Below are 109,730 nucleotides of genomic sequence, written 5' to 3'. Positions count from 1 at the left end.
ATTTTAAGATGACAGGATTAGTCAGAAGGATCTCAAGAAGGAGAAACATGTCCTCAAGCCAGATCCATTGTTATATTGACTAAGACAAAGCAATGTAGAAAAAAAAAATTGTCCTTTTTTCCTCCTTGAGAGGCCCAGACCCCTATCTCCTCCTCAGGGACCCCGGACTTCTTATCAACCTACTGTCAACTGAGAAAAGATGTGCAACTTGAGAGTTGTGAGTTAAGTTTTGTTTGGGGCAAAATGAGGACTGCAGCCCGAGAGGCAGCATCTCAGATAGCTCTGAGAGACTGCTCCAAAGCAGCAGTGGGGGAAAAGTCAATATATAAGGTTTTGGTGAAGGGGGAGTTCAATACCATGAAGCACTCATTTGACAAAAGGACTTTTGTTAGTCATGAGGATCTGATGTCACCAGAAAGGGATTTAGTGCTTCTCTAGATATGAGGAGTTGCAAGGCGAGTGTATGCTCCTTGGTTTTTGTCTCAACAATGATTAAAGCCTTCAGCGGTCACAGCCCTCGGGTCTCGGACAAACCGTGTCATAGCTCTTAGACAAATCAGTGTTACAGCTCTATTTTATTTAGAAGATAGCAAGAGAATCCATCCTTGAAGAAGAGAAGAGAGTGGAGGAGCATGGCAGCTCGGGGGCGGGGGGTGGAGGGGGTGGGGCGAGAGAGAGAGAGAGAGAGAGAGAGAGAAGCGCTTGGCTCCTCCTTTTATACGTTTTCTTCTCCCTGGGCCTGCCCTATGCAAATTGGGCTCAGCCAGGAGTGCTGTTCTACCTGAAGTCCTCACTCCGGTCCTCTGTTTTATTTTCTAGGGCTTTCCCCTTCCTTATCTTTTAGCCACCGCCATTTTGGACTCCTTTTCCCTATTCTACCTAACAAGATCATAAAATCTGTTCCTAAAAACATCCAACTATCTAAAAGACCTTTTCCTGTCCCACCAGATTCCCTGGAGCACAGAGTGCCTCACTCCACCCTGAACTCCCTCAGGGGTTGTTGAAGGTCAATAGCTATAGCAGCATGGGGTTCAATCTCCCCGTGGCAGATGGCAAATGCTCTTGGTAAGTGCCAATTTGTAGTTGACACTACCTAGGAATTGACTCTCTCAGGACCAGAAGGAGAGGCATGGGCAGTAGCAGGAGTCAGAGCCATGTACATACAGAGGCTTCAAGCCTCCATCATGCTCCATTGTGCCATCAGATTTCACTTGTAAGACAAATTCAAAGATAAAATTACTGAAAATTTTAAGACGGTGACTGCAGAACAATGTAATTCTGTGTGCTGGGCCCTGTTTGGTGTTCTGGCTGCAAGGCCATGAAGTCAACCCTGATGATCACTACTTTTATGTTCAAATTGTTCTAATTTGGTCAGTTGGAGTCCTTTCAAGCTGGCCTTGGTGTTTTTTTTTTTTTTTTTATTTCCAATATGAAGTTATTTTTGAGCATTTTCTGAAAATAATTTATAGTTCAACAAGTTTACAACTAGATACAAAATACTTAAGAATATACTTAGACATTCACAGTGGACATATTTGAAAGGTAAGTTTTGTTAATGTAGCTTATAAACAAAAATATTTTGACAGTCCCAGTTAAAACAAGCAAGCTCTTAACTGAGGTTTAATATACTTGGTTTCTGTAATAACGTTCTCTTGTTTTCCTCTGGATACACTTTCCTCAAATTCCTTTTTGAATTTCCTTTGCCCATGCCTTAAATACTGACCAATCCTCTGGATTCTGCACCAAGTCCCCCTTTTACCCTTTCAGCACATTTTCTAGACGAACTCATTGCCTCTCACATCTGAGTGGTAACAGCTCCAGTTCATGTCTTCTGTGCTTTAGACCAGCTTTTTCAACTGCATACTAAAGAGTTTCACTTGGATGTTCTGCTGGTGCTGGCATGTCAGAGTTGCAATGTCCTGGACTTGTTGATTATGGTCTATTTCACTCTCCCTTCCTGTTGCTTTTGTCAGGTGAGTGTATGCTCCTTGGTTTTTGTGTCATCACAACAAAGATTTGGAGTGACGGACATTAAAACCCCCTCCGCGTGTCACAGCTCTCGGGTCTTGGACAGACCGTGTTATAGCTCTCAGGTCTTGAACAGACCATGTTATAGCTCTTAGACAAATCAGTGTTACAGCTCTATTTTATTTAGAAGATAGCAGGAAAATCCATCTTTGAGGCATGAGGGCACGTCGATCCAAAGAGGCGAAGAGAAGAGCACCCCAGTGCGTTGTGGAGGCGGCGGGGGGGGGGGGGGGGGGGTTGGAGAGAAAGAGCGCATACACACGTGGGAGAGAAAGAGAGAGAACCCTTTGGCTTCTCTTTTTATATGTTTTTTTCTTCCCCCTGGGCCTGCCCTATGCAAATTGGGCTTAGTCAGGAGTGCTGTTCTACTTGAAGTCCTCACTCCAGTCCTCGGACCTTCCTTTGACCTTTTGTCCTATTTTCGAGGGCTTTTCCCTTCCTTGGCTTTTAGCCACTGCCATTTTGGACTCCTGTTTTCTATTCTAACTACCTAACACTTTCTTTTGCTTAGGGGTTCCTAGTTGCCCAAACCAGAAACTTGAGCATTTCCATGAATTTCTCCTTCTCCCTCCCCACCTACAACCAAGTCTTCTTGATTCCCTCTCCTAAGTATCTCAAATCTGTCTATTCATCCTCATCCTCAAGGCCACCCTCTTAAACCAGATCACTGTTATTCCTCACTTGGATTTCAGCATGCTCATTGGCCTTCCCAGCCAATTCTTAGCTTCACAGCCATTAAGAAGATGCATTGTGAATTTTGGTCCTGGCTTTGCCACTTATTAGCTGTGTGAGGTTGCTCAATCTCTTTAATGTGCTTTTTCCTCATCTGTAATATGGAGATAAGAATAGTGCTTATTTCATAGGGCAATTGTGAGAAGTAAATGAGGTGATATATGTAAAGTTCTTAGCATATTGGCTGATTCAGAATAAATGGTCAATAAATGTTAGCCTTTATTACAAGCATTCCAGGGTCCTTCATTACCCAACTTCTGCTTATTTCTCCAGTTTCTTTGCTCTTTCCACTCATTTTTTCAGCTTTTCTAAGCTTTCAGTTGCTCCAGTATCTCATTCTCTCTTTTTTTGCCTCCAGGCCATTCTTCTGATCTTTTTCATAGAATTCTCTTCTCTCACCTTCCCCAGGGCTTCCCTTGTAGTTGAGCTGCTGAAGAATCAGCCTGCAATGCAGGAGACCCTGGTTCGATTCCTGGGTCGGGAAGATCTGCTGGAGAAGGAAATGGCAACCAGTATTCTTGCCTGGAGAATCCCATGGACAGAGGAGCCTGGCTGGCTAAACCCCATGGCATTGAAAGAGTGGGACACGACTTAGCAACTAAACCACCCCACCTTCCCCACTTATTCATCCTTCTTAATCTATACATCACTTGTCTCTGGGATGTGTTGATCTGGTATCACTTAACTTGTGTTCCAATTAGTCAGACTTAGCCACTGAACAACAACTTCCCTTATTAAGGATCTTATCTCACTGTACAGAAGTTAACTTGATCTCTTTGAGGACAGGATCACTAAGGGCAAGGACCAGTTTGCCTTGTTCACTATTGCATGTCTAGTATCTAACTAGACTTGCTGGATGAAATGACAGAATGGGTGATGTATGAGCCACAGCATCGCTGTTTTCTGACCTGCCTGGTGAACTCCTGCTGACAGCCCTGCCTGGCTGTAGGAGTGGGGAGGGCTGAGCACTCCTTGAATCATGTGAACCATTAGCGGTTGCTGCATTGTTGATGCCCTCCCCTCCCCCCCAACAGATCTTCGCTGATCAGTGACTCCCAGGACTTCCTCTACACATGAACATGGGGCTACTTTCCCTGTTTTAACCTCCACTGATAACAGTTTGATGGCTTTTCTCTAAGGAATATCCCTTGAAACCATCACCCTGTAGTGAATCTGTTATCCCTAACTCTGCGGTTACTGCATTATATTTGCCTGGAACTATTAAAATGAATATGTATTCAATATTTAGCAATCTCATATGGTTCATCCTATATGTGATTTTTTTAAAGTAATCTGAGAAGCTCATTGTATTGTAATGCAAACTGAGTAGTTATAGACTGAAAGGATAATGGGATTGGGCAGGTGGCCTTGAGACAGCTGGAATTTGTGATGCAAGAAGAATCCGTGAGATAGAACGGATAGGAGGAGCCGGTGGACTAGGACTTCCAAACATTTGCTTTGCTTAGAAGTAGAATCATTTGGCTGAGGAGTGCTTTGCTGGGGACTCCCCTGGCAGTCCAATGGTTAAGACTGATCTTCCAATGCAGGGTCTCTGATCAGGAACTAAGATCCCAGATGCCTCCTGATGTGGTCAAAAATTTTAAAAAGAAAGAAAGAAAGAAAGAAGGAAATGCTTCGCCTGAATGAGCCCAAAAGTGAATTTGGCGCCTCCAGGGAGAACCTGCGGGCCTGAAGCTTCCCACCTCTGCCTCGCAGCCACAGGTCCAAGTGGCCCCCAGACAGCCGTCGGCACTGAGAGAGGGAAGCCGCTAGGGGGCAGCAGAGGCTCGCAGATGTCTCGCTACAGGGGCTAGTCTTTCAGGTTTTTTTTTTTTTTAATTTTTTTTTATTTTAACGAATTGCTCTAATACTTGGAAATTTAAATAAGAGAGATTTTGTAATCTGAACTCTACTGTTCAAGAGCAGAGACCCTGTTTACTACCCCACTTACTACCCTTTCTGACCGCCCCCACTCCCACCCCGCCCCAGTCATCCAGTCATTCTCCAGTATCCCAGAGCTTTCCCTCAGGCCAGCAACACCAACGCCAGGCTACCCGAGTGAGGAGCTGGCCGGGCCGGACGCACAGCGGCAGAGCCGGGACGCCCAGCGCGGATCCGGCCCCCGAGGAAGCCAGACCAAGCGGGCAGTCACTGTAAGCTGGGAGCCCGCCCCTCGGACCCCCGCTTAGGGCCGACTTCGCAACCGCTCAGCACCTGTGGCGACCAGAGACAGACACTGAGGCGACGCCCCGAAGATCACCTGTATAAAATGGCTTTGGGGGAGGAGATTTGGCAGAGGCACCAAACTACACCTTGCAGTGCCCCGATCCCACAGCAGTTTTTAAATGTCGTCCCTGTGTCTCAAAACGAAGACAACCCCCTAAGGTTTGGCACCTTCCAGGAAAGGACAGTGGAGACCGGTTTTGGGCTAAAAGAGGCGAGGGGAACTTTGCGTCGGCCCCCTGGGCGGGAACGGCGGGGCTGGGGCCGGCGCGCTCGCCCCGTCGGGCGGGGGTGCTCCCCGAAGTGACGGGAGGAAGCGGGAGGTGGAGGGCGGGGAGGAGGTCCCGCCCTCACCTCGCGCTCCTTTACGGGAAGTGATGTGGGGGCAGACGGAAAATACCCGCCAAGGACCCAAAAAGGCCGGCAGCGGGTGGACGCGGCGCGCGCACTGACAGAGCGGCGTGGGGACCGCGGGCGGAGCAGGTGAGGCGGCGGCGCGGGCTGGGAGGCGCGCTGGGGCTCGGGGCGCCGGTCACCCCGCGGGGCAGCGCGACGGAGCGGGCGAGCCGAGGGTCTGGCCCTGGGGCCGGGTGTTGGGTTGCAGCTCCTCTCCGCTCTCTGGGAGGCAGAGCCCACCGGAGAAGCTTCGTGGCTTCTCCCAGGCCCTCAGCGCAAAGCCTACGGTGACAGCCGCGGGGGTAGGGGTCGGCTTGGGCGAGGTGCCGATTAGGTGGAGTCCCCGGTTGGGATGGGGCCGAGGCCACCTCCCGGCGGCATCCCTGTGCTAGGGGCCGCACGGAGGCGGCGGGCCAGGAGGAAGGAAACTTCTCCCGCAGCAGAGGAGGCTCCTGCACGGCCTCTCTCGTTCTTTCCTCCCTCCGGTTTTGTCAGCTGAATGATTTAAAGTCTTGACACCTTTGTTGGGTGGGGTCTGGACGGCAAACTGTCTGGGTGGGAGAGGGGGTCCCCCCACCCCTTTCCCTGCCAGTCAGACAGAAAACCCTACGCGGCAGTCAGGCCCTTCTGTCTTGACTGGCGGTAGAGCTGATGTGATGACAGGTTTCGGTAACTCTTGCCAAAGCTTTTGTCTCTGTCCCAATAGATCACGAATTAAGCAAAGTCAGGCCTGAAGTGAAGGAAATCTTGTGAACCCTTGACTTTGCCTTCCCATCATTTTGGCTCCCGCGGGCCACCTGCACGGCCTCAGCATCATCTGTTACATCCTCTGTCTCAGGGGTCTTCTGTGGGCTAACAGCTATTTTCCTCTACTGGATGGCTTCTTAACCTTGGAATTGGCTCATCAGTCAGAGGTTGGGGGTATCCTCTTATGCTGTATAAAGTTTGTATAATTATCGGTGATTTAGTTTGTTGGTGCTCCCGTGTTCCTGTTTTATTGATTTATTTATGCCTTCTTAGAAACTTGTTTTAGGGGGAAAACAGTCTGGAAGACAGAATTTTTGCAGATGGTTACAAGTAAAGAAAGGTGAATGTAGTGCTGAAAAAAACTTGACTGAGCATCTGTATTTTATGTTAGTTTTCATTCCTACTTTCTTTCCTTTATTCTTTCTTCCTTTCTCCCTCCCTTCCTTAATTTCCATGACCTGCCTTGGTTTTCCTAGTTTTGATGAAGTATAACTAATGTTTTCTTTTCTTGCTGCGCTTTTGGTGTCAAATCTAAGAAAGCATTGCTCAATCCAAAGTTCTGAGGATTTATGCCTATGATTTCTTCTAAGAGTTGTTAGTTTTAGCTCTTACATTTCCATCTTTGGCTTGCTTTAAGTTAATTTTGTACATGGTGTGAGGTAGGAGTCTTAATTTTTTGCATGTGGACATCAGGTTCTCCCAGCAGCATTTGTTGAAAAGATTATTTTCCCCCCTTTTGAATACCATTGGTGCCTGTGTGGAGAATAAATTGACAGTAAATGTGAGGGTTTATTTCTAGACTCTCAGCTCTATTCCATTGAGCTGCATGTCTATCCTTATGCTAGTATCACACTCTCCTCTTTATTAACTATGTACGTGATAAGTTTTAAGATGGGGAAGTGTGAGTCCTCCCACTTTGTTCTTCTTTTTTGAGACTACTCTGGCTATTCTGGGTCCCTTGAATTTCCATATGTAATTCAGGATCAGCGTCTCGATTGCTGTTGCCTGATTTTACAACAGATGTAAGGGTGTTGAAGTGGGCCACAGTCTCTAGGAGCCAGACTCTTGATTTTCCTCTTCCAAACCTGCTTTCCCTCAGTCTCCCCTGTCTCAGTTAATGACAACTTCATTATTACAGGTGCTCAGACTCAACAGCCGGGGGTCACCCCTGATTCTTTTCTTTGTCTCATATGCCACATCTAGTCTCTCAGCAGAGTTCATTAGTTCTGCTTTGAAACTGTATCTAGGATAGGAACCATTTTGTAACATTTTCACTGCACCCACCAAGTTCCTTTCATTTGTCAACCTGGATTACTCAAAAGCCTCCTGCAGGGCCAGCCTGCTTCCACCTTCACCACTCTATGGTGTGTTCTTAACAAAGTTGCCGAAGCCATTTCTGTCACTCAGCCCTGTGCTCAGAACTCACCAGTGGCTTGTTATACCAGAGGGAAACCTCTGTCGCTGGCAATCCCTTACGTGGTGTGTGGCTTCATCTTCCATCACTCCCTTCTTTTCTCACTCACCTTCAGCCGCACTTCAGGACCTTTGCTGTTTCCTCTGTCTGGAATGTTCTTGCTTCAAAAGTCTGCACTGCTTACTCACTCATTTCATTCAAATCATTTCTTTAGAGATGCTTTCTTGTCCCATCCCATCTAAATTAGCGTCCCCCACCCCCCACCCCAACATTTTCTTCCTCTTTAACCTTATTTTTCTTTAGAGTATCTGTAGCACTCTTCGTCATTGCACACACACATCTGTCTCCCACTGGTAGAGTACAAGCTCCATGAAGGTCAGGGATTTGTCTTATTTGCTCTGGTGGAGGTAGCACCTGGAATGGTTTCTGGCACATATTAAACCCTGAAAAAAAACATGTTGAGTGAATGAAAAGGGAATGAGAACCTGAGAAATGGGGATCACTCTGCTATTTCTTTCTCACTCTTCCTTCCCATTTGCAGTGTCCATAGCTACACCAGTAACTCCTCCTTCTCTCCTTTTCTATCCACTTTTTTCCCTGGAGAGAATGGTCTTACTCTTCTTGGAAAGGGAAAGGTCAAACAAAGGTCAAACAAAGGAAGGGAAAGGTCAAACAAAGCAGAAAGGTGAGGACTTTGGGTCCTTCCTGAGGGCAGGACCTGGGCAGAATGGGAGGAGGCCTTCAGCACCTGTCTCTAGTGATTTGGTTTCTTGTGCTGATCTAGGGAGAGTGAAATTCCTTGAAATTGGAGAAAATGGAGTTTCATTTCCTGATGAATATTTTGCAGTGCAGTGAATTTACTCTTTCTCTGGCTTGTAACTGAAATTTCCAATTATGAGACTCATTTTGACTTTTAATTGCATAATGACTTCAGACTGTCAACTGATTATGCATATGTGGCCTTATTTCCGTGATGAGATTGTAATATCCTGGAGGCAGAGCATGGCTTCGTCTCCTTTGTGATTCCTGTACTGCAAGCTATCATAGACAGAAGAAGTGTTCAATACACTCTTGCTGAGTGTGCTCATAAGTTAATGAATAAACTTGGATTTGTTTTCACCATTAGAAACCTCTAGTCCATATATTTAATTTTTCTCAGCCTGTAGATGTTAAGTATCTTGTTTTACTCCACCTCATCCTGCTGTTGCTGATAAAGCAGTATTGGCTAGAGTTGAGAGAGGTTTCCTGCCGACCTTTCTCACTGAGAATTGAATTAACTGGCCTGGAGAGTATAGTAATCGCTGTGGCATTTTAAAAATTGAACTCGCTTTCCATTGTTAAACTTATCTTGGAATATGCCATATCTATAAATTCTCCAGACAAGAATACTGGGAGTGGGTTGCCATTTCCTTCTCCAGGGGATCTTCCCGACCCAGGGATCGAACCTGGGTCTCCTGCATTGTAGGCAGACGCTTTACCATCTGAGCTACCAGGGAAGCCCATATATTCACTACAAACTATGAAAAAGGATTATTTTTACACTCATGGCATGTATATGTGTGTGGGTGTAAATAATGCGAGCCCTAGTTAACTTGATGGGTGGGGGAAGATGGGTGGGGGAATCCCTTTCAAAATGTGTACATATGTCAAATCACATATGTCAAATTTAAAGTGATGTACACTTTAAATATCTTACAATGTTATATCTCAATTATATCTCACTAAAGCTGGCTAACGGGCTTCCTTGATGGCTCAGCAGTAAAGAATCTGCCTGCCAGTGCAGGAGATGCGGGTTTGATCCCTGGTCCAGGACGATCCCACATGCTGCCAAGCAACTAAGCCCGTGTGACATAATTATTGAGCCTGTGCTTTGGAGCCAAAAATAAATAAGAAAATAAAATTATATATTTAAAAAAGCGGCCCACAATTTAAAAAACAAATGAATTGTGAGCCTCTATGCAGCAAGATTGCCTAGTTATTGTTAGAACAAGGTTGCCTGCTGAAGAGAGGAGTTTTTCCCTTTCACGGCCTTCGCTTTATATGCTGTGTGCAGGTTTCCCTTGATCATATTTATTCCTCTGCCTCATAGTCAGGAAGTTCCAGTTTATGGTCTGGTTTCCTTTAAGCTGATTATCTGGGGAGCAGACATGAGCTCTGAGTTGGAGGAAGAGATGAAAGGTTTGCAAATGACTGTGTGTCCAAAAGGTGAGAGGTGTGGAGCTCTGAGCACCCACCTTGTTTTGGCCTCCTGACTGATCAGGCAGTGCACCACATTCTTTTCCCTGTATGATTGAGGTCTACTCACATTGATATTCTACTCACTGTTTAATAAAATCTGATGCCTCACCTACTCAGAGCAAATGTTGCAAGTCATTCTTCCTTGCCTGCTTTTGTTTTGTTTTACTTTTTGCCTCTGTGTATGTCACCCATGAGAAGGCCTCACATTTAGTGCTTCAGCCACACTTGGAACCACCCACCTGTATGAAATCAGACTTTTGAGAGCTGAGATTACACTTTGAATGTGGGGTCAGAGGTAGTGTGCCAGATTTTAAAAAAATTTGGATGAACAACAAATAATATTTTACTATAAGTATGTCCCATGCAATATTTGGGACACATTTATACTAAAAAAATTAGTTGTTTTTTTTTCCTATGAGTGGCAGATTTAATGTGGTGTCTTGGATTTAATGTGGTAACTCTGGTCTGGTAAGTTTATGTTTTTGGGCAGTAAATGCATCGATTATGATAATGTCCACAGAATAACTGAGCTATGGCTCATTTTGATAATAGCACATGTGTCCGTCTTAGGAAGGAGAGGGCATGTAAACTCAAGGATTATCAGAATTAGAAGAGAGTGGGCCAAGATTCCATTTTCCTCTAGTGTTTTGTGGTAAAAGAAATTTTTCTCCAGAGATGTTGTCGTTTTCTAAGATCACACAGTTAGTAGTAGAGCCAGAACTGGAGCTCTGGGTCCACTGGTCTGCTGCACAAAATCTTCCCTTAAGAGATCATGTGTAAGTTGCTTATGTTTTCATGCTAATCTTTAATCACTTCTGTTGCCACCCTTCCGTGATTGCTCACTGTCCTGTTGTCCTGATCCTTAGATCTGCTATGTGGCAGGCAAAGCCACCCTCAAGGACATGCTTGACTTTTCTCTGAGAACCGCAGGGCCTTTGAAAGCCACCGTTGGTTATATTCCTGTGGTGATGCCAGAAATCCCATCTTTCCATGTGTTTTTTTTTTTTTTTTTTTTTAATTTTTTTTTATTTTTAAAATTTCTACTTTTTTTTTGTTTTTAGTTATTGAGTCTTATGAGTTGTTTGTATATTAAACTCTTGTTGGCCACATCATTTGCAAATATTTTCTCCCAATAGGTAGATGGTCTTTTCGTTTTGTTCATGGTTTCCTTTGCTGTGCAAAAGCATATAAGTTAGATTAGGTCCCATTTGTTTGCTTTTGCTTTTATCTCTATTACCTTGGGAGACTGATCTAGGAAAATATTTGTTTTGTTGTTGTTCAGTCACTAAGCTATGTCTGACTCTTTGTGATCCCATGGACTGCAGCATGCCAGCCTTCCCTATCCTTCACTATCTCCTGGAGTTTGCTCAAATTCATGTTCATTGAGTTGGTGATGCTCTCTATCTTACCCTCTGCCACCCCGCTCCTTTTGCTTTCAGTCTTTCCTAGCATCAGGATCTTTTCCAGTGAGTTGGCTCTTTGTATCAGGTGACCAAAGTATTGGAGCCTCAGCCTCAGTCCTTCCAGTGAATATTCAGGGTTGATTTCCTTTAGGATTGACTGGTTTGATCTCTTTGCAGTCCAAGGGACTCTCAAGAGTCTTCTCCAACACTGCAATTCGAAGGCATCAATTCTTTAGTGCTCAGCCTTTATGGTCTAGCTCTAACATCCATACATGACCACTGGAAAAACGATACTTTGACTAGGTGAACCTTTGTCAGCAAAGTGATGTATTTGCTTTTTAATATGCTGTCTAGGTTTTGTTACTGAATTACAAGTCCATGTGCCTGACACACAGTGAGGCCCATTGATATGTCGACTAAATAAGATGAATAACTTGAGAGATGCAAGTTAAGTTTTATCTGGGGCAAAATGAGGGCTGCTGCCTGGGAGGCAGCATCTCAGATATGTCTGAGAGACTGCTCCCTTTCCATGTGTTTTTATTCCTTCTAAGGTCTGGTTATTATTCTCATCCCCTTTGAGTGTTTGCTGTAAGATGCTTTGATTCAGGAGGACTTGCTGAGAATAATTCCACAACCACCAAGTATTGTCTCACTGAAGGGCGCCTGCTTTGAGTGGCCTCCTTTGACACTCCATATCTTCTTGTAATTTGGTAGAATAGATATGGAAGATACATGGTAAGGATTGATGCAGTAGATAGGTGTATGTGACTTCCTCTTTAGAGATGTGTTCTTTTAAAACACAGTTTGCTTACTGTTTTAAAGTTATCTGTACTTATTTAAGAAAGTGGCCTTAGAAAAAAGCATCCTTTCTCTGACTGCTGCGAGAATACCATATTTCAGAGCCACTAATCCTGTTTTTTCATAGCCTGTTGATTAATTCATACAAAGCCTTACCAGCTGCCAGGTCAAAGCATAATAATAAAATTGGTTGCCAAGAGACTGAAAAATCTGTTCATTCTTATTAACTGCTGCTCATCTATCTTGCTCTGATCCCACCACGTGGGCAGCTGGTCGAGTCTTATCTGTATGTGGCTGGTTACTTACCGCCTGTGTATTTGTATCATTTGACACAAAAACAGGGCCTCAATCAGCTAACGGAAGCTTATGGTAAGGTTTTTTCATTCTTATTATTCTTGCTGTATTAGTTCTAATATGGGGAGGAATGAGACATACAGAAATAGGTCTTGACTTAAATGTCTGCTTGAGATAGCTGAGAATTTTAAAATATAATCCAAGGGTAAGGGTGCGGTCAGAATTTGTTTCCTGCAATGTGATTCATTTTCATAATGTATCTCACCATTGCAAGGGAGCAACCCCAGGGATGAGTAAAGAGGTCTAGCAGCCCTTGAAAAGATAAAGTGTTGTTCTTCCAATCAGATGCTAGAGACCAAACATGGCCAGACCAGCTGCTGGCCATTCCAGGCTGGACTTCCTTCGTCAGGGGCAAGGTCAGCTCTTCATCGCCCCGCTCCGCTGAGGCACAGAGGGCCGCAGAGCGGGTTGTGGTGTTTCCTTGTGGGGTGACTCAGCCCTGTGTTCCAGAATTCCTGCTTCAGTGTGGAGGAACCAACTCCGCCAGGAACTAGTGGATCAGTTTTTAGTTTCTAACTTTGCCAATAATTAACTAAGTGGTATTACACTGGTGGTTCTTAATTAGGCTGTTTTCAGCTCCTTCTTCCTCGAGGGGGCATTGAGCAACATCTGGAGATGTGGCTGGTTGCCATAGCTGGGCAGTTGCTGGTATTTAGTGGGCAGAGACCTGGGATGCCTCTAAACACCCCAAAGTGCACAGAACAGCCCCTCAATACAGAGAATCATCCTGCCCACCATGTCAGTGGGTCAAGGCAGAGAAACCCTGCGTTAGACACGTTGTGGAACCTCTCTGGCCTGCAGTTTCCTAAAGTCCACATTCTCTCCATCATGTACAGTGAACTAAGCCTAACTCCACTTCTGTGGTCTTTCTAACCTCTCCCTTACCCCCAGTTCTGAGTGAGTCATCAGGTATGAGGTAGGGCCCAGGCATCTCTGTTTGTATGTATTTTATATCTATGTGTATATATTTTACATACATCTATGTATATGTATTTTACATCCCCACTGGGGATTCTGACGGGCAGTTAGGACTGAGGTCCCTGCCCTTAGGGATCCCAGGGTGAGGTCCTCGCCAAGGTGCCCGGTGGGCCATGTGAGGGGAGTGGACAGTGTGGGAACAGTCTGCCAGTAGGAAGCAAGAGCCAGGCGGCAGGGCCTGGCTGCCTTGTGATTGAGTGCAGGTGGAAGGCTGCCAGCAATCCTCAGGGAGGACTGAGGACTTGGCCCCTGAATTCCTCAGAGACGGGGCCCCCAGCCCCTCAGCACAGCAGGCTCTCAGATGCCCGGGAGTGTCTACTCCGCAGAGTCCCAGCTGGTCACTATACCCTTGTACTAGAGGTGCCCCAGATCCCAGAGTTTCCCAAGGAAATAGCAAGACTGGACAGTTTCTTCATGGAAACCCCATTTCCTGCTTAGCTAGAGCCTTTCTGGGAGATTAAAAGTCAATGGCAGAAACCCCAACCCTGAGTCAGCAGCCCCTCTTGCCACCCAGATAAGGAAACCTCACTTCTTACACTTATAGAAATATGTAACTTAAGGGCTGGTGGGCATCTTAGAAACCAGGGAGCCCAGCCTCTCCATCTGACAGGTTCAGAAATGTGCCCACGGTCACATGACAACCTGATGGCAGAGAGGGTTCCAGAAGACAAGTCTGCTGGTTCTTTCTATGTCCCTGTGCTAGCCTTTCTTAATTGTAACCAGCAGTGTCTCTCCCTTGGACTCCTGTGAAATATCACAGGAAGTGAAACAAATATATTAATGATTTTCACCTGTATTAGAGCGGTCCAGAATGTCTGAGCATCTGCTATGGCTATGTACGAGCTGCCAGCTAAAGGCCACCGTTGCCTCCTGCCTGTACTGCTGTTTTTCTGGTCTCATTCTAGCTACCCCCACCTCCCTGTGACCCATTCCTCATGCAAAGCCAGTGATATTTTTAAAAATGTAAATCAGATCATATCCTTCTTCTGTTTGAAATTCCTCAGTCACTTACCACTGTGGTTGGTATAAGATCCAAATGTTCTAACCATGATCTAAGTGTCTCCACGATCTGAGCCCTGTTGGCCTCCTTGTCCTCAGCTCAGCCCTGTGCCTCCTCCCTTTCTGTTCCTTAGAAACGCCAACCTCTTGCCTTCCTCAGAGCATCTGCACTTGCCCACAATTCTTTTCTCTAGATTCTCACCTGGGTGGTCCCTTGGCAGCAGAGTAATCCCTGATCACTCTGTTGGAAGTAGTCTTTAGTCAGCCTCTATCCTATTATACTTTATGGTCCTCACAGGACTTCTTACTGTTTGAAAATCTCTATGTTAACATTATCTATCTCTTTTTGCTAATTGTTCTCTCTGTGACAGCAGGGACTTTGTTTTGTAAAATTCTGGATACTTGTCACCTAAAATAATGCCTGGCACATGGGAGATGCTCAGGTGATAGTGAATGAGTGATAGAGCAGGTAACCAGGAAGTTGGTGTGAGAGAAGATTGCTTGGTCTGTGTTAATTCCTATTTTTTCCTACATTGGACTTTATGTTTTATTGTTGTTGTTTTTATGCTTTTTACTTATTTATTTTCTAATGGAGGATGATTACTTTACAGTATAGTGATGGTTTCTGCCATACATCAACATGAATCAGCCACAGGCATACACATGTCCCCTCCCTCTTAAACCTCCCTCCTCCCTCCCTCCCCATCCCACTCCTCTAGGTTGCCACGGAGCGCCGGCTTTGGGTTCCCTGCATCATACAGCAAATTCCCACTGGCTATCTATTTTACGTATGGTAATATATATGTTTCAGTACTACTCTCTCAAGTCTTCCTACCTTCTCCCTCCCCTGCTGTGACCAAATTGTTTTCAAACTTTTTATTTTGTATTGGGGTATAGCTGATTAACAATGTTGTGATAGTTTTAGGTGAACATAGAAGGGAGTATGTATCCATTCTCCCCCAAACCTCCCTCCCATCCAGGCTGCCACATAACACTGAGCAGAGTTCCATGAGCTGTACAGTAAGTCCTTGCTGATTATTCATTTTAAATACAGCAATGTGTACATGTCCGTCCCAAACTCGCCATCTAACTCTTCTCCCCATCCTTCCCCTGGCAACCATAAGTTCATTCTCGAAGTCTGGGAGTCTCTTTCTGTTTTGTAAGTTTGTTTGTGTCATTTCTTTTTAGATTCCACGTATAAGGGATGTCACAGATTTTCCTTCTCTGTCTGACTTCACTGAGTATGACACTCTCTAGGTCCATCCATGTTGCTGCAAGTGGCATTATTTCATTCTTTTTAATTCCGTTGTATACATGTACCACATCATCTTTATACATTCCTCTGTCGATGGATGTTTAAACTGCTTCCACATCTTGCCTGTTGTAAACAGTGCTGCAGTGAACATTGGGGTGCATGTAACCTTTTGAGTCATGTTTATCTCCGGATATATGCTCAGGAGTGGATGCTCTATTTTTTAATGAACCTCAAAACTGTCTGCATACTTGCTGTACCAGCTTACATTCCCACCAACAATATATAGGAGGATTCCCTTCTCTCCATACCTTCTCCAGTATTTATTGCTTGTGAATTTTTGATAACAGTCATTCTAGTGGTGTGTGGTAATACCTCATTGTAGTTTTGATTTGTGTTTCTCTAATAATTAGCGATGGTGAACATCTTTTCATGTGCCTCGTGGCCATTTGTATGTCTTCTTTGGAAGAATGTCCACTTAGGACTTCTGCCGAGTTTTTGATTGGGTTGCTTGTTTTGTGCTGTTAAGCACTGGACTTTATTTTTTAAAATTAAAACCTCAGTGTCAGTTTGATACATGAGAAAAATGGAAGTGTTAAGCAGACTAGTTTCTTTTCTTTGAAGACGAATGTATTCAGATCCTCTAGTAGGAACTCTGTGGGAAACAAATAAAATGGGACAAAGCTACTTGGTAAGCACTGACTCTGGCATAGGGGCCTAGAAATCAGAAGATCCAGGCTTTAGTGCTGGAAGGGGCCTGAAAGATCACCTTGGGGATAGTTGCTCAGAACTGGCTGCCTGTGAACATCACATGTGCTGTGCTGCGCTTAGCTGCTCAGCTGGGTCCAGCTCTTTTCGACCCCATGGACTGCAGCCCGCCAGGCTCCTCTATCCATGGGGATTCTCTAGGCAAGAATACTGGAGTGGGTTGCTATGCCCGCCTCCAGGGGATCTTCCCAATCCATGGATTGGACCCAGGTCTCCTGGATTGCAGGCAGATTCTTTACCATCTGAGCCACCAGGGAAGCCCGAGAATACTGGAGTGGGTAGCTTATTCCTTCTCCAGGGGATCTTTCCCACCCAGGAATCAAACTGGGGTCTCCTGCATTGCAGGTGGATTCTTTACCAGCTGAGATACCAGGGAAACCCAAAAATCACATAGGGAACTTTTATTTAAAACATGCAAAACCACATTTTTTCAGCCTCTTCTTACTGCTGCTACTGCTGCTAAGTCGCTTCAGTCGTGTCCGACTCTGTGCAACCCCGTAAACAGCAGCCCACCAGGTTCCCCCGTCCCTGGGATTCTCCAGGCAAGAACACTGGAGTGGGTTGCCATTTCCTTCTCCAATGCATGAAAGTGAAAAATAAAAGTGAAGTCGCTCAGTTGTGTCCGACTCTTAGCGACCCCATGGACTGCAGCCAACCAGGCTCCTCCATCCATGGGATTTTCCAGGCAAGAGTCCTGGAGTGGGGTGCCATTGCCTTCTCCTTCAGTCTCTTCTTAGGAGATTCTGATTTGTGAGGCTTGTCCTTAGGGCTAGGGAATTCATGTTTTATCTAAAATGTTGCTGTAGCGATGGATGGGGCACCGCCAGGTTTGGGAATCAGTGACCGAGCCCACCTCTGTCCCCAGGCGAGTACACTGAGGCTCAAAGAGATCAGGTGTCTCACTCAGGGGTACCCACCTGAGCGGCTGGGAGATGGCACTCAAGTCTCCCAGGCTTCTTTCTGCACCATTCAAAAATGTAGTGAGAAAGATTCTCAGGGGCAGAGGTGGGGCTGCCTCGGAAATTGTGGGTTTATTACTTTTTTCTTTATTGACATGCAACTAACCAGTCTGGTGTCAAACAGGAAATGCATCTAGCTTTGCTGTCCTTTTTTGTTACAAGGTGTCAGATCAGTTTGAGTTTAATAGAGTGATGACCAAAGTGTGGTTCCAAGACCAACACCACCACCACCACCCAAGAACTTGTTAGAAATACAGATTCTCAGTTCAGCCCAGAACTGCTGATTCTGTACTCCAAAGATGTTTTGGAGTTCTGTACTCCAGTAGGCTGTTTTCAAGCCATCCAGGAGATTCTCATGCCTATTGAAGCTTGTACTTTTTACAACCCAACCAGTGGTTAAAGCTGCTGGCCTCGGCCTTTTAGTTGGTGACTTATTAACATGGAGGCCTTGACTTAAGATAGCCATCTGCTTTCCTTGGTAACAGTTGCTCAAAATAGGGACTTTTGTTATAAATCTTCATTAGTCTGCTACACAAGGTGGGGTGGATTAATACTTGTTGAACACCTGTTTCATGTGAAGCTGTGTGTTGGAAGCTATTGCTTGTCTCATTTAATTCTCATATCATTCTCAACCATCCTGCTGTGTAGGTATTATTATCCCTATTTTACAGATTTGGAATCTGAGGCTGGTGGAGGTTAAATGAGAGTTATTTGCCCAGCTCTGGTTGTGCATTTTGCTCTCTATTGTCTCCCTAGAGCAATTGCTCTCCAGCCTTTTTATGCACAGTTGGGAGTCTTTTGGAGAATCTTGTTATTAATGCAGATTCCCTCGCTGCCTTCCCAGAGGGCCTCATTCAGGGGCCTGATGGAACCCAGGACTTTGGATTTTCATCAGGTACTCTAGATGATTCTGCTGCCAGTGGGCTTCAGACCATACTTGGAGAAAGTTCTCTCCTGGATCCATTCACTCTTGCTTCAGTAGCTGGACCAGATGTCTCTCAAGGCTCCTCAGAGTTTCTGTGGTTCACCAGTGTTTTGTGCTCACAGACCTCGGGCACTGGATGGGGAAGAAATATGAGCATGGAGGAAGGATCTTGGGAACTTGTACAGAGAAAGATCTTCTTTTTTTTTTTTGACATGTACACACTGCTTTATTTATTTTTGGCTACACTGAGTCTTCGTTGCTGCACGTGGGCTTTCTCTAGTTGTAGAGCGCGGGGACCACTATCTAGGTGCAGTGCATGGGCTTTCATTGTAGTGGCTTCTCGTTGCAGAGCACAGGCTCTAGGAGCACAGGCTTCAGTGGCTGAAGCACTCGAGCTCAGTAGTTGCAAACTTGCTGGCTCGTGGGCACTTGGACTCAGTAGTTGTAGCTCCAGGCCTCTAGAGCACGGGCTCAGTAGTTGTGGTTAGTTAATGCTCCAGGGCATGTGGAATGTTCCCGAGCCAGTGTCCCCTGCATTGGCATGTGGATTCTTATTCACCCCAGGGAAGCCCCCAGAGAAGGTTCTTATATGCCTGGCTGTTCGTGCTCTCTCTGCTGCCTCGATGTTTGCAGGCCATGTCTGGCTTTGAGTAACTTGTGATCCTTTCAGTTATCTGCCCCCAAATTGTGCAGCTCTCCATGTAACAGCTTCACCCGTGTGTTGGTGAACTGCCCCAAAGTGAGCCATTTCCTCCAGGCTGAAATGAGTATCTGTTGAGTACTGAGTTGCTTCAGCTTTTGAGGCAAGAAATGGCATTTCATCTGTTTGATGATATGATCCCTTATTTTTCAGGCATAGAATGGACATATTTAGTGAATGAACTGTCAGTCCATCAGGAGACAATGACTTGGTGCCATTATGAAGGGAAAAAGTGAGATGCAAATTTTAAAATAATTTCAGGTATGATGCCTGATGTCCTCTTTTTTTTTTTTTTTTTTGGTGAGTTGGAATGGTGATTTCTCCTCCAGAAGTTTACCTAAGTACCCTAGGATCCCTGTAGTGAAAATAATGCATATATCCAAAGCTGGTGGAAACCTCTTAGTCCTTTGCCCAGTGGATAAATCAGTACTGGTGAAATATTACATTTCTTTAACAAGGCCTAGTCCCTGAAACAAATTATTAGGAAAAGTTTGGAAGGGAATTTGGGAAAGCAAACATTTCAGCTTCCTGGAATCCCCTGTGTATAAGGTAAATTATTTTTCTGGTAAGAAAATAGTCAAGGTACAGGTTAAGTTTCTAAAGATAATTTATTTTGCTGCTGATGTCAGAGTTGGTAATACCAAGAGGTAACTGAGTACAGTAGCTAGAGCTACCGTTTACTGCAAGCTTCCTGTGTGTCGGGAACCATGTGAACATTCTCTCATTTACTCTTCAACAGACTTTCAAAGTAAATATTATCCTTCATTTTACAGCTGATGAAACAGGCTCAAGGGATTGAGTGTTTTGACCAGTGTTGGAACTGGGGTTGCCAGGTATGCAGGGCTTTGCTAAAATGCAGGCCCGGGTTAACTAGGATAGTTATTACCCTGAGTGTCCCCCAGCTCACTGACCTACAGTTGATGGCTAGGAAGTAAGCCCGAAGGATTCTGAATTGTCTGATAGATGGTACATATGTGGAAGTGTGCCGATTTGCCTCACAGAGAGACCTTCAGAACACTTTGTGGTATGTATTTTTCTCCACTGCATGCATAATTCTGATCTTGGCTATTTGGATTCCAGGTGCCTTGTCAGTTAGAAGCTGCACATTGGTCGGGGGGGGAGTGACCCTGGAAAGGCACTCTGATTACTGTGGTGAGGGACAGCTGGCTGACTGACAGAGAAGGTGAAGGCAGGGAGAATGAAATACAACCTAATAAAAGACAAGATCAATAGTGTCAGGAGGCCTTAATATAGTGGCAAACATACCTTAAAAGAGAGCAGCTATTACTGTACTAGGTGCCAAATACTGTTTTAAGCACTTTGTAGTATAACATGACTCATTTTTACAAAATAATCCTATTGTTCCACCAATGAGGAAACTGAGGCACAGAGAGGTTAGGTAACTTGGTGAAGGTCACACAGCCAGTGAGTAGTAAAGCTGGGATTCAGATCCAGGCAGCCTGAGTCCAGGGCCCAGATCCTCAGCATCCTGTTTCCATGTAGGCCTTAGATCCCTAAAAGTGTAGCGCATATTAGTGGTGTTTATTGTGATGGCCTGAATCATCTAAAGGGGGGGTGGTAGAATAAAACTTTAAGGTTGGGCATTACATGTCTCCTTGTATTAATTAATTTTAAAAATTTTATCAGGGCATAGTTCTGCAAGGACTGTTAGTAGAAGTCATCAGAATCTCCGCCCGCGGCTCATTTCCTGCTCTCCTGAGTCAGCTGCTTTCAGTTCTTGCAATGAGTTGACACTTGCTGGTTGTTGTATCCTAATGACGTACTTGTACTTCTGTATGATTGATTTTCAGTTTTAGGCATCTTCTATTGATGCGTTACTATGGAAAAAGAAAATTTTAGTTTGCTTTTCCACCCACCCCGACCACACATGCATAAGATTTCCATCTCCTCCTTCTCCCAACAGTTACATTATAGTTGTAGCTAGCTCAGTATGTCACGGACTTCTATTTATGTTTAGGCTTCCCTCCTGGGTTGGGCAGTCTCCTGAGAAGACAACTTGAAGCACTTGCCTGTGGAGTATGCCTGCCTTTTGGAAGTCCAGCGTGTAGGTGTATGGTGGAGGTGTCTTCATATTTATTAATACTATGCAACTTTGCAGCGCCTCCCCTGCCTCCACTAAAGTTGGTATGACTCAGAGACCCCCTGCGAGTTTGATTCTTGGAGTTTTACTCTCTCTGGAGAATAGACGTTCCACTTCTTCTGGAGCTAGAGGAGTCACAAGGCTGGCAAGGCTGGGGTTTGGGGTGTAAACAGACTTCCATTATTTTAGCCTCACTTTATGCTCTCCCCTCCCCCAGAGGTATTGGGGCTCTGACTGCCTAAGCCCTTTCTGGAGATTCTGTGATGAGTTGCTCCTCGTGTTTCTCTACTGGCAGATAAGGAGTCTGGTTTCCTGAGTCTACTAATCAATTACCTCTTGTTCATCTACTTTTGTTTTTTTCTTATTTTCCCAGCACATCACTGCATATATATTTAAACCAATCCATTTTTCAGGAAACAGAAATGCCACACAGTGTGCAGTTAGCAAAGATAACTTCTATAAGTCAATATAAAGTGTTACAGTTTAAAGCTCTTATATTTATTTTTAAAATTTTTATTGGAGTGTAGTTGCTTTATAAGGTTTTAGTTTGAGAGGTCATAGAACTAAATGTGTTTAGTGTGCTATCTTTATCCTGAAGCCTGAAAGACCCTGGAGAAAGCTTTCAATGCAAAGGGGTCATAAAAAGGCAGTGTTGCTCTAAGGGGAAGACTGATACAGTCCTATGAAAAAGGCGGTTGTCGAAGTTTTGCTTGCTACTCATAGTGTAGTTCTAGGACTAGGAACATCATTGTTACCTGGGTATCACTTGAGTGCTGTTTAGAAATGCAGAAATCCTGGGCTCTACCTGGGCCTGTTGAATCAGAATTAGCATTTTAACAAAAAATCCCTGGGACACTCCTAGGGATTGAAGATTGAGAAGTGCTAATATCAAACTTTCCTCCCCTTCTACTGTAATTTAGAATAAGCTAACTGTAATGAATTTTTATGTGGGATTTAAACATTTTGGTACTTTCCCTTACTAAATTATTCTCCAAATTCTAGAGCAGTGGTCCCCAACCTTTTTGACATTAGGTACTGGTTTGGTGGAAGACTCTTCTTCCATGGAATGGGGCGGGGGAGGGAAATGGTTTCAGGATGATTCAAGCACATTACATTTATTGTGCACTTTATTTCTAATCTAATGCTGTTGCTGATCTGACAGGAGGTATCGGTCTGTGGCCCAGAGGTTTTCTTCTACCAGATGATGTCAGACTGGTTATGTTCAGGCTTTTTCAGTTGCTCACAGTTCTGGAGGTTTGTGATAGGTTTTAAAGATTGCGTCAGTGGAGTCTTTAGTCACACTTGGAGTGGTCAAATGAGAGGGTGGCTACCCCGTGAGGTGAACGATACGTCATTCGTTTTTATGCCCAACATCTATCCCAGTGACAGGCCTGTGTTTAACTAGAGGCTTGTGGAATGAGTGAGTCGGATAAGACACAGTTCCTGTCTTCGAGGTACTCACCAACCAGCAAAGAATCAACTGGATATACAGGGTTGACCTGCCCTAGGAAAGAGGCAGCACAGAGAAGGGGCATCCGAGGCAGCATTACTGGCAGAGGGAACCAAAGGGCTAAGTCTCTTAGTGAACAGAGCCTGTGGGTTTAGAGCAGGTGCACTCAGGTGAGTATATCAAAATCACCTGGCGGGCTTGTTAAACTATAGACTTCTGCCCTCATCCTTAGAACCTCTGACTCTGTAGGCTTGGGGCGGGCCCATGAATGTGCGTTTCTAACAGCTTCCCACATGATGCTGATGACACTGCTTTCCCATTTTTAAAATCACTGGTTTTAGAGAATTCCAACTAGTTATGGTGGCTGGAGTCAGGAGGCTGAGAACAGTAGATGACAGGGAAGGCAGAGGCCTAGGGAGTGGGGATGTTACTGCGAAGATTGTGGGGAGCCCCTGACTAGTTTTACTGAGGAGAGTGTTGGACACCCACTTACCTTGTTGAAAGATCACTTTGGGTGCAGTGGGGAGGATGGGTCAGTGGAGAGGCCAGGTTGGGGGCCAGAAAATCAATGTGTGGTTGACTGTAGCCATCCAGATGAGAAGTGATAAACACATGGAATAAAGACTAGAGGAGGAAAGATCCCAGTGGTCAGTGGAAGTGGGAGGGAAGGGAGGGAGGAGTCATTGAAGGCCATCAGATGTCTGGCTGGCTGTGCGTTGGGATTGTTACTCAAGACACAGGAGAAGTGGGTGTGAATCAGGGTCTACAGAGAAGAGCTCAGGAGGTAAGTGGAAGGCCAGACATGTTGAATTTAAGATGCCAGCAAGGTACCTGGGTGGACTGCCAGGCAGAGAGTTTTCCTTATGGGTCTGGAGGCCAGAGCGAGATGTGTGGGAAGTCCCTTCACTTCTTCAACTTACACTGATCTCCTGTGGTGTTTGCTTGAATCAGGCCTTGTAAATACAAGAAAGCAATATTAATAAAATATTGCTAATTATAAATAAAGAAGCAATATTAATATAAGGGTTTCCCCAGTGGCTCAGCGGTTTAAAAAAAAAAAAAAATCTGCCTGCAATGCAGGAGACGTGGCAGGAGCCAGGGGTTCAATCCCTGGGTTGGAAAGATACCCCCTGGAGGAGGAAGTGGATACCCACTCCAGTATCCTTGCCTCGAAAATCTCATGGACAGAGGAGCCTGGTGGGCTACAGTCATGGGGTCTCAAAGAGTTGGACGTGACTGAGCAAATAAACACATACATGCAATATTAATATAACCCTTACGGACCTTTAGAACGCAATACTTTTAAATATGTTTTATCAAGAAAACAAATATTCTACTTGTTTGGTTGAGGGGAAAAGAAAAAGTTGAAGTGTAAGTCTTCTAACACTGGAAGAGGTTAATGCAGCTGCCTTCTGTCTGAGAGACCAGGAGATTGGATTTTAGTAAAAGCTTGAAAGGGGCAAAATCACTTGACTGGTTTGTGGGCCATATGACAAACAGCTGAGACTAATTAGCTGGATTGTGGGTTTTTCCAGAGATGACTGATTTTGAAAGTTGATGAAGCGAACTGCTTTTCAAAAGACTCTTTTGAAAAACTTTTATAAGTAGACTGTTCTGATTTTAACCTTTCTCTTTGTAATAGACAAAAGTATCTTTTTAGAAGAGGACATGTGATTACAAGTTGCCTAATTGTTGAAGTGTTGGAAACTCCAGTCTCTAAAGTTTTGGGGAAATCAACCAGGATTTATACTTTGTCAAGGTATGGTTATGCTTTTTTTTTGGTGGTGGTGGGGAGGCAGAGGCTTCGAGTGCTGAGGTGCCAGTTTTCAGGTATTTAAAATAGTGCAATTTAACGTAAAATACCACTGCATACATTAATTTTTTTAAAACAAAGGCTTCAAGATGTCTGCTAAACTTCTTATGTTTAGTTTGAACAGTGCATTTTCAGCTACCAGAGAGTGGGCATGAATACTGACTGCATTCTTCCTTTCTTTTCTGAACTTTAACAAAGTAACAGAGGCTTGGATTCTCAGGTAAGATGTTGACTAAGAGAGCTGATTACGGAATTGAACAGCTCTAAGAGTCTTGCTCATCTTCTGAGCATTTTATCCATAAAAATTCAATTGGGATTTTGTCTTTAATACTGTTAATAGCTCTGTGCTATGTATGCTAAGTTACTTCAGTCGTGTCTGACTCTTTGTGACCCTATGGATCGTAGCCCACCAGGCTCCTCTGTCCATGGGATTCTCCAGGCAAGAACACTGGAGTGGGTTGTCATTTCCTTCCCCAGGGGATCTTCCCGACCCAGGGATCGAACCTGCACCTCCTGAGTTGGCAGGCAGGTTCTTTACCACTAGTGCCACCTGGGAAGCCCTAATAGCTTCCCAGCTAATAGTTCTAGTGGAGGATTATGTAAGTATGTATTTTAGTGTACGGTGTGTTTCTTCTGTCACTTAAATTTGTCTTCTAATTATTAATTTTGTGATGTTTGGAAACAGTATTGTAATTATGTAAGGAAAGGTCCATCTATTTTATTATTATTATTATTTTAAAGATTCATCTGTTTTAGAGATGCTTAGTGATAGCATGCAGGAATGAAAAATCTGGGCAGTGAATATGATGGGATGTTTTATCAAACAATTCTCTCCACTTTTACAAGTATTAGTTTGCTGGGGCTGCCGTAACAAAGTATCACAGTCTGTGTAGGTTAAATAATAGAAATTTCTTGCCTTGGTCCTGGCAGCTAAAAGTCTGAGAATCAAGTTGTTGGGGCTGTGAAGGAAGGATATGGTCCAGGCTGCTCTCCTTGCCTGTGGACTGCTGTCTCTTCCCTCTGTCTCCTCTTGTCACCTTTCCTTTCTGAGTGTCTGTGTTCAGAAATCTTCATAAGGACACTGGTTGTATTGGATTAGGGCCTACCCTAGTGACCTCTTTTTCATTTGATAAGCTTTCTAAGGACCTTATTTTCAAGTCAAGTCACATTCTGAAGTCCTGTGAGTTAGGACTTCAACGTATGAATTTTGGGGGAACACAATTCAACTCATAACAGATAAATTTGAAAAATTTCATTATATTGCAATTTAGTTGCCTCCAAGTCATGCAGTAAATATTTGTTTACTAGCCAAGTGCCTAGACCATGTTTGGTGTTGAGTATGTGAGGATAAATAAGACTTGATCTCTGTCCACTGACATTGGTTTAATCATATGTGTGGATATAGCTTCATGAGTGTGTTCATTTATCTCTTTCATTGAGTTTTGGCCACTTTCAGAGTTGGGTGTCCCCGAAGACACGATCAGTGTCTTGACACATGGGCACCTGGAAGGGCTCTGTTGCTCCTGAAAGCCCTCAAGATAAACGAGAGTAGAAGACCCTTAACATTCATCTGGTCTGACCTCCTCATTTCACAGATGAAGAAACTGGGGCTTCAAAGTGCGAAAGTCATTTGTCTGATTAGTGCCAGAGCCGCAGCAGCTTCTACTCCAGTACATCATTTTGTTCTCTTGGTCCCAAGTTCATGCCATCACCTAGGAGTGAACCCAAAGTCTCTTTAGAAATCAGATGAGAAAGAGCCTTGATCAAAAGCTGACAGTCTCTGTTGAGATTCTTGGATTTTTAAGTACCAAAAAAAAAAAAAAAGACTGAGAGGATTTCATCCACAGAGTGTCGAGTTTGTACTTAATACATCCCGAAGGAGGTTGCTCCCACCTTGGTTAGTCTCTCTGTCTCTTACCACGTTCTCTTTATTCTTTTCAGACACACTGTTCAGTGACCCAGCAGCCATTAGGATACAAACAACATTTTTTCTCCTTTCTTGCTGCTGCTGCCGCCCACAAGACAGGAACTGCGGCAGAAAGAGAGCGCTGATGAAACATTGCCGGCCGGCAGGGTGCCACCATGGCAACCTGGACCTGCCCGTGTCTGGCAGGGCTGGGAGCCCAGGGCCGCCTCCGCTGCTGTTTCAGCATCTGCCCTGTCCAGTCTCAAAACCTGAGCGCTCACAGAGGACATGCCCCACACTTCGCTCTATTCCTCTTTTCTCTGTTGCTGCTATTCCCTTCTTCCTCCCTCTGCACTTGGTTGATTTCTAGTTTGAGCCAGGGCGCACCACAAGTGATAGCTGCTGGAACAGGACCATTAAAAACAAAAGCTGATTTCTGCAGAAGCCATCCTTGTTTAGGGCTGTCCTTGCAAGAGGGCACCTTCCTGCTTTTTTTGGCTTTCCCGTTGTTGCTGGCATGGCTGGGGCCCTGCCCCCTTGACAGAGCAGAGGCCGGGTTTGGTGGGGGTTGGAGGGTAGGGAGGTGGTTATGAGAGGCTGCCTGGGAGGAGAGCTGGCCTTGCTGCTGTTTTTCTGAAGGCAGGAGCTGCTTTGCTCAAACATAGATGCAAATTGCCCAAGAGCTGAAAGCAGTCGATTTTTTTTTCTTTTTTTGCCTATCTGTTTTCTTGCTTTTGCCCGTTTCATTTTCTATTAGACTTCTCCTCTCCCTGATGGAACCTGTAAGGGGATCCTTTAGCTCCAAGTGCTGGATTTATCACACTGTAAATGTTAAGTGGATCTTCTGTTTTCACAAGAAGGAGGAAGTCCAGACAGCTTTAAGCTCATACCACTCTGTGGTGGTGACTGATGCAGGCTGTGGACTGTTGTTTGAAAATTCTTTCTAGTGTCCTTGGATCTCTCTTGCTGAGCCTTACATTTTGGCTCTCTTCCTTCTAAAAGGCCTTCTCTCTCGCATGGCCTCAGGAAATCAACTTTGTTGATGACTCTAAAATCCATCTTGTTAACCCTTATTTTTCTTCCGAGCCCTAATATTCTGTTTTCCAAATGCCAATTAAACACATTTCCCTGGATATCCCTGTGACATGAGGGACATATAATTGGTCATATTCCACACAGGATTACATAGTACTTGAGAGTGTGTCTGGGTTTAAAGCTTGGCTTTGCCTTTATTGACTGTGTGACCTTGGAGAACTTACTTAAGCTTTCTCTGTGTCAGTTTTCTTATCTGTAAATTAGAGCGTTCATAGGGTTGTTGTGAGGCTCTAGTGAGTTAATATATTAAAGGGTTTAGAAAAGTACTCAGTAAGTGTTTGTTATCATCATCTCAAACCAGCTTTTCCTCTCTTGCTTGTGTGTGGGTGCTCAATTGTGTCTGACTCCCTGTGACGTCATGGACTGTAGCCCACCAGACTTCTCTGTCCATGGGATTTTCCAGGCAAGATTACCGGAGTGGGTTGCCATTTCTTCTGCCAGGGGATCTTCCCAACCCAGGGATCAAACCTGCATCTCCTGCATTGCCAGGTGATTCTTTACCACTAAGTCACCTGGGAAGCCCTTTCCTCTCTTAATGGTAGTGTCTTCCATTCAGTTAATAAACTGAAAGTTTTGATTATCTTTAACTCCTGTACCAGTCAGTTAAGGAGCTATACTGATTTTCTACATCCTAAATCTATCTTGAATTAATCCCTTCTTCTGCATCCCACTGTCACCAACACAAGTCACTCACCATCTCTCATCATAGCTTCCTGGTCCTCTGTGTATCCTCTGAAAGATCACTTTCAGGCACAGACCTCATGTTCCTCTCCTTCATAAGAGCCTGCAGTGAGTTTCCATTGCCCAGAGGATAACACACAGAGTTTCTAGTGTCATACAAGAGTCCTTTCAGGCCCAGGTCCCAAACCCTCTCCCATCTTTTCAGCCTGTCTGGACACCTCCTCTCCCATCCTGGTACAGTCCAGTAATGGCATGCATTTGCTGAGGTTCCCTAAATGCATGATAATCTTTCCCTCTTAGACCTGTGCAAATATAGATGCCCTTCCCTGACTGCCCCCCTCCCAGTCTGTTACCTGTTCCCTTTTCATGGCTCCAAGCCTTGTCTGTTTTGTACTTCAGATGTCAGACAGCCCTTACCTAATTCCATCAAAACTCAGTTACACCTTTCATATTGGCATCGATAATATTTTTGTTGGTGATTTCTGTTCTCTTTAAAGGATAAGGCTTATTTGACCTGTGAGGTAAAGCTCTTTACCACATCATCTGTGAACTGTGTAATTTTGTTTTCAGGTGTCACTTATCCCTCTGTGTGCTGATGTAAGTCCGTGGCTGGGGTACCCCTCTGTGGGGTGACTTGGTGGGCTCCCCCACTTCCCTGGCCCTCTCTGCCCCAGGTCTCCCAGCTGCCCAGTTCTGTGTGCATATTTCTGTGACAGTTCTTGTTCCACTGCATCTTCATTGTTCATGTTCATGTACAGCACTTCTGTTAGACTGTTGCTTTTCTGGAGCCTCGTTCTAGGTGCTTAGCATAGTGACACGTGCAGGGTCTGTTCTCAGTGCTCACTTGGTACATGCATGATGTTGAACTGATGTGCTCATCAGCTACCACCTGAATTTCCATCATTCATCCTAGCTTCTCTCTCCTCACTGTCTTTGGGCTTTGCTGGTATATCTTTAGATCGTTGGTGTAGGACAGTCTACTTGTCAGATTTCGTTTAAAATTATTAACAACTTTTGGATTGACGTTTGTATATCATTTTGCATTTAGTTTCAGTTATATTTAAGAATATTGGGTTTATGTATATATCTTGGCAAGTACCTCTCTGTCTGTCACAGCCCATTCCCCTTGTCATCCTGTGCTTTATAATGTTTGCAATTTTGCGTTGGTCTCTTGAGCCAGGTTTTTCCTCTAAAGCCTCTAAAAAGTGCTGTTAAAAAAATTAGATTCCTGGGACTTCCCTGGTGGCCCAGTGGTTAAGACTCTGTGCTCCCAATGCAGGGGGCATGGGTTCCCTCATTATTCAGGAAACTAAGATCGCACAAGCTATGTGGCACGGCCAAAAAATAAATATATACATTTCCATCTAGTTTAGTTTTATATAGTTCTGAAAAGTGTTTAAAAACTAAAAGTGAGTAAGTCTTTATAGAACTCACAGAATGAAGATAGGCTGTTTTCTTTTCAAATTTTTAAAATGGTGTTTTAAAACGTAACTGCTGGCAATGGCCCTGTAGCTCTTTGGAGTCAGGTGTAAACTACAATTCTGTATATTCTTGTGATTTTTAATTTACTTTTCTTAGGACAAAGGACTTGAAGTTTATTTGAGAGCTGCTTGTTGATTTCTATTTCTTTTAATTGCCCTTTTTCATTTCTAGATCATGCCTTATCTAGCAATATTGGTAAAATAGCTGTATTTTATAGAGTTAAATACAGACTTTAGTATAATTGTATAGACCAATTGAAAAAAAAACTTGGCAAAGTTTTTTCAAAAATGCATCATAAATAATTAGCCAGAGTATAGAAATGTAGCTTCAGCTTCTTTAATTTTAAAATGAAGACATCACTTTTTAAAAAGTGGTAAGATCACGTTGAAAATGTTATTGGATTATAGTTGATTTACAATTTTGTGTTAGTTTCAGATGTATAGCAAAATGATTCAGTTATACATATATCCCTCTTTTTCAGATTCTTTTCTCACATCGATTATCACAAAATATTGAGTAGAGTGCTATACAGTAGGTCCTTGTTGGTTTTCTTTCTTTCATATATAGTAGTATGTGTTTGTTAATCTCAAGTTCCTGATTTATCCTCCCTCCCCCATCTTTCCCTTTTGGTCACCATGTTTGTTTTCGGTATCTGTAAGTCTGTTTCTGTTTTGTACATAAGTTGATTTTTATCATTTTTAAAAATTAGATTCCACATATGAGTGATATCATGTATTTGTCTTTCTCTGTTTGACTTACTCCACTTAGTATGATAATCTCTAGGTCCATCCATGTTTCTACAAATGGCATTATTTTGTTCTTTCTTAATGGCTGAGTAATACTCTGTTGTATGTATGTTCCACATCTTTACTCATTCCTCTGGCAGTGGACATTTAGGTTGCTTCCATTTCCTGGCTACTGTAAATAGAGCTGCACTGAATACAGGGATGCATTTATCTTTTCGAATTTTAATTTCTCTCCAGATAGATGCCCAGGAGTGGGATTGTTGGGTCATGTGGTAGTTCTATTTTTAGTTTTTAAGGAACTTCCATTCGGTTCTACATAGTAGCTGTACCAATTTACATTTCCACCAACAGTGTAGCAGGGTTCCTTTTTGTCCACACTCTCTCCAGCATTTATTGTTTGTAGATTTTTTTTTGATGATGACCATTCTGACTGGTGTGAGATGATAACTCACCGTAGTTTTGATTTGTATTTCTCTGATAATTAGTGATGTTGAGCATCTTTTTATGTGCTTTTTGGCCATATGTATGAAGGTCAGGTGGAGAAGGAAATGGCAACCCACTCCAGTATTCTTGCCTAGAAACTCCCGTGGACAGAGGAGCCTGGTGGGCTGCTGTCCATGGGGTCGCAGAGAGTCAGACACGACTGAAGTGCCTTAGCATGCATGCATGTATTGGAGAAGGAAATGGCAACCCACTCCAGTATTCTTGCCTGGAGAATCCCAGGGACAGAGGAGCCTGGTGGGCTGCTGTGTGTGGGGTCGCACAGAGTCGGACACGACTGAAGCCACTTAGCAGCAGCAGCAGCATGAAGGTCAGGGGCTTCATTGGTGGCTTAGTGGTAAAAAATCTGCCTGCAATGTAGGAAATGCAGGAACCATGGGTTCGATCCCTGGATTGGGAAGATCCCCTTGTGAAGGAAATGGGAACCTCTCCAGTATTCTTGCCTGGAAAATCCCATGGACAGAGGAGCCTGGCAGGCTACAGTCTATGGGGTCACAAAGAGTTGGATACAACTGAGCGACTAAACCACCACATGATCACAGTTTTTGACTAGCAGAGGGAGATGACAGATTGGGTGGGGTCTAGTGCATACCAAGAGAGGTATGATAAGGCAAGAAAGATGAGGAGCCTGTTTCATATTCACTGTCACAGTCATTTCTCCAAGGATCTGGGGAGTGCGTTGACTTTCTTTTTTTTTAAGCTATAACCTTTTGGTGAGTCACACAGTTGTGTGTGGGGGAGGCAATGAGGTGAGACGAGGGGAGAATATGGATGAGGGTCTTTGGATCTTTTAGCTTTTCTATTCTCTCCTGTTCTACACTGTAGAGTGCTTGCCTCCCAGGGAATCCCAGCTTTAATGTACTGTTTAGGACTGCAGATTACTTCGAGAACTTATCCATTTCCAGTACACCAGGTTTGTACACCAAAACTTTTGTATGCTTTCTCTCAGAACTCACCTCCCCCGTATCTAGATTAGGTGTTAATCTCATGTGCTCCTTTTATTATGCTGGGCATAGGTACTAACCATGCTTGGAGTCTTGCTTCAGTGGTCAGCATTGTCCGTTAGATGGTAAATTTGGTGGGGGGACTCAGATGCTGTATCTGTCTTATTTGCATTTCTATCACCTTGCACAGTGATGGGTGTGGGCACTCAACTGTTAAATGAATGAACAAAACAAACATGTGATCACCTCTTACTAAGACAGAAGCTGTCCAGTCTTTTGTAGACATATAACTTCCCTTTGATGCAGCATTCCACAAACTAGATTTGTTCCTCCTGCTTTAAACAAAAGGGAATAGCTACCTTTTCCCCCTCTGTCTTCAGACTGTACAAATTAGATGATCATCATGGCTGGTCTGGTTTAGGTTTGGAAGGGTTTTGAGGCTTGGACTGGCTCCTTTGGCTGATAGTGCTGAATTACAAAATATATATAAGCTTCACTTTTTATCTCTCTTAAGATGCTTACCATTTTTTAAATGCGTTACCCTCAATGCTTAGTGTTATTATAGGGTATGCTTGAACCCCAGTACTTAAAAGTCCAACATAGTAATGAAAAGAAAATTCAAAACCTAGCTAATGATATTCTGATGTTACTCTAGGTAATACAAGACTATTTGAGTTGAAAAACTTTGTGACAATTACTTCTGTCTCTAAGTGACTGCATCTTGAGTAACCTTTTTTCTTTTGGCCCCAAACTAGAACAACTTGTGTAAAATGTGATGTGTTACATTTGAAGGCTAGTTTTGAGTACATCATTTCAATTACATGGAACTTAATAGACAATTCATTTTTTATTTATCCAAATATTTATTAATGACTCTGAGAATTATAGCATCCTTTCCTCAAGGATGGACTTGGAAGAAGCAATAACTTTGAAAGAGAAGTCCTGGGTACAAGTTATCAATAAGAAGTTAGGAAAGTTAGAGAGAAAACTAAAAGAAAAATAAAGATCAAAGGCAGAATAATTGTAAAAGCTTGTAAATTAAAGGAGAAAAAAAATCATATTTTTCTCAGTATATTTAGAAACAAAATTTGATAAAATTGATGTACATTCATAATACTCATTCTTAGAAAACGAGGAGTAGGTGGAGTATTTCCTTATCCTGATAAGAGTGTCTACCAAAAACGTACAGCAAATGTTGTTCTTAACAGTGAACATTAGAATTAAGATGTTTATTCAGTACTTTTGGAGGTCCTAAATAGCACAGTAAGACAAGGAATATAAATAAAATGTATAAAGATTAGAAAAGAAAAAAACATGTATTTATTTTCAACTGTGTATAACAAATTGTTAGAATAGTGTGACTAAGTAATAAATAGATGGTAATATACATGTAAGTATATATATTTAAAAGATAGCACTATAATAGTAACAAAAATATAAAGCACCAGTAAGTCTAAAAATGTACAAGGTCTTTATGAAGGGAATTTACTTTGACATTTGTAAAGGCATTAAAGAAGGCATAAATAAATGTAGAGATGATACATATGCATGGATAGAAAGATTCAATATCATGAATATGTAAGTCTTTTCAGTCTGATGTATAGATTTAACATACTCAATTTCTGAGGAACTTAGATGGAAACGTGAAAGGTCAAGAATGTCCACAGTGAGGCAGTGGGATCTGGTCCTCTCAGGTATAAAAAATAAATACAAAGCTATGTTATAAAGTCATGGTAGCTAAGGCCTTATAACATTGGCCTATTGGTAATGAAAATGACCAAAAGAACAGAAGAGCAAATCCTGAAACAGATATGCCCTGGATGGTGACTCACTAGGAAGAGTAATTTTTCTCGATAAATGGTACTATGATAATTAGGTGCCTTTCAGGGAAAATTAGTGAAATTAGATTCCTACACGCACCTTAAAAATTACCACTGGATTGAAGACAATGTGAAAGGCAAAAATGTTTTGAAAAATAATGTAGAAGAACATCTTTATCACTTTAGGTAAAGAAGGATTTCTTAGCTGTATTTTTGTTTTGTTTTTTGGTCACATCATGAGGTATGCAGAACTTCTCTGATCAGGGATCCAACCTGCACCCCCCAAAGTGGAAATGTGGAGCCTTAATCACTGGACCATGAGGGAAGGCCATGGATTTGTTTTATATTATGTAAAGAAAACTGTGTATAAAAGATTGATAGGGATGACTACTTGATGGTTGAGCTATTGAAAAGGAGAAAGGACAGACAACTAGGTCCTACCGTATAGCACGGGGAACTGTGCAGTCAGCACCCAGAGGTAAACCAAAATGGAAGAGAATATATACATATAGAGAGAGAGTGTTCCTGGTGGCTCAGTGATGAAGAGCCCACTGCTGACGGAGGGGACATGGGTTCAATCCCTGGGTCAGGAAGATCTCCTGTAGTGGGAAATGGCAACCCACTCTAGTACTCTTGCCTGGGAAATCCCATGGACAGAAAGATCCCGGCATGCTACAGTCCATGGGGTCGCAAAAGAGTTGGATACAACCTAGTGACTAAGCAAACTACACACACACAGAGTGGGCTAGTGGTAAAGAAACTGCCTGCCAATACAGGAGACATAAGAGAGGTGGGTTTGATTCCTGGGTTGGGAAGATCCCCTGGAGAGGGAAATGGCAACCCACCCCAGTATTCTTACCTGGGAAATCCCATGGACAGAGAAGCATGGTGGGCTACAGTCCATGGGGTCACAGAGAGTTGGACATGACTGAAGCGACTTAGCACATACACACACACACACACATATATATGTATCTATATATAATAACTGTCACTTTACTGTACAGCAGAAATTTACATAACATTGCAAATCCAACTATATTTCAATTAAAAAAAGTGAAAAGACAAACCACAAATAGGAGGAAGATATTTGCAACCACTTAACTGTCAAAGGACGAGTACCTAGAACATTCTTCTCAAAAGAATTCCTGCATGTTCCTAAGAAAAAGACAACCCAATAGAAAAAAAGGGAAAGGACATGACTGTGCTTTTCCACAGGAAGAAATTGAATGGCCAACAAACTAAAAAAAAAAAAAAAAAAAAAAAGAAATTGAATTGCTCAACCACATTAGCAATCAAAGAAATGCTAATTTACATTACAATGTGGTACCATTTTGAGAAGTCTGACAATAAACACCTGATGTTGGTGAAGATGTGAAGTTGGGAGTGTAGAACAACTGTGGCGGTTGAGTTGCTCAGTCATGTCCGATTCTTTGTGACACCATGGACGGTAGCCACCCTGGCTCCTCTGTCCATGGGATTTTCCAGGCAAGTTTACTGGAGTGGGTTGCCATTTCATTCTCCAGGGAATCTTCCTGACCCAGGGATCATACCTGCATTGCAGGCTGATTCTTTACCACTGAGCCACTGGAGAAGCCCCTAGTTTGGCATTGTCTTGTATTATTGAACATATACATACCAATGTCCCAGGAATGTCATTCTTTCCTAAGCATCCTTCTCCTTTGGTATGTTCTGAATTGGTTCAGATGTCAATTCAGTTCAGTTCAGTTGCTCAGTTGTGTCTGACTCGTTGCGACCCCATGGACTGCAGCATACCAGGCCTCACTGTCCATCACCAACTCCCAGAGTTTAGCTCAAACTCATGTCCATTGAGTTGGTGATGCCATCCAACAATCTGATTCTCTGTCGTCCCCATCTTCTCCCTCCTTCAATCTTTCCCAGCATCGGGGTCTTTTCAGATGAGTCAGTTCTTCTCATCAGGTGGCCAGAGTATTGGAGTTTCAGCTTCAGCATCAGTCCTTCCAATGAATATTCAGGACTGATTTCCTTTAGGATGGACTGGTTGGATCTCCTTGCACTCCAAGGGACTCTTAAGAGTCTTCTACAACACCACAGTTCTAAAGAGTCAATTCTTCAGCAGTCAGCTTTCTTTGTAGTCCAATTCTCACATCCATACATGACTACTTGAAAAACCATAGCCTTGACAGGACGGACCTTTGTTGGCAAAGTAATGTTTCTGCTTTTTAATATGCTGTCTAGGTTGGTCATAACTTTCCTTCCAAGGAGTAAGCGTCTTTTAATTTCATGGTTGCAGTCACTATCTGCAGTGATTCTGGAGCCCCCCAAAATAAAAAGTCTGCCACTGTTTCCACTATTTCCCCACCTATTTGCCATGAAGTGATGGGACCAGATTGCCTGATTTTACTTTTCTGAATGTTGAGCTTTAAGCCAACTTTTTCACTCTCCTCCTTCACTTTCATCAGGAGGCTCTTCAGTTCTGATTCACTTTCTGCCATAAGGGTGGTGTCATTTGCATAGCTGAGGTTGTTGATATTTCTCCCGGCAATCTTGATTCCAGCTTGTGCTTCATCCAGCCCAGCGTTTCTCATGTTGTAGTCTGCATATAAGTTAAATAAGCAGGGTGACAATATACAGCCTTGACGTACTCCTTTTCCTATTTGGAACCAGTCTGTTGTTCCATGTCCAGTTCTAACTGTTGCTTCCTGACCTGCATACAAATTTCTCAAGAGGCAGGTCAGGTGGTCTGGTATTCCCATCTCTTTCAGAATTTTCCACAGTTTATTGTGATCCACACAGTGAAAGGCTTTGGCATAGTCAATAAAGCAGAAATAGATATTTTTCTGGAACTCTCTTGCTTTTTCCATGATCCAGTGGATGTTGGCAATTTGATCTCTGGTTCCTCTGCCTTTTCTAAAACCAGCTTGAACATCTGGAAGTTCACAGTTCATGTATTGCTGAAGCCTGGCTTGGAAAATTTAGAGCATTACTTTACTAGCATGTGAGATGAGTGCATTGTGCAGTAGTTTGAGCATTCTTTGGCATTGCCTTTCTTTGGGATTGGAATAAAAACTGACCTTTTCCAGTCCTGTGGCCACTGCTGAATTTTCCAAATTTGCTGGCATATTGAGTGCAGCACTTTCACAGCATCATCTTTTAGGATTTGAAATGGCTCAACTGGAATTCCATCACCTCCACTAGCTTTGTTCATGGTGATCCTTCCTAAGGCCCACTTGAGTTTCACATTCCAAGATGTCTGACTCTAGCTGAGTGATCACACCATCGTGATTGTCTGGGTCATGAAGATCTTTTTTGTACAGTTCTTCTGTGTATTCTTGCCACCTCTTCTTATTATCTTCTGCTTCTGTTAGGTCCATACCATTTTTTATTACCATACCTTTATTGTGCTCATCTTTGCATGAAATGTTCCCTTGGTATCTCTGATTTTCTTGAAGAGATCTCTAGTATTTCCCATTCTGTTGTTTTCCTCTGTTTATTTGCACTGATCACTGAGGAAGGCTTTCTTATCTCGCCTTGCTATTTTTTGGAACTCTGCATTCAAATGGGTATATCTTTCCTTTTCTCCTTTGCTTTTTGCTTCTCTTTTCACAGCTATTTGTAAGGCTTCCTCAGACAACCGTTTTGCTTTTTTGCATTTCTTTTTCTTTGGAATCATCTTGATCCCTGTCTCCTGTACAATGTCACAAATCTCTGTCCATAGTTCATCAGGCCTTCTGTCTATCAGCTCTAGTCCCTTAAATCTATTTCCCGCTTCCACTGTATAATTGTAAGGGATTTGATTTAGGTCATACCTGAATGGTCTAGTGGTTTTTCCTACTTTCTTCAATTTAGGTGTAAATTTGGCAATAAGGAGTTAATGATCTGAGCCACAGTAAGCTCCTAATCTTGTTTTTGCTGCCTGTATAAAGCTTCTCCATCTTTGGCTGAAAAGAATATAATCAATCTGATATCAGTGTTGATGGTGATTTTGGAGCCCCAGAAAACAGTCTGTCACTGCTTCTACTTTTCCCCTTCTATTTGCTATGAGGTGATGAATATGGATGCCATGATATTAGTTTTTAAATGTTGAGTTTTAAGCCAGCTTTTTCACTCTCCTTTTTCACCTTTATCAAAAGGCACTTTAGTTCCTCTTTGCTTTCTCCATTAGGGTGGTATCATGTGCATATCTGAGGTTGTTGATATTTCTCTCAGCAATCTTGATTCCAGCTTGGAAGTCATCCAGTCCAGGATCTTGCATGATGTACTCTGTGGCTTCCCTGGTGGCTCAGATGGTAAAGAATCTGCCTATAATGTAGGAGACCTCGGTCCAATCCCTGGGTAGAGAAGTTCCCCTCTAGAAGGAAATGGCCACCCACTGTAGTATTCTTGCCTGGATAATTCTATGGACAGAGGAGCCTGGTGGGCTACAGTCTGTGGGGTCGCAAAGAGTCGGACATGACCGAGTGACTTTCACTTTACTTCACTCCTCTGCATTTAAGTTAAATAAGAAAGGTGACAATATATAGCCTTGATGTATCCTTCCCCAATTTGGAACCAGTCTGTTGTTCCATGTCTGATTCTAACTCTTGCTTCTTGACCTACATACAGGTTTCTCAGGAGGCAGATTAGGTGTTCTGGTATTCCCATCTCTTTCAGAATTTTCCATGGTTTCTTGTGATCCACACAGTCAAAGACTTTGGTGTAGTCAGTGAAGCAGAAGTAGATGTTTTTCAGGAACTCTCTTGCTTTTTCTTTGGTCTAATGAATGTTATCAATTTGATCTCTGATTCCTCTACCTTTTCTAAATCCAACTTGCACATCTGGAAGTTCTTGGTTCACATACTGTTGAAGCCTAGCTTGAAGGATTTTGAACATCAACTTGATAGCATGTGAAATGAGCACATTTGTGCAGTATTTTGAACATTCTTTGGCATTGCCTTTCCTTGGGATTGAAATGAAAACTGACCTTTTCCAGTCCTGTGGCTATTGCTGAGTTTTCCAAATTTGCTGGCATATTGAGTGCAGCACTTTCACAGCATCATCTTTTAGGATTTGAAATAGCTCAGCTGGAATTCTATCACCTCCCCTAGCTTTGTTCGTAGTGATCCTTCCTAAGGCCCACTGTACTTCACACTCCAAAATGTCTGGCTCTAGAAGAGTGACAATACCACTGTAGTTACCTGGGTCTTTAAGACCTTTTTTGTGTAATTCTTCTGCGCATTCTTGTCGCCTCTTCTTAATCTCTTTTGTTATTGTTAGATCCTTATCGTTCCTGTCCTTTATTGTGCCCATCTTTGCATGAAATATTCCCTTGTTATCTCTAACTTTCTTGAAGATATCTCTAGTCTTTCCCATTTCTACTGTCCTCCTCTATTTCTTTTCCATCTTATTCTCATGTCTAGGCTCTCATCTTTAAAGAATGAGAGGTGATACAAGGGGCAGCTGCCACCAGAACCCCATTTAAGCTTCTCATGGCCGAAGTCTTCGGACTGAGAATTGTGTGAGGAAGAATCCATTGAGTCCAGCCCTCTTATGTCATATTTGAGGAAACGAGGCCTGGAAAGTGTTGGATCACACACAGGTGGTAGCAGAGCTGAACACTGATGATTAGTTGTCCAGCCCTCTTTAACTTGCCACATCACCTCATAAGCGTTCCTTTGTATTTATCGCCAGCTTTATAGTTATTTGTGTATTTGTCTTATGTTTCTCTGACTGTAAATTCTGAGGGGAAGGACTATATCTTAGTTACATTTGTCGCCTTTGAAGTAGTTAACTGGTCTTCTCAGTACCTGTTAAATTGCAGTCAAAACATGCTCTTGTACCAGACATGCCGTTTTCCTACTCCTCACTGCTTTGAAGGTGTTCAACTCAAGCCCTGGCCCCTATCTGAAGCCTTGGTCAGATTGTGCCCTGTTTCTGACTGCTCAGGGTCTTCAGTCCTCCCAATCATCTTGCTAGATAAAATCTCTCATATTGAGGAAACAGGCTCAGAGAGGTTACATGACTTGCCATGGATCACACCGCTAGGAAGCGACAAAGCCCCATTACATGTTTGATATCCTGTGCTGGGTGACATCTTGTATCCTGATGATCTTGTTTCATGTGTCTTTTGTAGAAAGTGAGTCCATTTTGTTTCCTTACCCTGATTGCTAGCTTCTTGAGGAAAGTGGCGAGATCACATATTTCTCCTGTGCCTTTTGTAGTTGTCAACACAGTACTGGGCATGTAGAAATTGCTTATCAAATTCTGTTACTGCTGCTGCTGCTGCTAAGTCGCTTCAGTCGTGTCCAGCTCTGTGAGACCGCATAGATGGCAGCCCACCAGGCCCCTCTGTCCCTGGGATTCTCCAGGCAAGAACACTGGAGTGGGTTGCCATTTCCTTCTCCAATGCATGCATGCACGCTAAGTCGCTTCAGTCGTGTCCAACTCTGTGCGACCTCGTGGACAGCAGCCCTCCAGGCTCCTCTGTCCACAGGATTCTCAAGGCAAGAACACTGGCGTGGGTTGCCATTTCCTTCTCCCAAATACTGTTAAGTTGAATGCAAATGTAACTTGATTTACCAAAAAAGAGCAGCTGTCAGTGGCGCTCTAAGACACTTTTTGAGTCATTCCTGAATGTAATCAGCAGGGAACAGAGGGAAGTGGAGGAGGGATGAAGCTGTCAGAGAAAGTCAGATGGTGGACACAGTTAGCAATGGAGTGGCAGCTGGCCTGTTGTCAGACCAGTGGTGAGGGGCGGAGGGGAACCCGCACACAAGAAGACAGTCCAGGTAACACAAAAAGTTTACTGTGGAGATGAGGGATGGGAGAGGAGTACTCAGAAGTAGCCTAACACCTGTCCAGGTTAATGAAGATAGAGCACTCAGATACATTGAGAAAACGTTGATTAAAGGAATATCCAGACCTTAATGTGGCTTTGGAGAATTGATTTCTAGGGTGAGATTTGAATGGGTAGAGAAGCACTTGGGTTAGTTCGTGATCATTCTGTTAATTACTGAGGCCGTGAGAAAAGGAACATAAGTAGACAAGGTTGTTGCTGGTGAAACAACTTCCCTCCCCTTTTCTCTACTATGGCGATCAACAGGGTCTCAGTCCTGAGCCCTGATGGTCAGAAGTGAAGGGAATTCAAATGACTGCATGTGTCCTCCGTACCCAGAGATGTGTTGTGATGACCAGCACCGTGGCTGTTCTGGGACTGCTTCATTTCACTTTCTTTTTTTGCACTGCCCTGAAAGTTAGTGAGGTGCTTTAGAAATTCCAGTACTTTGACAGCTAAACTGTATTTCCAATTCTGCCTTTTCCCAAAAGGATCATAAAAATCCACTGACAGACCACATGCTCCAGATTTTGGTTTGGAAAGTCACACTGCATCTGCTGAGTTAACAGTCATTTTGTATCTGAACCGGATGTGAAGCCTCTTGCATTAGAATGCATGCAGTAAATGTCCAGTTTCCTCAGAGAAGCCTACACATTTTCTTTTGTGAAGTTCTGTCTCCTACAGAGATCAAGATCAAGAGCTTTTAGAGAAGTAATAGAACTTTAGTCTGTTCTTTTCTGTGTCAGAAATGTTCATTTTAGAACTATTTTATAAAAGCTAAAGCTATATGTATCTCAACTGCTTAGAGGTACCAGTAGTTAAGGGAAATTATTTCAAATAAAAAATTGTAATTTCTATGCAGAAAAGTTCTTTATCATGTTCTATCTAAAATGTAAATATGGAAAAGCTTTTCTTGAACATTTGCTTAAAACATTTTCTTGAACATTTGAACTTTTAAGGTGATACTCATTTCTAGGAAAATTTCAGTATCATTGTTAGGAGTTTTGGTTTATTTTCAGTGTTTAATAGCTATATAGCAATTGTATTTTACTGTGATGTACAAATAAATAGGAAAGTTCTAAATTAAAATGATATCAGTGACAACATCATTATTTTAATGGAAAGATAATTCCTGGGGTCAAAATGCTTAACTTACTAACTTTTGCAATCAAATTTATTGGTATGTGAGGGCTAGTCCAGTTCAGTTGCTCTGTCATGTCCGACTCTTTGTGACTCCATGGACTGCAGCATGCCAGGCTTCCCTGTCCATCACCACCTCCCAGAGCCTACTCAAACTCATGTCTATCGCGTCGGTGATGCCATCCAATCATCTCATCCTCTGTCGTCCCCTTCTCCTCCTGCCTTCAATCTTTCCAGCATCAGGGTCTTTTCAAATGAGTCAGTTCTTCACATCAGGTTGCCAAAGTATTGGAGTTTCAGCTTCAGCATCAGTCCTTCCAATGAACATCCAGGACTGATCTCCTTTAGGATGGACTGGTTGGATCTCCTTGCACTCCAAGGGACTCTCAAGAGTCTTCTCCAACACCACAGTTCAAAAGCATCAATTCTTTGGCATTCAGCTTTCTTTGTAGTCCAACTCTCACATCCATACATGACTACTGGAAAAACCACAGCTTTGACTAGATGGACCTTTGTTGATAAAGTAATGTCTCTGCTTTTTAATATGCTGTCTAGGTTGGTCTTAGCTTTTCTTCCAAGGAGCAAGAGTCTTTTAATTTCATGACTGAAGTCACCATCTGCAGTGATTTTGCATCCCAAAAATTAAGTCATCACTGTTTCTATTGCTTCCCCATATATTTGCCATGAAGTGATGGGACCGGATGCCATGATCTTAGTTTTCTGAATATTGAGTTTTAAGCCAACTTTTTCACTCTCCTCTTTCACTTTCATCAGGAGGCTCTTCAGTTCTTCACTTTGTGCCGTAAGGGTGGTGTCATCTGCATGTCTGAGCTTATTGATGTTTCTTCCAGCAATGTTGATTCCAGCTTGTGCTTCATCCAGCCTGGCATTTCACATGATGTACTCTGCATATAAGTTAAATAAGCAGGGTGACAATAGATAGCCTTGACATACTCCTTTCTCGATTTGGAACCAGTCTCTTGTTCCATGTCCAGTTCTGTTGCTTCTTGACCTCCATATAGGTTTCTCAAGAGGCAGGTCAGGTGGTCTGGTATTCCCATCTCTCAGATTCTTTACCAGATGAGTCACAAGGGAAGCCCATGTGAGGGCTAACTTTATACTTTTAACAAATGGGTTTATTAAGGCATGATTATAGAATTATGAGAATGATTTTCATGTGTAGCTTATAAAACCTTTTTTACTACTTTGAGGTCACCTCTTTCATATATAGATTTTCATTTTATCCTCATTAAGCTGAAGTACAGTATTACATGTTTCTTCAGTTTCCTCCAAACCCTCAAAGTTTCTAAAGTTGCTGCTTGTCTATCTGTTATTCATGCACAAATACTTACATCCTCATGGTGTTCCTTTCATGTGTTTTATGCTCCTCTTGTCTGTAATTTTCTTTCCCCTCTTGGCTTGTTCTCCTGCAGATTCATAGTTTCCTTGCTAACACAGAATCTTTATTTTGCCTTAGCATACCTATATTGAGATCTCTTTATTCACTCTTTTTTTTTTTAATCAGGCCCTGTAGATTCTTTCTGAGTGACCATCTTGCTCACTGACTTTGGCCCCTATATTCTTAGTCCCCTCCCTTCAAATGTCTTTCTAATAGGTGCATTCAGAAAATAGAACTTGGAACTTTCCCTTGTGGCCCAGTGGTTATGACTCCAAACTTCCAAAGCAGGGGGCATGGGTTTGAGGTGGGAACTAACACATGCTACACAATGTGGTCAAAAAAGAAAATAGGAGCTTGGTTCCCGTAGGTGTCCTTACTATCTGGTTGATGACAAAGACAGGTATAGGTTTGGGAACCAAGTTCTAACCTGAATGCTTGAGTTTTCCATTTGCGCAGGGCAGGAACCTGCCTGGGTCAATTAGGGAGGCTTGGAAATTGCATGGGTTAAGCAGGAGGGAGCAACTTGTTGGAATAATTTCCCTGACTTAGGTAAGAATCTCTCTGGCTTTTGATAAAGTAACTACTAGCTGGGTCTTTTCTAAGTGTGGTTCCTGATGAACTAAGTAGTCTTCCCAGTGTGTGTGGGTAGGTGTCCTCCTGAGTTCCTCGAATTCATACGCCACCTCTCCCCCTTTTTGATCTACTCCTTAGTTTGTTGGTGTTCAACTCTGGCGAGACTCTGTCCACCTGTCTGGGACCTCCATTTGTATTTACCCCTTCTGAAGTGAAGTTGGTTCTGTGCCACCTTCATATGAGGCTGCCTTCTTGGTTAGGGAACACTAGGGGTTGCTCTGTTCCCATCTTACCTGTGCCCTTTCCTCCTTCCCTGGAACTTGCTGATGGGTCTAAGTAGCAGTTGTTGCATGTGTAGCATTCCTCATGATACAGCCATTAGCTGAAACAAGGGGTCCTGTGGAGAAAATACAATACTAGTAATTTCTTTTGAATTTATGGAAAAAGTCAAGTTAGTGGAGAGGATTTTAGGTTTTTATCCCATCTGCTCTGTTATTCTCGGCTGTACCTTAGTACAAAGTGGCTTAGGATACAGAGCAAAATAATATGTTTTCAGTTATTTTGCTGTATCATATAGTAAGTTTGCTATATCATTTCATTGTGTTCTTCAAAGCATATCTTGACTCCTGAGGGTTCTGCCCAAGCATAGGTTGTTGAGTCCATCAAGAAGAATGTGACTGTACTTTGTAATGCCCTTTAGGAAAAAATCAACAGTGTAGCTTGTTATGAACATCCTTCCAGTAGTTCCATTTTGCAAGTACACTGGTTTTCTGTTCCAAGGAGGATGCTACTGCTTGGTTTGTCTCTGGCCAGTTTGGTCTAGATTTTCCCTGGACTATTCAGCAGTAGATCCACAGCTCTTCTTTCCCTTTGAGTGACTCAATGATCATTGTTTCCAAGACTCTTTCCTTATTCTCTGAAGCTCCAGGTAGCCCTTCTTGGAGTTCTTACCATAGTCTTTCAATACATCCCAGATTTTCACTCCCAGATACGAAGAGTCCTAAGGTTGTGGTAAAGTGGGCAAGATTTGAGAGATGGTGTCTTTAGGAGATGTTGAATGAAAAAGCCTAGCAGACCTTGTAATGAGCTGTCAGTCTGAGGTGTGTAGGGAGAAAAAAAGTGTTGGGTACAAAGTTGAAGGCAAATGAGATGATTCAGAGCCATTTGAGGTTGAGCTTTCCACACTGGTTTTCCACATGTGTACGGTGGAGCGCTTGTTAGGACTTTGTTGGGTTCATAGGCCTTGAAATTGGGCTTACCTTCACTTCTTTCCCCAGAGTGGTTTTAAATTCACCTGTTTTATATATTAGAGTGCCAGGTAAGATTTCATTTGAAGAAACTTACTAAGGAAAGTTTGCAACCAGCTGGACAAGAGCAGTTTTCTGAAGGAGTGAAGGATCTGCGGCAGTGACGTTAGGTAGTTTTGAGCCCAAGTGCCAGAGCATCCAGATGGCTGTGAAGACACTGACCTGCTACGGACAAAAAGTAACCCAAACTTAAAACTGCTCTAAGTCAGACAAGAAGCTCCCCAAACATAAAATCATCTCTGTAGTGATCTGTAATAAAATGCTAGGATGCAACATACTGTGTTCATTCCTTATTGCTCAATTGACTGTCCTAACAGGAAAAAAGCCACTGTGTGCTGAACAGACATGCCTGAGCCTTGCTGTCACTTACTGAGTGTGGCTCACACATGCTTCCTTAACTACTCTCACAAGAGTGGACATGTGAATTCACTCCAGATTTTTAAAAATGAAAGAAAATAAGGAAAGACTAGTATGCATTACAACCTTCTCAATTAATGACACATTTATGAGAATGCAAAATACTATATAATATTTGGAATAGTATTTGGAATTCTCTCGTAAATGTGCCATTAATTGAGAGGGTTGTAATGTGCACTAGTCTAGCAAATAACTTTGCCAGGCAGTGTCAGTGAGCAGTTTGGAGACCTCTGAGTGTGGATTATAACTCATTTGACTGTAGATTTTTATTCCAGTTAAAAAATAATAATAAAGTGAAAAAAAGGCATTTGAATAATTATAGTCTCTTAAAGCACCTCTATGGATCCCAGAAGGCTTGCGATCCCACAGACTTGAGGCCTCTCATAAGGACTGCAGTGCCTTGTTCTTTTGTGATGTGTTATTTTCATCTCCTTTAAGACATTGTCTTGTGCTTAATTTTCTAAAATAAGATACATTATTTCCTTGGAACCTAACAGGAGAAGTAGAAAAACATAAACAAGGATATATCAGATTGAAAAATGCAACTAACTGGCTTGAACTAGTACATATCTAATTCTGCATGCAACAAGCAGGGAATACAGATTATTTTCAAACTTAACAACCCCCTCCCCAATTTGATATTAAGCAGACCACATTTACTGACCCAAAGGTAATAAAATTAGAAAACAACAACAATAATCACAAAAAAGCCAACAATGTGATCTGACAGACTGATAGGCTGTCAGATAGGCTGGGTGACTGCAAGTACTTCTGTCCTCTTTTGCATAAGTAAACTCAAGGCACACCCTAGTCTATACGCAGCTGTTGATAGAAATGCAAACAGTCCCTTGCTAAGACTGCCTACTGAATAGGAGGAACTGGGCAAGACTTCTTGAGAATCAACAAGAAGTATATCCCACTGGACCTGGGCCATAGGTGAGTTTCTTTTTTTTCCCTTTTGATTTAGCTGTTAAAGAATATGATATGTAGGGAGCAGCTAAACATGTGTTGTAAGTATATTAACAGAGACAGTGGATCTGATGAGAGCTAGAAGGACCTATAGCCAGCTGTTTAGAGCTTATCGACACCAAACAAGAGAGGCTAAGAATCCGAGTACTGTTGTCTGGTGCTGCTAAAACGTCAGGAAATAGTTTGATTTTTTTTTTCTGAGCCTATTTTACTGTTTTTTAAAAGAACTAAGTTAACATATGGTGGAATATTTACAGACAATAGTGTTTTAAACTCATGATCAACTTGTCTGTATGCTGCCTTTTCATCAATATATGATAAAACCCAAGCTGGCACCACGGAGATTTCAGAAATGGCCCTGTTCCCAGACTTAGCTGGAGGAAAACTCCTCTTTCCTTATTGGAAAAGCAGAAGTCCTTAAAGACAGAGTAGAGCATGAGCTTGTGAAGGAGGGTCCAATACCTTAAAATTGAGGTAGCCGCTCACCATTATAAGGAGAGCACCAATATTCATTGACTGGCATTGATGGTGTAAGGTCAGTTTTTACTCGCACAAGCTGAAGTTTAGGACGAGTACCTGGAGATGAGAGACAGGAAAGCCAGAAAAGGAGAGAGAGCAGAGGGGGTCATGACTCAGGGCAATGATTAGACATGGGACCCAACAGGAGGGAATCATAGGGTGGACAGGAGACTGTGGAAAAGAAAACCAGCTGTGAAGAGATGATGTGCTTTCATAAGCCAGCCTGCATCTGAGAAGCATATCCCTGGGGCAGAGAACAGCTGTGCTCTGATGTGGTCAGCACAGGCAAGGCTATGGGGTTGACAGAACGAGGGAGAAGGAAAGACATATCCAGTGCATCTTAGTGGCCTTCGTGAGTGTCTGTATGCCAGACCAATGCTTCACCTCAGTTGGGTGTGTGGAGTAGGAGCCCTCACCATTCACAGCTCCTGAAAGTATGCAGTTACGTACAGTGCGTGCATGCTCAGTTGTGTCCGACTCTTTGTGACCCCCCCAGCCTCTTCTGTTCTTGGAATTTTCCAGGCAAGAATACTGGAGTGCATTGCCATTTCCTCCTCCAGGGGATCTCCCTGACCCAGGGATTGAATCCGCATCTCCCGCCTTGGCAGGTGGATTCTTTACCGCTGAGCCACTGGGGCACACTGCATCTCATCACAGAAAAGATGAGGTACAGTCTGTGCCCTTTGATTAAGAAGTCAGGGAAATGTTACAGTACACTGTAGAAAATCACACTTACAAAACAACAGTGACAATGATGTCCTAGTATGCAAATGAAGGAGTCTAGAAAGGCAGGGCGGTGGTATCCCCTGGACACAGTTTCTCTACATGAATAAATATAGAGTTTTTGTCCTAGTTTTTAAAAAAGGCAATGATGAAGGAACCCTCTCTTCCCCAGCTACTGCCAACTCAGGGATATTTACCCCACTGTTTTTATTGTTTGGAAAGTCATCTTCAACAGGTCTGGATTCTTTTAATTCACAGTTTTTTTTCATCCTAAAATTTTCTTGTTGTGGAAGAAGCATTGTTGCTCCATCACAAAGCGAGGTGATTCTTTTCTTGACTGGGTGCATTTCCTCTGAGAAATCAGCATCTTCCCTGTGTTACCTCACATGAAAAGCTTTGAGGCAGGTGAGATGCACAAGGACAGCCAGATTGTGTTGGCCAAAGGCCAAAGGCCTTCCAACCCTCCCACATTCCAGGAGGACCAGACTCGGCAGAGTCCTCAACTCTGTTCCTCAGTCATAAATACACATAAAGGGTATTCCAAGGTGTTTTGCAACCTTGGAAATGCATTCTTCAGTTTCAGGTCCTTTGAGTGCTTCTTCATTTGTAATCCTTCCAGTTCTGTCTGTGGTAGCAACATGCTCACTCCTCATATTTCCATCTTTGAGTCTTGGCCCTGGGAGTTTGGCGTCACTCTGACATAGCCAACAACTCTTCACTTCTACTTCTTCAAAACTTAATAGCAGAATTTCCTCTATGAATCAGTTAGTCTTGCAGATATATTGCCTTCCAGGGAGCTTAGGTCTTTTCATACTGTTCATGGGGTTCTTTCAAGGCAAGAATACTGAAGTGTTTTGCCATTTCCTTCTCCAGTCCTGAATACTCTTTGGAAGGACTGATGCTTAAGCTAAAACTCCAATACCATGGCCACCTGATGCGAAGAACTGACTCATTTAAAAGATCCTGATGCTGGGAAAGATTGAAGGCAGGAGGAGAAGGGGACTACAGAGGATAAGATGGTTGGATGGCATCACCAACTCAATGGACATGAGTTTGAGTAAACTCTGGGAGTTGGTGATGGACAGGGAGGCCTGGCATGCTGCAGTCTATGGGATCGAAAAGAGTCGGATACGACTAAGCAACTGAACCGAACCAAGCTTAGGTCACTCCTCCTTTTCCATTTTCAGAAAATATTTTTACTCCGTTCTTTAGGAGCTTTATTAGGTTCAGTGTCCCTCTTAGGATATCATGGAAAAAACACCAGTCTTAATGTCATAATATCAGTTTTCAAACCTTAATCTGTTGTAGTCATTAGAAGAGCTATGATATATTGATTTCCATCGTGCATTTTGCTACTCACTTTACACAGGTGGGTGGTGGTGTCCCATTGTTTGAATTTAGGAGACCTTGACTCTGACACCTATGTTTCATTGTCTTCGAGGGAGTAGACTTCACAGGTATTGCACTTCTTTGTAATTCTTGGAGTCTTCCTTGCTTCATGGTGTCTTTAAGAAGCACATTTAGCCACAGGTGAGACATTCCATTGACAGGACATGTGGTTGTGACCATTATGGGGATACTTTCATGTTATTTGAGATATTACTCAGCAAACCAAACAGCCACTCCTATTACCACGGTATTGCCTATATTTTACAAGTGACAGATTCTGTATTACACCTTTATTCCTGTTACTCTGTGTCTATAAAACAGGATGTACTTGTCACAAACTATGAGCAATACAACACCCAGTGTTTACTTTTCATAAATTTTGGTAAACATTCATATTCTGATCCTAAAAGAGGTGTGGACAACAAATAACGTCTTTGGAATAAATGAATCAATGATCTCTATAGTTTAAAAAAACAAAAAAGCCAGTATCTCATTTGAGTTGTTGACAGTGGTCTTCCAGAAGAACATTTTCTACTTCCATGGAACATTCTGGTGCCTCTGCTTTTTGTAGTTGCTTGAATTATTGGTCTACCGGTTTATGTTGGTTACCTACAGAGGTGATGGTAACATCTTAGAAATAGTAGGTGAACTCTTGGGTTGGGACTGTTTATTTTTTCTTTATTCTGGGCCTTCTCTTTAATACTCATAAAGAATTGCAAATGTCTGAAGAATGCTTTTACACATGATATATTTGGATGTCCTGGCAATATTTGGGAATGTATATTTAATTCAACAGTTTTTGTAGATAATTCTGTTTTTTCCTTGAATGATTTGTCACTTTATATATCATCTAAATGGCATTTAGATATCATCATCTGCTAGAAGTTAGTCTTTTCACTTTGTTTAAATAGGGAAAATGGAATATTCCTATGTAACAGGCACATGTATAAATATTAAGATATGTAAATTTAGATTCTGTCAGTTTTTAGTCACATGCCTCTCTTTTCACTATCAATGGTGGATGTATGATATTACTACAAAACACTATATTGAGAAGAATCCATTTACAACTCATAGATTATAGGTGAATATGTAATGCACTTATAATCTAATATTCTGAATTTGGATAAAGCCAAACTCATCTTTCAACAAGGAGACAAGGAAGAAAGACATTCCTGTTTCTATTTTTCAAAGCCTATGTAACTTTTCTCTACCTAAGATCTTCTTGAAAAGAATAATTATTTGTTTGCACCAAGTCTTAGTTGTAGCACATGGGATCTTTGATTTTCGTTATGGCACATGGAATCTTTTTTTTTCTTTTAATGTTTTTAATATTTACTTTTATTTATTTGGCTGCATTGTATCTTGGTTGCAACATGTGGTATCTACTTCCCTGACCAGGAATTGAACCTTGGCTCCCTGCATTGGGAGCTCAGAATCTTAGCCACCAGACCATCAGGAAAGTCCCTACCTGAGATCTTTGCACAAACAAGATAAGCTCTTTGTTTATAATTTCATCTATTTCACTGTCAACCTGTTCAGTTCAGTTCAGTTGCTCAGTCGTGTCCGACTCTTTGCGACCCCATGAATCGCAGCACGCCAGGCCTCCCTGTCCATCACAAACTCCTGGAGTTTACTCAAACTCATGCCCATCGAGTTGGTGATGCCATCTAGCCATCTCATCCTCTGTCGTCCCCTTCTCCTCCTGCCCCCAATCCCTCCCAGCATCAGGGTCTTTTCCAATGAGTCAACTCTTCACATGAGGTGGCCAAAGTATTAGAGTTTCAGCTTCAGCATCAGTCCTTCCAATGAATATTCAGGACTGATCTCCTTTAGGATGGACTGGTTGTATCTCCTTGCAGTCCAAGGGACTCTCAAGGGTCTTCTCCAACACCATAGTTCAAAAGCATCAATTCTTCAGTGCTCAGCTTTCTTTGTAGTCCAACTCTCACATCCATACATGACCACTGGAAAAACCATAGTCTTGACTAGATGGACCTTTGTTGGCAAAGTAATGTCTCTGCTTTTAATATGCTGTCTAGGTTGGTCATAACTTTCCTTTTAAGGAGTAAGCGTCTTTTAATTTCATGGCTGCAATCACCATCTGCAGTGGTTTTGGAGCCCCCCAAAATAAAGTCTGACACTGTTTCCCCATCTATTTGCCATGAAGTGATGGGATCAGATGCCATGATCTTAGTTTTCTGAATGTTGAGCTTTAAGCCAATTTTTTCACTCTCCTCTTTCACTTTCTGCCATAAGGGTGGTGTCATCTGCATGTCTGAGATTATTGATATTTCTCCCGGCAATCTTGATTCCAGCTTGTGCTTCATCTAGCCCAGCGTTTCTCATGATGTAGTCTGCATATAAGTTAAATAAGCAGGGTGACAATATACAGCCTTGACGTACTCCTTTTCCTATTTGGGACCAGTCTGTTGTTCCATGTCCAGTTCTAGCTGTTGCTTCCTGACCTGCATACAGGTTTCTCAAGAGGCAGGTCGGATGGTCTGGTTGGCCCATCTCTTTCAGAATGTTCCGCAGTTTATTGTGATCCACACAGTCAAAGGCTTTGGCATAGTCAATAAAGCAGAAATATACGTTTTTCTGGAACTCTTGCTTTTTCCATAATCCAGCGAATGTTGGCAATTTGATCTCTGGTTCCTCTGCCTTTTCTAAATCCAGCTTGAACATCTGGAAGTTCACAGTTCACATATTGCTGAAGCCTGGCTTGGAGAATTTTGAGCATTACTGTAGCGTGTGAGATGAGTGCATTGTGCGGTAGTTTGAGCATTCTTTGGGATTGCCTTTCCTTGGGATTGGAATGAAAACTGACCTTTTCCAACCTGTTGAGAAGGGTGGAAACATATCCATTCAAACTAGACCAGAAATTGAGAAGGGGAAGGTCATGTGCACAGAGAGCAGAGGCTGTCTTCTATTGTAGAAATGGGCAGCCCCACTCTTGGGCAGTATACATCTTGCTTTCGCAGTGAAAGTAAATGTGTTTCATTTCAGGGTATAGCAATTGCAGTGACCTAAGACAGTGGTAGCCAGAGCTCATTTGGTAAACACACATTGCACCTACTCAGATCTTGGTGTATTATAAAATGCTTTGGTGATGAACACTCTAGCTCTGACAGTGCTGAAATTACCCAGTTAAAACTCACTGTTAGATCAGAATGCCAAGGTAACTTTTGTGATAAAGGCCTCGTACATGACAGCAGCTAAATTGAATTTTTCAATTTTTTCAGAAGGTTCAGGCACTGGTTGTAAAATTACATGCTTTGCCTAATAAGAATGTGATGAGGCTATGCTTTAGTAGTAGTATTGATAAAGAGAAATTTCAGTTGTTGAACACGATTCAAACCAAGCAGTGTGCTAAAATTTTCTGTGGTTTATGTCACTTCATCCTTAAAGTAACCCAGTGAGGTTTGTAATGTTATTTCTACTTTGTAGTTTAAGAATGCAGGCTTAGTGTGACGAACTTGGACCAAGTCACACCAACAAGTGTTCAGAATTTGAACCCAAACCTACTTACTACCATATTAAGAAAACATCCCTTTCTTATACAGTCTTGAAGTTCTCCTTCAGGATGATGACAAAACGTGTGACTGTCTCCTGCCATTTGTGGCGTGTGGTAGTGGTTCAGGTAATACCATCTCCCCCTGCTTTGTTAATCTCTGTACTAAATATGGTTGATAGAGGGAAAATCAGGCTTCCAAGAACTGGCCAGATTATCTGGGGTAACTGTAGAATGACTCTACCTTGTGATAGGGGATCCTAAGGCTGGAATCTATGACTGAATTTAATAGGGAGCTTCATGGAGAATTTGGACTATGTTGTGTGTGTGTGTGTGTGTGTGTGAGGGAGAGAGAGGCACATAGAGACACCGAGATTCACACAGAAAGGGATCTTTCCCGTTTATTTTAGCTAAACCATTTTCTTCTATCTTATTTCATGAAGAGCAATTAAAATGTATTTTATTTTTTAAATAAGGAAGAAGATCATTGGCTTTCTCTTACCAGGCATTTGTCACCACATGGTACTTGTTGAAGAAGTGGGTGTTCCTTGTCTTCTATTGTTACTATCATGAGAGTGAGGGTGGAGAGCACTTTGAAAAAATATTTGTGTAAGGAGGAGAGAAAGAAGTGAGCTGGATAAGAAAGTCTTTTTTTTTTTTGCCCATCCAAAATTGAGGGCATTCTTGACTTTTATTAATAGAAGACATTTCCTTGAGGTTTAGATGCTACTTCCTCCAGGGGGCATTGTGTTTAAAGAAGTGACCTTATGTTCAAATGGTCTCCATAGAGTCTTATTTTGTGTCTTTTTTTACTTTAAGGATTAAGTTCTTTTTTTTAGGTTTCTAGGAAGGAAGATTGCCTGGGTATTAACCCTTCAGAACTAGACTGCTAGGTTATGATGCTAATAGCAGTTATTGTGTGCCAAGCACTATTCCAAACTTTATATGTATACACTAACTCAATCCTCACAACAGACATTTGAGATAGATTTACTATTGTGCTTCACCAAATCTAAATGTGTTGAAGCTGTATCTTGATTTTGCTAGAAAATGCTATTGAAAGGTTTTCACACAACTGTATTTCTAGTGCCATTTTATTTACTAATAGTTGCAAGTTGTCATAGGTTGTTAAACTGTGAAATATAAGATACACCCTACTTATAAGAAAGTTAAAATAACAAAGCATATACATAATAGTATTAATAAAATAGGATATCATTCCCATTTTTAAAATGGAGACCCTGAGGCAAAAGACATTGTTTTCTAAAGTGACATGACTGATTCACTTCTAGAGTCCATGCTCTTAACCTCCACTTCTTTCTGTTTCTCAACAATACATTGGAATTGAGCTCATGTTGACATGTGATAGACTTCCCCAAACCCACTTACTCATCCTTTCATTGTGGCATTCATGATAGAAAGACACTGAGATTTTTCCGAGGGAGGAAGTATGTATGATGTGTATCTTTAGGGCTGTGATGAGGGTTTTGCCCTAATGCATGCAAACTGCTTGACATGTGGGCATATGACATATTTTTAGTAAGAGCAATGCAATTGGGAGGGCTTGATGAACTGGCTTCCCAAGGATCAGTAGGTTGGAGTACTTGCTGGAAATTGTGTGCACGACATGTTGTTTGGGTGCCCCAGATTTTGCATTGTGTATTTTATTCTGTTCCCCTTTGTGCTCTAAAATGCCAACATAAAAAGAGATGGGAATACTAGACCACCTGACCTGCCTCTTGAGAAACCTGTATGCAGGTCAGGAAGCAACAATTAGAACTGAACATGGAACAACAGACTGGTTCCAAATAGGAAAAGGAGTACGTCAAGGCTGTATATTGTCACCCTGCTTATTTAACTTATATGCAGAGTACATCATGAGAAACACTGGGCTGGAGGAAGCACAAGCTGGAATCAAGATTGCTGGGAGAAATATCAATAACCTCAGATATGCAGATGACACCACCCTTATGGCAGAAAGTGAAGAGGAACTAAAGAGCCTCTTGATGAAAGTGAAAGAGGAGAGTGAAAATGTTGGCTTAAAGCTCAACATTCAGAAAACTAAGATCATGGCATCTGGTTCGATCACCTCATGGCAAATAGACAGGAAACAGTGGCTGACTTTATTTTTTTGGGCTCCAAAATCACTTCAGATGGTGATTGCAGCCATGAAATTAAAAGACGCTTACTCCTTAGAAGGAAAGTTATGACCAACCTAGATAGCATATTAAAAAGCAGAGACATTACTTTGTCAACAAAAGTGTCTGTCTAGTCAAGGCTATGGTTTTTCAAGTAGTCATGTATGGATGTGAGAGTTGGACTATAAAGAAAACTGAGTGCCAAAGAACTGATGCTTTTGATCTGTGGTGTTGGAGAAGACTCTTGAGAGTCCCTTGGACTGTAAGGAGATCCAACCAGTCCATCCTAAAGGAGATCAGTCCTGGGTGTTCATTGGAAGGACTGATGTTGAAGCTGAAACGCCAATCCTTTGGCCACCTAACGCAAAGAGCTGACTCATTTGAAAAGACCCTGATGCTGAGAAAGATTGAGGACAGGAGGAGAAGGGGACGACAGAGCATGAGATGGTTGGATGGCATCACCAACTCAGTGGGCATGAGTTTGGGTGGACTCCAGGAGTTGGTGATGGACAGGGAGGCCTGGTGTGCCACGGTTCATGGGGTTGCAAGGAGTCGGACACAACTGAGCGACTGAACTGATACTGAAAAATAATTTATTATTTCCGTAGTTGAGGAGTGGGATATTTTGTCTCCTGACGAATAGGCTCCAGAGACACCACTCAGGACTTGAGTAACAAAAATAAGAAACAAAAATAATTTTTCATATGAAGATGTTTCTATGTGAAGACCTACCAGAATCTCAGACAAGAAACCTATCACTATCAATACCCTGCCAAAACTCTGAAAAAATCTCTATTAACAATTTGAAGACCTGCCTGTTCCCTGAAACCTTTTATTTCCTTACTGTTTAGAATTCTGGTCTCTGTTAACCCAAACTGGCCTGGTCATTGTGTCCAAGTTTGGACAAACTGTAAATAGCCTCCCAATTTCCTGAATGTTCCACCCAACTGAAATTTATATTTCATTGTTGGATCACAGATCAATGTTTTGCTGCCAGATCCTTGAGATAAGTCAGGAGGTGAGTTCTCAACCCAAGAGGCAAGTGTCACTCATCATGCCTTTTCCTGTTGTTTATTGTTTTCTCCTTGGATAGTGTCCTTTCTCCCAACCAGTATACTGTACTCCAACATGGACAAACTGTGCAGTTGTAGAAAGATACTATACTGTGGTGGAGATACATTTTTGAGTTCAAGTTGTCTACAATTGAGGTGATTATAAATAACATTTTAAGTTTATTGATTTGGCAATAAGTTTAAAATTTTAAACTTATTGATTAACTTTAAAACACCAAACCATTGCTTTTGGTAGTTCTGATTATCATTTTACTTTTTTAGTCTTAAACTGAACATATGATCAGTCAACTTGGACTTTTTTTTTTAAATGCTTATTTTTTGGCCGCACCGGGTCTTAGTTGCAACATGTGGGATCTTCAGTCTTTGTTGTGGCATGCAAAGTCTTAATTGTGACATGTGGGATCTAGTTCCCTGAAAGTGAAAGTGAAAGTTGCACAATTGTGTCTGACTCTTTACGACTTCATGGACTATACAGTCTGGAATTCTCCAGGCCAGAATACTGGAGTGGGTAGCCTTTCCCTTCTCCAGGGGATCTTCCCAAACCAGGATCAAACCCAGGTTTTCTACATTGCAGGTGGATTCTTTACCGGCTGAGCCACAAGGGAAGCCCCGTGTTCACTGACTAGGGATCAAATCCAGGACTCCTGCATAGGGAACACTGTGTCTTTGCCTTTGGACCACCAGGGAAGTCTCAACTTGGACTGTTTTGAACCAGTTTTTACCTTGAACTAGTTACAAGTGTTTTGATAAAATTAGAGCAACTGTGGCCCAGTTGCAGATAGATTTAATTGGTCACTATTAACTTGATTCAGTAAAATTTATTCTGAACCAATCAAACCTCATAGGAGTCAGTCAGAACCTGCTTGTCTAAGTGAGAGCTTATTTGAGCTAGCTAAAACCAGCCTGAAGCCTATTTGAGCTCTTGAAACCAGACCTAAATGGTTAGACACATGTGGTTTTAGCCAAAGTGGCTTTAGATTAATCAGAAATGGTTTTGTAGATAAAATGTCTTTGAACTTAACTCTTTCATTCTCAACCAGAATGAACCATTGAGGTTCTTTTGAACAAGTATGAATTGGTTAGAATGGTTTGGAGTGTTTTATGTAATTTAAACCTGATTTTAGGCTGGTCATAACTCTTTTGAAAATGACATATCTACTTAAAATTAATTGAAAATGGTTAGATTTAGCCAAAAAATAGGGTCATCTTTTCTGACTTAGTGAACTACTCCGAGCCAGTCAGCAATCTTTTGTGTCAGAAATGCATGTTTCAAGCTTCCCAGAGACTATTTCAGAAATTGCTCTAGGTCTTCAGAGCCCCATCTGATCTGTCCAGCGTGGGGAGATGAGCGTGAACCAGCATTTACTGACTACCCAGCATCTGCCAAGCATTGTGCTGGTCACTCCACAAAGCGTGTCTCATTCAATCCTTAGAACAATGGGGTGAAGTAGAGTACATTATCTTCTTTTTCATAGAATGGAAACCTGAAAATCCAAGGCTGCAAAACATCTGGGTAGCCAGTAGGTGGGAGACGTGGAATCAGTCTATCTCTGCTTGACTTCAGAAGTCACATGTTTCCTGTTAGGCTACCTTATATGATACCAAATCTGGCCACTTTAAAAAAATATTTTATTTATTTATTTATCTTGTTTTTGTCAGGTCTTAATCATGGTGAAGTGGGATCTTTCACAGCAGCACACAGATTATCTAGTTGTGGCACGTGGGCTCAGTAGCTCCATGGCATGTGGGATGTTAGTTTCCTGTTCAGTAATTGGATCCACATCCCCAGCATTGCAAGGTAGATTCTTAACCACTGAACCACCAAGGAAGTCCCCCATACCTGGTCACTTGTAAGTCCAACATGCATTTGTAAAAATTTGAGTAATGGCCACAAAGCTTGGGGTAGAATAGACATTGGACTTAAAGTTAGGAGACATTTGTTCTAGACTGTGCAAATGAATTAAATTCTCTGGGTTCTGTTTTATTCTTTAGCAAACAACCCAGGAAATGGAAGGTCTGAACATTTATTTTCAGGTCAACAGGCAGATAATTATCTAAGGGTGCAGTCTCAAGAATATAAACTATGATTAATGTCAGCAGTGGCGTCTGTACCGTTAGTTGTGGTATTTTGTTTGTTAACACTTCTTTTATGATGGTTTGGTTTTGGACAGACTGTTATGTATTGCTGTTACCATGAATAGAAAACAAAACCCATGAAGACCATTTATAGACTTAGATGTGTAATTCTTCTCCCATGATAACTAAACACTTTAAATTTGGGGGCCCTAAAGATACGTTCATCTGTCTTTGAATTCCATTTAAGTACGTTTAGAGAGTTCTAGAAGAGTGTGCCATTGATGACAACATTTTCTCCTGTACTTAAAATGATACAAAAACATATTTATAGAAATGATCAACTTTTTTTCAAAATAAAAATAAACAGAAAACAAGGTAGCCACAGAAACGTCTTATATCCCTCTCCTTGCGGAATTTGGAGTTGCTTTCTGCTTACTCGTTTATTTGGAGGGGAACCCCCCCCCAAATGGTTCAATGCTATCTGGACCTACTTTTCAATTCTTATCTCTTATTTATGAATAACTTGGAGCCAGTCAGATGCTGTGATGAGACTTGCTAGTCTTTATTTGGACCCAAGTGGTTATCTTCTGGAGAAGCGTTGTTATACCCCATCAGTACTGGCAAACCCGCACCTGTGAGTACAGAAGCTGTAAATGGAAAGCCGTCATCTGCACTGTGTCACTCTTTACTGTGTGCAAACAGAGTGCTGAGTGTTTGTAGAGGCTTTGCCCTTAGTGACGACCAGCCATGTCTGCATGTGAGGTGGTAGCTCCGCACTAAGGCACTCTGTAGAGGTCACTGCAGCAGCTCTTGGGAATCAGAATTCAGGATTTTTGAACATAAGGTGAGTCATCAAACTGAGGATGGGCTAGGGGAGGCAACCTTGAAAAGTCAGTGAATGTCCTTGCCTGAGCTTTTTTTATGTAGCTATAGGAATAATCCAATGGGAAGCATTGAGAATTGTGGTAAAGTTTCTGGATAGGAGCTGACTGGATGAAAAGGGGACAATGAGAAGGAAATCAGCAGAATTTTTTTTTTCTTTATTTTGGCTACACTGAGTCTTCATTGCAGCTCATGGGCTCTTCGTTGCCACATGTGGGCTTTCTCTAGTTGTGGCATGCAGGGGCTTCTCTAGTTGCAGCACATGGGCTTAGTTGCCTGGCAGCATGTGGGATTTTAGTTCCCCCACCAGGGATCAAACCTGTGTCCCCTGCATTGGAAGGTGATTCTTAACCACTGGGGAGGTCCCCCAAACCAGCAGAGTCTAATGCAGGACTTATGATGTGTATGTGCATAGGTAAATGTTTATATTGAATGGGCAGATAGCATTGTCAGTGATAACAGGATGATTGCTTTTCTGATTTTCAAGAGGATTTATTGGTATTAGAAATGGGAGGACAAAAAAGAAGTAAGCTTTCTCTGAAGATAGACTATGTTTCCAGTCAGATTAATATTTTGAATAGTTTGAAGCTATTTAAAGGATTAAAAATAAATCTTGAAAAGTGCTGATTGTGAAAGATAAAAGGTAACCATAGTTAGGTCTTGCTGGAAAAGCAAGAATATTTCTTCTCAAAGGTAGACTTGTTTTGCCCAGTGCTGAAGAGCTGATTTGATAGCATTTACTATAGACTATCAAGGCAAGTGTAGGTAAATGCGCCCTTCATGGTGGAACTCAGTTCTCAAGTGAACAGTGATATTCCAGAAAGATCTGGTTTAATATGTAGTAGGTGACAATAATAATATGTGCCGCCGCTAAGTTGCTTCAGTCGTGTCCGACTCTGTGCGACCCTACGGACAGCAGCCTACCAGGTTTCTCCATCCACAGGATTCTCCAGGCAAGAGTACTGGAGTGGGTTGCCATGTCCTTCTCCAATAATGTGAGGAAGCTGCAAACCAAGTTTTATTAGCATTATCTTTGAAGGAACTGTAATGACATGTGAAAATACATAGGACAAATGAAATTGCCTAGATGTCCAAAAGAAAAGCCAAGGATATAGCACTAGGAGACTTTGAGAAAGGAGGTACAGTCGGAACCACTTGCACGCTAAGAATTATTATTATTCCTGTAAACATTCTCTTTGGAGAAGGAAATGGCAATTTACTCCAGTATTCTTGCCTGGGAAATCCCATGGACAGAGGAGGTTGGCAGACTATACAGTCCATGGGGTCCAAAAAGAGTCAGACACAATTTAGCAACTAAACAACAACAAACATTCTCTTTCTTCCTTTGTTTTGTTAACTTTTGTTCTACATGATCTGGGTATAAGATAGTGACCATTATCTTCTTGATTTTCATTCTCAGTTGGAATTTTTGTGTTAAGCACAGCACAGTTCAGGAGCATCTTATCTAGCAAATGATTAAGTCCTTGGGACAGTGAATAATATCTAATCCTTTCTTCACAGAACCCTTAGGCATATAGGTGTTATGTAGAAGTACTTATTGAACTGGATACTAAAAGAAGGGGATTCTGATATTTTCTGATGAGTTTTTGGTAAATCTGAATTTGTTTGTATTTTTCAGGTGACACGCTGAGTTCTTCATTATGTCTGATGGAGACTATGATTACCTTATCAAGTTTTTAGCTCTGGGAGACTCGGGAGTAGGGAAGACCAGTGTGCTTTATCAGTACACAGATGGTAAATTTAACTCCAAATTCATCACAACAGTCGGCATTGATTTCAGGGAAAAGAGAGTGGTAAGTTCTGCATCCTTCCATATAAAAATATAATCTCTGAGTCAACCTTTGCCTGTTTGTTTTATTTACTTCAGAGGAATTAGGAGGACAAAGGTTGGAATCTAAAATTAAAGGGTACATATGAAAGTGTATTATGTTCAGTCTGAGCAATGTAATTAAAGGCTGTAACTGAGGACACTTCATATAAAACCAAGCAGGTAAAATAAAGTAAAAGTGAAGATTTTTAAAAAATTTCCTTGATACACTTCTGGCTGGTATCTTCCTTCTGAATTCTACAAAGTTATTTGTCTGTCTTTATTATGAAGGTTGCAAACCACCCTGCTCATTTTAATGGCTTTTCTCTTAATTAAGGCCTCAGCAGTCCCATTCACTAGGTCGCGGACTCATTGACCCCACCAGGAGGGTGAGGTTGAAATACGAGTGGGAATGACTGTGCATGTGGGTCCTGGAGGTAACCAAGGGAACAGCAGGGCTCTGCAGGATAAGATAAGAGCTTCTTTTTAACAGTTGTATTTATTTTTTTTAAAGGACTGAAAGACAAGTTATTCTGGGGGTAGAGAGGAAGTCAGGAGATTGGTGTGTCCAAGAACTACATTTCTTACTAAAAAAGCAACCATTCCCATAAAGCAGGTCACTAAGTAGTCAGGAAGACTAAAGACAAAGACCCTTTGGTGGGGCATATTCTGCTTGGGAAATAAGCAGAGTTTCTGGCTTCAAGGACAGAAGAATTCATTCTTTCTGATCCACCCTAAGTCTTTTATTCCACTACCAGAAGCCTTTTCTTCTTCTACCACTTTTTTTTTTTAATTATTTTTAATTTAAGATATAGTTGATATACAGTATTGCGTAAGTTTCAGGTGTACCATATAGTGGTTTACAATTTTTAAAGGTTATATTCCATTTATAGTTATTATAAAATATTGGCTATATTCCCTGTGTTGTACAATATATCCTTGTAGCTTATTTTATACCTTTGTCTTTTTCATGATTGTTTTGGGATGCTTGCAATTTCAAATGAATTTTAGGGTCAGCTTATTAATTTCTACAAAGAAACCGGCTGAAATTCTGATAGGGATTGCACTGAATCTGTAGAACAATTTGGGGAGTACATGCATGCTCAGTTGTGTCAGACTCTTTGTGGCCCCATGGCCTGTATAGTCCACTAGTTTCCTCTGTTCATGGAATTTTCCAGGCAAGAATACTGGAGTGGGTTGCCATTTCCTACTCCAAGGGATCTTCCTGACCCAGGAATTGAACTCACATCTGCATTGGCAGTCAGATTCTTTACCACTGTGCCACCTAGGAAGCATTCATATCTTAGCAATATTGTCTTCTGCTTTGTGAACATGGACTTTTTTGCCATTTAGATCTTCTTTAATTTCTTTCAACAATATTTTGTAGCTTTCAGAATATATTTTATACTTTTAAAATTAAATTTATTCCTAACTATCTTAATCTTTTTATGCTATTGTAAATTAAATTGTTTTCTTAATTTTATTTTTGAATTATTCTTTGCCAGTGTGTAGAAATACAATTAATTTTGTAAGTTGAGCTTGTATACGGGAACACTACTGAACTAGTTTATTGTTTCTAATATAACCCGCATGTGTGCCTGTGTAGGGGGTGTCTGTATCTGTTTATTCCTTAGTATTTCCAATATACAGGATCCTCCTATCTTCTGTTATACTTCTTCCTTTCCAAGTTGGATATGCTTTCTTTTTTTTTTTTTTTTGCCTAATTGCCCTGATGAGTGCCTCCAGTAAAATTTTGAGTAGAAATGTTGAAAGAGAACATCTTTGTCTTGTCTTTGATTTTAAGGAGAAAGCATTCAGTTACCGTAAAGTATAATAGAAGTTGTGTGTTTTTCATAGATGGTGTTTTTCAGGTCCAGGTTGTTATCTTCTATTCCTAATTGTTGAGCATTTTTATTATGAAAGGTGTTGGATTTTTTCAGGTGCTTTTTCTGTATCTATTGAGATGATTGTGTGGTTTTAGTCCTTTATTGTAGAACTGTTCTGTTCCATTACAAATCGATATTGATTGGTTTTTGTATGTTAACCCAACCTTGTTCTTATGATAAATTCCACTCAGTCATGGTGTATAATCCTTTTTCTATGTTGTTCAATTCTGTTTTCTAGTATTTTGGTATCTGTATTCAGAATGGATATTGGTCTATAGTTTTTTTCCCCCTCATAGTTTTGTTTTTGGTATCAGGATAATAATACCCTCATAGAATGAAGTGGGAAATATTTCCTTCTTTTCTGTATTTTGGAAGAGTTTGGGAAGGACTGATGTTAATTCTTCTCTAAACATTTGATAAGATTCACTAGTGAAGATATTTGGGCCTGGTCTTCTTTGTGGGAAGTTATTTTTATTATGAATTCAGTCTTCTTACTGGCTATATGTCTCTTTAGATTTTCTACTTTTTCTTGAGTTAGTTTTAATTGTTTGTGTCTAGGAATTTCTCCATTTCTCCTAAGCTATCCAATTTTTTGGCATACAGTTGTTCATACTATTTCTTTATAACCTTTTTATATATTTAAAGTTGGTAGTGTTGTCCTTTCTTTCATTTCTGATTTTAAGAATTTGAATCTATTTTTATTCTTAGTTTAACTAAAGGTTTATCAATTTTCTTGAGCTTTTCAAAGAAAAGATAATTTATTTCCACTCTAATCTTTATTATTCTTTCCTTCTGTTTGCTTTGGATTTAGTTTACTTTTATTTTTCTAGTTTTTTAAGGTTGACATTTAAGTTATTATTGATTTGAGATCTTTCTTGTTTTTTAATATAGTTGTTTACTGCTATACATTTACCTCTGAGCACTGTTTTAGCAGTGAAGCTACTTTTTGTATATTGTGCTTTTCATTCACCTAAAAATGCTTTCTAGTTTCCATTATGTTTCTTCTTTGACCCATTGGCTGTTTAAGATTATATTATTTAATTTCCACATAGTCATGAATTTCCCAAATTCCTTTCTGTAAATGATTTCTAATTTTCTTTAAAAATCACATTATGGTTAGAAAATATATTTTGTATGACTTTAGTCTCTTAAACTTGTCAAGGCTTGTTTGATGACCTAACATAAGGTCTGTCCTTGAGAATGTTTCATATGTGCTTGAGAAGAATGTGTGTTTTGCAGTTGTTGGGTGAGGTCTTCTATAGATGTCTATATTATGTCTAGTTGACTTAGAATGTCCTGCAGCTCTTCTGTTTCCTTGTTCATCTGCTTGCTTGTTTTATCCATTATCAAAAGAATATTGAAGTTTCTAAATATTGTCAAATTGTTTATTTCTCTCTTTTTATCTGTATGTATTCTTAAAGGTAACTACATGGCCCTTTTATCATTATAAAATATCCTTTTTTGTCTCTTTTTGTCTTCAAGTCTGTTTTGTCTCATATTAGTATAACTCTGACTATCTTTTTGGTTATTGTTTGCATGACATTGTATTTTTTTCATTCTTTTCCTAAAACCCTTTTTGTGTCTTTGAATCTAAAATATGTCTTTTGTAGAGAGCATATAGTTGGATCACATCTTTAAATCTATTCTGCTAACCCTTGCCTTTCATTTGGAATCTTCAATCCATTTACATTCAATATAATTACTAACAAAGGAGGATTTATGTCTGCCATTTTGCTACTTATTTTCTATATGTCTTATCTTTTTTTTTTTTTTTGTCCTGTTACTTCTTTGCACCCTTACACTACTAGAAAATTTTAAATTTAAATTCCCTTCTCACTTTTTATTTTTTGAGTTGTTTTCTTACTAGTTCCCCTGATGATTAAAATGGTCATCTTAATTTTTAACAGTCTAGTTTGGATTAATACCCACTTAATTTCAACGCCATACTCTGCTCTTATATGGCTCCATTTCCTGCCCATTACTTTTCACTGTTATTGTCATACAAATTGCATACATATTGCATCTTTATGTACTGTGTACCTATCAACACGAGTTTATAATTATTGCTTTATGAAATTGTGTTTTAGTCAGATGCAGGAAAGAGTTATGAAAAACCATTTATATTGTCTTTTGTATTGACCCATGTAGTTACCTTTACTGGTGCTCTTTATTTCTTTGTGTGACTTTGAATTCCTGCCTAGTGTCTTTTCATCTCAGCCTGAAGCTCTGTCTTTGTTATTTCTTGCAGGGCAGTTCTGCTAGCAGTGAATTTTATGTTTTTGTTTATCAGAAGATGTTTTAATTTCCCTTTTAATTTGAAGGATAGCTTTGCTGGATATAGGGTTCTCGGTCTGTAGTCTTTTTCCTTTCCGTAATTTTTATTGTCCTACTGCCTTTTAACCTCCATTTTTATTTATTTGTTTTTTTAATGATGAATCAGCTCTTAGTCTTATTGAGATCCCTTATAGGTATTGAATCACTTTTCTCTTGCTGCTTTAAAAAATCTCTCTGTCTTGATATTTGACAGTTTGGTGATATGTCTAGTCAGTATAAGAAAGTTTATCCTTCTTGAAGTTCATTGAGTTTCTTGAATATGCACATGAATATTTTTCATCAGATTTTGGAAGTTTTTGGCTATTATTTCCAGAAGTATTTTTTCTGCCTCTTTCTGTCTCTCCCTTCCCTCCCGCAAATAAAATATTACTTGTACATTCTTTAATGTATTTATAAAGGTATATAATGTGCTTACACATTGTAATGAAGAGCCAACTCAATGGAAAAGACCCTGATTCTGTGAAAGATTGAGGGCAGGGGAGAAAGGGGCAACAGAGAATGAGATGTTTGGATGGCATTATCGATTCAATGGACATGAGTTTAAGCAAACTCCAGGAGATAGTGAAGGACAGGGAACTCTGGCATATTGCAGTCCATGGGGTCACAAAGAGTCAGACACAACTGAGCGACTGAACAACAAAAATGTGCTTATATCATTTAATACAAATTATTATGTTATCCAGAGACAATTATTTGAAATAAAATACAAATAAGATTGTATTCCAGATGGAATTTTCTTTAGAAGTTTAGATACTTAGGGGAGTTGTACTGAATAGGTAAGTGAGAAGAGTTCACCAGTCTCAGAAGTTCTCTTTTCTTTTTCGTTTTGCCATTTTAGGTGTACAGAGCCAATGGACCAGATGGAGCTGTTGGCAGAGGTCAGAGAATCCACCTGCAGTTATGGGACACAGCTGGACAAGAGAGGTATGAGATCTTTAGTCATGTGCTCTTTGCTGGAACAAAGGGGAAAAACAACTGCACTCTTCACACCGTGACCTGAGCAGGAAAAGGCCAACTGATTCATTGATGTGCACCTAGATAAGCCATGCTGCCAAATTAGCAGGAAACTTATCAGCCTGAAATGATAATAGTGGCTTTATTTTATACAAGGTCAAAGGGAAAATGAATCCTTTTAAAAATGGATGCTTTTACTTATGGACTTCTTTCTTTTTCTCCCCCTTTTTAAAAACCTGTATACTTGTCTCCGTTTAGTTCTGCTGCTTACTCAACCATGAAGAAAGCTAGAGTTGCATGCATTTTCCTTACCTGATTATTGGAACCTAGCATAAAAATCATGTTGGAATTAACTTATATGATCAGAGGTTGCTTGACAAAAATGTCACATGAAATCTTCATATAAAGTTACTTTTTTTGATTGAAATATAGTTGATTTACAGTGTTGTGTTAATTTCTGCTGTACAGTAAAGTGATTCAGGTATACAAATATATACATTCTTTTTTGTATTATTTTCTATTATGGTTTATCACAGGGCATTGAGTATAGTTCCCTGCACACTATACAGTAGGACCTTGTTGATTATCCATTCTCTGTATAATAGTTTGGATCTGCTAGGCCCAAACTCCCAACCCGTCCCTCCCCCACCTGCCCCTCCCTTGGCCCCACAGGTCTGTTTAAAGTTGCTTTCAGTTCGCTGCAGCTCTGTCATCTCTCACAATTTCCTTGAAGGATTTGATTTGTTTGTTTAACTTTTTGTTGTGGAAAACTCCAAGTATATACAGAAGTAGAGAGGCAAGCACAGTGAAATTAGGTACTGACTTCCCAGTTTCAACAAACATCAGGTTGTGGCCCATCTTACTTCGTGTATATCCTTCACCTCTTCTCACTCCCCCCCCAGCCCTGCCCCACAGTTATTTTGAAGCAAATTCCAAATATCGAACTGTTTCTTTTGTAACTATTTTGGTACATATCTCTGAAAGATGAATACTTTTTTTGGTAAAAACATGGATTAGAATTATTTGAAAACACTTAAAATAGCTAATTAAAGGACATATTCTTAACCAATATTTTCTTCTCTGGAGCCTATGCCTGTCAGTTGCAGACTTTGCATAATGGCAAAATGAGAGAAAACCTACTGCGAGAGGGAGAGAGGCAGGGAGATGGCAGGATAAATCCTTAGTGCATGCATGCATGTGTGTGCTCGGTTGTGTCCAGCTCTTTGTGACCCCATGGGCTGTGGCCCACCAGGTTCCTCTGTCCAAGGAATTTTCCAGGCAAGGATATTGGAGCAGGTTGCTGTTTCCTATGCCAGGGGATCTTTCCCACCCAGGGATCGAAGCTGCATCTTTTGCATCTTCTGCATTGGCAGGCAGATTCTTTACCACTGGGCCACTTGGGAAGCCCAAATCCTTGGTGGAGAGGGTACAAAGAAAGGGGAAATTGAGTCTGATTACCGTCAACCTAAAGCCACCGGCCAGTGGAGAGCCCTGTTCGGTGTGCCGAGTCCCATGCTGGTCGCGATAACCTGAGCTGGTACCGGCCGACCTCGGCTGCCCGAGGGCCGTTGCCAAAGCACCCGGAAGCAGGTGACTCAAAGTTGAGAGGGAGAATGAGTGGATCTGGTTGCAAGATCCAGGAGCCATCGGGTCCTGCCACTCTCTTGCAGGGAACTCAAAACTGGCTGTGGGGATGGCCACCAGGGTCGGGACAGCTGCCATCTGGGTCTTATTTCAACTTTGCCAGTTGTTACTTTATAGAACGGAGAAGGCAGTGGCACCCCACTCCGGTACTCTTGCCTGGAAAATCCCATGGATGGAGGAGCCTGGTAGGCTGCAGTCCATGGGGTTGCAAAGAGTCGGACACGACTGAGCGACTTCAGTTTCACTTTTCACTTTCATGCATTGGAGAAGGAAATGGCAACCCACTCCACTGTTCTTGCCTGGAGAATCCCAGGGTCGGGGGAGCCTGGTGGGCTGCTGTCTATGGGGTTGCACAGAATCGGACATGACTGACACAACTTAGCAGCAGCAAAACCAAAGAAATGGTTCTCAGGGATAAGGGATTTCTGTAGAGACTGAAATTAAAAGGTCATGCATGGAACACATTGTGATGTTAAATCAAGTCAGGCTTTCACAGGACAGGGAAGACACATATACAGCAAGCACCGTTGCTTTTGGCCTATTTAACTTTTAATTGTACGATAAATTCTTGTCTGAGACAAAGAGATCATGAGCTAGTTCTTGCCATCCCTGTCCAGAAGGCTGGTTTTTCAAATCACATGGCTTATTAATACATACATTTCTACTGGTTAGATAAATGACTTATTATACACATTTGGAATATCATCATCTAATTTGTTAAATTAAAAAAAGTTGTTTTTATTTTTGTTTGTTTTTATTTTAAAAGAAAATTCTAACAACTGTTGGCATTTTAGAATGTCTGTATGTTTTCAAATATTTTTTCTTGTTCTAAATACCTATTTACTATACTTTTAAGATACTCAATGTCATTGATGATGTACATAATTTTACACTGTTGAAACTATTATATAATAGCATAATTCAGTAAACCTTATGCAAATAAGATCTATGCATAGTGTGCATGTATAATGCGAAGTTAGTAGAAACAGCGGCATGTTGTTAAACATCTGACTTGTTATTGATGAACTGTTGTATGTTTCAAAGAGTAGGGCTGTGGTTTAGGTGACCAATCTGCTTTTATGTTCCCAGGTTTCGTAGCTTGACAACTGCCTTCTTCAGAGATGCTATGGGGTTTCTTCTGCTTTTTGATCTGACAAATGAGCAGAGTTTTCTCAACGTCAGAAACTGGATAAGTAAGTAGTATTGTCTCCCTGCCTGTTGCTTCCCACTCCCTGAAACAGAATCTCTCTTATATTCTACTTCTTTTGTAAGTTGTTTTGTGAGAGCTCCTAATGCTGTTTAAAATGCTATTTAAAGGAGCACAGCTCCTTAGGTCAGGAGCAAACATGACTGAAGTCCTCTGCTTTCCCTGGTCATGCTAACCTCCATTTGTTGAGTGCATTTTGCACTCTGGATTCATGGAGTGTTTTCTGTGTAAACTCTTCACCAGGCTTTTCCACAAAGAGGACTCTTACCCCCATTTTATAGATTAGGAGATAGAAGCCTAGAGAAGTGCTATCGAGTCTGATACCATCCCAGGGTTCAAAACATGTAGTACATTGAGGCTTTTGAAAAATTAATGGATCCTAACGCTGTCTCAAGTTCTCTTCTGTATTTAAAGGGCCAGAGCACTTGCCAGGAGGATCTTGTCATAGAAACCTCTAGAACTGCCTTGGCCAGAGTGGTCCCCAGCACAATATACATAAACCTGCATTTTGGCTCTTTGGAGACAGCCTGATAGCTTACATGATTGGTCAGTAGTCATTTAGAATCCTGCTACTTGACGAAATGTACATTTTCCTCTGTTGGTTGTATTGGTGGAATCATAAAGAACCTACTGGGGAGGCCTGTGATGTTAAATTCCTAACAGCCAAATCTTTAGAATGAAAACTTATTTACAAACCCCTACTGTATAACAATTTCTTATAGTTTCGGTGTTATGAAAGGGTAATGGGCTTTGATTTTTATAGTAGAAAGCCTTGTTTTTAAAAATGAGCCTTTAAGTAATTGATGAATGCCTTGTGGTTTTCAAAACATTTTCACATAGTTTGTATCCAGTCCCCATGTTCCCCCCATGAGGAGATCCAGGGAGGTGGTGTATCCTCATTTTAGGATAAAGATGCTTAGCTTTATGGAGTAATAGGCTTGCCCAAGGACATGGAGCTTTTGGCTTTTGATTCACTGGCCTTTTTGGGGATGGAGGGATTCAGTGGCTTTTTATGCTCTTTCTCAACTAAGTTAATCACTAAGAGTTGAAGAGCTATTTAATGCTTTAAATATAGGTTCCCCAGGTTAGTCATGCTTACTGGGCCTCACTTTGTTAAATGCCTGTCTGAGTCACACACCCTTTTGGCTGAATGGCAGTGACTATCTCTAATCTCTTATCCTCATTCCTTGCTCATCATCCTCTACTTTGTGTCATCGGAACCAATTCTGGGGCTTTCTTAAGCATTTTCTAAGGATTGTTGTTAAAGATGGGCTCATAGAATCTTAGCACAGGAAGAGCATCAACCCACCTATTTTTCACTGGGAGAAACCAAAACTCTGGACAAGGTAAATCTCGTCCATTTGGGCTTCATGGCTAGTTACGTGAAGAATAAAATCATGTGAAACTCTGTGTATTATTTTGTGTTTTCCTTATAGTGTAAAAGAATTCTTATTGCCCAGTTAGGCAAAGAAAACATACATATTGGAGATACCGCATCTTCAGTGTAAAGTATTCACTGTCAGAAAGATTCAATGTCAGAGGTAGTAATGACAAATCTTAATTAGGAATAAAAATTTGTTAATTATACATATTTTTAATTTTTCCTCTGCCATTTGTTTCTGCTTTTGGGGGTCAAATTAAATATATACATTATAAATTTAATGTATATTTTAATATTTAATGTATTTTGTATGTTTAATGTATTTAATATATATAAATTATATATCTGTATACACACACAAGCATATATATGTGTGTACACATAAACCAGTGGTGGATCGCAGAGCAGAGCCAGTATTGCATTGAGCAGGTAGCTGAGTCCTGGGTGCTAAAGGCCTGGGTGGAGTCCAGGTCTGCACCCTCCCTTTGCTTCTCCAGAAATGCACTGCGGTCCTTGCTCCCTTGAACCCAGCTCTCTCCTGTCCTCATGGGAAACGGGTAAGAGTCCCAAGCTGAGCCCTGCTGAGCTTAGGAGACTGAACAGAGAGCTGTGTCCTCTGGGCCTCAATTTGAAATCACGGAGGAATCGGATAGTGTTGTATCACTCACCTGTCTTTCTGGAGCTTGAGGATGGGCCAGCTGTGCCCACAGGCAGCGTGTTCTGTAGGGGAACTCCAGAGTAGCCTATATTTCTAAACTGCTCTTCTGTAGCCTCACAGAAGTGGGACAAGAGCCCAGCAAGTATATTTTTAACATCTTTTTGCCTTTATATTTTTATTCCTATTATTCCCTCTGTCTGAAAAGTGCTCTCCATACTCACTCCCATTGTCTGAAAAATTTAGAGTTCAATTTACTCTTTAAAATCTGAGAAAATATGGCCCCCATGAAATTTTCTGTGGTAACTTTGTTGAATTAAATTTTTTCTCTCCTCTTTTTAAAAAAAATTATTAAAATATAGTTGATTTACAATGTTGTATTAGCTTCAAGTGTACAGCAAAATGAATCAGTTATACATGTATCCGTTCTTTTTTCTTTTAAAGATTCCTTCTCCATATAGGCCATTACAGAATATTGAGTCGAGTTCCCTGTGCTACACAGCAGGCTCTTATTATCTATTTTATATATCCTGTGCTGTGCTTAGTCGCTCAGTCATGTCCGACTCTTTGCAACCCCATGGACTGCAGCCCACCAGGCTCCTCTGTCCATGGGGGTTCTCCAGGTAAGAATACTGGGGTGGATTGCCATGCCCTCTTCCAGGGGATCTTCCCAACCCATGGATTGAACCCAGGTCTCCCACATTGCAGGCATATTCTTTACCATCTGAGCCAGTGGGGTGTGTATGTCAATTTTATTCCTCTCAGTTGGAGTTAAGCCTATTATGTTTTGCACTACTTACACATGATCCTTATCACATACCATATCGAGTTGTAGTTATTTATGTATGTGCTTTCTTTTTTGGTGAGATATTTTAAAAGAATTCATAAATTTATTTTTTGTATAAGTAATTCACAACCTTTGTAAAAAAGTTAGGAAAAAAGAAAAATGATCAATTATCATACTTCCCAGACTCCTCAAAATAAATACTATTAAACATTGTTACTGGTAATACACAATATCTCTAAATGCTTTATTGTATTAACAAAATGCTTTTCATGTGTGAGCATGCATCTAGATTCCCCCCAGAGAAATTGTTAAAACAGATTCCAGAACTCAAACCCAGCCTTCCTGCTTCAGTATATTTGGGGTGGTACCTGAGAATTTGCATTTCTAGCAAGTTCCCAGGTGATGGTTAGGCTGCTGGTCCATGGACCTTACCTGAAGATTCATTGAATTAACTCATTTAACCTTTACCTTACCCCTGTGAAGTAAATACTGTCATTGTCTTCATTTAAAGATGGGGAAACTGAGGCACAGAGTGGCCGTGTAACTTCCTCAAGGCCACACAGCTAGTAAATGGCATAGCCAGGATTCAGCCTCAAACACCTCCCGAGTTCATTTTCATAACCTTGACACTGAACAGACAAGGTGTTAACAGAGCAATGAGCCTCTCTGGAGACCAGAAAGGTTTCACAATGGAAGTAACTGAGAGGCAAGCTGTAAAGGAAGCAGGGAATGTCCCTGAAGGAAGGTTGTGTTTGGTTATTCAGGGTTTAGGGGCAGCACACATAACAGCCTGGAGGATAGAAAGGAGGTGGCTCTTGGAAATGGTACAGTTTGGTCTTGCCTGTATAGGGGGCAAAGGTCAGTGCCCTGAAATTCTGTACCAAGTATCAGGCCTCCGTTATTGCTCAGTAAATTCTAACTGACTTGACTTTCTCATGATAAGATATAATGAACATGACTTGATAATGAGGAACTAATGGTTAACCATGATAAAAAATAAATTAGGCCATACGTTTTTGAGGATGTCTTATTGTGCAAGTTTGGGTTACTTTAATTTCACTGTGAGGCTTGATGAGTATGAAATAAGACTTATTTTCCTTATTTGGGGGATTAAACTTTTTAGCTTAGTTGAAGTTCTCTTGCTTTAATTGCTGTTAATATGCCTACTAACAGATTTTCATGTGAAAAGAAATAGAAGCTATAGAGTGAGATTTGAAGTGTCCTGCTTCTTGGGTCTGGTGACAGAATCATTGACTATATATTCTGGGTTTTCTGTCTTCATTTGATCCTGTATTTCATTTGTTTTAGATAAATTGATTCTGCCCCCCAGTTCAGTTCAGTTCAGTCGGTCAGTTGTGTCTCACTCTTTGCGACCCCGTGAATCGCAGCACGCCAGGCCTCCCTGTCCATCACCAACTCCCGGAGTCTACTCAAACTCATGTCCATCGAGTCAGTGATGCCATCCAGCCATCTCATCCTCTGTCGTCCCCTCTCCTCCTACCCCCAATCCCTCCCAGCCTCAGGGTCTTTTCCAATGAGGCAACTCTTCACATGGGGTGGCCAAAGTATTGGAGTTTCACCGTCAGCATCAGTCCTTCCAATGAACATCCAGGACTGATCTCCTTTAGGATGGACTGGTTGGATCTCCTGGCAGTCCAAGGGATTCTCAAGAGTCTTCTCCAACACCACAGTTCAAAAGCATCAATTCTTCGGCACTCAGCTTTCTTCACAGTCCAACTCTCACATCCATACATGACCACTGGGAAAACCATAGTCTTGACTAAATGGACCTTTGTTGGCAAAGTAATGTCTCTGCTTTTTAATATGCTATCTAGGTTGGTCATAACTTTTCTTCCAAGGAGTAAGCGTCTTTTAATTTCATGGCTGCAGTCACCATCTGCAGTGATTTTGGAGCCCCCCCAAATAAAGCCTGACACTGTTTCCACTGTTTCCCCATCTATTTGCCATGAAGTGATGGGACCTGATGCCATGATCTTAGTTTTCTGAATGTTGAGGTTTAAGCCAACATTTTCACTCTCCTCTTTCACTTTCATCAAGAGGCTCTTTAGTTCTTCTTTACTTTCTGCCATAAGGGTGGTGTCATCTGCATATCTGAGGTTATTGATATTTCTCCCGGCAATCTTGATTCCATCTTGTGCTTCCTCCAGCCCAGTGTTTCTCATGATGTACTCTGCATGTAAGTTAAATGCACAGGGTGATTCTGCCTTAGGATAATAGAAAAATGTGAAAAATATTTCAGATAGAAATAGGTTTACAGAAAGACAATTCATTTTTAAAATGTGACTACTGTGGAGAGAAAATATATGAAAAACAGAGCTTTAAGGTTAGTCATGAGCACTAGGAAATCCTCCAAGTGTTTTTATTTTTTTTTCCCCAAAGGATCTTCATAAAGAAGACAGCTACGTGGGGTGTGTGTGTGTGTGTGTGTGTGTGTGTGTGTGTGTGTGTACGTAAGTTTTGGAGGGATAACAAATTCTCCCATTCCTCTCCAATATAAATAAGCTGGAGTATGTGCATAAGGACAGCGTTAGTTTTACATCTCTGCCCCATCCATTTAGCTTTATAGCTTAGGGTATTGGTGCTTTGAAAGCATTATAGAGAATTATGCAGTTCCTTATATCTGTATATCCATTTACAGTTTTAAAGCAGTTTTGCATATATTCTCCACTGATCATAGACTTATATTACTTATTTATAACAAATTTTCTTATCTTCTTTTACTGATAGGCCAGCTACAAATGCATGCATATTGTGAAAACCCAGATATAGTGTTATGTGGAAATAAGAGTGATCTGGAAGACCAAAGAGTAGTAAAAGAGGAAGAAGCCAGAGGACTTGCAGAGAAATATGGGTGAGTATTTTTGGGGAGGAGTATACAGCATAAACTTCTGATGCAAGCATTTGCACGTGAATCGGTAACAAAAAGGGCAAGAGCAAAAAACTGAGAGGGATGTAGGCCTTGGGGGACGGTGTCAAACACCTCCTTTGCATATTAGTATTACATGATTTGGGAACCATAGAAAAAGCCATTGGTGAGGGCCTTCATTCAGTGCTTCAGTACCATTTTCTCAGTCTCTTGGTGTTTGAAGAAAGACAGCTTCAAGGACAAACACCCTAACTGTGTAAGGCCTCCTTTCCAAGATGCAGGTACGAGATGCCCAGGATAAGGAAAGTCTGTATATTTATTCAGTGAGGAAAATCCAAAGCCCAGTCCATATTCTGCTTTGGCAAGTTCCAGGATACAAGAAGGCCTTCTTGGCCTTGAAATACCTATGCTGGTGGAGGAGTGTGAAGATCTCCTTTGGTTTAAGCTGTGTTTTTGTTGTGGTGTGTGCTTAGTCACTTCAGTCGTGTCTGACTTGAAGGCCCCATGGATTGTAGCCCTCCAGGCTTCTCTGTCTGTGGGATTCTCTGGGGCAAGGATACTGGATTCAGTGGCCATGCCCTCCTCCAGGGAGTCTTCCTGACCCAGGGATTGAACCCGTGTCTCCTGTACTGCAGGAATTCTTTACCACTGAGCCACCGGGGAAGCCCCATTTTTGTGGTGGAGAGTCAGCTAAATACTGTCTTCCTCCTTGAGCTCAGGGGATAGGATCATAGTAGCAGCTGCATTAATGGACATGAAAGAAGGGGTCAGCCACTGCTCAATAAAGTACTACAAAGCAATTTGTGCTGTACTTTCTTCCTCCAATATAATGAGAATGCAAATGTGCATGTAATAATTACTCTTATTATTAGTGGGAGATAGCAAGTAGGGTAGAGAAGGAAGGGGAGAGAGGGAGAAAGAGAAAGGAAGAGAGAAGGGTGGTGTGGGTGGTGTACTGTGTATGGAGGGTGTTACTGCCTAGTGGCCTTGTTGTTAAACAAATCCAAGGAAGCTATAGGAGGGACTTTGCCTTTTTATCGTGTGAACCCTGCCTTTCTCTATTTTGGGCTGATGGAGTTCAGAAAGCACTCAAGGATGGTGTTCACACTGGAGAGGGAGTGGAAGGATAGGTTGACTGGGCAGGAAGGAACCAAGAGTCTGGAGAGATTTGGATACTAGGGAAGAAGAGTAGACTTGATCTGTAGGGGCTCAGAAAGTTGCTGAAGGCCTTTGAACAGGGAGTGCTGTTATGAGTACTTCCCCAGGTCAGTCTGGGGTGACGGGAGGATGGAGTGGAGAGCTTCTGGGCAGTCCCCGTGGAGGGTTGCTGTGTGTCTGATGCTGAAGCCCTCAGGACGGGCACTCAGAAGGGAAGGTGGATTTGAATTGGTGGAGAGCCAGAACCAGCTGGGACCATGACCATGGACTGAAGCTGTGTCAGTCCCTGTTGCTTCTGACCGATGGGTGTCCTGGTGTCTGTGGGTGTCTGGTGGGTGTCCACCAGAAGCCAATGCTCTTTGCACAGAGCTAAACACAAACACACCTGGCCCAGGAGCTGGAGAAGCTAAAGGAGAATCTAGGGGAAGGTGGAAAAGGAGACAGGTCTGGTTGCTGGTTTGTGCCACTGAGATGAGCCAGCAGATAAGCGACAAAATGTGACAGCTGCAGAATGGCTGCTGCTTCACTTCTGCCCTGCATGCCCCCCCTGCATCTCTCTGTGGTCCGCCTTCACTGCAGAGGGAGTTCTGGGAAGTGTTGTTCAATCTAGACAAGCTGACGGATCATAAAGCTACCACAGATGGAGAGTGGGGTTGGGCACTGGTGTCTTTTAAAAGCTCTCCATGTGATTTTTTTTTTTTTTAAAGCAATGGCCCCACTGACTTTTATTTATTTATTTGTTTTTAATTAATTTAATTTTTGGCTGCACTGTGTCCTCTCTAGTTGCAGCATGTGGGCTTTCTGTAGTTGCAGCAAGTAGGAGCTACTCTCTAGTTGCGGTGCACAGGCTTCTCATTACGGTGTCCTCTCTTGTTGGGGAGCACGGGCTGTAGGTTCACGGGCTTCAGTAGTTGTGGCACACGGGCCCAGTAGTTGGGGCACTTGGGCTTAGTTGCCCCGTGGCATATGCTATCTTCTTAGACCAGGGATTGAACCCACATCCCTGGATTAGCATTGGTAGGTGAATTCTTAACCATTGAACCACCAGGGAAGTCCCTCCATTTGATTTTTGGAGCAGAGCTTGAGAACCTCTGAATGAAATGATTCTGAAGTGGGGGCTGACCAAGCCCTGCAGGCATTTCTGATCACCTGATATGCCCACTTCTATCTTGATAGTCACTTTTGTAAAGTAATGGAAGGAAACAGGGATCAGATACCATGGTGGATTCTGAAGTGTTGAAGCTGGGGGCTGTGTTGCAATGGGGTGAGGAGGAAGTAAGTGATGAAGCAATGGAAGCTGTGGACTTAGCTAGACCATGCTTTTGAGAAGTGTGTTTGCAAAGACAAAAAAAAAAAAATAGGGCAACTAGGAAAGTTAGCTAGACCCAACAATTATATTGTCAAGTATTGTGGGGGGTCTGGATTGACTCATTCCCTCTCTGGGCTTTACCTGCCCTTTGCTTGTTTCCTCTGTGCCCATTCTCAGGATTCCACATCCTGCCCAGTATTGGAGAGCCTGCCATTACCTTCTGACTACATGGAGACTCTGGGTACAAAAGGGGCCGCCTTTCCTCGGTGCTCAGCTCAGAAGATCTGGGCAGTATTTCATAAGAGAGGCTCAGTGTGAAGTTTCTGAACTGGGTTAAAATGAGCAGAGGAGAGATTAGCAGATAAGATGGTGGAGGTTATTGAAGATGGGAAGGGATGGAAGCAGACTTCCCTTAGGATTTAAGAAGCATAAAATAGAGTTCTGTAGGCTGTTGGGAGTTTCAGAGGAAGGTGTAAAGGAGTAATTTGGTTCACATGGATTGGACAGATTTGACATTTAAGTTTAATGATTATTTTCACAGAAATCTTTTTTTTCATTTTTAATAGTTGTAATATTTTCATTGGTTGTACACGCACTAAAAGACTATGTTGGTTAATCCATCTATGTGCTAACAATCAGAAAGCAGTCGTTTATGGGATATCTTCACATCATTTGTATGTTATCTGATAAATTTGTGGGTTTTGTTACTGTTGCATTACCATCTATCCTCAGTTCATAAGAATGGGTCATTGGTTCACAAATGGCTCTCTGAAATATATATGTATTTAAGAATGAAAGACTATGTCTCATAAAAACTTTGCAAACATAATAAAAACATGCTGCAGTGCAATAAGGAATATAAATATGTGTCTGCTGGGACAAGTAAATTTGAAAATAAGGACTTCATGCAGCAGCCCAAAATAGAAAGGGTGAATTGGATGCTTGATGATGAATATTTAAAAATTTATTTTTAGTAGACTAAGAATCCCTTCACCCCTAATCCCCTCCCCCCACCTTTTTTGCTATAACATTTGTTTAAATTGTAACATGAAGCTCTTAGGTCACTTCCTAATACAACAAAGCAATGTGGCCCATAAACCAGCTTTTTTAGAACAACTACAAAATAATGCTTTCCAATATTGAATAATATTGACAATGAAATCAGAGAAGAGAGCAAAACAGAGGGTTATTCGAATTTGTACTTCTGCCAGTCAAAACCATGATATTCACATTGTTGCTGAAACACTTTTAAAAATATCTGCAAAGTCAGTGACAAATATGTTAGAAGAAAAAGCAGAAAGCATATTGGCAACAATCCTCTTTTAGATGGTACTGTTAGATCTCAGACTTAAGTGTGCCCCAGCATCACCTGAACTCTGGGTCCCACTGAATTGCTCATTTAGTGGGACTGGGATGAAGCCCCACAGTTTACATTTCTAGCTGATTCCTAGATGTTGCTGCTACTAGTGACTGAGGATAGCACTTTGAGAAGCACCCGTGTAGATGTCAGGTTACCATGAGCTGTGCATGCCAGCAGATATTTTCCTTGCCCACAAATCTGGACAAAATGATGGTGCAACAGAATATGAAGCAGGTGTCTACTTGTGCCACGTTTGGGGAGGGACATGTGCTCACTGACTGATCACTGGAAAATCCATGCTAAGTCCAGGAAGATTTTTTCTCTTACACAGTTAATGATCAGCTGTGCTATGGATGGGGCAGGGACACGATTGTTACCAAGTGAGCACGAACCATAAGCTTGTAGGCAAAGACTTCATTATAAGTGAAAATGATTGCATCTAAGTGTCCTTCTACCCTCTTCTTTACTCACAGAAGATAGTTGTTAGTCAGTATAAGCCTTTTGTTTTTGATTCAGGGTTAAGGGAAATAGAGGACATAATGAATATGATGAAAGTATGATAATTGAATGTATGTCTATCACATGTGCTGTGCAAAGAAATAAGCAGTAAATTTTCACAGATGAGATAAAACGGTCATTTAACATTGTATTAGTTTTAGGCATATGACTTAATGATTTGGTTTATGTATACATTGTGAAATCACCACAATAAGTTTAGTTAACATCCATCACTGGTGCAATTACAGTTTTTTTTCTTTTTTTCTTTTTTGCTGAACCTCAAGGCATTTGGGCTCTTAGTTTCCAGAGGAGGGGTAGAAACTGGACACCCTGCTGTGGAAGCATGGAGTCTTAACCACAGTACTGCCAGGAGAGTCCCCTGTAGTTACACATTTTGTTTTTCTTATGATGATGAGGACTTTTAGGATCTATTCTTAGGGACAGCAAATAGAAGAAAACTCTGCCCCCCTACCTCCCAACTAGAGACTACTGGCTAATGGGAAAGGTGCTCAGGAGTTTCTGGAATGGAGGATGTGTTAAAAACTTTTATTTACAACATGAATAATATGAGCACAGACGATTTCTGGTATTCCCAGTGGTTTAGCTCAGCACGCGGCACTCAGTATTTCATCTAGTCTGAACTAGATGAAATGTATGACTAGCTTGATCTCTGGTACTTTGATTCTTTGAAAACTTGATGATATTTTCTCTTTATTCAAGAAATAAATAATGACTTATCACTGGGCACATTTTAAAACCACACACATAAGCTGCAGCTAAACAGACAAGACTGATTTCCAGAGCCCCACAGAACTCAGAAGATGATCTGGATTTCATTTGGCACTCTCTCCCAGGGTGAAACAGCTTATGCCTCACCCTCTCCTCTAAATGCTTGTTCATTTAGCAGCCAACAGGCTATAAAAAATAGTGAGACTCGCTTTTTACTTTAGTGAAAAATACCTCCATAATTTGTGGATACACATGTGAGCCAAATATCTAAAACCATTGCACAGAATCACCAAATACACTTGCTTTTCATTCCTGGGAACCTCTAACTGGGATCTGGGATATTCTAGTTTTGTAGAAATAAGTAAGAGAAGAGAAAACAGCTGAAAATTGGATCCTAAATTATGACATGAGCTGGATACAGGTATCTCGGTGAAGAACTGCAAATGATTATGTCCCCCTCATTTTCTTAAACTAAAAAATTTGTGATTTATCTATTTATTAAAAGTACATCAAAATTGGTGTTCTGCAAGTGTTCCAAAATCCATTTAGTGCACATTTATGGATTGATATCAGTTAGCTGCACAGAATTTTTTATGAAGGTTTGATGAACTGCTTCCTAGTTGTTCTGCACTAGCACCATCATGTGGCAAGAAGGAACAATGCACCTATCTCTATGGCTTGAAAGTGGGGCAGTTGATCCACTTGAATTTAAGCTGCTGCTGCTGCTGCTGCTGCTAAGTCGCTTCAGTCGTGTCCGACTCTGTGTAACCTCATAGACGGCAGCCCACCAGGCTCCCCTGTCCCTGGGATTCTCCAGGCAAGAACACTGGAGTGGGTTGCCATTTCCTTCTCCAATGCATGAAAGTGAAAAGTGAAAGTGACGTTGCTCAGTCGTGTCCGATTCTTCGCGACCACATGGACTGCAGCCTACCAGGCTCCTCCGTCCATGGGATTTTCCAGGCAAGAGTACTGGAGTGGGTTGCCACTGCCTTCTCCGGAATTTAAGCTAAGATTACTAAATTTTTGCCTGGAAAGTTTTAGGAAAAGCAGAACATTATTTTTAGAGAACAAGAGAATCCCATTGGATGAATATTGATTGAGCACTTGCCGGATGCTAAGCTTGTGTTAAGCCCCTTACCTGTATTATCTTATTGCTTCTTTATTAAGACTCAATGAAGCACTGTTATACCTCTTTACAATTACAGAGAACTGTTTGGATAAAGTAGCCCAAGTACCTTCTAAAAGTGAACATCAAGAAGATATGGGCATAAAAATATGACTGACTTTATACTAGAATTTCTATGCCCTTAGGACAAGCTGAGCAGTCCAATTTTCAAATGTGAGCACAGGGCATCATTTGTTTGTTTGTTTGTTTGGTCACACCACATAGCTTGGAGGATTTTAGTTCCTTGATCAGGGATTGAACTCACGCCCTCAGCAGTGAAAGCACAGAGTCCCAACCACTGGACTGCCAGGGAATTCCCAGAGACATCATTTTATGATGGAAAGAAAGTCTTAATTCAGGGTCTTTGTTGTCCATCTCATTTAGTTTACTTTTTGTCTGGCAGCTCAAAGAGCTGAGGGTGGCAAGGAGTGATCTCTAGTATTCATTTATTCCTGTAGGAATAAAAACCGCATTACCTCAGTTGCTTAGAAAACTCTGAATAATTAGTCTGAAGATTTTAAGGTTGTTAACCTGACTCCTGGTCACATCACCTGGAGGTTCACAAATGGTCAGAAAATACACTTTTAATTTTTAGTTTGTTAGTAGAATTTGGTATTAAAACTGTATATCTTCTTAATATTGCACCTCTTTTAATATGAGTGACTTCAAAATATATACTTTCACTCATATACCCTGAAATTCTACCAAGTAAGTATTTACTTAAGTTAGTAAGCATTAGAGAATAGCTCATAGATCTGCTAGAAGCGTCTGTCATTTGTTGTTGTTCAGTTGCTCAGTTGTGTCCAACTCTTTGCGACCCCATGGACTGCAGCTTATTCAAACTCATGTCCATTGAGTCGGTGATGCCATCCAACCATCTCGTCCTCTGTTGTTCCCTTCTCCTCCTGCCCTCAATCTTTCCCAGCATCAGGGTCTTTTCCAATGAGTCGGCTTTTTGCATCAGGTGGCCAAAGTATTGGAGCTTCAACTTCAGCATCAGTCCTTCCAGTGACTATTCAGGACTGATTTCCTTTAGGATTGATTGACTGGTTTGATCTCCTTGCAGTCCAAGGGCCTCTCAAGAGTCTTCTCCCACACCACAGTTCAAAATCATCAGTTCTTCAGCACTCAACCTTCTTTATGGTATTAATCAGTAAAGTAAGATCTGTTTTCTCTCAGCATTTAGTGATGATCACTTGTGGTAGTAAGGAATGGTAGTAAGTATGGTTTGACAAGAATTGGAGGGAAACAAATGCTTTGGAGTATGAAACACATTGGCTAGGACAGATCTGAGTGAGCCATCTCTAATGTAGGGAAGCAGAATTCATACTACCAGAATTTAGGGCAAGACTATAGATCAGCTTCATAGTGGATTGAATCAATTTTTGTGGGCTAGTCTGAAAAGTTAATGTTTAAAATCTTGCTAAGGTCTCTTGGAGCTGTGATTCTCCACAATTCAGTGATTCTATATGTTCTGAGTTTTAAACAACAAAGTTAAAAACAAACTTTTGTAACCCATTACTGTGTTTGAAATAGGAAATGTTTATCAATGACACATTTGTCAGAAATGACACATTTCTTATGTGGAAGACTCCAATCTAAGTCCTTTAGATGTTAACTCAATTAATCCTTAATAGGAAGATAATGATATTTTCTGGTTTTATGGATAAAGCAACTGAGGCACAGATAGCCAGGCAAGAGGTTTAAAAATCACTAAGATGATGTAATTTGGCCAGTGAGACCTTCTCTGATGAAGATATTTTACTTTATTTTTAAAAAGATTTATTTATTTATGGCTGCGCTGGGTATTTGGTGCCGTACACAGACTTTCTCCAGATGCGGTGAGTGGGGGCTGCCCTCCAGTTGTGGAGCACGCGCTTCTCGTTGCGGTGGCTTCTCCTGTTGAGCACACAGGCTCTAGGGCATCGGGGTTTAAGTAGTTGTGGCACATGGGCTTAGTTGCTCCTTGGCATGCGGGATCCTCTTGGATCAGGAATTGAACCCACGTCCCCTGCCTTGGCAGGCATATTCTTAGCCACTGGACCACCAGGAAAGCACCTGATTAAGGTATTTTAGAGTCAGCATATGAAGGGCTATGAACATGGGCATGGTAGAATCAGTGGAACAACTATGTCCATCCGACCTCACAGATAGATGGATAAATGCTCAAATGAAGTGATGGTTCCTCAAGCAGTTTTTATGAGCTACACTCCAACAGGAGAGAATACAGAGTCCAGCTGCAAGGCCTGTTAGTTCCTGTAGGAAGCAAGCAGATAACAAGCAGCATCTTGAGGAATCGTAATGGACAGATAACCTTCCATGCCTCCACATGTAGCCCTGCTGTGCTTCTTAGGAAGCAGAACAGTTCTGAAGATATCTGTCAAAGCACTGTTAAAGCTCTCCTGTGGAAGCTGCTCCTGGTCAGGAAGTAATGCAAGAACTACTGGAATTGTAATCAGAGTCATTGATGTAGTGTTAACGTGCTATGAGAACCCAAGAAAACAAAGACATTCTTCAGGAAGAGTAATAGAGATGGATGTTAAGATATTTATGAATGTAAGGAATATTTTACTGAATTCAATTGCAGGACTCTTGAAGGGGCCAAACAACTTTCTTTTGTAGTTTTTACACCTAATGTAAAAACTAATCTAATGTAGTTTTTACATCTAAGAGTATTTTTGGTCAGACTCCTTACTAAGTGGTGGGAATGAAGTCAACAGTTTGAAGAACATATAATTGTATCATTATTTTCATGACTTTATTAAGAAGGAGGAAGAATTTGGCAGGTAATTGATTAATGCACTTGCAAAGATCAAGTATGAAGGGTGACCACCGCAAGAAGACTGGTGATGTCTTAAGAACATGTGAAAAATAACCTTATAGATGATGCTTTGTGAGTTACTAAAGAATTATACCTAATCTCAGGTCCTGGGATAACAAAATAAACATGCTTAAGATTGATATGCTTGAGGAACCCTGAAGTGCTGTAGAATTCCGAATGTCTTGTCTTCAAGGATGTGGTCCAGGAATACTGCCTGGAGCTGACATGGGGCCAAGCCTTTGACAAATACAGCCAGGGACCTCTGATGTCTCATGTCGGCTTGTATTTTTTTTTTCCCCATTGACAGCAAGCGAGAGTTCTCTGTTTTGGAGAACTTCATACAACATTATGTGAATTTGGAACCAGTAGAGCCTATGGTTGAGTTGGTTACACTTGAACAGCTGTGGATTCAAATCCTGATTCCACCCCTTTCTAGCATTATGATATTGGGCACATTACTTCATCTTTCTGAGCTATAGTTTCATCATTTGTGAAATGGGGATTAAAACTCCCAGAAGTTTTACATCTCTGTTAGGAATGCAGTGTCAGTTATTATTTTACTTTTTAATGTGGTGAAATGCCTTTCTTGTCTTATATATTTATATTCTTCTGATTTTCTCAGTTGAATTTTCAAGGGCAAAGGTCACTGACCTTTCCCTCCACACGCTGTAACCCAAGTTGTTGCTGTCTTTCAGAGTCCCCTACTTTGAAACTAGTGCTGCCAATGGGACAAACATAAACCAAGCGATTGAGACGCTCCTGGACCTGATAATGAAGCGAATGGAACGGTGTGTGGACAAGTCCTGGATTCCTGAAGGCGTGGTGCGTTCCAACGGTCACACCTCTGCAGATCAGCTGAATGAAGAAAAGGAGAAGGGGTCATGTGGCTGTTGAAGGGGCTAGTGAGCTGAACAGCCATTCAAGGGGCCCATGTCTGTGACCTTCCCTATAGTGATACATGACTCAGAGAGAGACAAACAGGCCTTGCGTACAAACTGCTTCTCACCATCCCAATTAAACCTATCAGTAAAGCATCCTGTTTTAAAATTACTTTGCTGCAGCTTTGTAAATATTCTTTAAGATTCAGCCTGAGAGTTAGGCAAAATATCTCACATAGCCAAAAGTGCCTTATAAGACATTAGCCCCATGGCAGTAGATCATTCAAGGATTCAGGATTTTGTAGCCACAGAACAGCGCATTTATTATGTAGAATGACTGAAGATACCATCCCTGCTTTACCATAGATAGGCCCAGAGTCTCACCTTTGAGATCTTAGAAGGTCTTTTACACAGTCTTTAACGCAGATTTAAGACCCTTCTTGCACCACAGGGGACTTTCTAAAATGTCATCTAAACAATTTAAGTGTTAAATAAGAATATACACAAATGATGGTTCAATGTCTTGAGTGTAATTTATGTAAGCATTCTCTTTAAAATGAATATAGGACAAATGATTGGCCATATCTATAGGCCCTGGATAAACTGGATTGATCAATTTCATGCTCACTGTGGCTATTTTTGGTGGGAAGGGCCTTGAGAATAAGGACTGGGGTGGTCTAGTGTTCTGTAAGTGACTGAAGTGGGGACTTCTGGCTCCCCGCTCGATTCCCTTTGCTCTGAAAGGTTGATTGAAGGGTCAGGGAATTAGATTTTTATGCCTTTAGTTCACAGTGATCTGTGCATTTATACTTGGCCTATGTGCTGGCCCTATCTGAACATAGCTGGTGCTTATGTTGAAGTTATTTGTGATAAGCAAATATTTAGCTTCTTTTTCTTCATATTTATAATGTTGGTCTGGCATCCTCAGGCTGTAGTTTCAATTAGCTTATGAATGACTCATCATTTTTTTTTCACCATCAGGCTCTATCTTGTTGATCTTTGAAACTTGTTTTGTTTTTATATGGGTGGAATTGAAGGAATTAGTTTATAATTACATAACATGTCTGTTTATACTGTTTGGTGGAAGATGGATGTTTGTATTTAAGCAATTACATTCGTATTCTGTTTCAAAATAGAAAAACAAAATATTCTATAGCCTGTAGTTTTCACTGAGATCATGGGTATTTACTGTACTTGCTGGATCTTGCCAAGGTCACGTACCCTTCCACACTGCCAAAGTGTCTTTTTTACCAAATTAAAGGTGTGTTTCAAAATATGCTTCATGGCAGTTGTTTGTAAAAATCAAAGGGGAAAATTCTTATTTATTAAAGTAGTTTAAGTAGATTAAAATTTCCAAAGAACTTAATGGCTATTTAGGAAGAAATACCACTCATTATAATTTAAATAATAAAAATAAATGTATTTTGTGATGGCATAACTGTAATTAGAAAAATACAACTATGATGAAAAATAACTACTTGTATATGATAATTTTCAAACAGTTTTTTATGGACCATCTGTCCTGGTTTTTTTTTTTCTGCCACTGCCCTTCCACCACCTGCTTAAGAAACTTAGTTGTGCTTTCTAAGATCTTACATATTTCTATCCTGAAAATTTAGACTTTTTAAAATACCAAGAAGTCACTGAGTCCTATGCATTTGAATTGTGTATCCTAGTGATAAAAGATCCACATATTTCAAAGACAGGGTCCTCATCATAATCAGTGCCTTGTAAAATTGCTGTAAGACTTAAGTGGAGGAAATAATTTTATAGCTATGTACCAGGGGACGTTTTATATGATTTACTTGTATAGTGAAAAAGAAAACAATATCTGTATTGTGTCAGCCTATCAGGAATCAAATGAGCAATTTGTACAGATTCTATTGGCCTTAATACACAATGAAATACATGCATGATACAGTGCACACACAAGAGCCATTTTCAGTTATTGACATCAACAACCTGTATACTCTTTGGAAATCATTTGTTTAAATTTACTTTGAAGCAACAACATAAACTTTCTTGTGTGTCAATGTATTTTTCTGTTTACAGGCTTGTGTAAAAGTGAAGTGTATCTTCAGTGAACTTTGTGCCAGATAAGCTTATAATAAAAAAAGTGGTTTAATCTGTCACCCGTGTGTGATCATAACTTCATTTCCCTTTACAAGAAAGTTTCAGCCCAGAGGATGTAATGCTAAAGGAAAGCACATTCAGAGACACAAATTCCATTGGGTACTTGATGAGGGACCGGCCAAGATAACATGTTCTGGAGAAGGTAACTCACACATGTCATCATCAAACACTGATGGAGCACCTGCAGTGCGTGAAGTGTTGCACCTGCTGTTGTCAGGTGAACAAAGCAAGGATGGTAAAGGCTTGAACTCAGACTGGGGCTGAGAGATGGGATGCAAGAAGCACTGGGGAGGGTGTAGTACTTAATGGGATGAGGAGGGAATACAGGGAGATGGGCTCTCCGACCTTATTTCCTACCACCCTGTCCTCCTCACTCACTGCTCTGTGAGCATACTGGCCTCCCTGGAGCAGTAAAGTGTGATCCTGGAATATCTGCTGTTCCCTCTGCCTGGAATGCTTGTCTTCCATATATCTACATGGCTCCCTCTCCCACCCTGTAGGACAATTCAAATGTCATGTTGTCCAAAAGGACTTTGCTGATCACCTTCTATAAAATAGCAGTCACTCCCTCTCATGGCCCCTATCAGATTGTCCCCTGCTGCCTTGTTATTCTGCTCTGTTCTTGTACATGTCACTTATCACTCAATATATTTGAATGTTTGTCTCTATCCACTAAGATAAAAGCTCCATGAGGACAGGGATGTGGGAAGTTTTCTTCAAAACTGTGTTGCTGCTACCCGGAAAAGGCCTGGGACATGGTAGGTACTCAAATGGCTATTGGACTGAATAAAGGACTTAAGATGCAGCAGAGTCAAATGAAAGAGTTTTCAAAGTAAGAGTCCAAGACTTCAAAATGTTTAGAAAGGTTCTCATAAAATAAGTCCATATTGGTTTATTATGAGAAATTAGGAACCCTGAGAAATATACTCTGATCTTTTGAAGTTGGTGTCAAGATAGCTAATGATCCATTGAAGAAATGTTCGATATGGACTTTTGGGTTTTTTTATTTTTTGGCCGTTCCAAGTGGCATGCAGGATCTTAGTTCCCTGACCAGGGATCAAACCCTTGCCCCCCGCAGTAGAAGTGTGGAGCCCTAACCACTGGACAGAACAGGAAATTCCCAATTAGGAGTTTTTAAAAATTGAACTCTAGTTGATTTACAATCTGTTTTGGCAAAGTAATTCTTTGCTAACATTATATATACATTATATATGCATGTATGAATATATAACATATATGTGTATATTCCTTTTCAGATTCTCTTCCACTAAAGGTTATTGTGAGCTATTGAATATGGTTCCCTGTGCTATATACTGGGCCTTGTTGTTTGCTTCATATACAGTAGTGTGTGGGTTTGTTAACCCCATACTCCTAGTATAGTCCTCCTTCCTCCTTTCACCTTTGGTAAACCATAAGTTTGTTTCCTATGTCTGTGAGCCTGTTTCTGATTTATAAATAAATTCATTTGTACTGTTTCTTAGATTCCATATTTAAGACATATCATATAGTATTTATCTTTCTCTGCCTGACTTAATTTCTTTAGTATGATAGTGTTGCTGCAAATGGCATTATTTCATTCTTTTTATGGCCAAGTAATATTCCATTGTGTGTAATATTATTATGGCCATAAAATTAATATTTTATGGCCAAGTGATATTCCATTCCATTATCTATATATATAATCACATCTTCTTTATTCATATATCTGTCAATGGGGACAGGCTGTTTCCATGTCTTGACTGTTGTAAATAGTGCTGCTAGGAGCAGTGGAGTGCAAGTATCTTTTCAAATTAGTTTCTGTCTTTTCCATATATGCCCAGGAGTGGGATTGCTGGATCATATGATAACTCTATTTTTGGTTTTTAAAGGAAATCTCCATACTGTTTTCCATAGTGGCTGCACGGATTTACTTTCCCAAAAACCGTGTTGAAAGATTCTTTTTTCTCCACCCCCTCCCCAGCATTTATTATTTGTAGGCTTTTAGATGATAGCTATTCTGACTGGTGTGAGGTGATATGTCATTGTAGTTCTGATTTGCATTTCTCTAATGATTAGTGATGTTGACCATCTTTTCATATGCCTGTCTTCTTTAGAGAAATGTCTATTCTGATCTTCTGTCCATTTTTTTGATTGGTTTTTTTTTGATATTGAGTTGTAGGAGCTCTCTGTATATTTTGAAAATTAATCCCTTGTTAGTCACATTGTTTACTAGTATTTTCTCCCATTTTATAGGTTGTCTTTTTGTTTTATGATTTCCTTTGCCATGCAAAAGCTTATATGTTTGATTAGTCCCCATTTGTTTATTTTTGCACAATAAAGAATGTTTGCTTGGCTTCTTATAACCCGGAAAACTCTATATATTATTTCCAGGTCTTCTATTTTTGGCAAGACGAATGAGTTTAGAACTAGAAAACTCTTCTAATATAAAACACTTGATAATGCTGGATAAAATGTAATGAATGTATTTTTTAAATGAACTATTGATCTTTTAAGAAAGTAAGGATAATACCTAGAGACCATCCCTCTTTCTCCACGAAACAGACAACAACAACATCAGCAACAACAGTGGGATCTTGTAACAAACTGATACTGGATGTGGTTTGCTTTTGGTTTGGATTTTGCAGGATCAGGAATCAAGGTGCTCAGCTTTAATGGCTACATGCCATCATGAGAGAAAACTCTGGATTCCTTGGAGGTAGAACACTGGAATGGAGGGCCTCCTAACCCCAAACACACTCAAAGCCAGGGTCTGGTCTATGTCTTAATCTCCCTTGTGAATTTATAACCATAAGTGTGCTTTTACACAGGTTTAAGATTCAAGTTTACATTACTCCTCTCCTGTTCCCTCCCCCCCCCCGCCCCGGAAATGTTTAAGGCAAAAAATGAACATAATCTAACATAAAATAATTTGTGACTGGCAATACCTCTAGATTACTTTGGAGAAGCAAACAGAATCTCTTCAGAGGGAACATTTCCACCTGGAATTTACAGAATTTTTACAGAAAACACCTACTAGGGATGAGTTCACTATTTAAAATGAACACCCGTTCCTTCCCCACCAGCTTCAGCCCCAAACATGAGCAAGGGCCAGTGAACCAAAATCCAGCAATACGGCACTTAAGAACTTCAAATAATATGCTTACCAGATGGAGATCATAAAATAATTACAAACATAAAAGGAATTGAAATGTTTGAGAAAAGAAGACTTTATTAAAAATACATGACTGGTTTGAATTGAGAAAAAGACTTCCATGTATGGAAAATGTAGCCACTGGCATTCAAAATGTAATGGTTAGAGGTTAAATGGCAAGTCTGAAAAGAGAATGGGTAAACTAGAAGATAGACTGGAGGAAATTACACAGGATTCAGCAGAGAGAGATAAGGTACAAAAGAGGTTAAGAGAGTGAGAGAGAGGGAGTATCAGGGCTCCAGTTCAGTTCAGTTCGGTCGCTCACTCATGTCAGACTCTTTGAGACCCCATGAACCACAGCACACCAGGCCTCCCTGTCCATCACCAACTCCCGGAATCCACCCAAACCCATGTCCATTGAGTCGGTGATGCCATCTAACCATCTCATCTTCTGTCGTCCCCTTCTCCTCCTGCCTTCAATCTTTCCCAGCATCAGGGTCTTTTCAAATGAGTCAGTTCTTTGCATCAGGTGCCAAAGTATTGGAGTTTCAGCTTCAACATCAGTCCTTCCAGTGAACACCCAGGACTGATCTCCTTTAGGATGGACTGGTTGGATCTCCTTGCAGTCCAAGGGACTCTCAAGAGTCTTCTCCAACACCACAGTTCAAAAGCATCAATTTCCTGTACAAATGGTGGGTTTTTTTTTTTAATGTCTAGTAATTAAATATATGTATATTAATCAAAAGGCGGAGAGGGAGTAAAGGTGGAGAAAGCCACCACTACAAATTTTTAAAACACCGCTGGTTGAGTCCTGCGAGCCTGAGACTCAGCAGCTTCGGTTGCCGTGCGGGGCAGCAGGTTCTCGCCGTGGACACCAGGCAAGTCCTCTAGGGACCAGAATCCGGTGGTGCTCGAGCCGTGGAAAAATGAGTTCCTAGAGACGAGCCAAGTGTGGAGAGCCGCCTGGGAACAGCACAAACTAGAGACAGGATATATAAGATATGAGTAAATGCTGACTTAATATGATACGGTAGGTGGAAAAACTAGATGCTCTAACAGCCAATTCAGAAGGCGCAGAACCTTGCTCTTAGCCAGGCTGACAGCTGCCAGCCCGACTCTGCGTTTCTGCGCCTGCCCCAAACTTCAGTGCTTTTCCCGGCGCGGCCGCGGGGAGGCGCGATCACGTTCGGCTCGCTTTCCAGAAGCACTGAAGAGCACCGCCTTTTCCGGATGCTCTTTCCGGAGAACTGGGAAGAGAATCACTTCCTGTGGCGGGGCTACGTCACTTCCTCTTCAGCTGGGTGTTCGGCCGGCGAGTCTCCACGCGCATTCAACATGCGGATTGAGAAGTGTTATTTCTGTTCGGGCCCTATCTACCCAGGCCACGGCATGATGTTCGTTCGTAACGATTGCAAGGTGAGGAGGCGGGGAGTGGGGCGCTTTTAGGTGCGCTCCCACCGGACTGAAGCCGTGCCCGCTCGGCGCGGGGTTACTGTGCACCTACCACTTTGGCGTGAGGTTTGGCCTGGGATTTCGGTGCGTGAGGCTGGCTTTACTACGGGCTCGGACCGCCACCTGCCGCTTGCGGAGTTTCTCCGTTAGGCGGTCCGAGCAGAGCTGGTCACTAGGCCGCTGTTGGGAGAGGCCGGCAGTAATGAGGTTGAGGAGCGATTCCAGCCAGAGCCCACGGGGAAGCTGGAAGTCTGTTGGCCCACTGTTTTATGTGGTCCACATTCTTCAATTCAGTAAACCTTGTTGAACGCGTGCCGGGTCAAGCATCTTTGCTGAGGTCCACCTCTATACAGATGTATAAGACTTGCGGTCAGTCGTATTGTGTAGAGGTTGATAGAAATGTTGGGTATGACTTAATAGCAGAGTTACGTTTTATGAAGTGATTGGAGGCGATTTGGAGAAGGACGTGATTTGGAGAAGAAAAGACACAGGAAGGAGGTGCTTTTATCCTGGATCTTGCATTTTGTTTAAGAGGAAGAGGAGAAAGCATTTTAGGCGAAAGGGAAATGAACAATTTGAGCAAAGGCACAGAATGGAGCAGTTACCTCTCTGTTTAAGGAAGTGATGGATTGCAGATGGTGATAGAGGCTTGGGGTAGGGCTATAAATACAAATAGAAATCTATTTAAAAGGTACGTCTGAAAACAGAAGATAGAACGACACAGATCTTGCTGGACTTTCGATGGAGTTGCTTCTGGGCAAACCCATTGTAAGTCGAAGATGGAAAAGCCTAACCTACTGAATATTGTGTATAGCCTAGCCTTCTTTAAACAGGCTCAGAACACATTTAGCTTACAGTTGGGCAGAATCATCTAACACAAAGCCTGTTTTATAATGAAGTGTTGAATATCTCATGTAATTTATGATATCCTCTACTTGAATTGAAAAACAGAATGATTGTAACTATTAAGTTGTTCACTTTGTGGACTGGGAGCTTTGGTTTGCTGCCAGATGCCCAGCATCAGAGAGAATTTTACTGCATGGCTAGCCTGGGAAAGATCAAAATTTGAAGTATGATTTCCACTGAATGTGTATCACTTTTGCACCATTGTAAAGTTGAACCGTCTTAAGTTGGGCATGGTCATTATAAGGCCTCATTGTGAAAGGCTTTAGGAATAATACATGAATTTGCCTTTCATACAGGAATGAATCTCATTCCTCTGTTCAAAATATTGTTTGTCAGAATTTGAGCTCTCTTATATTTACTTCAGAATCACTGGACACTTGTGGGAAAAACTGATTCCTGATTCCCACCAAATCTGTTGAATTGGAATATCTAGGGGGAGGGGAAGAGGCTCTATGAATCTATATTTAATGAGGTGATTTTGACACGCTCAGGAATTACGGTTTGTACTTCCTCACCTTATATGTGTATTCTGTATAAATCCTGTCTGTACCTAACAGTGAGCCTCCTGAAAGAGAGTTCTTACTACTTCAGCTCTTTTTGCTCTCAGAAGTAATAGTCGTTTTCCCTTGTAGCTCAGTCAGTAGAGTCTGCCTGCAGTGCAGGAGATCCGGGTTCGATCCCTGGGTTCGGAAAATCCCCTGGAGAAAGAAATGGCAACCCACTCCAGTATCCTTGCCTGGAAAATCTCATGGATAGAGGAGCCTGGTGGGCTGCAGTCCATGGGGTTGCAAAGAGTCGGGGATGACTGAGCGACTAACACTTAGATAGTTCTGCTGGAACCTGAGAGTTACCTTTGACTCTTTTCGCTCTTTGTATCTAGCTATAGGTCCTATGCATGCTGCCTTTGCAAAGGATAGTGGTGTCTTAGCTTTTTTTCTGCCTTCCTGGTCCCAGATTAGGCACTTGGCACTTTTGTAGCCTCCTATTTTTTCTCCATTTATGCTTGTAGCTTTTGAGGCCGTCTTTCATAGACATCTCCCCTCTTATGCTTCTCAAGTAGCTTCTTAAGGGTAGAATTAGCGTGTTGTTGTTATTTAGTCACTAAGTTGTGTCCGACTCTTTCCTGACTCTATGGACTGTAGCCCATCAGGCTCCTCTGTCCATGGGATTTCCCTGACGATAATGCTGCAGTAGGTTGCCATTTCCTTCTCCAGAGGTCCTTCCTGACTGAGGATTGAACGTGCATCTCCTGCATTGCAGGAGGATTCTTTACTGCTGAGCCACCAGGGAAACCAGAATTAGTGTGTTACTAATTAAAATACTGGAAAAAGTGAAAATGTTATTTGCTTAGTTGTGTCTGGCTGTTTGTGATTCCATGGGCGGTGTAGCCCACCAGGCTTCTCTGTGCATGTGATTTTCCTGGAGCAAATACTGTAGTGGATAGCCATTCCCTTCTCCAAGGGATATGCCCAACCCAGGGATTGAACCTGGGTTTCCTGCATTGCAGGCAGATTCTTTTCGGTCTGAGCCACCAGGGTAAAATATTACTGCTCCATATTTTCATAGTTTGCAAACAGAAACATGTATACTTTTAAAGTGTGCTTAATAAATCTTTGTTGAAATTAGTGGCATAAAAAAAGTATTGAACTGTGAAGCTCAGATGGATCATTTATTTGCACGTTGAAGACTGAGGATGGTGCTCAAGGACTAGATTAAAAGGGAAACTTGAGCCTATGAAGCTTGTCTCACACAGAATCATCCACCACCTACCCCAGTAGAGATTTAATCACTCCTTAGTGTATATTTACATGTTACTTTATACTTGATTATTGTGTATAGCTATATCCCGTTATTTGTATCCTGCTCTGAACTTTATTTCTCTTGTTTGCAAAGTGAGACTTGACCACATTACTGGACTAAGCTTCTCAGGGTAGAGCATTGTGTTTTAATTATTCTTGTACTTCTTGCACCTACTGCAACATCCAGCACATGGTAGCTGCTCTTTATGTGGGAATCCCCATCCCATCTCAGTGACTCCAGTCTCTTCAGGTACTTCATCATGCTTTTTCTTTTTTTCTTCATCATGCTTTTTCAAGTGAGTCTGTTAGATACAGAGTTTAAGTAGGCTTCCCTGTATCTTCCCATTGGCTTTCTTTGGAACTGAGAAGACCTAGAACAGTTCAAACTTCTCAATGAGGACTTGTGTAGGAGTTGTCTAGTAGATGTTAAACAAGGACGGCTTTTACTTAAAAAGGTAGTAGTACTTTGGGCTGGAGATATGCAAAAGAAGTTTTACCAATAATGATTTTATAGTGAATTATTCCAGAAAACTACTGTAGTTCACATATTTTCTAGCTGTTTGAAATTAATTCAGGAATGTAGAGGGCTCTCCAGGAAGTCTGGCCCTCGATTAAATTGATCTAATATTGACCATTTGTTTCTTCCTTTTCTTTTCTTTTTGACCTTGCCATACTGCTTGTGGGATCTTAGTTCTTGGACCATGGATCCATCACAGGGCCATCCCACTGAAATGCCAAGTTCTAACCACTGGGCCACCAGGGAATTCTCTAGTATTGACCATTTCTAAGAAATCTATGTCCTAATGTGATTATTGACCTGTTTGAGGTCCTCATAGAACAATGTACATAAAATGAAAAGTATTTTGATTTGTGATTTATGTGCACACACACACTCACACAGAGGCTTTATTGTTTTAGTCGCTAAGTTGTGTCCGACTCTTTGCAACTGCATGGATCTACCAGGCTGCCCTGTCCATGGAATTTCCCAGGCAAGAATATTGGAATAGGTTGCTATTTCCTTCTCTAGGGGATTATCTTGACCCAGGGATCAAACCTGTCTCCTGCTTTGGCAGGCAAATTCCTTACCGCTGAGTCTCTTAGCTTGAAATGTCTGTACCTTAGTTTGGCCTTTTTTTGAATGGGTCACATCTAAGCATGATAATTCAATTTAAGTTTCTTTGCCAAGGTCCACAGATTCAATTATAATACTTTTTCTCTCAGATTTCCTCTAGTAATACAAGTTGTAACTTTTTCTAAGACAGAGTAACAAAATAATGCATTTTAGATGTATAAATCCCAGTAAGTTACTTTAGGAGTACCTTGAATCATCATTAAATTGTAAACACTATTAAAGGATCATATCTTTGGAGATGAAAGTGTAGAATTAAAGTAGTGAAGAATCTTCCTAGTAGATCTCTGAATAAATTCTTTAGAAAAACAAATCTATAGCCAGTTTTAGTTGGTTTTTTTGGGAAATTATTTTGTGCAACAGTGAAAAGAACCAAAGGACATTTCAGAATGGTTGTTTGAAACTTTACCCCTCCCCCCTCATTGAGATATATACAAAGTGAATTTTGAAAATTATTCTGAATTGCAAATGGATTTAAATAAATGACTTTACTTAAAATTGTTCCCTTCATTCAAGATCATAGTAAAGGTTTTACTGTTATTCTATAAAAATGCTAGTTTTTAACCATATTTTGGGGGCCCTCAATCTTTAGTTGTAATGATGTTTGATAGTAAAAAAATAGTTCAATTAGCATTTTGTGTGATATGTCTCATGTTTCTAAATGGTGCTATAAGTAGAAGCAGTTGTGAGTGAGAACCATTGTTATTTCTCAGACTTCATAGTATGTTTTGTCTGGTGGGGTAATGTCCTATGGCATAACAGTTTTTAATATTGTATTTTCACTATTTTAACACTTTTTTAAATAGGTGTTCAGATTCTGTAAATCCAAGTGCCATAAAAACTTCAAAAAGAAGCGCAATCCTCGCAAGGTCAGATGGACTAAAGCGTTCCGAAAAGCAGCTGGTAAAGAGCTCACGGTGGTGAGTACAGTTAGCTATCACTATAGTTGTTATAGTTTTCAGAATTTTAGCTTTTGGATGGGAAAGATGATTCAGTTAACTCTAGTAAGTCTTCCTGTAACGTGATTCATGACCGACTGACTTGTATTTGGCTTTGGCAATCTCATTCTCTCATGATCCCCAAAACTACAAATCTGTAGAATTCTGAAAAGGAAAAAAAAAAAAATTCCTAATCTAGTTTGTAGAAATGATTTTTCTTATTCTCCAAAAAGTATTTTTAGCTCTTGTAACAAAGGGGAGAATTATTTAAGTGGATTGAAGTTGGAAATTGTTACTTAAGGATTTTGAAAGGAAGTTAAGAGATAAAAGGATGTTTGAATAGCAGTGAGGGCTTGGATGAGGTTTGTAATAAGCTTGTTTATCGATTTCTTGTGTCTGAGAGCAGAGAACTTAGTTAATGATATTGGTGTAAGGAGGAATAATGAGGAATCAGGGTGAGGGAGTTTCATGAGGCGAGCCCCCACAAGTATTGCTCTTACTGAGTTGGTATGAGGTCCCACCGAAGCTTGTCTGCACTCTATCCTTGAAAAGGAAGGGGGAGAAACTGTTGCACAGGTTGTTTTTGAGGGCGGGAGATCTTTCAGCTGTCTTCTTCCTGCTGTACTTTCTCTTCCACCAAACCCATGACTTTTTCCCACCTTTCTACTCCGTAAAGGCAGTGTCTTAAGTAGTTGCTGTGAAGTCCTTTTCTGGCTTTCTTAACACCTGAGGTTTTTCAGTGAGTGTGAAGAATATTTTTTGACAACTTGTAAGGCCAGATCTTGATTGTTGTCACAAAAATAATTTTCAGTATCGATGAATAGAACTGTAGCATCTCAAATACAGGTGACAACTGTATGAGTGAAGGAGAATGCTAGGTCATATTCATTTGCTGGTGACCAGTTTTACCTTGTCATGGCTGAGGTTACTGTGATCTGAACAGAGTCTTGTGTATATAAAGGAAATAACTAAGTGCAGAGTTAATGTTCACATTAACTGAGTCTGACTCTGATAGATTTGAAAACCAAGAAATATCTGGGGTTTTTCCCAAAATTATTTTGCATGTTTTGAGATAAGTAAAGTTGTTAATTGTCAAAATACTGACTACATTTGGAGGGGACCTAGAGAATTTCAGGGTGAAGCTTACATCAGGCAGAGTAGCACCACATTATTTAAGAATGTGTAGTTTCAACTCTGTGCTGTAACAGAAAGGTTTATAGGTATTGAAATATATGAACATGCTAGGTATTTTAGTTGAACCATATGAAATTCTCAATATTTGACTCTTTTTGATCTATGAGAAAAGGAAGTTTCAAATGGTTCAGTCTAACATACATTTTCTGGCTGTTAGTCTCAGCTAGGAACAGGAAATTAGGGAAGTCTTTTGAGTTTATTTATAATTCTCATGATTGTTATAGGGCCATCTCCCCTCCCATCCCTTTGAGAATCACTAATATGTAGAGAAATTTTTTCATTAGGAGTGTCTTGTATGTTGTGTTTAATGGAGAAAAAATTTGAAAACTTACATTCTCTGAGATCATCTTGGGGAAAATCTTAGTATGTTTCCATAACCATGACAAACCTAGATAGCATGTTAAAAGGCAGAGATATTACTTTGCCAACAAAGGTCCGTCTAGTCAAGGCTATGGTTTTTCCAGTAGTCATGTAGGGATGTGAGAGTTGGGACTGTAAAGAAAGCTGAGTGCTGAAGAATTGATGCTTTTGAACTGTGGTGTTGGAGAAGACTCTTGAGAGTCCCTTGGACTACACAGAGATCAAACCAGTCCATCCTAAAGGAAATTAACCCTGAATATTCATTGGAAGGATTGATGGTGAAGCTGAAATTGAAACTCCAATACTTTGGCCACCTGATGCGAAGCACCGACTCATTGGAAAAGACCCTGATCCTGGGAAAAGTTGAAGGCAGGAGGAGAAGGGGACAACAGACAACGAGATGGTTGGATGGCATCACCGACTCAATGGACTTGAGTTTGAGCAAACTCCTGGAGATGGTGAAGGATGGGGAAGCCTGCTGTAGTCCATGGGGTCGCAGAGAGTCGGACGTGACTGAGCGACTAAACAACAACAGTAGCTTGAAATACTTAGAACTTCTGTGAAAAGGAGAAAAAGTTTTAAGAAATGCTTCTTTTCTATTTCTCTTAAAACCATATTTTTCCTCTTTTTACAGGATAATTCATTTGAATTTGAAAAACGTAGAAATGAACCTGTCAAATACCAGCGAGAACTGTGGAATAAAACCAGTAAGTCACAAGGGAATATGAGGAGTTTTCAGTAGACACTGGTTTGGGATATTACTATAGCTTTAATATCAGTTGATTGTTTATTTATTCTTTTAATTGGTTAGTTTTATAGTTTTATCCTTATTTCAATGGCTCTCCTGTATTTGTGTTTTTTATTGTAAGCTATCCCAAATCTTTTCAGAATTGGTTGATGTATCCATTATTAAAGTAGCATAATTATTAAATTTGCTGTTATTTGAAGTGTCTGCACAGAGATCTAAAAGCAGTCAAATATCTGAATGAAAAAATAGAGATGTAGAATACTTTGTGGAGGTGTGACATAGTTAAAATATACAAAAAACTTAACACACTTTGCCAGTTTAGATAATTTGGTTTAGGGATATACGTATTGTTAGGGATATAAGTATTGTATACCTCATGAAACTTAGTGGTTCTGTAAAGTTCAAAAGTACAGCATGTAAGCATGATAATTACAAATTTTCTAAGAGAATTTCTAAGTGTTTGACCTGAGTGAAAATGAAGTTAGAGGCTACTAAACTACAAGCAGTAATAGTTGTTATCTGTCTGCATACCTAGTTACCTAGCTCTTTCTGTCCATTTACTTATTTAAGTTAGGCAGAGGCTTTAATTTAAAAAAAGTCGCATATGTAGTAAAACTTAATGTCTTAATCTAGCTGTAGATTCTGCCATGTGTATGTTTAGTGTGAGGCCCGTGGCCCTGCCTTTCTTCTTCCGCCATGCCTGCTTATGCAGCCTTAGCCTCTCTTGTCTTTGGTGTGGAGGTGAGGTCGTTTGTTAACTAGAAGTCAGTTTAAGACTTAGAATTCTACCAGACTTGCTGTGCTGATCATTTCACAATATGCACAAACACATCAATCCCATATGGAGCTATGCATTTTTCACAGGATTATTAAATTGATTCCTGAAGGCACTTTTGGCAGGGACTTTGTTGAAAGATTCTAAAGCATTTCTGGACCCCATTGAGTTTTATTTCATTTTGGCCTTTGTTTTCTGTTTTGTTCCTACTTGAAGATAGCAGCTCCAGACCATTTTTATCTATAACTACTTTTATTTGGTGGGTATTCAGCTTGATGTGGAAACTGAGGTGCATATCTTAGTTTAATCATCTGTGGATATTCAGTTACTGAGACCCTCTGTGCTGGTATCATGTGTTTTTATTGTTCCTGAGAAATACTGTGTGTTCTCTAAGATAGTGTATCCTTTACCGGTAACCACTGATTCTGGTATATGAAGACGAACAGGGCATATACTCTCAGTGCATTTTGCTGAGAACTCCTGTTTTATTATTTGTTAGACAGTAGTTGGTTCAGGTATTATTACAGAGCCTCATTCATTTGCCCCGCTCAGATACACAGACTACACTTTAAGAATCTGGTTGGGAATTGTGCTGCTCCGTATGGTAGCCACCAGTCACAGGGGCTACCAAGCAATTAAAATGTGACTAGTCTGAATTGAGATGTGCTGTGAATGTAAAATATATGCTGGATCTTGAACACTTAGTGTGAAAACAAGCATAAAATTTCAGTAAATTTTTTATATTAATTACATGTTGAAATGACAGTAATTTGAATATGTTGTGTTAAACAAGATGTACCTTGAATTTAATTTTGAGCTGTTCCGGTTTACTTTTTTAAAAAAATGTGGCTACTGAAAAATGTAAATTACATATGTGATTTATCTTACGTTATATAGTACTGATACAGATTCTAGAGTATAGTTGGACTCAACTGCCTTATAACCAAGGGTCTTGTATAAATTTTCCAAAACAGTTGTTGGATTTTAGTGTTTAAGAATGTGGCAAATAGGTTCATTCTACCAATATTCGTAATGTGGTCATATCTCAGGTATATAATGTGATTCATAATAAGATCACAGTTCAGGTACTTGAAGAAAAAGTAGCTTTTATTACCAGGAAAGGACTCTTTATTTATAGAGACGACAAACTAAGAATGGGGTTAATGTCATTAATCCAAGTTCTCTGTAGAATAAAATTTGAAAAATGTTGGACTGGTTTCAAGTACAAGGAAAATTTATTAGTAGTAAAGGCTTTTGCAAAATAAAGATTAAAGAAATGATACTTGGGAAAGAGGCGAAAGTGACGTTAACCACGAGTGCGCACCTTTGTCAGCTGGCTCAGTGGGAGTTGTTTTTGCAGCGAGTGTTTTGTTTGGTTTAGTCCATTTCTAAATCATAATAAAAGGTGATTGTTAAAGCTCTTGTTGATTATAATCATCTGGCTTGAATGTACATATATTTATTAACTTTAATCAATTTTTTTAAATAGTTGATGCAATGAAGAGAGTTGAAGAGATCAAACAGAAGCGACAAGCTAAATTTATAATGAACAGGTATGAGTGTTTTAAAATATCTTTATTTCCACCTAACTTCAGACTTTCAGAAACTATCAAGGTACTATAAAGAACTCTGTATATTCTGTTAGCATTTTGCTAGATTTACTTTGTGTTTAACTCTGTGTGTAGTAAGTTGAAGACATGATGCCTTTTCCTCTTAAGTATACTTCAGTGTATCTATCCTAAAATTAGTATGTTCTTTTTCTGTGTGGTTTTTAAGATTGAGGTATAATTGACACACAACATTATTTTAGTATCAGGTATACAACATAGGAACATGCTCTTATATAACCACAGTATAGTTATCAAATCAGAAAATTATCACTGATGAAATACTGTTATTGAATCTGTAGACCTTACTTGATCGTACCGGTTGTTCTAATGATGCCCTTCATCACAGCAGAAAGTCATGTATCATGCATTGCACTTAGCAGTCTTGTCTCCTCAAGCTGCTTTAATCCAGACAGTTTCTCACCTTTGTCTTAAATGACATTGACATTTTTGAAGAGTACAGGTCAGTCATTTTACAGGATGTTTCTCATTTTGTGTTTGCTGTTTTCTTCATGATTAGATTCAGGGTAGGCACCTTTGGCCAAACTAGTACAGAAATGTGTCTTCCAGGGACATGTTGCCTCTTACTGGTGATGTTAACTTTTATCACTTAGTTAAAGTAGTGTCTGCTAGTTTTCTCCCCTGGAAATGGAGGAAACTACTTTACTGTTTTATTCCCATCTTTGTAATCAATGCATCTTGGGGGAGACACACTCAGCAAAGGACCTGTTACCCTTGAAGTGGTATCTACTGGTTTTAGCATCCATTAGTGTTCTGCCTGAATCTGTTACTGTTGTTATTATTGCCAAGTGGTGATTTTTCTAATTTCATCCTTTCCTGTTTATTAGTTGGCTTTCTTATCGAAGAAAGAGCATTTTTCTTTTTCCCCAGTTCCACATTTATTATTTTTTTCATTTATTCACATCCTGTGTAGGTGTGTACACCAATTCTTACTGTTTTCGGTGTGTTGCAGTTCTTTATCATTGTTTATTTTGGTGTTCTAAGTACCCTAAGTTGGCCAGTGAGAGTTCTTCAGACAGGCTCTGTGTCATGTTGACAATTCCTCACCATTCTTTGGTTGTTTTCTTGTTTTATGGCTTAAGATTTTCTAGTACCATCTTGCACTTTCCCCGCCCCAGCTTGAAACTGGCTATTTCTTTAGAAGAGACATCACTTTTGATCTAGTCATCACAAATGTCTGTCATAGAAAAGCATGTGTCAAGAGTTTTTTGGCTTTAAACCTTTTTAATTATTAAAAAAAAGGGGCCCGAATGCTTGAGAACTAGTCTGTTGACTTTTTTTGGTTGTTGTTGAATGTCTTATGTGTTTCATGCTCTTGTAATTACTGAATGATTTTAAAAAGTAGATAACACAGAGATTACATCTTTCTCCTCAAATAGAGAACAGATACTTTAATGATTAGAGATTTGTATTCTGTGTCTGTGATCTCTAAGCCTTGTTAATTCTTGCAGTTACATTCCTTCATTCACTGAGCAAATACATATCCAACCCTCAATTTATTCCTGACTAGGCACTAGGAATAACAGTGAATGAACAAATTGGAAGTGTAGGAATCATTAAGCTAACAAGGAATAAGAAACAGATTGTATTCCCATTTCTCATCTTTGTGGTTAACTAAATAGAATTTTTACAAATTATGAATTAATGTCTTTTAAAGAGTTTTTAGTAGCTGAGCTTTTGGCCTTGATGTATTTTATCCTAGGTTGAAGAAAAATAAAGAACTACAGAAAGTTCAGGACGTTAAAGAGGTCAAGCAAAACATCCATCTTATCCGGGCCCCTCTTGCAGGTAAGTAGTGCATTATACAGGAGTTCTCTGTCTTCAGTAGAGAAACGAAAAGCTTTTGTGGTCCACGTAATTGGGTACCAGCCAGTGTTTTGAGGATAAATTTTTTTTTCATGTAAATATTCTCTCTCATTTAGGATATGACTTGGTAATTTATAAAAAATATTGATTCAGTGCATTTCTGAGTTCCATTCAGTTTATTGCATATGGTGTTTCTTTTCTTCCGTCATAAAATCCTAACTTCAGTAAAAACACTTTCCAAGTTAATCAAAATTATTTGAGTCATAATTCAGTAGATGATTTTGCCTCGAACCTGTTTTGATTAAAAGGACAATGTTTCATATTAATAGTTCCCAAACTTCATTTGGTGTGGGAATTACTTGGGGGACTTACTAAGCACAGAGGTTCAAACCCCCTGGATCCGGACCTCTGTGCTTCAGTAGCTCTCCAGGTGATTCTGATGCCTCAGTTTGAGAACTGCAGTTTTGTACTAAAGCCTTGCTTGTGCTTCTGTAACTTACAGGTAGGCACTTACTTGGGCAGTCATTTGTGTGCATAATTTCTTTTGTGAGGTGCTAGGAAACCAGTATTTTTCCTCAGCTGGCACCAAGTACAATCTATCAGAAGGAGAGAGATTTTGGTGGGATTTAGCTGTGCCTAAACCTTAGTAAAGTCAAATTCTGTAACAGCATATTGGGTAGATTTATGCAAAAATCCCAGCTAGGACCTTTTTGTACCAAATTTAAAAAAAAAAAAGAATCCTGGAGCGTTGTTTTACATATAGATTATATGTGCTGACACCCCCAAAACAATAGAAAGGAACCGTTATTATCTAAGATTTTAAGTAGCCCTTTTTGAGGTAGAAAGTGCAGTGTTGAGAGCAGAGATCCTGGCTCCAGATGGCCAGGCTTCACATCCCACCCCTTTGTCTTACTGGACTGACTAGCCAAGTGACCGGGTCACTGATTCATTTGTCTGTGTACCTCAGTTTTCTCATTTTTAAGATGTAGGTTGTCATGAAGGTGAGGTGAGCAAATGTGTGGTAAGTCATAAGACCTGTGTGAGTTTAGTTATAATCTTAAATTATTTAGGAATATTTAATGTTATTTTAAAATAGCCAAGATTCTTTATAAAGTGTGGATATGACTTCCACAAGGTCACACCAAATCAATAAGAGTTTAATTTCTTTTTTTAAGGCAAAGGAAAGCAGCTGGAAGACAAAATGGTACAGAAATTACAAGAGGATGTGGACATGGAGGATGTTTCTTAAAACTCTTACTGTCTGTAAGCAATTATTTAAGTGCATCTGGAAATCTTCTTTGGAGACTTAGAACTTGTAAATTGTTGATCGTTTTTTTTTTCCCCACATAAGGTCACTCAGATGAAAGGGGAGTAAATACTTCTGTCCTACATTGATATCTGCAGAACAGCAAATATTATTATGGATGCTAGGTTGCATCTCAATGTTAAACCTTCACTGAGAGGCACACTTTTATAAGTCATGAAAACTATGTTTGTAAATACAGAAGTGAATTGTGGACATAAAATGGTCATGCCATTTGGTTAATGGCATTGGACAGCATTTATGTAATAATGACAAATTCATGACTAGTAATATATATAAAATAAAATTTTCTTTGCAGTAAAATATTTCCTTTATTAATGTTCTGGATGGGATACAGCAAGGAACTAACAATCTGTATGATAATTAGCCTCAGGTAATATCTTTTCTTTTGATGTTAATACTTCTGGTTTTGGTTTATTAGCATCTTAGAAGAACATAATGGTCCAATATATTGAAGCTTAATTATGTTGGACTGTTTTGATGTGGTTTAACTATTGTGATAGTCATTTGTGGATGTTGAGGGTGAGTTGAGCAGTCTGTTCCTGAAATGGCACTGTGTAATTTCCACTTTGGAGAATACTCAATGATAAGTTGACATTCCTAGTAGAATAAACATTATTTTTCCATGACTCCAGTGCCTATTAAAATTTTTGGTGTGGTTTTCTTTTTAAAAAATCCTAATTGTTTTTGGAAAATGGGATGTATGAGTAGCACATTATAAATTATTTGCACATAAAGTTGTTTCTAAAGTAACTGCTTACATATTTATTTAAAAGTACTAAACAAAAGATAGATATTCCCAGATGGCTCAGTGATAAATAATCCACCTGCCAATGCAGGAGATGCAGGAGATGTAGGTTCGATCCCTGGGTTGGGAAGATCCCCTGGAGAAGAAAATGGCAACCCACTCCAGTACTCTTGTGGGGAATATCCCATGGACAGAGGAGCCTGGGGAGCTGCAGTCTGTGGGGTTGCAGAGAGTTGGACACAACTGAGCACAGCACAGCATCAGACAAGAGGTATGAAGTGTCAGTTGCTTGGGAGAAAATGACTTTGTTCACATATACTCCTGAAGTAGATCTGTTTAAAGAGAAATGTATACTTACATTGTTTATGAGTATGTTAAGAATATTAAGTAACTTAGTTTTTTAGGACAAAATTTAGAATAAATTACATATCTTTAAGGTTACATAATTATACAGTAATGGCTAAACTTTTATTTCAATATTAGATAGTAGAAAAATGGACTGATCACTGAATCAGGTGTTAGAAGACCTGAATCCAGCTTTGTTCTTGTTGATAAAGTGAAACTTATTTGTAAACAAAATTATTGATGTAATAGGGGAATATGTGTGTAAAACCATTTGTAAAATTGAAATTTTCATCCCATACTACATTTGTGTTTGTTTTAATATAAACTTGTTTTAAAATCACATACTGTTAAGAAATAAATTTCCTACTGTGCTAGTTAGATAGCAGCTTGGCTATTGCTTTGAGATCATTAATTTGGGGAAACTGATCTGAAACAAAAAGCTGACATTGTATCTCAGGTTTAACATTCAGGCAGTTCTCTTAGCTGTCAGAATTTCATATTATTATGAGACACTAGATCTCATAAAGTATTTGGATGCAAATGCAGTGATTTTATTCATCCTCTGCTTTTCTAAGCATAGTTGGACCACTAAGAATGAATTGTCCCTTTAAAGTTTACTTGAGAGTTGCATGGTGCAGGGCTTTTAGGTTACTATTGTTTTAACTTGTCTGGTTGAGACCTCTGCTGGGCAGTTAGCATAACACAAAAACATAGATTGTCCAGGCACTCACTACACAGAAAATACTAAAAGCAGTATCATCTGTAAGTCATAGAATTTTTTTTTAAATCTCTTAAAAAACCTTGTAAGATGCAGAAAGAAATTCTCACGTGGAAAAAAAAAAAATCATTTCTTAAAAATAGAAACCCTAGGAAGATGTTTACCTATAGAAAAAAAGTTTGAGAAGGACTAGCCCATATCTTGTGAAGCAGACAGCATTATTCTCGTTCTATAAGTGGCAAAATCTTAGGTGTAGGTAACTTGCCCTTTCATAGCATGTAACAGAGGATGAAGGAGGCGGGATTTGTGTCCTTACCAGTCTTTCTCCAGCATTGCCCTGCATTTATATAGAAGAGATTTATTCAGAACCTCTCAGATCCCATCTTCACAAGTCCAGATAATGGCTGTAAACTGACTTGACTGTGCTTTGGTTTCTTCATCTAGGAAAAAAAAATGGAGATGATAATCCCTCAGGATTTTTATGAAGACCTAATTAGTTAATATGGGGCTTCCCTAGTAGCTCAGTTGGTAAAGAATCTGCCTGTAATGCAGGAGACCCAGGTTCGATCCCTGGGTCGGGAACATCCCCTGGAGAGGGGAATGGCATCCCACTCCAGTACTCTTGCCTGGAGAATTCCATGGACAGAGGACCTGGCAGACTATAGTCCATGGGATCGCAAAGAGTCAGACATGATTGTGCCGCTAACTTTCCTTTCCTCTAATTAGTTAGTATATCTAAAATAGTCATTTCAAGGCCACCGCCATGGTAAGCTACTGTTAAAATGTTAGGATTGGGTGTGTGACTACACAAAACTCAGTAACAGCACAGGGCTTTGACTTGGGAAGAAGGTGGGGGTCTTAGGGTTTGGGGATAGCTGTGCTCAGTTGAGTGCAGGGTACTTGGTCCACAGAGGGATGTGATTTAGAACGTTAATTTTAGCCTTTGTGTCAGCTGGCAGTTTCATTTATTAAGAGCACCTCATTGCCCAAACATCCTCTGCTGTGAAGATTGGGAGGGAGAAATACATTTCTGGCTTATCAGCATTAGTTTAAAAAAAATAATCACCCATAATTTTAAGAGCTAAATTAAATCTTATATTTAATGATATAAGAGAAATTATTTTTTCCCTCTGTCCTTTAGCTTACATTTTAAATGGAGATCTGGAAAAAAAAAATCAGACTTCAGTCACTCAATGTAAATTTTAATATTGAATGAAGACTACACTTTGTAAAAATTAACTTAGCAGCCTGCTAAAATAAGAGTTGAAAAAATAGGGGAAAATATATAGAAAATCAATTTTAAAGGCTTTAGGAAGAATTTTCCAAGGCGTCTATTGATATATAAAGCAAAGTGGAAAAGCGAATCCACAGCTTTTACCCTGTATGTGTTTATACTGAGTATATTAGCCTCATGGCTGTGTGTGTGTGTGTGTGTGTGTGTGTGTGTGTGTGTGTGTGTGTGTGTAATTTTATTTATTTACTTATTTTTGGCTTTGCTGGGTCTTTGTTGATGTGCAGGCTTTTCTGTAGTTGTGCTGAGCGGGGACTCCCGTCTGGTTGTCGTGTGTGGGCTTCTCCTTGCGATGCCTTCTCTTGTTGCAGAGCACGGGCTCCAGGGTGCTCGGGCTTCAGTAGTTGCAGCTTACTGGCTCTAAAGCACAGGCTCGATAGTTGGGGGACATGGGCTCAGTTAGCCCGTGACATGTAGGATCTTCCCAGATTGGGGATCAAACCCATGTCTCCTGCATTGGCAGGCTGGCGAATTCTTTACCACTAAGCCACCAAGGAAACCCTCAGCCTCATGTTGATTTGAATTATTGTTGTTGGAATTTCTTTTTAAAGGAGGAATGACTTTTTTCTTATTTTACATTCTGAGTGTGTTAATAGCAGTCTCTAGTTTCTGTTGCTCTGGGGTGAACCTCTAACTTAAGCTCTCCTGCTTCAACACTCTCCCTAGGTTTTGTATCTTAATTCAAGCTGTTACGCACAGGTTGGAGGTGATGTTTCTACTGCATGACCTTCCATCAAGTACCACCAGTTACTGAACTGATTCTCTAGGCTCTTACTGATTCTGTGACTTCTGTTTGATCCTGCCAATAAATTCCTTTTGCCAGCATTTGTAACCAAAAATCTTGATCGATAGACATCTCCATTTTTTTCCAGCAAGTCTGGGCAACCCATTTCTATCATAATCCCTTAAGAGTGCAGGGACTGTTTTTTATACCAGGCACATATTAGGTACCTGTTGTATTGAAGATGCTTAGTAAATGTGACTAAATGTTGCCATTTGCTAGGTTTACTCCAGTATATTTTTAAGATAGCTAGTAACTTGGAAGATATAAAGAATAAATTAATAGCAGAGAGACACATTGTGATTTTGACATTAATTGTATCCACTGTTGAGAAGATTTGCTGAACAACAGTGCTTGCCTTGTGTTGCAAAACTGACTTTGCTGCTTCTTCGTTTTACACCATCCTCCATTTCTGGGTCTGGCTAGAGCATTCACATGTCAAGAAATCCCAGGAAGATCTGATCATAAGCCATGGTTTTGGCAGGTTTCTTAAAGAAATTTTGTGTGGAACTTGCTTTGGTGGTAGAAAAAGTGAAAGTGAAGTCGCTCAGTCGTGTCCGACTCTTTGCGACACTGTGGACTGTAGCCTACCAGGCTCTTCCATCCATGGGCTTCTCCAGGCAAGAGTACTGGAGTGGGTTACCATTTCCTTCTCCAGGGGATCTTCCCGACCCAGGGATCGAACCCGTGTCTTCCGCGTTGAAGGGAGACGCTTTAACCTCTGAGCCACCTGGGAAGCCCTTGCTGATAGAAGTAGTGCCTTATTTCAGGAACCACAGAGCCTAAGGAAAGGAGGACAATCAATTGGGGTGAATTTGTTACTGTTACTTTAATGTTAACTAACCAACTGATCCCTTGGTTGGTCTCCCTAGGAGACTGATCCCTTAGCATTTTGAGGAACTCTTTGTTTTCAGAATTTGCTGTTGTTCAGTTGCTCCATCCTGTCTGACTCTTTGCTTCAGAATGCCAGCTTTAAATACTTGATTTGTTTGCTATATTCCAGTGTGTGTGTGTGTGTATGTGTATATGTTTGGTTCGACACCAAGCTGTGGAGTCTTAAGAAGAACAGCAATGAAAAGTATGCCATTCTAGTCAGTGAGTTACCCCACACTGTTTTCCATTGTACATTTACTGATAGTTAACATATAGCTCTTCTGATATCAGAGAATGCTGTATAGATAGTGAGCAAGTAGTTAAAGGCAGTCTACCTGATTAAAAGGACTTATCATTTAAAAGTAAGTGATAAGCAGACTCGTACAGTGTTAAACTACATTGCTGTCTACTGCATTTCTCATCATGTTTTCAGATTCTTTGTGCTGCCAAAACATCAGTGCTAGTAGCTTTTTGATTTTTTAGAGACACGGTTTCCCCATTTATTTCCACTGTATATTCCACTGTATATAGGGGAAAATATCTCAAAGGAGAAAGTATCCAGGTCTTAACCTCTCAGTTCCATTGATCACATGTTTGCCAAGAGGTAGTACCACCTTGTTCCAGAGTTGTGAGAACTCAGTCATACAGGAATTATTATAGCCAGGTATATTGCATATATTCTCTCATAATGTTCATAACCCTTTAAGTTAGTCTTCACTTTGCAGATGAGGAACATGAGAATATGAAACTCAATAGCTTCATCCATATATATGTCACTTACAAGTAGCAGAACTCAAATTCAAGCTCTGACAATCACTAGCTGAAATTCTATACCACATCTAGCATATTGGTGCCCAGTATCTCTCTCTTTAGTCACTAAGTTGTGTCTGACACTTGCGACCCCATGGACTGTAGCCCACCAGGCTCCTCTGTCCATGGTATTCTCCAGGCAAGAATCCAAGTGGGTTGCCATTTCCTTCTCCAGGGGATCTTCCCAACCCAGGAATCGAACCCAGGTCTCCTGCATTGCCGGCAGATTCTTTTACTGACTGAGCTATGAAGGAAGCTATGAAGTGCCCAGTATACATGTTTATTCATTACGGAAAAAAATCTAGCAGTGAAAGAAAGTGTCCTGGAGAATAGGATAGATTTCATGGAGTAGTTTAACTTGTGACTCTAGAATGGACACTTTTTCTTACTAGTTCTTCTAGGACTGACAGATGATCATCTGTCCCACAGTGAATGTAATTCAGACAGCAAGTTGAATGAAATGAAGGTTTTTTTTTTTTTTTTTAATTTACTTCAAAAATTAGTGTAGCTGTACGGGCAGTTACAGCGTAACTACTGGAGGAAAAAATATTAAAAACATATCGAGCTTCCTTTCCATCCTCAATGATATGAAACTAGGAATCAGTTCCAAGAAGAAAACTAGGGGGAACAACCCCACAAATAAAATTATACTGCATGCTCCAGAACAATCAATGGGTCAAATAAGAAATCATAGGGTAATAAAAATATTTTGAGACAAAATGGAAAGACAACAAAACTTGATGAAACACAGGTTTGAATACCTAAACATTTTTTGTGGTACCTAGACATTTTTCCCAAAAGAGTTGGCTCTCTGTATCTATGGGGTCCACATCTGTGGACTCAAACAACTTTGTAATGAGTACTGTGTTTACAGCCCATGATTGGTTGACTCCATGGATGCAGAATCTGCAAATATAGACGGCTGACCGTGGGACTTTGAGCATCTGCTCATTTTGGTATCCGTAATCTTGGAACCGATCTCCCATTGATACC

The 109,730-nt window shown here is 40.8% G+C and overlaps 2 protein-coding genes and 2 non-coding genes across 8 annotated transcripts; 3 read left to right on the top strand and 1 right to left on the bottom strand.

The window, feature by feature from the left end:
- The first annotated feature begins 4,890 nt into the window (after nt 1-4,890).
- Nucleotides 4,891-85,981, top strand: RAB27A (RAB27A, member RAS oncogene family). Of its 5 annotated transcripts, none has more exons than XM_061157193.1 (7): nt 5,309-5,466; nt 24,108-24,224; nt 60,008-60,182; nt 65,255-65,340; nt 68,104-68,207; nt 73,793-73,916; nt 83,667-85,981. In XM_061157193.1, the coding sequence occupies exons 3-7, from the start codon at nt 60,030-60,032 to the stop codon at nt 83,863-83,865; spliced, it is 666 nt and encodes a 221-aa protein (XP_061013176.1). In that variant the 5' UTR covers nt 5,309-5,466; nt 24,108-24,224; nt 60,008-60,029; the 3' UTR covers nt 83,866-85,981. The 5 variants fall into 5 exon arrangements, with proteins under 5 accessions (XP_061013180.1, XP_061013176.1, XP_061013178.1 ...); XM_061157194.1 differs by lacking the exon at nt 5,309-5,466 and adding an exon at nt 19,157-19,175; XM_061157197.1 differs by lacking the exons at nt 5,309-5,466; nt 24,108-24,224 and adding an exon at nt 4,891-4,913.
- On the bottom strand, nt 8,965-9,036 carry TRNAC-ACA (transfer RNA cysteine (anticodon ACA)). Its single transcript has one exon. It is a non-coding gene; the product is annotated as a tRNA-Cys (tRNA).
- Nucleotides 85,982-90,389: 4,408 nt separating the features above from the next.
- Nucleotides 90,390-103,800, top strand: RSL24D1 (ribosomal L24 domain containing 1). Its single transcript, XM_061157192.1, has 6 exons — nt 90,390-90,528; nt 95,205-95,318; nt 97,525-97,597; nt 99,903-99,966; nt 101,744-101,829; nt 103,023-103,800. The coding sequence occupies exons 1-6, from the start codon at nt 90,448-90,450 to the stop codon at nt 103,094-103,096; spliced, it is 492 nt and encodes a 163-aa protein (XP_061013175.1). The 5' UTR covers nt 90,390-90,447; the 3' UTR covers nt 103,097-103,800.
- A 1,692-nt stretch (nt 103,801-105,492) lies between these two features.
- TRNAY-GUA (transfer RNA tyrosine (anticodon GUA)) lies at nt 105,493-105,564 on the top strand. Its single transcript has one exon. It is a non-coding gene; the product is annotated as a tRNA-Tyr (tRNA).
- Nucleotides 105,565-109,730: the final 4,166 nt, after the last annotated feature.

This window comes from Dama dama, chromosome 12 (genome assembly GCF_033118175.1).
Source record: "Dama dama isolate Ldn47 chromosome 12, ASM3311817v1, whole genome shotgun sequence".
Lineage (NCBI taxonomy): Eukaryota > Metazoa > Chordata > Mammalia > Artiodactyla > Cervidae > Dama > Dama dama.
The sequence above is the reverse complement of the archived record's forward strand: the minus strand, read 5'-3'. Positions and strand labels throughout refer to the sequence as shown.

Bases quoted from the DNA above. Each gene is read 5' to 3' on its own strand.
- RAB27A (XM_061157197.1), top strand. From the start codon at position 60,030: ATGTCTGATGGAGACTATGATTACCTTATCAAGTTTTTAGCTCTGGGA. The intron at 65,341-68,103 runs GTATGAGATCTT...TTATGTTCCCAG, and splicing joins GACACAGCTGGACAAGAGAG to GTTTCGTAGCTTGACAACTG. The intron at 68,208-73,792 runs GTAAGTAGTATT...TTTTACTGATAG, and splicing joins CAACGTCAGAAACTGGATAA to GCCAGCTACAAATGCATGCA.
- RSL24D1 (XM_061157192.1), top strand. From the start codon at position 90,448: ATGCGGATTGAGAAGTGTTATTTCTGTTCGGGCCCTATCTACCCAGGC. The intron at 90,529-95,204 runs GTGAGGAGGCGG...TTTTTTAAATAG, and splicing joins TCGTTCGTAACGATTGCAAG to GTGTTCAGATTCTGTAAATC. The intron at 97,598-99,902 runs GTAAGTCACAAG...TTTTTTAAATAG, and splicing joins AGAACTGTGGAATAAAACCA to TTGATGCAATGAAGAGAGTT.